Below are 144,179 nucleotides of genomic sequence, written 5' to 3'. Positions count from 1 at the left end.
TGTCTGGACGGTCTAACAAACTTGGTTCCACCCCACTTACACAACACAAATATCACCTGGTTTCAGTCATGTCCACTTCTCATGTCTGTCAGCAATTCCCATCTCCTCCTGACACTGTCTTACATTAACCAAGGTTGCAGAGCCAAACAGGATCTAGGGCAATCTGTGAGTGAAAAGGAAAAAGGAATAGGAGATAGCACAATACAATAACCACAGCAGAGAAGGCATATCCAGAAGAGTAAATTTGCATCTGCTGTTACTATAGATGATACTGTAGACCAATGTGTACTGCACACAATGCAAACTTTCAGTTGGCATTCACAACACACTCATAGGCATTGAAGCTCCCTACACCACCACAGATGATGCAAGAAGGGAGGTGACATGCTACCCATCAACATCTGCATGCACAATTGCATCAGAACAATGTCAACTTCACATACCTATTAGTCAATTGAAGTACTGATTGATGAGATCTGCCCTAGAGTCTCCTGCTTCATCTTCCTCTGGCTCTTCATCACTTGGCATTTCTGTATTTCCACCCACAGGTACTTCAGCATCCCTTTCAAATGGAATCAATGATATCTGACTATAATTTGACATATCTTGGTGGGTGAGTAGACGAGGGCTCCTCCTGATACGTCCAAGCAGCTAAATTGTGCCTTCTGGAGCCCAAACGTCCGCTCAACTACACTGCTTGTCCTCCCGTGGGCTTCATTGTAGCGGACTTCCCCTGGAATGGTTGGGTACCTCACTATGTCAACAGTCAAAGACGGTTTGGATAGCCAGAGTTACCTGTGAACAAAATGGTAGAACAAAACAAACATGTATCTGGGACATGCAACATTGTGATGGCAGGAAACATGCATTGCAAACACACATTCCAATTGTAACTTACCAACCAGCCAGGCCCTCTCTGTGTGGAGTCGTGTCATTAGCAGTGGGACATTGCTGTTCTGCATGATGAAGGAATCATGGACTGATCCTGGATACTTTGCTGTGACTTGTTAAATGTACAGGTCTGCCAGACATACCACCTGTACCATGATGGAGTGGTAGTTTTTCCTGTTCCTGTACACCTGTTCATTTGCACAGGGAACCAAGGCTACATGGGTGCCATCAATGGCGTAGATCACATGTGGAATGTGCCCATTGCATAATACTCTGCCTTCACATGGCCCAAATCAGCTCTTTGTGGAAACCTGATGTAGGTGTCCAGGTGTTTCAACAATGCAGACAGTACATCCTTCAAAACCAAACTGAACATGGGCTGAGACATCCCTGCAGTAAGAGCTACTGTATTTTGAAAGGTGCCAGTGGCCAGGAAGTGTAGCACTGACAAGACTTGAATGATGGGAGGTATGCTATAGTGATTGCAAATGGCAGCCAACAGATTTGGCTCCAACTATTTTCAAAGATCCATGATAGTAGGACTATTCAGACAATAGGTCTGAATGATATGTCTTTCCTCCATTGTGTGCAGGTCTACTAGTAGACAGTACACTGGTGGTCGTCTTCCTCTCCTCATGGCAGGGTAACCATGTGAAAACATGTAAACAGAGTATGTGACATGCAGCATACCCACATCAAGTACAGTTTAAAAAAATTACTCACACATAACAGCTGTCGAGAATGGCTACTACCTCTACAGTGCAGCACATAGCTATGCATCCTATTACACCCTCCACTATCCACATTGCCTCAACTAATATTGGATAACACTAAAAAAATCACCTGTTACTGTGCATGTTTGCAAGATGAATCGTTTAGAGATGTCACACATATATTGGGACAATATCGACAATTTCGAAACACATAGGAACTTTTGAGTAGTTGAACATTACTGTAACCACAACACTGCATTGACAGCACAGATGCACAAAAAGTCATCTAGACCAACAGATGTAGGGTACAATATTGTGGGTCATAGGTAAAGACGCTGATCATTTTACACTTCCATACATGAAATGTGTTTCAAATGGCAGCTGCCTGACCTACTGTACTGGGCATGTGGAAGTGACCTCTGCCAACCAGCAGAAGTTGCCATGATGCTCGGAAAAACAAACCACTGTGTAATTTGCCAATGGAACACATTGCTGCCCTTAGTGGACATGGGCAAATGTCGATATCCGCCATCTGTGGAGGTCATGTACATGGTGCGCAAGATCGCCATCTTCTGCAGCATTGCTCACTTGACTCCTGATACTGGCGATTACTCAGAAAACAAAACAATGTTCTTTCACATAATTTTATTCAACCAACTGTGCTTTAACATCTCAAACAAAATTAACCTTATATACATACGCCCTAGTGCAAAAGAGCACCACAGAGAAATACAATGTCATGACTCCATCACATGCATGCATACCTTAATTCATGAACATTACAAGCACATCCCATTGTACTGTAGCATTGTGCATGACCATGCTGTAGCACGAGTGAGTAGGGTCACAACAGTATGCAATGCATTTAACTGAACTGTGTCATACTTACCCTATCATTGTTTCCTTACACAACAGATTGATGATGGTGTGCTGCTCGTTGCCCCAGTGAAAAATGCCATTTTTTTTGTGTAGTGTTTGTCTTTGTCACACCTTTCTCCAAATCCCCTTTCCCATCATCATTCATGCCTTGTGTTGTGTGTTGCATAAACACTTAACCTTGTCCAACCACTGTTGACTGTGAGCCCACTTCTCCTGAGTCCATGATTTAATTTTCTATTTTTAGTTTTTAAATACTAGCTCCCCATTATTACGCATAAGAAGTTGATATTGCTAGTCTTTATTATTATATCAGGTCTTCTTTCTTGTGCGTCAAATACTGTCATTGTGGTAGTACGGTCTCAGTATTCCTAAAGTTGTGATATAATATGACCCACTTGCTCTCTGTTTTCTTTCAATCTAGTTGGCAGTGATGGATAACCCGTTGATTAATGTCATAGTTGGGTTTGCCTAGATGGGAGTGGCACCTTTTGTCTTCCCCGTTAGTGCGCTAACCTGCTAATACTACTCCTAACACCCCCTTAAAGAATACACCTTGGGGAAAACCCTGCAGTAAGAAGACTCCCTTACTTCATCTATTAAGGTAAGAGAAGAACTATGGATTGAAGTGAACTTTCTTAGTTTAGCAATTAACTCATCTGAGGAAGATGTTGTCTGTATGAATCTAGGTTTTTGTAGGCAACATAGGCAATGACAACCATCTTCTAGTGGTCAATATAGTTACAGACGGCAGTAGAGCAAGGGTTTAAGTAAATGCCATACAATTTTTTAGCAGATTTAAAAAACAGGCTACACTGAAAGACAGCACTGCAAACTAAAACACCAAATTAAACATTTGAGGCATAAATCAAGTAAAAGAATTGATCCCCTTTTTATTTTTACTAATACAAAACTCACCCTTTCCACCCACAAAAGGCCCATCCTTCTCCCCAAACAAATAGGCCTGTTTCCAAAAAGTCCAACGAAAAGTAAAATTTGAAACCCAGTCCCAACTCCCTCCCCACCCTCTCCACCCACAATAAGTCCCTCCCACCAAAACAACATTTTTAAAAAGGGCATAGAAAAGGGCACTTTCTTTATGGGTCTAGAGCTGGTCCAGGCTCTGGTCAATCCTGGCACGCCGGCTCTCCATCCTGTCCATCTGCTGCAGGATATGGTAGAGCAATGCCCTGTGGGAACAGGTAGGGCAGCAGCAGGTACAATCAGGAACCCTGACAGCTGGTGCTGGTGATGTAGTGGGCGGGAGGCTGGGGTTGGTGTGCTGCTGAGCTCGGTCTTGGGTCAGAGGCAGCTCTTTCACTCTCTTCTTCCTCTAGGTCCACCAGCCAGTGGTATTCGGCTTGGATGTTCTCCACCTTCTGCTGCCACAGATCATCCACAATCTCCTGCCTGGTGGGTGGTGCTGGTCGACCAGCAGGAATCGCTATATTAAGAAAAACAAAAATAAAAAAGACAAATGGTAAACAATGCTCTGAACAAACACTTCTTCTGAAGTAGATAGTCGTAGCACAATAGCAGTACATTGTTGGTCTTGTAGGGAAATTGGAATTTGATGTGATTTTTATGATAAGAAGTATCACAGGGCCAATGTTATTTGTTTCTTTGGTCATGTGTGGAGAAATCAAAAGCCATGGGCAGGGAGGGAGCTAATGAATGATGATGTGAAACATATCAGCCTTGTTTAACAAATACAGTGAGTCAAGGGATTAGAACACAAATTAAAATACCCCCCACTTTGAACCATAACCCTGATAACCATAAAACACAAAGAAAGAGAAGAAGGTGAGCAGCATGCCCCTCATCCAAGCAATTATTCAATCATCCTTTAATTCGTCCTACTATGTTCACCCATAGCCACCATGATTTAAGCTTTACTCTCTCTCATCCAGCCTTTCACCAACATTCACAATCCATTATCTATCTATTCAGTATCCATGATCCACCATTTCTTTCAATCATCCTTTAACCCATCCATCCATGTACCCAATACTCACCCATGCATCTTTTCATCCACCCACACATCCTTTATTTTCACTCATTTCACCCATCTTTTCTTTTAAGCTTCCGTTCTTTCCCGTTTCCATCAAGCTATCAATTTTAGAGTACATTATGGTCAACATATACAAGTCCATTATGCCACTGTTACGCCATTTGTTTGGGACGCAACAGTGGGGCAAACAGTGCTCTACACTGTTACATATTTACAAACGGACATATTGGACCCAATACGTCAGTTTGTAAAGCCTTCCATCACATTATACCTGCTCTAGCTATCATGTATGGAAGGTAGGCGTTCCCAAGGGAAAAGCCACGTAGAACTGACGCAGTGAAATTTACATTCTGAGACTTCACTGCATCAGAATTTTACCATCTGTTCAGAGCAGGCGTAAAACTGACACAGGGCTTTTCTCCTGGCATTGCTGGAGTAGTGTAATTTTGTTGACTCTAGTTCAGCAATGTGTGGGTTTAGTGCCACAGATGAGTCAGAATTTCTGACGCATCTGTGAAAACGTGTGCCATGGAGCTCTGTGTTATAAATACAATGCATCCATGGCAGTGTTAGAGACTTGCAGGGCGGCGTAAGAAATCTGACAGATCAGAGCCAATGCGTCAGATTTTTGTAAATGAGGCCCATTTTGCTGAGTTGCAGATAGAAGAGGCCATAAGTAACCCAACCACTGCTGTAGCTGGTAATGCTGGGGGTTCACAATCATGACCAAGAATTTGTACCTAGCGAGTAATAGTAATTGTCAATAAGCGACCAATGTGACTTACCACCGCCCATCCCTGCCACCGCTTCTCCCCCTGCTCCACCTACTCCTCCAGCGGAAGTTGAGCCTGCTCCACTGGTGGTCGGTGTGGCTATAAAAAAACATTATATCGTTTTTAGATGCCAGGTACACCTCCCCTTAATTTTATTAAATAAAAAAATGCAACTGCAATATATTGCTACAGTGTGGTTAGCAATGCAGTATCGTCTATCAAAAATATCACTCTGGACATTTTGTTGGTTCACAATGTTAGAAAAGCCAGGTAGTTAAGCCAATCAAAAACTGCATAAAAGAGGGGCAGAGCTGTAGCCTATGATAATGATGATGACTCAAAATCATTGAAGCGCAATGAAGGGGTGGAATAAAAATAGCTACTGGAAGACAGAAAAGACAAAAAAAAAGGTAATGCAGGGATAACACAAATTACACAAAAACTGGATAGGGGAGTTGGAAAAAAAAGGAGACAGTATAAAAAAAAGTAAACAAGGCAAAATCAAAAGTAGTATAACAGTGGGCAGAGGTAAAAGTTAGAGAACTAATAATAATAATAATAATAATAAATCTTACTGGGATGAGCAGAGCCCTCAGCGTTGGCGCTGGTGGTAGGCACCTCCCCGGCTACTGCCGGACCTGCCTCTCTGGTGCCCCTCTTCTGGCCCTTGGGTGTTGATGTAAGAAGTGAAGAAGATAAATTAATCTCCACGCAATTATTATAACAGGCAAAAGCAGTAATATTGTAGGTATTTAAATCAGATCACCTATGGTACTAGTATGATCGACTATCGTTGAGTTGGCTATACTCCTAAAATCCCTATTCCAAATTTCCTTTAAAAAAACTACATTTGGAACTAATACATTGCAATGAATGAACTTTGATTAAATTCTCATTTCTCCACCCCTTTGATGGACCAACTCATTCTCCCTTTTTTGCAGTGCATGGACGCATGCTAGTACTACGCATCACTGTGAAATTGCTTAGGAATATACAAGCTACATAAAGAAAGTTACAGACAATGCAAACTCACTGATATCACTAATTCACTATGGTAACAGGAGGACAGAGGAGTCTGCATTGCAATGACTTCTTAAATAATCAGACAAAGTGAGCACCGACGAGTACAATGATGTGCAGAGCGTCTGCCTAGCTCTAACTGGATCGCATAATAATATTCTCACTATAAACTAAATGTAACTTACCTTTGAGTGTGAGCAGCACATAAGCAGGAAAACAAGTTAGCATTCTAGAACACAGATATACTTAATACTCACTGAGCACCTGGAATCTCTACACCTAGCAGGTCAAGGACGTCTTACTTATGGGTGATGCTATCTGGCCAGTGGTGTATCACCCCTACTGGGCGGTGCGTTGAACCTGGCTGATGCACCGAACACACCGGCGCACCCTCCCCAAAAGCGGCTAACACGCCTGCAGGGGGTAACCGCTGCCAGCCCTGCCACCTGCTGCCAGCATGGATGGGAGGTGGCACTGCACATAAAAAAACAGTTCTGCCACCTCCACCTCACAAAAGATGGGCTGAGGCGCAAAGTAGATGGCTGCTGCTAGCTGTCCGCTCCCCTGTTCGCTGGCAACACCCTGCTCTGCCATGACGCTGGGTGGTGGCTGGGTGAAGAAAAGAAAAAGGAGGTTAAGGAAGGAAGAAAGGAAGAAAGGAAGAAATAGAAATAAATAAGGAAGTAAAGGGAAAAAGAAACAAAAAATCAAAAAGTCACAAGAAGCATGAAAAAAATGAAAAAAATACACAGACACAAAAAGACACAATACTACAGTAATTAAAAATGAGGGGTAGATTAATTAGGAGGGTGGCAGAATGAAAAGATTATTAAGGGATGAAAAAACAGGCCCAGCACCATAAACAGAGTAAAAAACAATATGGACGATCCAATGCAAACCACATGGTGCTATTCGGGCATGATTTTTGAGTAAAAGTTAACACAAACGGGTGCAAGATGAAACCCTACCAACCCACAGAACTCCGTGTAGTACGGCCAAGTTTTTTTTACCATTTCAAGTTCAGTGTAGCAAGACTCTGCACACTCAACCCAGGCATTAAAAAAAGGAAAGTATAGAATTTTCCAAGACCTGAGAAAGATAAACAAAATCGTGCTTCCTCGTTCTCCCGTGGTACCGATTCCAGCTGTGATCAAGTTTCAGATTCCTTTTGAGGCCAAATGGTTCACTGTGCTTGACCTTTTCCAAGCATTTTTCTCCTACCATTGCATGAGGAAAGCCAATTCTTCGTCGGATTTTGGTTAACAGTCATGTTTTCGGATGGTGCCAAGTCCCACAAAGGTATATGGAAAGTCAATTTTTAATCAGATTCTGAAAACAAATCTGGAGTCTCTAGAGATGCCCTAAAATTAATCCCCAATACAATGAATTTATGACCTGTTGGTGGCGTCAAACACACAAGAAGCTTGTAGACGAGACACAGTAGCTGAGAATGGAAATAAAGTATCTCTGACCAAATTACAGCACTGTAAGAAAGATGTTTTATACCTTGGAGATCACAATGATAAAGGTGAAAGGAAAGTGTCACAAGAGAGAATCTCAGCAATTCTGAAAAATGAACACCCAACAATTCAGAAAGAAGTCAGGATGTTCTTTGGAATGGTTGGCTGCTGTTGTCAGTGGATTACCAACTTTTTCCTTTCAGCCAAACCTTTACAGAGGATGCCACACAAGGATGTGTCTGATCCAGTACCACTGAATGACAACTGCATGTGTGCCTTCACAGGACGGAGAGAAAATCTGTTTTGCCCCTGATCTTGGAATGCCTAATTACAACAAATGTTTTAATTTGTATTGCAGTGAGAGGGAGAGATGCACTCTCTAATTGCTAGCTCAATTACCTAGAAACACTCATAGGCCTGTTCACTTTTTTTCAGCTATTCTTCACCCAGTAGCTTCATCATTGCCTGGCTGTCTTAAAGCTGTTTAACCAGTTGGTATCAGCATCGAACAGTGTGAAAGCATTGTTATAGTTCAACCTTTGTTGGGATGTTGGGAATGCGGCAACCATATTTAGATATCACTGTTGTGCTGACAGTGCACCAGTGGTGGTTCCCTGATGGCGGGAGTCAGTCGTGGGACCTTTTTAAAGGTATACTATGGCTGTGGTTATTTGATGGATGCTAGCACCATGCACCTGATGTATATTGGCCAATTGTGAACACCTGCAAACCACACTATAAAACACATTCCATTTCAGATCATGATTCTTTACCATTTCACTGCACAACACCATTCTGATGCTCAGTTTGCCACTCAGGGTTCAGTTTTGTTTTTGCCCTCTGTTTATTTTTATTTTTATTCATTTTTTTGATTTTTTGTCAACTTTTGAGACACCAGATAAATTGATTAGTTAGTCACTATGGTAGAGAGTAGGAATCCATGTTTTACAGAGAATCGTCAGCCATAGTGGTTGAAATTATTAGAGTAGAGCCACAATTGTTTGGAGCCCAAGTACAAAATACAATCATATGCTCCACAAAAATAGTTTCATCCATCATGATGGACTTTATTTCTTTTTTCCCCCTTTGGTTTTATATTTCAAACAATTTTTAGTTAGTTTGTCCTATTAAAATAAATTCACATAACACAAAGTCAAAGACTGGTGTTGTATTTATTGTGGTATTTCCTGTTTTATGTATTCCTTCCACCATAATTTTAAAAACCTATTAATCAATAAGGTTCAATCAAAAATAAGATATAACAATTAGGTTATGTGTTTCACATTTCAAAAAAGGTAAAAACAAAACAATAAACCAGAAATCTCAATGTATTGGTATCATACAATGGTAAGTGACAATTCTTTTTCAAACTTTTAGATAATATTGACAACCCATGCATAAGCCAAATAGTCTGTATCAATTTGAATTTCATGCTCCAAGACCTTGACACCATGGAAGAATGGGAAATAATCTGAATACGCATATCAAATAGGCAAACTATTATTGATTCATGTCATCTGCTGGATCCAGACATACTACCTCACAATAGGAATCCACGTCAATTACACCAATAGTTAAAAGCATGACATTACTACATTTTGTGGCCACAGAATAGTTTCAACACACTGTGGCAGTATCTGGTGGAATGTCACAACCACCTTTCTGTGGTGTGCTACAAAACATTTTTTCTGTTATGATGAGACACATCAACAGCTACATACACTTAACACAAAATTGAAATTTAGCCAATGTGAAGGGAGCCCAGTATGCTATAGTTTGACATGTAGCAAGTCAAGCAGCACATATTGCCTTGGTAGAAATATTCAACAGAAAACTGTATAAATACAGTCTCAAGAACTTCTATTTAATCACTGTGCAAGTTGTCTCTCTACAAGATCTGTACAACCAAAGTGTATGTCTGTCCCAGGATCAACCCATGTTCCCTTTGTATTCTCCAACAGCACAATATCACTGCAAATGTCACAACTTTGAAATGTCCAAATGAAGATGACATAGTGAAGAATCTTAAAACAGAAAAATAAGGGGAAATTAATGATTTCACATGAAAAAATGACTCAAATGATAAATTAGGAGGACACATATACTTACCACAAGCAAAGATAATCAATGTCAATAAACACAATAGCCAACTATGAAAACTTTGATCAGCAGACATCTTTGCCATTGACTGAATCATTACTACTGAATTACCATTACAGACTGATATGTTCACTATGTTACAAATTGTTCTGACATATGATGTTACAATATGTAAATGTAAAGTTACACTCAGGAGAAGAAATTGTCAATAACATCTGACCTTCTTCTTCACCTGTCATCTTCATTTGCCATTTCAACATCCTCATCACTCAGTGGCTCTTCATGGTCTCCATCCTCTGTGTTGTAGAGGATGTTCCCTTGCTGGACTATGTTGTGCAACGTGCAGCAGGCAACAGTGATTTGGCACACTTCATTGGTGAATAGAGGAGGCCTTCACCGATGTTGTCCAGACACCCAAATCTGGTTTTCAGGAGCCCAAAAGCCTGCACCACTGGCCACCAAGTTCTTTCATGGGCTTCATTGAACTGGACTTCCCCTGGCATTCCTCAGTGGTGCTAGTAAACGTGCTTAGTTAGGACAAGCTGAGTCCCCTACATGAACGTAAAAAATGTATTGACCAATAAATTCTCATCCCAATAAACATTCCTAGACTATAAGAAAATGATTCTATTGTCATATTGTACTTACCAACAAGCAAGGCCCTCTCAGGCCCAAGTTGTGATATTTACATGGGTATGCTACTGTTCGTAATAGAAAAGAATCATGTGTTGACCCTGGGAAATGGACACACAAGCTTGAGATGTACAAATCTGGTAAGCAGACAACTCACACATTGATTGAATGGAAGTTCTTCTGACTGTGGTAGGTCTGTTCACTGGTGGGTGGTGGCACCAAGGCAATATGTGTGACATCAATTGCTCCAACCACATGTAGTATGTCACCCAAAGCATAAATTGAATGAAGCTGTTGATGTGTCTCATCGTTAAAGAAAGGACTTCTTGTAGCACACCCCTGAAGTTTGGTTGTGACATGCCTCCAGACACTGCCACGGTGTATTGGAAGGATCCTGTGGCCACAAAATGGAAGACCACCATGAGTTTCACTATTGGTGTTACTGTTGTGGGATTCGTATTGTGAGGCAGAAGACCTGGCTCTAGCTGATGTCATAAATCCAGAATTGTTTGCCTATTCAATTAGATTTTTTATCATGTCCTTTTCTTCCATGGTGGCAAGGTCTAAAAAAGGTCTGAACACTAAAGGCTGTCATCTTTTGCCTCTCACTAGGTCCATATGTCTGCATAAAAGAAATATAAATTATAAGTTAAAATGGTCATACAAAACTTTGATAATCAACACACATCTCATGTCAATGTAAAGTTGCATATATTTTTGTGATATATACGTACACATCAATTTTTTATTGATGATGCAACTTAGAAGTGCAATTTTTTACATCTGATATTTTTCAAAGAATGTGTAAATAATACATTTGAGATGTATTGTTTAGGCATTCTTTTTTTCATTTTTGTTTCTACTATTCCGTCAACGGAAGTATAAAATACACTGCGTCGCTATCGATTTTAAAAACAATAATGCATTACATTATAATGTGTTGAATTTTTACAAAACAGTGTTGTATGTATTTTACATTGGTAAGTCAACTAGCTACCATTTTAAGTGGTGGTGATGTGCTTTACAAAATACACTGGTTCACATCCTACAATGATGGCCGCCTGATCTTGCTTTCAGAATATTGGCAATCTGATGGCCGTCAACAGAAGTTGACCTCGTAGTAGGTGTTACAGCCCAAGACAGACAGAGCCATATGGTAGCATGTGTGATGGCAACGCATGCAAGCCAATGCCTGTGCTGGTCTCCGTTGCGGACTGTGTATGTCTTGTAAATGATTGCAGCATTAGAAATAAAGCTTACTTGCCTTCTAACACTGCAGCCAAAAAAAACTCCTCCACTTTTGCTGCTGTTATTGACCTCTGGGAGCCAGGATGCCGGGCAAAGCAGGTGACAAGTCCCCTGACTTCTCCCCTGAGGAGTTGGAGCTCCTCACCATGGAGTTCCTGTCCCTGTACAGCGAGCTATATGGGAACCCAGAGGAACAGGTACATGTTTGAATGGAAAATGTATTTCTAATTAACTATTTTATTTTTAAACTACACAAGCCAATTTGTCCCTTTTAGTTCCTGAGTGAAGTGTTGTGATTGGACGGTGGTCAACTCAATAATTTGGCAGGGGACATAATGATGTTTTACAATGTTTGAAATGTTTGTAAATTGAAATGAAAATACATCTGAAATAATAAGGTGACATTTCATTTCTATTTACTCACAAATCAAGAATTCAATTTACAAACTGGTCCCAGTTGGTGTGTAGATGGCAGTGTCTGGCTCCTACCTGCTGTGGTACTTAGCCAATGGTATATCAGTGTGGTCCATACTGCACATTCTCAGTCTCAGTGTGTGACAGTGATGTGTATGCTATTTGTGCTCTTGGTGCTGTGATTGACCCTGTGCTCCCTTTCTTTTTCCTCCCTCTCTCCTTTTGTCATCCTGTCCATGTGTGCATTAGCATCATCTGGTGAAGGAGCAAGGGCACTGGTGAGTAAGGGAGCTGCAGCCCATAGGACCCAGGAGGCAGAGTCCACCAACGTTGAGGGGACCAGTGCAATGGAGGGTGAGGGAAGCACCACGGCTGACTCTGATTCCTCCTCCGATGGGAGCTCCCTGGTGGTGGCGGACCCCTCTGGGACCACCCCAGCTATAGGTTCTACTGTCACCCCATACCAGCACCACCTTCCCAGTATCCCCCGCTGAGTTGCCTGCCTCAGGAGGATGGGCATCTCCTTCGCCCCAGGCACCTCAGGCTCTGCCCCAGTAAGCCCTGCTGCCCTCAGTGAGGAGGCTATTGAGATACATCTCTGAACGACAGTCAACCAAAGTGAATGCCATTCAGGGGCTGGCATTCCAGATGCAGCAATGCAATGCCTTCCTGGAGGGCATTCACAGTGGATTGGTGGCCCATCCCAGATGCAGCAATGCAATGCCTTCCTGGAGGGCATTCACAATGGATTGGTGGCCCTACAGAGATTATTTCAGGCTCTGACCTCTTCACTGATGGCAGCTAGTGTCCCTGTTTCATCCGTCTCCCCTCCAACTACCACTTCCCAGTCCCAGGCTCCTCACCTCCAACCCATCCCACGCACACATTCTGACAAGCATGCACCCAAAACCACACACAAGACTTGCACAGACAAACACAGGCAGCACACTTCAGTCCACAAGCACTCACACAGCCAACACACAGATGCACACACAACATCATCCACGGACTCCACTGTCTCCCCCTCGTCCTCCCTCACAGTCACATTCTCACTCACACCTGTATGCACTGCATCAACAGTCCAAGAACCTGCCACCTGCACAGCCTTGCCCACAGTCACAACAGCAGACCCACAGAGATGCACCCCACACACCACATACGCAGTCACCACCACCATCACCACCTCATGCAGAACACCCACCTCACTTGCAGATACCACCACAACATCCATCCACACGTCATGTTTGTCCTCCCCCAATCTGTCTGACACCCCCTCCACAGACGCACAAACGCTCACACTCAGACTCCCAACAGCCATTCGCCTCACACACCCACACTGTCCATGCACCTGCACCCAAGTCCAGCACACCTCCTCCTCCAGCAACCATTCCCTCTACCTCTACTCCCATCCCTCCTCCCACATCCTGCCCCATTGGCCCTAAGAAGCTTTCCCTTGCCCGCCTTGACCTCTTCCCTCCCCCTTCCCCCTGTCCTGGCCATAAGAGGAAAGTCCCAGCCCCCCAGGCCAGTACCTCAATCACCCAGTCTGACACTGCTCCACCCACAACGTCTCCAGCTGCCACTAAGGGGCGCATGAGTGCAACGTCGGCCCCCCGCCCCAAGGACATTCCTCCCCCCCAAAACGGAGGGCTAAAGTGCTGCCCCCTCCCAGTCTACCAAGACCATGGTGCCACCTCCAAAACCTAGGGCCAAAAACGCCCCACCAAGATCCAAGGCCAAGGAGGCCCTACCCAGATCCAAGGGGCCCCACACAATCCAAGGCCAAGGAGGCCCCACCCAAATCCAAGGCCAAGGAGGTCCCACCCAAAACTGAGCCCAAGGAGGCCCGCCAAAACCAAGGTCAAGGAGGCCCCCCACAAATCCAAGGCAAAGGAGGCCCGCCTAAAACTGAGTCCAAGGAAGCCCCACCCAAAACTGAGCCCAAGGCGGCCCCACCCCAAAACCAAGGGCAAGGAGGCCCCTCCATCACCAGTGGGCAAGGAGCCCCCTCAGTAACCAGTGGGCAAGGAGCCCCCTCAGTAACCAGTGGGCAGGGAGCCTCTTCCAGAACCAGTGGGCAAGGAGCCCCCTCCAGAACCAGTGGGCAAGGAGCCCCCTCCGTAACCAGTGGGCAAGGAGCCCTCTCAGTAAACAGTGGGCAGAGAGCCCCCTCCAGAACAAGTGGGTAAGGAGCCCCCTCCCAGTGAGATGCCCCCAACCTCCTGCCCCCTGAGCAGCCTGCCCATTTCCAACATTATGCCCCTGAACAGTGGAGTCCTGATGTTGTCAAGAGTCAAGTTGGGGCTTGGACTTTGTCCTGTGGACATTTGTGACTTTGGACTGGCCCTTGGGCCTGCATGTATAAATAAATGTAGTTGTGTATCTTCTTGCATTTTGAATATTCATTCAACAGGAATACAATGGTTGAAACAGTGTATGAGTTTTGGGTTTCTTTGCTCCGGGGTTCTGTCACTGTTGTTTTACTCTGCAGATGGTTCTGTGTGTGTGATGTGTGCTTATGGTATGTGTTGTGCATGTGTGTGTCACTCTCCCCTCCCTCCCTCCCTTCCTTGTGTGCTAGGTGGCTGTACTCACCGTCACCATCGTCGTTGTGCATGAGATAATGATAATAAAGAAGTAAAGTTTGAGAGCCTGTGAAATATGAAAACTTGAAAAATGTTTTGTGGTCAAAGTTCATGATCAGTTTTATTTATACGATACAGCTATTCTATATGCCATTTCAGCATAATAAGGAGCAGGTGGAGGACCTTGGCCACGTAGGCAGAGAAGCACTTGACCACTGTGGTTCAGGTGCTGAGACCACTGACACTGAGGGACCCAGTGGTTCGGAAGGTAAGGGGACTGGAATGGAGGCCACCAGCTCAACATCATCAACTTTGAAGACCTCCACAAGTGACCAGTCCCTAGTGGTGGCGGACCCTATAGCAACTGTTCCACTTGCACCCTTGTCCACCACCCAGAGAACCATCCCCACTATGCATTTGCTCCCCCCCAGTTTGCCAAACCCGCCCCCTAAAAGTGGTGGCATCTCCTTCACTGCAGGCACCTCATCCTCTGCCCCCTGTCCCCCCAGCTGCGCTGATTGAGGAGGCTATTGACAGCCTATGGAATATCTCTGTAGGCACACCTGAATGCCATCCAGGGGCTTAGTTCCCATATGCAACAAAGAGTAGAGTTGCATTTCCCATTGATGAAACAACACCTGTTCCTGAAGGGCCTGTTACAGTGAGACAAAGGGAGCATGTTAGTAAAGCTGTTGGGGATGAACAAGTGACTGAAACAACACATGTTTGGACTGAGGGGGGTCTGAGTGAGTCAGCAGGTGTGGTTGGTACAGAAGAGTTGAGACAAGCCATATTAACTATGCAAAACTCAGATGCTGAGCAAGGACCTAATGCTGTAGCTAACCAAGTTGTGCCTAGAGACTAGTAGCTAAGAGAGCAGACTGTACCTGAAGTGTGAGTTCCACAAACCATCTGGGAGGAACAGAAGAGTTGGGACAAAGTGACAGTGACAATGAAGGGCTGGTAGTCCGGAGAACAAAAGGAGCTAGAGTACCTTGCAGGAGGTATGCCTAACCTCCTTGAACTGATTCTGGTGGCAGAACTGATTTTTGAAATTGTATTGCCACTTGATAGACTTATACATTATATCCTGGATGTGGTTATTAGTGACTTTGAATTGTGCATATCTTACAGACAGTCTAATAGATTGTAGAGAATAAAGTAGAGTACCTAGATCTGAGTTTGCAGAATTAATCGTAGGGTTGTCAGTTAGAAGAACACAGAGTAGGGTTAAGGAAGAATAACAAAGATACTGCGATTAACATTTGAACTTTACTGAAACGACAATTGCTTGATAGTGCTTTGCCCAATTAAGAGGCTCAAAGAGACTATTGCTATGGTTATTGCTGCATTTTTATTGAATGGTTGGAATTGATAGAAGCAATGCAGCCTAGAAACAAAAATAGTAGCTGCAGATCCATGTGCGCAGAAGTGTTAGTCATATCGGTTCTAATTATAATTGCTTGGCTTATATGATTAAGTTTACCTACACCTTTTAGAAAAGATTACATTAGGTCCATAAGGGCTCATTGAACACCACCTTTTGTTGACAATAAGCTATCTGGAATAGATGAGAGAAACATGCATGTAGATGCTTTTGGAGGAGATTATACAATGAATGCTTATTCAGAACTGCTTTACGAATATGTTAAGACCATGGATGCTAGGAATTGCTATGTCTGCATGCAATTACCTGCATCAGTTGCTGACGAAATCACATACCACCACCTCCCTTTAACATATGGAGTTACCTGTAGTTTGCTGTTGAGCCTATTATATGGGAAAAGTAATTTTAAAACCTACTATTCAAAGCATGATTTGATTTTCTCAGAAAGTTCTGCGCTTAAATATTTTAATCGACAACCTGATGCTAAAAGGGATGAGATAGTGGGACATTCCTTTAGACCCACTATGACACTGGGCACTGCTGATGCACAAAGACACAAAGTGACTTGTTCTTTAACACATGTAGAAAATTAATGTATCTATTCAGTAGAAGATAACACAAGAGATATATTGGCTAAAGCAGCAAATCATTTAAAAGTTCCACAATGGGCTAAAGATGATAGTGAACTTAGGCTAGTAGGAAAAATGGCAGCATTAGCTTTAGATTGACAACATAAAGGGAAATAATGCATTTTCATTAGAAAATCCACAACTGACACATTGTGGAGGGACTAGTAAATGTGACCATACATTTGAGGTTAGAGAAAACTGGGGATTGAGCCTAGTTGGAGCAGATCCTGTTTTCCCTGGAGTCTATTACATTTGAAAACATGCATTTTACAGGTTACCCAAGAAATGGCATGAAACATGTTACAAGGGAATAATTGTTCCAAAGATTTACCTTGTGGGAAAGTACGCTCCACATGGAAGAACTAAAAGAGGTGCTAATACTAGTAAAATTGTAGAAGAATTTTTTTTGTGCTTTGATACCATCTATAGGAGTGATTCTCAACTGACACAAAATTAGGAAACTGTCCACTGTAGTCAATAAGTTGTCTACCAGTACAGCTAGAGGATTTTTGGTGATAGATACAGAAATGGTTGCTATGAGATTTATGGTTTTGCACAATCAACTTGCTTTAGACACCCTTCTCATAAAAGAGGGCAGAGTCTGATGGATGCTAAAGGTTCAACAATGCTGTATGTTTATCCCTGATAATACAAAGGAGCTTAAAAAGTATATTAAGATCATTACTAATTTGAACGGAGACTTAAAAGAGTCAGTAGCAACAGGTGCATGGAAAGCTACAGGGAATGGATTTACAGATGTTGCTAAATGGTTTGGAAGTCTAGCAGTAAAATTATTAGAAGCACCTTTGGACAGTTGCTGATCTCTTTTCATTTTGCATTGATACTATTTGAACTTTGCAAGGGTTACAAGAGATTTCAAATGAAGAAGGGAGTGCAGGGAGGAAATGAGGTGATATAGCTTGAGAATAGATAAAACATCTACTACAGTGACATTGAATAGTCCAGAAAATCTTTCCTAGATCACCCTCCAAGATTTTGATACATCTCACTGATAAGAAAAAAAGATTACATATTGATGTGATGGCTTGATTTGCCATCAGAGGGTGAACTGAAATAGCTTATTTTGGTATCACTCCTGACATCACAACGTTGATCTATTTGTAACAATATTACTAAGTAAAATGTGTGAACTAATATTGAATGACTGTAAAGTAGTGCATTCCCATCTTATAATAGAGTACATTCACTGTAGTGTCAGAGAAATCATGTACTGTGTTTTTAACCTCACCAAATGAAATGTAACCATTTTATTTGAGTATAATTGTATTTGAAAAGATAGCAGTTTCTGTAACATGCACTAATGTTGTCGATTAAATTGAGAAATGCAGTTCCCTATTGTATTCAATTACGTGCTAGCAATTTGATTTCATTTTATATTAATTGTAACGTGAAGTTTAACCTGGGAAAGTATTATCCACGTTTTATCAAATAGAAGTAAACCATCAATAGTATAACATGAAATTAAATGTGCATTAGCTTAATGTTCACTTGACCAGGCCTGAATTTCTTTAACATGAGAAACTGTTTTTCATTTTCTGCAGAGGTCATTTCGAGGTCTGAAATTCGTGTCATTTCATTGCAGGTATATCCACAGAGAATGTTAGTTTGAAAATAAATGTGAAATTGTCTTATTCATCAAGAGTCTGACAAAGCAACCTTGAAAGGTACACAGAGACACAGAGAGAAGCCTTATTCATATACATTGTAAATTTTGTACAGGAGACCAAGGACAGCATTTTCCCAGAACTACCATGCAACCTAATGCTGATGTTGCAAGTTCCTCTGTGAGATGGCAGAAGAATAAGACACGTGAGGGGCTGACCAGTGAGTGGTTCTCAGTGGATCTCTTTCTGTAGTATTAACTAGGACTTACACTGATTGATTGTAGGACAGACTCCCTTGGACTTTGAGAGGTACAGACCTCTGATTTTCCTCTAATCCCCCATGATTTGCTGAGATCAGCTTAAGCTTACACTTAACCCTCTAAAGTAGACGCTTGAACAAGCTTCTGAAATGCTGACACCCCCTCTTCTTTTTCACTTCCCTTTTGTATTTTTTTAGATGTTTTTTGTCCAATTTTTGCTTCTCACCTTTTGCTCTTGTGTCATTTAGTTAGATTTCTATTTTAGTAGTTCAGATCCTAAAATGATTCCCAAATTACCATGTCTTATTTTAGTTAGCTGATTTCATTTTCACTAATGTGTAAAAGATTTGACCAGCATTTGATCTTTGATCTTCAAATTTCATTTTTAATGTTTTGCGTAGCGATGACCAGATTTGTTATTTTCCTTGTGCTAATTTGTTTAAATTTCTTTAGAAGGTTTGATTTTCCTATTGTTATTCTATATCTTAACAGCATGTTTTTGATATTCGTATACATTACCTTGGGTGTTAATTTGTAATAAAACCCTTTAACTTAAATTCTGATTTGGGTTTTCATTGTGTGGCCAGATTGGTTATTGGTTATTGTTGCCTTATTCCCTAGTTGAGTACTTTGCATTGATCCAAAGGTTCGTCAACCTCAAATTAGAGCATCAAAATGTTCTATCACTGCTATGCACCTCTGTGCGCCTGACCAACGATGGCGTGGATGTTACAGAGTCAGCGTCCTCTGACTAAAATATCATGTTCCCTCCTTGCTCCAAGAAGGCAGGCGACACCCTCAGTTGCACATATATTTTATGCTTATTTTGAGTTTTCCCTCTCCTGCTTGACGGATTTCGGCTGCTCACTCAGCCTTGTTCACAAACAAGGAGTGCCATTTTGAAAGTGCATTTATAAAGTGGTCTACTGCTCGAACAAACCTGCCTCACAATAAACAGAAAATATACTATAGTGCACATTTTTGTCAACATCACTACTCATTATTTTTCTCAATTGTTCATCATATTTTCTTTGCACAACAAACAATAAACTTATTATATATAAAACATATTTTTGCTCCTCTAGTCAAAGTAAGTAATTCTGCATTTATTTACACATTGTATATATTAAACTAACCAATACAATATTCCTATTATATTTCTCAAATAAGCCATATTTTTTATATAGTTCTGATTATTTAACATATCACATGTTCATTTAGTATTAACAATACAGCCCCAGTGGGCACTGTGAAAGGAGGTGTTTGCACATACATTATTTAGTCATCTACTGATGTACTCCAAATATAATAATTGCTATTGAATTTATTACTGCCCAGAGAGTTCTAACATTTAATAGTGCATGTCCTAAACATTATTAGTTTTCTTGCTTATAAATTAGATTTAAAATCTCCTGTTCTTTAGGTTCTCAAGTTGAATTTGTATTGGCGTTCAAATAGGTGTAAACTAGTTCTGATTCTCTCCTTTTAGTTGAAACCGTAGCCACAGCTTGTTATAGATGTGTTTGAGTTCTTCATCCATATTTAATTTTTTTGCTCTTTTGATTTTCTAATTCAGCAATATAGCTTGATCTAATTTTCTCAATGCTCATTCTTTGTCTCCACATCTGATACTCTGTATGGGGTATATGATATCATACTGTAAGCCCTGATGGTTTTCCTAGAAATGCTGAGCTACAGAATAACTCCTATCTTTATTTTTCACTGATCTGATATGCTGTGGTATTCTTTTGTGGACTTGCAAGGTAGCACTCCCCACATAGTGTAGAATGCATGGACATTGTCAAATTTACACCACGTGACCACGTTTACAGTGGTATTTTCTTTGTATTCTTTTGAGAATTTTACTTATATTAGAAGTACATTCTGTTGAATTTATACCGTATTTACTGGTTTAACATTTGTTACATTTTGTAAAGCCTTTGCTACTCTCCAGCCATGTCCCTTTGGTGTGCATCTCTGGGTTGCTTCTCAGTAAGTCATCTCGCATTTACCTAGCCCACCTTTATGTGATTCCCAGTTTTCTAGAGGCATGCTTCCCAATTACAGGATCATTTCTTATGACATACCAGTATTTCTGTATTATCTTACATACGTTCTCATGCTCTTTATTATATGTTGTCACTAATCTGTATTGCTTTATTAATTGCCCCCACCACTGTCTTATCAGAGTATTCTCTTTCTTTGAATCTACTTGCTAGTTCGGTGTGTGGTGATTTGACCTCATCTACTTCACTGCAATTTCTGATAATTCGGAAGCTTTTCCCATATGGTATATTGTTTTTCAGTGAATTGGAATGAAATCTAGCTGCATGCAAAAATGCATTACCTTCTGTAGGCTTTCTATGTATTTTACTCTTGAGCTTGTTGTTTCTGCATATATTTTCAAATCCAAAAATACAATTTCTTCTCACTGATGGTACTTATAAAGTGTAAGTTTGTTGCCATAGATTTTTTCCACACATTTCTCTGAACTTTCTATCGACCCTCTCCAGATAGTAAAAAGCTCATCAATGTACCTTACCCACATTACCACATTTTCTGACCATTTTTGTGGGTATTCTTAATGGAGCACTGGCACCTTCCACCAGCCCATATGCAAATTTGCAGAGTTGAGGGTGAAGCAGGTGCCCATTGCTGCATCTTGGATTTGCTTAAACAATTATTTATTGAAAAGAATACAATTGTTTTCCAAATACCATTTTGTTATTGAGAGAGTCTTTTGAGTATGTTTCAATAAAGATAGTGGTATGACATTTTGGAAGTGCTCCAAAGCTCTTGTTCTATTTAAGTGCTTTATACTAGTATACAGAGATACAGTGTCCATTGTCAGCAATGTGTATTCCTTTTCCAATGCAATATCCAAGATTCTATTCAGGAAATCTCTTGCATCCTGAATAAACAAGAGAAAACATTTTACATAATCACTCATTTTTATGTTTTTTAAAAAATACTGCAAATGGATAAAATTATAGGTCTTCTTGGTGGTTTAATTTCATTTTTGTGAATCTTGGTAATCAAATAGAACACTGGTGTCCTTGGATGGTCTATTCTCAAAAATATATATTCCTCCTGGCTCAGTAATCCATTGTTTTTCTACTTCACTTTACTTTTATTTCATTTATAGAGTCTCCTTTCAGGTTCTAATATAGCATGTCTCATCCTTGAATCAGGAGTATGCCTCCTCTGAATATTTTTTCAATTGCCAGACTACTAAATTAATTCATTTGCCACAATTTCTGATTATGCAATCAGTTCTCTACCTTAATTTGTTTCTTGGGATTGTATACTTCTGTTGCTGTTCTTTTTCCTTTCTTCCATTGTTACTTATCCTTATTTGTAATGTCTTTACTTCTTGCACCACCATTTCGGAGTAATATATCCATATTGTCTCTTGGCATTGTAGGTAAACATTTCTTGGTTTAAAATTTTAAAATCTTGGTTTAAAATTTGAGGTGCATCTTTATTCATATTCAGAGCCATTCCGATCAATTTCATTAATGATATCCGCTCCATTATTTCTTCTGGTACACATGAGTTCATTCACTAAGGCGGTCATTCCGACCCTGGCGGTCATTGACCGCCAGGGCCGGGGACCGCGGGAGCACCGCCAACAGGCTGGCGGTGCTCCCAAGGGCATTCTGACCGCGGCAGTACAGCCGCGGTCAGAAACGGAAAACCGGCGGTCTCCCGCCGGTTTTCCGCTGCCCTGAGGAATCCTCCATGGCGGCGCAGCTTGCTGCGCCGCCATGGGGATTCCGACCCCCTCACCGCCATCCTGTTCCTGGCGGTCTTGACCGCCAGGAACAGGATGGCGGTGAGGGGTGTCCTGGGGCCCCCAATGGCATGGGCACTGCAGGGACACCCGTAAGAGGGCCCCTAAAAGATTTTCAGTGTCTGCATTGCAGACACTGAAAATCGCGACGGGTGCTACTGCACCCGTCGCACCCTTCCCACTCCGCCGGCTCCTTTTGGAGCCGGCTTCCTCGTGGGAAGGGGCTTCCCGCTGGGCTGGCGGGCGGCCTTCTGGCGGTCGCCCGCCAGCCCAGCGGGAAACACAGAATAACCGCGGCGGTCTTCTGACCGCACAGCGGTATTCTGGCGGTTCCCGTTTGGCTGGCGGCGCCCGCCGCCAGCCAAAGTTGGAATCACCCCCTAAATTCTGTAAGCCTTTCATCAGTTGTAAATCAGCAATTAGCAAATTATTATGTTGCATGGATTCCTTGTTTTTTTGTGGAATCTTTTTCCTGCAGTTGTGCATAGTATTTCTTCAGTTATAAATCCCTCACAAATTTAAAAACATTGATTCTTGTTTGACTAACGTTCTTTGAACTCTGTGGGCTATACGAAAGTCCAATGTCAAAATATGTTTTTCACCAGGAGTAAGTTCATTGTCAATTAAAATAATGATAGATCTGAAATGATCATTTACTTCTTTCTTCTTCATTTAATTTGCTTCCCATCCAGTTGTCTTCTTTCTACAACCTCTACTTCTCATTCTTTGCGTCCGTGTTTTTTACTTTTTGGAATTTTTTATTGTGTAGTTCTTAAGCACATGTTTAGACCTTTGTCTAAGTGTACAAAATGTAGCTCATCAACCTCTGTCTGCCCTTCTCTAGCTCCTTCTTCCAAATCTGTATTTTGCTTGGAAATGTTTTTCTAACCAATTCTTCTCCTGAATAGTTACTGCCTTCTTATTCATCAAAGAACCAGTACATACAGGGCTATAATTGTTGAATATACTTTGGGCTGTTTCTTACTTTTCTTTCAAATGTTTGGCAGACATTAGGAAAAATGCTTTCACTTTATATTTTTCACACTGCTCGTGGGGTTACTTATTTAGTTACAGACATGTTTTTTTCATACTTCCAAACTTAACACTTTTCCTACTTTTATCTTGCAATTGTTTCTTTCCTGGGGGAGCTTGCAGGTCACCTGGCATCCTCTGACTCTGTGGTCACCCCAGCCATAAGTACAATACAGTACAGTATGTACCATACAGTACCAAGTACCATACAGCATACTTGGCAAAAATAGACAGCGTATCCATAGGCATAGGCTAATAACGTTGGGACCGATTGATGAATCTCCACAAAACTTTTTAAAAAGGCCCTAATTTTTGACTAGTTTGTGCACAGAAAGTTTCAACATGAACTGCCAAGCGGAGACTGAAAAAAGGCGGTCCTAAAACGCAAAAATCTCAATGCAATTTCTATAGACTTCGTTAGGCAGGGCTACAGCAAAAACTCCTGAATGGAATCAAACCAAATTTGGAAGGAAGCTAGATCCTGGTCCACAGAATGCGCTTTTTATGATTTGGTGTAAATTTGTTCAGGTGTTTTTGAGAACTTAAGGTTTAAATTATTTGAATATCTGGGCCGTTGGGTTCCCATTTTGAAAAATAGAGCACTCTGATTGCCCTAGGGAGCTTTTTTCCTTTGGGCCATCTCTCGCCCATGAGAATCAAACTCCAGAGGGAGCAAGCACTCTGATTAGCTGCCACCAGTATGAGAAAAATGTTGATGGCAGCCAGTCCCCTGTCCTGAACTTCTGTTAAAAACATGATATAAAGGGGAAAGATATGGATACCCTGCCCCTCGGCTCTATGAGGGGACCCAGAGGGAGCTCCTGTGGCCAAAATAAGAAAAATTGGCAGTTTTTGTTGCTGCTCTGCAGGACGTCCTCGGAATTCCCACGGTATCTTGGCAAAAAAAAGAATGATGGCCTGGGGCCACATTGTTTAATTGAGGAGACAAGGCACATGCCCCCTCCACTTTCCAAGCCATTTTAGGCCCCTGGGAACCCACCCCTGGAGCCCAGTTTAATGTATGTGAGGAGGGGTATGCACAGCCCTCCTCCCTGATCCATATTCAGCCCTAGGGCCCCTATCCCCTGGGGCCCAATTTAGTAATTAGGGGAGGAGGGGCATGTGGCACCCCTCTTTGACCCTTATTCAGCTCAGGAGATTACATCCCTGGTGGTCTAATGTATTGATTAAGGTGAGAGGGCTACACGCCCCCCCTCCCCGAGCCTTTGAAATGCCCGAGGGACCCCATCCCCGAGGGCCATCAATTTTTAAAAAAGGTAAGGGGGTCATTTGGCCCCTTTCCCTGAGCCTTTATTGACCCCAGGGACCCCATCCTCCAAGACCAGCTCACTTGCTGTGTCCTAGGGAGCCCATCCCCAGGGCACAGAAGTTTCCCTGCCCGCATCAGCACGTGAAGGGAAACTTGTGTTTGCTCCTGTCTTGTGGGAGCATTTTGAAATCTCCTGCCAAACGGGAGCAAACACAAGGCCTGCTTCCAATGAGTGAGAGCTTTTAAAATCGTCCCACCTGCTGGGACTTGTATTTTTTTTCCCTGTCTTCACTGATGTGGGCTGGGAAACAGAACAAGATAGTGCTCCCATGTGGAAGCAGCAGCATAAATAGCCCTGGTGCTCCTCCTGCGGCCCCCAATGTATTGTTTGTTGGTTGCCCGGGTAGACACCTAGGCACCCACCTATACTAAAGTGAGACACTGGGGGATGGGGTCCCTGGAGCCATAATAGGCTCGGGGAGGGGAGAGAAACAGCTCTCCTTCCCTCTAAAATAAAACAACATGAGGTCCCCAAGGCCTAACGAAGCTCAGGGACGGGAGCCAAGTGTCTCTCCTTAAAAATGAAAAACAGCCCTCGGGTATGGGGTCCACAGGGCCTTATGAGGCTTGGGGGGAACCATGCGGCCCCCCCTCTCCTTTAAATTATTTATGGCCCTGGGGCCTCATGCCCCAATAAGGCTTGGGGGCATGTGGCCCCCTCCTCTTTAAAATAAAAATAGCACTGGAGTGGAGTCCCCAGGGCCTAATGTGCCACAGGGAGGTGGCACACACGGCCCGCCTCCCTTTAAAATATATATGACCCAGGGGGAGGAGTCCCCAGGAACTAATAAGGCTTGGGGAGAGGGTCCAAATGGCCATCCTGCCCTTTAATTTAATTTTCTGCCCTGATGCCTAATTAGGCTGAGGGAGGGGACACTTTTTTTTTGGCTCGAGGGTATGGGGTCTTTGGGCCTTATAAGGCTTGGGAAGGACTCCCATGTGGCCCCTCCTCCCTATTTTTTAAAAAAAGACACCAAATATAGTAAAAAAGGGGAGGGGTCATTTGGCCCCCTCTCCTTTTAAAAAAATGGACAGCCCTGTGGAAATGGGATCCCCATGGCCTGAGACGGCTCGGGGGAGGCACATGGCCCTTGCTCTTTTTTTGTTGTATTTGGCACATTGACATGGGGTCTCCAGGTCCTGTTAAAGCTCAGGGTCATGGGTCCCCTTCTCTTTTTTATTGTGTTTTGACCTGGGGGATGGAGACTCTGGCACCTATTAGGACCCAGGTAAGGTGGCTACACGCCCCTGTCCCATTAGATTTTGGCTACAGGGTAGGGTCCCCAGAGCCCAAGAGGGATCGGGGAAAGGGTACCAAGTGGTCCTGCCCCCTTTTTATTATATTTTGCCCTAGGTGATGGGTCCTTGGGGCATATTATGGCTCCACGATGGAAGCTGTATGCCCTCTTCCCCTGTTCAATTGTATTTGGCCCTAGGGAACAAGGTCACCGGGCTTTTTAAGTCTTGAGGAGGGAGGCCACATGGCCCCCTCCCCTGCTTATTTGCAACTGGCCCCAGGGATGAGGTGCACAGAGCCAATTAAATAGTCAGGAGTGAGCTGTATGCCCCCTCAACACCTTAATATATATATTTTGTCCCGGGGTGGGGTCCCTGGAGCCTGAAGGCCAACCCTACACTGTGCATGCCAAAAGTGCTGCATGGTTATTAGTCTGCTAGGGGTTTGGCCACAGGACCTGGTGGCAGGTCAAGCCCTGTGACCAACACCCTGCTGCATGTGGCCAAAGACTGTGTGAAGTGGGAGGTTTGTTGCCTTCAGAGAGTTGAAAGCAGCCAGGCCCTGTGGTGAACCTCATGCCACGTGCGACAAAAGGAAATGCACATTGTTGAGTTGGCTGCCTGCATTTGGAGGGGGGTTGGCTGCCTCTGGGTGGCTTGGCCACAAACTCGCAGGCAAGGACCTGTTGTCAACACCCTGCTGTGCACAGCCAAAGGCCGTGCGAAGGGTGGGGTTGGCTGCCTGTGTGGGATTTGACTTTATAAATGGTAATGAAATATGAATTTACATGAAAAAAAATTAGAAATTCACTGAAAAAAACAAAGGTTAAATTAAAGTTATAGTTAGGAGAATGTGTCAGTGACTGCCTTAAAGTTTTAAACTAAAAACACAACCAGTTACAAGTAGCAGAGGTGACTAAACTTGCTGTTATAGTTAGCAGAATTATCTATAACATATGCCCATTGCCATGCACTGATTATGACTTCACATATTACATCACTCATGACACATTCTATGACATCATTTATGACATCACTGATGACATCTCAAATGACATCATGGTACTTTGGTGTTCCTCTGGATTATGGAGTCATAAATGGAACAAAAGGTGTGCAAAATCACATATTTTCCATAAACTGCATGAAATGTCAGGTAAATGATTAACAATTGTGCCATTAGTTATGCAAAATGCACTTTGGAGTGTCTTTAGTAAATACTGAATCAAGGCAATACCTCAGCATCAAAGGTCAATTAAGATACTAGCAGTGGAACTTGTTCCCAGCACCAAACAATTGTGCAAAATTTCATTTGGATGTTATTTCTGATAATTTATGTAATTTATATAAAGCAAACTTGTACGCATTATGCTAATCATGCAAGCACAATGACATTTGTTGTGCAGGCTTAAATGAATCTATCAAATCAGGAGCAGCTTTTTGTGAACACTAGTTCTGAACCACATTTCTTCTGCATATTGATGCTTTGGTGCATCTTCATATTGAAGAAGATAGGTTTAGTGACCCTGGGAGGAACAAATGGCACATGTGTGCAATCTATGGCCCCAATGTCATTAAGGAAATTTAAATAGCATAGAGCTTTGCTTTTACAGCATTCATTCTGGAGGTATGTTGGAAAAACCATGTTCTAGGATATTAAAGAAAGAAGAGCACACATGGTCTATTCCAGCACCGTACAGAGAGAAAGCCATGACATGCTATTCAAATATTTACTGAGGCGCTTTATTATAATTGCACAGTCAGAAGCCAATGAGTGTTTTGATAGAAGGCTAACTGTAGTCTCAAACAAGCGTAGGGTAAAATGGAGTGCACTACCATGGTCTAGGGAGTTGACTGAAATTTATAATGCAATTTGTAAGGAGATTGGGGACCAGATTTAATTATTAAATACACTATAGAACAGAGTGCGAGTTTGACCAACTTTAGTGTCACCCATGCTCAACTGTTCTAAAAACGAAAACGTTATTTTTATGTAAAGGCCAGCTGTAAAGCTAGGAGGCCTAGCACTCCAACATGGTATAATGCAGGGTGTAGTTAGGCCCAGAATATGTTAACAGGCTCAGTTAAATTAGGTAACAGACTGGCAATTCAAGCAGCTAGAAGGGCCTACAAAGTCACCATACAGGCGGCCAAGAGAGAGTGGGAAATCAGGAAATGGGAGGGCCTCCTCCCAGCTGCCAAACGAAAAGACTCACAGGCGTTCTGGAATAATATCACAACTGGCTCTTTCGATGGACTTACCCCAGTGGAAAACCACATCCCAATGTTAGACTGGGTTGCACATTTCACTAATTGTATTCTCCTGAGGAGTACTCTGAGTCTTTTGATCTAGATGATAGCAATGATGCTCTAGCTGGTCACAATGACTCCCGTCTAACCAATAGATCACTAGCTTTGGTTAGTGGCCCGCAAGACAACCTGAGTTTTGCAGGTGCCCCTCTGTGGCCCCCTGCACTGGCTTTCCACCAGCCTTTACATGGTAGGGTTCCTGCCATGGAAAGGCTGGCAGAACGAGGGGTTGTAATCCGCTAGGCAGCGCTGAGTTCAGTGCCGCCCTGGCTGGTTACAACTCCGCCCACTGTCGACCCGTCGGGAGCCATGTTACCAGCGGAGACGGCGGTACCCATGTGAGTCTGCCTACCAGGATTGTAATGTGGTGGTCACCTTCACTGCGAGGCTGGCGGTCCTAGGACCACCAACCTCATAATGAGGCCCATAGACAGCTATGCACCCCAGCAGAGGGCCAAGCCAGGACCTGTACCTAACCTCACACCGTGGCTAGAATGCTACCCAGAGTGATTGCCAGTGGTTAGACTTGTTGCAAGCACTCTTCCCATCACTTTTTGTGTGTTTGATGTAATGCCCTGTGTGGCCAAAGGTACACTCAGGCGTGGGCCCTGTGGTCACTGTGCCACTGGAACCATGCTATGCCCTATTGAGGAGCCCCAATCAGGGTGAAACTGGTCTTGGGTTGCTTGTGTTCAGGGTCACAGATGACCCGGCCTGACAGTTCAGGCTGTACTGTACCTATTGGAGCAGGGTCAGTGCTAATTTGCATATGGCTGGGTCCAAGTGCCGTTGCATGGTGAGCAAAAGAATGATGGGTTGGACTGCTAACCCAAACAATTGCCATTGGTTAGACCCATTGCAACCATTCCTTCCATCACTTTTTGTATGTTTGATATCTTTTATTTATCCAGTTTTGGTTACTAAGCAATGTCATCATTGACAGAGGAACCAGTTAAAATCAATGTGTAACTTGAGGTCATTGCTAAAATTAGACTATGGGGGTTATTACAACTTTGGAGGAGGTGTTAATCTGTCCCAAAAGTGACGGTAAAGTGACGGATATACCACCAGCCGTATTACGAGCTCCATAGGATATAATGGACTCGTAATACGGCTGGTGGTATACCCGTCACTTTACTGTCACTTTTGGGAAGGATTAACACCTCCTCCAAAGTTGTAATAACCCTCTATGCCTTTTAAAGAATACGAACCAGTTTGAAATTGGATTGTTTAGTTCTTGACTTTTTTTCTGTCTCTTCCCTGGCCTTCATTCTTCTTCTCCCACAATGTACCCAAAACTGAGATTTTCGGACTTTTCTGATGGAGGAAATCTGAAAAGCACAAACAGTTGTTTACAGCTGTGCATTAGTACATTGTTAAAAATATTGGGGGTTATAACAACTTTGGAGGAGGTGTTAATCCGTCCCAAATGTGATGGATATACCACCAGCCGTATTACGAGTTCCATAGGATATAGGGGGTCATTACAAGCTTGGCGGGCGGCGCGGTAACTGCCGTGCGGCCACCAATGCGGACCCCATTACGACATCCCCGCTGGGCCGGCGGGCGCAAACCAAGTTTACGCCCGCCGGCCCAGTGGGGATGAGGCCGCAACATAGGAGCCGGCTATGCAGACAGTGAAAAGCTGCCCGGGGCCCTGTTAGGGGGCCCCTGCACTGCCCAAGCCAGTGGCATGGGCAGTGCAGGGGCCCCCGGGGGCCCCAGGACACCCATTACCGCCAGGCTCTTCCTGGCGGTGCAAACTGCCAGAAACAGGCTGGCGGTAGGGGGGTCATAATCCCCAGGGCAGCGCTGCTTGCAGCGCTGCCCTGGTGTATTATCACCGCCTGGGCTAAAACGGCGGGAAACCGCCGGCCCCGGCAGTGCGACCGTGGCGCTACCACCACGGTCGTAATACAGGTCTCCGTACCGCCAGCCTGTTGGCGGTACGGACGCCACATTACCCCTGGCGGTCTCTGACCGCCAGGGTCGTAATGACCCCCATAATGGACTCGTAATACAGCTGGTGGTATATCCGTCACTTTACCGTCACTTTTGGGACGGATTAACACCTCCTCCAAAGTTGTAATAACCCCCATTAAGTATTGGAAGAGGAGGGCCAAATCTATGTCATTTGTTTCAGAATATCCATGTAGGATAGATTTGCACACATTAAATCTCAATTAAACTAATTTTCGTAGTTAGAGGTTATTTACTCATTATTTTTGTATTAAACTGTTTTGTACGGTGTTTACAAAGCCTAGTAGTATCACCCTGCTTTACTTAGGACAAAGTATAGGTCTGAATTACAATGAAATGAACATTGATTTGAGGCATGCATAATCATGAAACTTAATAAATATGTAGTCCATTGAGAAGTGACAATAAAGACCAATCATAGATGTACTGAAGCCAATAGGGCCAAAGTACATATATTTTGTTTACCTGACAGAGCATAAGGTCAAGCGGACGAGCTGGTTGGTAAAGACAAATCATAAAAGTACAAAATTGACCAGCATCAATATACAAAATGTAAAAGACTGGCCTTAAAATCAAGACTAAACAGGAACAAATACAACTAAGCACAAAATGTGACAATATAGGAAACGAGTGCCTAGTACCTCCAAATGTAAAGTCAGAACAGCAAGGCAAAAAAAACAATGGTAAAAACTACTGGTCTGATGGTGATGGCAATAGGAAGCCCCACTAGCCAATGTAATGGCAAAGTGTAGGAAATGAGAATCTAGACCAATCTTTAATAAGCATTTGCAATGCAATGGGACTCGCATTTGCTTGAGTTAGAGCTATTAGCGTTGTAAATTCCTAACCGTACTTTTCTTCCCACATAAGCTGAAAATGAAAAGTAATACAATTTCACATAAGAGAGCTGAATTAAAGTGCCACACCATGAGTGTGAATGTGACTAATCAGAACGATGAGACTGGTCCAGTTTCGCCTTTGCATAGTAATAAAAAAACCAAGCAAAGTCGCACTGTGTAAAGCATTGAATTTGTGAAGGAGCGCTAGGATAAACAATAGAATTAAACTGGTAGTCATGAAAAGTGCTCGATTACTGCCCATCGAGATCACACTTCCTATGAAATAAAGAGAAAAAGTAGTTCAGAAACCATACGGAAAACATGGAGCCTCGAATGTTTTCAATAGTTGGCCAGTGCTCTCAAGGAGGGCTAAACACCGGAAAAGGCATAGCATGATGTATGCATGCCTTTCACTAATGAAATTTTAAAAGTCAAACTCACGAACAAGCAAAAGTGATGGATGTGACATGGGCGTGGTTAAAAGCCCACAGAGGGATTACAACAGGTACAAAGCGGTTGCGCTCTCGACCCTAAAAATGGGAATGGTTCAGGCCTCCAGTACCTAAGTTAGATACCCCTTTTCTATAGTATGCTCACACTCAAAGGACATCTTTCAGAACACAGATATCATAAATAAACACTGAAGCCATAAACAATGAATTTTCATGTTAGAAGCTATGTCCTAAGTTATATGTGACACCTTCAGCGTTAGTGGATGTATTGCCAACAGCTCGTTACACAGTGAATTCTGAAAAGCCAATATTCAAAAGAAGAGAAACTGGACAGCACTCAAATGCAATGTATGGTGGGCTACAAAGTGGTCCTCGGTTCATTTCAAATTATGCACATTTGTGACATTATTGTAAAAAATCTCACATTGTTATTGAGGTCCATTGGAGAGTGATTTGCATAGACAATGCTCCGCCAGAATATTTTCGACTTGAATCATTTTACTTCTAGTATCTTGTGAGAATTATTTCCCCTACAGTAAAAAAATGTTCTTGCATACCAGCAGATCACATTCCACTCTGATAGTGCAAATATATGAAATTTCATGAAATTTCGACAAAATTCATAAAAGAATATGCAGTTGCGCGCACATGAAGTTATGGCATAAAACTGGTCGACTTGGCAGCTGCGCATTTTAATTTCGGATCAGCAACCATTACCCAGGAAATGTGTTGTTGAAGCAAGTCTTCAAGTGACTGCTATTCTTTCCCTGCCAAACAAAGGTCAGAGCACCGCTGGTTCAAGCTGTGAGAATATTGATTAGTTCTCCATTATATGGTTAGCTTTCCATCTATCTCTGGCAGCTGGAGTAGAGGGCGCTCTGTGCATGCAGGTGCTGTGGGCTAATCGTAATGCTGAGCAGCAAGGGACCTCAGGTCAATTACATTTCATATAATATGAACTGAATTATCTAGACGCCCCACCAGGTAATGAAATTATGGAAAGGCTCAATCACTCCCAGCCTCACAAGAGCGCTAATGAAAGCATTATCCTCGCCACACAACCCTTTAACAGTTGTTGGAATCACTAGTAGAAAATGGAGCATAACAAGAGCTGGCTCCTATTTTGAGAGCGTGAAATTGCACTTGAATTTATTTTCTGCTTTGCTGCATCAGTGCAAATCTTGAGCTGTACAAACCTCAACAATATACTGTAATAAAAAACAATAATATATTACAATAACTGTGGTCATATAACGTGAACATTTATTATTTCAGTTAATGCAATCCAATGATAACTTGTGTTGTTAGGGTAAAAACTGTTCTCTTTCTAGAAAATGTTCCCTTCTAATCAGCCCGTTCATGTCTTTCGAGGAAAAGTAAAGGCAAATACGTATTAGAAAAAGGTGTTTCTGTGCGCTGTGGGCATCGGTGGCACTTCATTCACTTTGAAGATATTAAGATATAAGTCACTGCCACGTTTTCTTACCAGATGGTAAGAAACTAATGATAAAATGAATTATTTCTATCCAAAACGCACAAAAATTTATTAAACCAATTATTTGGTATCTGTGTTAACACTGAGTTATTAATTAATTTATTAATGAATATTCATATTTTGAGTGTTGGATTTGCATTGAGAAATGTATTAATTTAGAGAAAAGTAATGCATGCATTCGAAGTGCGCCTACCAGAGTGGCCGTCAACGTTCATGAAGTGTACTTTTTAAAGGCCTCTTAATAGGAAAAGTTGATCTTATGTTTGATTAATGTAGTAATACGTCATATTAAGGGTTATGCATTTTGTATTAGTTTAATTAGTTGTAGGCCTTAACTTAGCGAGGTATTGGCCTAGTTGAACAGCTTCATGTCAAGCTGCATTTCTTAGGTGTTTTATAAAATGGATGCTTAGAGAATCAAATTGTGATTTTCCACTGTGCTGACCAAGTGCTCGTAGCTGAAGTTCTTTCTCATGAGAACTGCTTGCTAGAAGAAGCTGTACTTGCTAGTGCAACAATGTTTAATGTAGCATGTGTAAGTCAGACCTTCCCAGGAGAAGACAATTAATTCACTGACTGGAATTATTACCTGATGAGCCGAATGATGGGAGCGGGAGAAGAGGAGCCAATTGTCGACATGTGAGCCATGTACTAGCAAAATTATAGATTTGAAGTTTTAGTTTCATTGGACAAAGTGTGAACATGCGATCCCCTGACCAATTAGGATATGGGAAGTAGTTTTAGGAAATCTAACTTAGTCGGACTGCACTGAAAATAGGACACCATTTGCCATTTGCCCATTTTCTATCTTGCCATAAGGCCATTCTCTCTTTTCTTCAGAGTTCAGCTCTATTCTTTTCTAACTGCATGAAGAGACTTTGCTTTTCTGATCTTTGATGCTGAATCCTGATGTTTTGCTGACAGAACTGATGTCCTTTGGACGAAGACTGTCTCAGTTTGCTAAACCTATTGCGGACAGGTATACACTGATATTACTGATTGCTATGTCTATTTGCTTTTGTTTCTAGGCACCAACTGCTATTTTGATAGAGCCATAGCTAGATGTTTTCCAAATTTGTGCTGACTAAATTGTTTTGCATAAAGCCCAAATATGCTATTCTGATAGGATGTTAGTTAGGGTTCTCACTGATGAGGTTTGCTACATGTAGTAACAGTTGATGTTTTTTCTTTGCTGAAACCTAAATGTATGTAATATCCTTTGCGCAGTAATTCTTGCCATTAATTTGTACTGTAACTTTAGAATGTTTAGTGGCTCAAGCTTTGATTTGACTGCAATTCTTTCGTCGTTTTGGACAGCCAGTATTGTTTTTGTATGTTTATCATTTGATTTTTAGATTAAGGCCCTCATTAAAATATTGGCGGGAAATGGCGCCTACTGCTGCAGCGACAACCGCCAAAAGACTGTCACTGCAGCTAACAGCCATCCGCCAAATAATGACCACAGCCGGATTTCTACCTCAAGAAGGGCGGAAATATGGCTGTGGCCATGCTGTCGGATGGCATTAAGGTGGCCCTGCCACCACCAGCAGCGCCATGCCAGTAGACCACCACCAGCCATATTATGTCAAATAATATGGCCTGGCGGTGTTCTGCTGGCGGACGCACAGCTGGCGGTGGCAGCGCCCCGTCCCCTACCGGAAGACCCCCTGGATTCAGGTAAGTCAGGTTTCCTGACAGGGGAGAGGGGTGGGGAGTGTTTTGTGTGTGCATGAATGCGTGAGTGTGTGCGTGAATGCGAATGTATGTGTAGTGTTGTTTGCGTGTGTGTATGCATGTGTGAGAATGCATTAATAAATGGATATGTGAATGCGTGTCTGCGTGTCAGTGTGAATGTGGTACGGATGTGTGCATGAATGAATGGATGCATGCATGTATGAATGCGTGTATGCCTGTGTGAGTGAGTGTGTATATGCGTGGTGCATGTCTGCGTGTGTGTGTGTAGGGTGGTGGGGGATTGGAATGGGGAACTTGGATGAAGGGGTGGGTGGGGGGCGTCTGGGGAATTCCCTGTCACTGATAGGGCCTACCGCCATGGTTTTTGTAATGCCACGAAAACCATGGCGGTAGGCAGGGTCAAAATGCCTGAGGTGGTACAATAGTGGCCGCCGGGTTGGAGATTGGTATCTCCAGCCCGGCGGCTGCTACCACCATGGCGGTCAGAGTGGTACAATGTCATAATGTGGCAGTATGTACCACCAGCCTGTTGGCGGTACCATCACCACATTACCACCAATTGCCGGGGTTAAAATGACCCCCTAAGTTATGTAAAATTAGCATTATTAATTTAGGGATATAAACATTCTAACTTTTAAATAAAGGTGTGGTTATTCATGACTGCAAGGTCATGGTGTGTGACAATTGCTGACTCCTACTGATTATTGATGTTATTGATTATTGGTTATTGATCTGTATTGGTACAGGATACATGGTGGGAAAATCTTGAAGCGAGTCAAAAGGTCTATCGACCTATTTGCGTCCCCTTGTAACTTTACTTATTAAGGTTCGACGTGCTAACATCTGCAGCATAGAGAAATACTTGGCAGCAACGTTCCCTTTATTTATTTTTCTCTGTACGTTGTGAATTCAGTGGGGAAATACCAGATCTAGGGAGGGTGTGAGGTTTTCCTCAATATTTTCTTAACAAATCGGTCTTTTTCTAAGATTTTCCCAATTCCCTCTAGACTGTTTACACCTGAGATCTTCATTCTAATAGACCCTTGCAGTGATTAATACCCCCTTGTTTTAAGAGTGCTTGACAGTTGTGGGGTAGGGGCAATAAAAGAGATAAAGCCTATGAATTGTATTTAGGAACCCCTTAAAACAGTTGTGACCTCAGTCACTAAGAGTGTTCCCAATGCATGTAGTCTGGAATCAATCTTTGTTCTGGTCTTCCTGGTGCTCCTGGTCCATTGCTCCAGAAACATTTGGTCCTCCTGACTGCTGCTCTTCTTGGCCCTGTTGACTGTGATCTTCCTGGCCATTATCCTCCCCATCCTAGTCCTCCTACTACTTGTCATTCTGCTTGTGGTCTTGCTTACCCTTGCCACCCTGGCTCTCCAACTCCTAATCTGGTTCCTGTTATTCGTGGTCTTGCACATCTGAGTCCTCCTCTTTTTGGTCCTCAAAACCCAGGCAGGTTCCTACTCTGTTTCTTGGTCCTTTATCTTTTGGTCCTCTTGCATCTGATTTAGATATCCTATATATGTACATATATATATATATATATACGTATATATATATATATAGGAGTCTGTACATAACCTTCTCTCTTGTTCCACACAGGCAGAATGGTACATATATATACATATATAATTCTTGTTTATTCCAGATCAAAATTCATCAGTGCCAAGTGATAGCCGTTACACGTTTCAGTCATCTTCTTACCCTTACTCACACATGTATATATATATATATATATCCAAGCTACGCTACTCTCTCTAAATAACGCAACCACACTCCCAGCAAGTGTACAGATGAACATTTTAATCAATCTGAACTGTTCGGCTTGTTTAAACTTTTACACTTGCTGGGAGTGCCATTGTGTTCTTTACAGAGAGACACATTGTATGGATGTTAGGTGTGTGGGCCATAATGCCATAATGAGCACCAGCGGATCTTCAACCAGAAAGACCCCTTTCATAATTTGGTGTAGATCTGTCCAGTAGTTTCAAAGATATTAAAGGAAAAATAATATAGATATTTAGGGACCTGGATCCTTTGTGGATCCGATACGCAGTTATTTGTGGATCCAAACTCAAGGGCAAGGCCCTGATTGGCTAACAGCAACCTGAATGTAAAGCTGCAGCCTCCATTTGGTTTCTAAGCTGTGCCCCGGGGGGAAAATTATAAATAAAAAAAATCACATAAAGGGTCAGGATAGAGGTACCCCAAACCCATATGAAACATGGAGGGGTCTCCGAGGGACCCCCTATGGGCAAACAATTGCCCAAATAATGTATTTTTGACCGATCCATGGCTCCACCACTCAGAAATTATCTGAAGAAATGATAAATCATGCCATTGGGTAACTTTAGGCCATGAGTTATAGTTTCTTATCATAAGTATAACTTCTGAATATATATATATATATATATATATATATATATATATATATATATATATATATATATATATATATATATATATATATATGTATATATATATATATATATATATATATATATTCATTTAAAAAACAAAGGTTACAGGGATGTTGCAGTTAGGTTCTGAATTCACTCACACAAAACCATAGAAATTCAGCAGTTATAGTTATTTCAAGTAACTATAACTTGTGCCATGAGGTAACTTTAGCTCGCACCCCCACCATGCACAGGTTTTCTTCAATAAATTGACTGCCAATGTTTCATCCGTATTTTTAATGATGTGATAGAACTTGTCATGAGTGCTGTAATATCTCCAGCCCCACGGCTGCTACCACCATGGTGGTCAGAGTGGTACAATGTCATAATGTGGCAGTATGTACCACCAGCCTTTTGGTGGTATCACCGCCACATTACCACAAATTGCAGGGTTAAAATTACCCCCTATGTTATGTAACATTAGCATTATTAATTTAGGGATATAAACATTCTAACTTTTACATAAAGGTGTGGTTATTCATGACTGCAAGGTCATGGTGTGTGACAATTGCTGACTCCTACTGATTATTGAGGTTATTGATTAATATTGGTTATTGATCTGTATTGGTACAGGATATATGGTGGGAAAATCTTGAAGCGAGTCAAAAGGTCCATCGACCTATTTGCGTCCCCTTGTAAGTTTAGTTATTAAGGTCCGACATGCTAACATCTGCAGCATAGAGAAATACTTGTCAGCGACGTTCCCTTTATTTATTTTTCTCTGTACGTTGTTGAATTCAGTGGGGAACTACCAGATGTAGGGAGGGTGTGAGGGTTTCCTCAATATTTTCTTAACAAATCTGTCTTTTTCTAAGATTTTCCTAATTCCCTCTAGACAGTTTACAGCTGAGATCTTCATTCTAATGGACCCTTGCAGTGATTAATACCCCCTTGCTTTAAGAGTGCTTGACAGTTGTGGGGTAGGGGCAGTAAAAGAGGTAAAGCCTATGAATTGTATTTAAGAACCCCTTAAAACAGCTGTGACCTCAGTCACTAAGCGTGTTCTGAATGCATGTAGTCTGGAATCAATCTTTGCTCTGGTCTTCCTGGTGCTCCTGGTCCATTGCTCCAGAAACATTTGGCTATCCTGACTGCTGCTATTCTTGGCCCTGTTGACTGTGATCTTCCTGGCCATTATCCTCCCCATCCTAGCCCTCCTACTACTTGTCATTCCGCTTGTGGTCTTGCTTACCCTTGCCACCCTGGCTCTCCAACTCCTAATCTGGTTCCTGTTATTCGTGGTCTTGCACATCTGAGTCATCCTCTTTTTGGTCCTCAAAACCCAGGCAGGTTCCTACTCTGTTTCTTGGTCCTTTATCTTTTGGTCCTCTTGCATCTGATTTAGATATCCTATATATATAAAAAAAAAATATATATATATATATACGTGTGATAGCCGTTACACGTTTCAGTCACCTTCTTACCCTTACTCACACATGTGCATATATATATATATATATATATATATATATATATATATATATATCCAAGCTACGCTACTCTCTTTAAAGAACGCATCCGCACTCCCAGAAAGTGTACAGACGAACATTTTAATCAATCTGAACTGTTCGGCTTGTTTAAACTTTTACACTTGCTGGGAGTGCCATTGCGTTCTTTACAGAGAGACACATAGTATGGATGTTAGGTGTGTGGGCCATAATGCCATAAATAACACCAGTGGATCTTCAACCAGAAAGACCCTTTTCATAATTTGGTGTAAATCTGTCCAGTAGTTTCAAAGATATTAAAGGAAAAATAATATAGATATTTAGGGACCTAGATCCTTTGTGGATCGGATACGCAGTTATTTGTGGATCCAAACTCAAGGGCAAGGCCCTGATTGGCTAACAGCAAACTGAATGGAAAGCTGCAGCCTCCATTTGGTTTCTAAGCTGGGCCCCGGGGGAAAATGATAAATTAAAAAAATCACATAAAGGGTCAAGATAGAGGTACCCCAAACCCATATGAAACATGGAGAGGTCTCTGAGGGACCCCCTATGGGCAAACAATTGCCCAAATAATGTATTTTTGACCGATCCATGGCTCCACCACTCATTATCTGAAGAAATTATAACTCATGCCGTTGGGTAACTTTAGGCCATGAGTTATATTTTCTTATCATAAGTATAACTATAACTGCTGAATATATATATATATATATATATATATATATATATATATATATATATATATATATATATATATATATATATATATATATATATTCAGTTAAGAAAACAAAGGTTACAGGGATGTTGCAGTTAGGTTCTGAATTTACTCACACAAAACCATAGAAATTCAGCAGTCAAGTAACTATAACTTGTGCCCTAAGGTAACTTTAGCTCGCACCCCCACCATGCACAGGTTTTCTTCAATAAATTGACTGCCAATGTTTCATCCGTATTTTTAATGATGTTATAGAACTTGTCATGAGTGCTGTAATATCTTGGGTAATTAGCAGTGCATGGCGAGGGCATGAGATGTAGTTACCTAAGGGCCAGATTTGAAGTTACTTGAAATAATTCTATATATTTAATTAGACTCTTATGGGTCTCTGGTTATTTTATTTATCTATCACAGTATGTAAATATGTATAACAATTGTGTCTATCTATAGGTGCTTCACTATTATAACATTGAGGAAAACATAAAAATAATATAAATATATAACAAAAAAAAAGAAGAAAAAATACACAAATAAATTAACTTTTACATATAGCCTGAAAGTCTGAACTATCGATCCATACTTACACATATGGAACTTTATGCATACAATTTATATCTGTTTATTATTTTACTTACAAATGTATACCCTTTCTATGTAGTTATGTATCCATATGTTCATTACTTTACTCCTACTGTAGAAAGAAAGGGGAAAAAAAAACTTCACCTCCCTCCAGTGCACTACTCTGGATGTCTCATCCTATACCTCTCACAATATATCCTCTACCCCCACTCTTTGACTCAACCCAAACCTCATTTTATTACAATGATCTCCCTAATAACCCTTCCTAGACTCTTCACTCCCCTATCCCTCCTTTGACTCATCCAAAACCTCATCTAATATGAACTCCCAAGTAACACTTTCTAGATTCTTCCCATCTCTATTGCTACTTTATTATATTCAATTAAACTAACAGACTCACATGTCCACCACTCAAATTATCAACTCATATTCCCCTATACTAATCCATCACTAATTTCTTGGATTCTGGAGAAGTGTGTTGCTCGCCAAAAAGCGCTTCAAGGTCTCATCAGGGTTAGTGAACGCTCTATAATTATAATTACAACTTAAATTCTAATCAGTAACTTATCTTGCCCAGGTTTTTCCTTGCATTTTGCGGTTTAAGATCCAATTTGCAGCATTTAAAAATCAAAAGAAAGAAAAAAGGGAAAACTGTAAAGTGCTGGTGCACATTGGCTATACTTGTCCTTCAGTTTAAAAGTGCACATTGCTTTTTCACAATGCAGTGGCATACACACCTCATAGCTGATACTTCACATTCTCCATCATTGAATGTTTCATAGATATGCATGCCTTCATCATTCCCTGTAATCCCCATTAACTTTAAATAGCAATAAATAGTGTTAAAATGTCCATTTGCCCAGCAAAAGTGTTTGCTTAGTAGCACATCCCCCTCATTTGAAACAAGGAGGATGTGCTAAGCATTTTGCACCCCCTAGAAGCCACCATTTCTCAGATTTCTACAACATGTCATTTGTAAGGGAGTCCCCCACAAGAACTCTAATGTTATATATCCTTGATCTCAAATCTACTATGTATTGCCTTCTACTTTTTATCGTTGAGTTCAGCTATCCTTAACTTCAGCTTTCACAAACTGTGACTGGCTTTACGGGTTTTTTAAACATTTAATCTTCTGTCCCAGGGGACTGTGTGTCATGCAGCTCTCTTAAACAGATCATCCACAAATTTCTCCAAACTAAAGGTCCAATAAACCAGTACTTAGTGCCTCATTATGAGTTTGGCGGTCTGTGGACTGCCATGGTAGTGGTGGATTACAAGTTTGGCGGTTGGACTGCCAGAACACCGCCAGTGGACCGCCAGCACCGCCATAGTCCATGTGGCAGGTACCGCCACAGTCCTGACCGCAGAGGCCAATGTTGGAGGTCCCGGCATTGGGAGCATTATGGCCATTATGACCTGCAGGACTGCTAGGCTTTCAATGGTGATCCCACCACCATGGAAAGCTTGGTGGTCAGGCAGGCAAGAGGGCCAAATCAGGGGGCCCCACAGGGTCTGGCCCCATAGCGGGTGAGGTGGGGGCCAATGTGAGCCTGCCAGAAATTTGGGGTCCGGGGTGCACTGTGCCCCGTGCACGATGTGGTGCATGGGCACAGTCTACCAGTTGCGCCGACAGGTGGGGATGCATGGCAGGCAGTAGCTCCATAACACTGCCCCATGCCTCCTCCGCCAGTCACGCCAGCCCACTGGGGAACTTGTAATCTGGTGGTCTTGGGACCATCTGCCTGGCGTCGTTCTAAAGACCGCCACCATGGAGGTCTGGCGGTCCAACCACCAAAGTCATAATGAGGCCGTTAATATTCCTGTTATTCTCAATGTTTAGACCTTTGTATGTTAATTCCACCCACCCTGAACGTTTGTTAATTTAACCAAAATCAAGACCTCTGGAGGAACATGCACAGCACCACACTTTCTTCTGATAGAACTCCATTCAAATTCAGATCTAACGCTTTACCTGCCATCTGGACTTCTTGAAAGAGATAGAGACTCCTCTGTTCATGCAACACAATGTCTGCAATGTGAACTAACTGTTGCTGAACTGTCCGGGAAGTATCTACCTTCCCTTTCCTGCTTCACTCCCAATGACCCTTTGACTCCTGTGCCCAGGCCTGCTGCACCGCCCTATTTTGTTATCTCCAAAATACTTTTATTCCTCTCTCCCAATCAAACTGGAAATCAACTTACTTCTTGTAATACCTTCTTTATTCCCCCTCCTCATGAAATCATAACCCCTTTCTTCCATCTTGAGTCCTTTGTCCCCTTCTGACTATATTTCTATAGCACTCTCTTGTGCTTCAATATGCTACTTTGCAGCTGAGTTGCCACACTGGAATCAATTACATAGATACATATACACAGGTGCAGCATATATGTCTTTTAGGGGAGAGTACTTTAGTTTTTGGTTGATAAATATAATTATACTCATCATAATTTACCTGAAGGAAAGTAAATGTAAGGTCACAACAACATCTGGTGTAAGGAACTATACAACTTGTTATATCTACAATACAAAATGGAAGAATGATTGAAAAATATTCAAACATATTTAAATAATTTTTTACGCTTCCATGTGATACAGTTCCTTATATATTTTTGGGGGACTGTACTATCATGGGAAGCATAATTTAAAGGGCATCTGTGAGAAGTGATCACACAAAGTGAGACCACAGAGTTTAAATTCTTCCTAATGTAATACATGTAATCAATAGTTTTAGTCTTTGAATTATGCTTGGGTATGCAGCTATAGACATGAGGATGAGGATTGCTCACCTTGGTGATACAATAAGAGGCTTTTATCAGGGCAGGGTTCATAAACATTTTAGTCACCAATTCACAAACTTAAATTGAGCAGATTTACTCTTGTGTAGAACTTCTCCTACACCTACCTGGAAATCTTCACTTTTTGCTATTCACCATTTCCGAGTAAATATTTACTCAAAGATGTAGCATTGAGTGGTCAAATGAGAGGAAAGAGCCTCTTTCAATGGTTGTTTGTGGATATACCTGCCTCCAGGTTGGAGATATCCCTGTAGAAAAAGATAGGGAACATTATTAAAATTTTGTTTATTAAAAAAAACTACACATTTTAATGTCAAATATCAAGGTAGATGAATTACAAATTAGCAATATTAACCTTGAAATGGCATAACAAATAGTTACAAAACATTAAGGTTTTCACTTTATTATCTAATTACAGCCTCTAAAACACCCTACAAAGTTTCACGTTGTCTAGGTTACTATAATTTTGCATAATGGAGGACCAAATTATATGGCAAACTTTTTTAGTTATGTGGCTAAAATTGCAACGCATGTGGTGCATTGTCTTGCAGCATTATTTTCATTGATTTTAGCTACAAACAACATTTTTATGAAATGTGAACATTTTTAAAATATGCAGCAAATGAAATAAACCCATAATTAAGTAGTAAACACTGCAGATACAGAATAACAATATTTCTGTAGCCCTCACCATTGTCTATTGTTTTAATAACAATTTACTCGTGGAAGATAAACCTAACTATTCTACTTGCAATCACTAGCCATGAATATCTACAAGATGAAGAAAAAAGCTTTGGAAAATAACTATCCCAAAATAAATATGTAATATAAAAAATATATAGTGGGAAACATGAGCAAAATGGTTCTGTATGGTTCATTGGTTTATGATGCAATGAGAACCCCTCAATGGCAATATTAGAGCATGTTACATTGTGTGTGTGTGTGTCTGTGTGTGTGCGTGTGTGCGTGTGTGCGTGCGTGTTTATAAATATAAATACATTCACTAAAAAAACAAAGTTACAGGGCCTTATAGTTCAGGGCACGAGTTATAGCTTACTGAGATAAGTACAACTATAACTGCGGAATTTCCATAGTTTTGTGCGTGTAAAATTTGAACCTAACTATAACGTCCCTGTAACCTTTGTTTTTTTAATGAATTTTTAAGGGTTTCCTAATTCTATTTCCTAATTATATTGTCCATATAACCTTTTTTTTTTTATCAGTGAATTTCTGGTGTGGGGGTTGGCCACAGGGTCTGGCCTGTGGCCAGGTCCAATGGAAAACCACAGTAGACACCCAACCCCGTACCATGCTTGGCCTTTGATGGCGCAGTGGGGCGTCAGCTGCATGGGCCTAGCCTGCAGTCAGGGCCTGTGGCCAACCCCGTAGGCTGTTAAAAACTCCCCACATATGTAGGCAACCAGGGAGGTGCACATTTGACCCCCCCACCCCAGGCCAATTTGGCCCCAGGGACCCTTTCCCCTGGGGCTTTGAACTTGTTTAATTTGGGAGGGTACACGCAGCTCCCTCCCTGGGCCAATATCTGACCCATCCTGGCCAATAGAAAATAGGGGGCTGGCATCCACGCGGCCTTCCTCCCTGGACTGATTTTGGCCCTGGGGATCACATCCCCAGGCCATGACTAATTACTGAAAGAGGAGGGGGGCACATAGTTCCCTTTCCTGGGCCAATTTTAGCCCCTGGGGGCCACATCGCTTAGGGCCCAGCCAGTAAGTGGTGCTCATCCAGTGTGTTTTTGTTGGGGGCTGTGGGAGGAGCCCAATGCTGCCACAGTGATATCTAGCATCCTCCTCCAGTAGGAGCCGCCATTGCTCCTGCACACAAAGAGCAGCAAAAAATGCTGCTCCCTGTGTGCAGAAGCATTTTTTCATCTGTTTCAATGCATGCTTCACAGCAGGCAGGGAAACAGAAGAAAAGTATGCTCCCAGTGGGTTTGAGAATTTTCCTGCTCCCAACCGCTGGGAGTGGGCAACACTGAGAAGACAGAAGTGATTCAGTTTCAGGCACAGTTTCATACTAGACTTGGATGTCCACTGGCCTACGGGGTACCAGCTCCCAACACCCATGCCACTGCTGTGAAAAATCTAGCCATTAAATTTGAAACCAAGATGTCTATTCACAACCACATTATTTCTATCCTATGGATGCCCAAGAAATGTTTGTATCTTCTATCTTCTTCCAATAAGATTACTGTGGTATTGGCTCTGGTGATGACCGTCTGGAGTATGCCAATGCACTATATGCAGGGCTGCCTAAATACTTGCTAAATGGACACTAGATAGTTCAGAACTTAGCAGCCTGGTTGGTCCTTGGTCTTCCAAGATGAGAACATATTTCCATGCATCTGCGTAATTTGCATTGGTTTCCCATTGAAAAAAAGGATCTTTTTTAAATTGGCACTTCTAATGCAAAGAGCCCTTTTTTGCTCTGGTCCAGCTTATCTCTCGGCCTTAATTTATTTTTATAATCCTGAGAGAGCCTTGCGGTCGGCTGGCACCCTTCTGGCTAAGATCCCCAGGATTAATTGGACTATGACAAGAGGCCGTTCCCTTTCTTACCTTGGCCTGTGAGGTTGAAACACATTACCCCTTTATTTGTGCTAACCTAAGGATAAGGCTGTCTTTAAGTAAAAGCTCAAGATGTGGCTTTTTGTATACTAAGGCCCAAATTTAACAAAAGTGGTGGTGCATTTTTATGCAGTGCCACTTTTCTTGCGCCCATCAGCGCTCCCCTAACGCCACCATGTGTGCGCTGTATTAAACATACGGCGCACCATGGTGAAGGTTAGCGACAATAGCGTCCTAATGTTTGATGCTATTGTAGTACATTGAAAAGTTAGCATAAAAACATTTGGGGCTAATCCTGCAAGGTACATATGGGCTGATTTAGAATAATGGTGTGTCCCAAATAATTGCTACAATTGGGGCTAATCCTGCAAGGTACATATGGGCTGATTTAGAATAATGGTGTGTCCCAAATAATTGCTACAAATGATGGGAGAATGCCCACTTGCATATATTATGTCTGGCACAGGCATAATGTGGTGAAAGGGGTTACAAAGTGGCACAATGCATACCTGTCTACTGAATTTAGTGTAATTCCATCCAGTGGTTTCGGCGCTCTCGCTGATCAAAATCCCTATGGAAAAATGAAAGGGAAAACATGTTTTGAGAGCCCCCTTTTTCTAGGCCTGGCTTGACGGATCACCCTGAAACTTTCCAGACAGCAGCTAAAATGAGTGTTGTATTTTCTTGGAAAATTTCATGAAGATTTATCAAACGGCGCCAGATTTATTAGCAAATCAAAAAGGCCTTTTCTATAGCAACAATGTCCTAACTAAAACTACCTAGTGGCGACAGACACTAGGTAATATATAAATCTATTACCTACTTTGGCGCCGCTTTGCGAATCTTCATGAAATTCTTAAAACGTATACTTCTGTCAGTTCAGCTGATGTGTTGAAAGATTCTGAGTGATCCGTCAAGCGGAGGCCAAGAAACAGGGGGAGGGTCCCAAAACACATTTTCCCCATGTATTTTCCCATAGGGATTGTGAACACAACTACAGCCCGAACTGATGAATGGAATTACATAAAATTTGGCAGAAGGCTAGCTCTTGGCCCACCAAGTGTGCTGTTTATTATTTGGTGTAAATCCGTTCAGTAGTTTAAAAATATAGATATATAGGGACGCGGATCCTGGATCCACAGATCTGAGTCCGGATATGGGGGAGAAGGAAGACCCTGATTGGCTTGCCACAATCGGATAGAAAAGTTGTGGCCGCCATTTTATTTGGCGCACCGATAGGGGTTGGGAAATGAAAAGTGCAAAAACACATTAGAGGTCAGGAAACACTTATCCTGACCCCACAGGACACATAGATGAGTCCCTCATGGTAACAAAATTGGCCTTGTTTTCTGCTCCGCTGATCCACAGAGCCACTCAGTAGGTCTGCAGATCCAGAACAAAAATTGAAAAAAGCCCACCCACTGCAACCAATCTCTGCACAGCTTGGCTTTGGGTGCGTGCAGGATGATTGGCCGCTGGACCTGGCCACAGCCCGGCAGCCAACCCCCGCCGTGCACAGCTGAAGGCCATGCACAGCGCTTGTTATATTTATGTGTGTGTGCTAAAAAATTCATAGAAATACACTGAAAAAACGAATGTTACTCTAACAAAACCATAGAATCTCAGCAGTTATAGTTATGGTTAACTCAAGTAACTATAACTCACACCTTAAGGAACCTATAACTCGAACTTTTGCCATGCACAGCTTTTTACTACACATATTACATCATTGAAGACACCTTCTATGCCATTATTGACATTATCACAGCAACATTTGCAATAAAATTATTGATGAGAAAACTGTGCATAGCGGGGCATGAGTTACATTTACCTTAGGGCACGAGTTATAGTTACTTGAGTTAAATGGGGGTCAAAACGAGCGATAAAAAAAAGTGTGCTTCCAAAGATAATTTCCATAGGGTCTTTAGACACGCCTACAGCCCAAACCGCTGAATGGAATTGCACTAATTTGGCAGGAAGTTAGATCTTGGTGGGCAGATCATGCTTTTTGTGATTTGTTGTGAATTTGTTCAGTAGTTTTAGGGAAATTAAAGGCAAAACAAATATAGGTATCTTGGGACGCAGATCCTCTGTGGATCCAACAGTCCCCGTACTGGTATTTGATTGGCTGTCAGCACTTCTACCAGGAAGTGTTGGCAGCCATTTTTGGACTTAGCTTCAGCTAAGTCCCAAACAGAAATGCAAAAAAAATAAAAGGGGGCAGGGTACGAATACCCTAACCCCTTAACTTGGTCCTGGGGTCCCCTTGGACTCACCAGAGCAAAAAAAGTATATTTTGTTAAAGTTTCAGCAAAATCTGGGGTGGACTTTGCCAAAAATTAAATATAAAGCGTGTTCTTCTGTGCTTCTTATTAATTTTGACCCAGGTGGCCAAGGTCACAGGAGCATGCCCAATATAATAAATAAAGAGGGGGCACATGGGGACCCCCTCCTAGGGCTTTTGAAAGATCCGTGGGCCACTACCTCCCATGGTCTACATTTAATAAATATGTGGGATGCTGTGCGAGCCCCCCCGGGCACTGTGGACAACCAACTCCCTGTGGCTATATTTAAAAAAATTGTTAGGGGGGGCGTACTGATCCTCCATGCCCCAGGGACTGCCACCTTCCTGGGGCTACAATGAACTTTAAAGAGGGGATCCACGTGGGCCACCTGTCCCCAGGGGACCAGAGAGGTGGGCCTCCTGGACAATATACAGCTCTGGGACCACCACCTCCCTGGGCATGGCCTGTGCAGAACAAAGGACAGAGTTGCGCCCTCCTGGAGCCATATATGGCCCTAGGGACTGACACTCCCAGGGCTGGGTCCTGCTGTATCTCGAGGTGCCCACACTCGGGTGATAGCTGTTTGCTTATCGGGAACTGTGACAACTACTGCCAAGCAAAAGCAAACACTCTGCTTCCAGCAAGCAGGAGCTGTAGAAATACTCCTGCTTGCTGGAAGTGAAGCTTTCATCTCTTGACCTGCCCACAGACATGAAGGCAGGGAAAGCGATTAAATCATTGCTCTCGCATGCAGGGAGCTGCATGTCCAGCAGCTCCTTGCGTGTGGGAGTCATGCTGGCTCCCGCAGGAGGCCTGGCACTGGCTGGAACCGGGGAGACCTTGAGGCACCCTCTTTGGTCCCCAATATTTATTTTAAACAAATGAATCCTGCCCTGCATAGTTAGATAAATATGCAGGGCAGAAGTCATTCTTGCACGATGTTCATTTCACAGAAAATAAACCTCAGATAGAAGCACTTACAGAAATAAACAAAGCAAGTGACCAAGTTGTAGCTTCACTTCTGTGAAGTACTAATCATCCTAATTTCTTGCGTATGGTCAAAGGAAAGCAAGCATTTTTTCTCTGCATTTGCACCTTGAAAGTGATCTGTAAACCTTGATGGAGGCGTTTGCATCCTTGTCCATTTGAAGTGCAATATCTTATGTGGTGACTATGATGAGTGGGTTCTTTCTTGTCATTTGCTGCTGAGGCTAGAGATTGTGTTATCCTTTTTAAAACTACAAGTATATAAAATGACCTAGAAGGCCAGCCCTTTTGCCCCACCCCATAGACATTAACGGTCTGCAACGTCTTTTGGCCATTTTCCCAGGATGATGGAAAGCTTACGAAAAGGACTACAGAGAGCGTTTACTGCCAATTTAGGAGACGCATCCATAATGCACAGGAATATGATCACATCTCCACCAAAGAAGCTCTTCATGAGTGGCCAGGCCTTGCATCCAACCCCCACCATACACTGCCGAAGACCATGCGTGGCTTTGGGTTGGGTAGATTTTGGGGGGTAGGCCACAGGGCCAAAGGCCATGTATGGCATGGGATTGAGATGCTATATATATATATATATGTATATATATATATATATTCAAAAAACAAGATTCTCTTTCTGTTTTAGCAAGAGAAAACCGCACTCTGTCGTTGTGCCAAAAATACCTTAACTTTTAATACATTAGTGAGATCATAAATGAATATAAATTCATTATAAATTAAAAACTAATGAGGGCCCCTATATTTTGTTAACACACCTCAGAAATTGTTTTGAAGTCTCCATTAGTCGCTGTAACAAGATTTTATGACATATATTTAAAAATAATTTGATTTAATGAAATGCTATAAACTACATATACCAGAATGCAATGTGGAACTCAGTGAAAAACACCTTGGATTGTAGTCAAAACACTGTTACAATTTGGTAAATATGTATATAGAAAAACGTTTAATTTTTCTTTGTTAAAGTATATATATTTAGTGATGTTATGGAGTAACTCTTGATAAGTGGTGTAACTTGAGTATATTTTTTCTGTTACTTTGGAGTACTTTATTTTAAGCGCCGAAATTAGCACACAGGAAACACCTGTGAACAAGGTCTGGTGAGACCGAAACGCGTCAGGGGATTCCTGTTTGTTTGTTTATGATCTCACTAATGTATTAAAAGTTAAGGTATTTTTGGCACAACGACAGAGTGCGGTTTTCTCTTGCTAAAACAGAAAGAGAATCTTGTTTTTTGAAAATATGGTTGTCCTGCCTCAAACCAGCACCACCGGAGAATTAAGTGCGCCATAACACGCAGATCAGGACATCTTTTCTTTCATACCTTTCAAATTGCGTGGGCAGCCACCATCTGCTAAGCCTTTTGTCTCAGAAACCGAAGGAATAAGAGCAAAACGGTAAGCGGAGAGAACAGAAATGCTGCTAATTTAAACAAAATGCACTCGTGTCTATTCAAGGGCTTGTCTTTTGTGAAAACCAAAGAAAATATATGAATGCATGTGAAGTGTTGTTTGCAGTGTGAGAAGTCCTGAGGGAATTCTGAGCATATCGAAACTAAGCAAATTGTTGAAACTTTAATTGCCGTCTTAAGTTACAGAAAGGAGAGATTGGTATCTGTGCAAGTTCAACAGTTAAAACAACAGACACGTAGGTGCAAAAGCGGCTTCAGCTTTTCTCTATTCTTTGATGGTTTAAAAGGGAACCCCGACAAACACACATGGTAATGAGAATCCTTTGCTGTTGTCCAAAGGGGTGATCGTGTGTGCACAGGATTTAAATTGAAAAGTGAAGTACATTAGTGGGATCTACAAGCAAAATAGAGTTATTTTATGCACAATGGAGGAAAGAGAAGCTATACGAACTGCAACAGCTGCAGAGATTTTTAATGAGGCGACAAGTAGCTCAAACTTGAATGGCAAAAGTAGTGGAGTGGCGCAGAATCATGGTGGTGTGAAGATGAAATTACGTGAATGGGAGAAACTATCACGCAAAGAGATTAATAAATGGTGGGAACTTTTTACCCTGAAGAAATATGTTGAAGTGAACAGAATCCCAAGAGGCCTGCGAATTGGTATCATGCCCAGTCACCAAGATGCAAGCAGTGCACTGTTGGAAGAATGGGGTGCACATATCTTGGATTCATCAAAGGGATTAGTTTTGATATTAATCAAACATGTGGAAATAGCATTGAATAAAATTCAGATTGAATTGAAGGCTTTAGAACAAGAAATTGCAGGCATAAAATTAACTGAAGAAGAAAGTAAAATCAGGAGTGAAATGGCTTCAAAAATTCAACAACATGAGGAGACTGTGAAAACACGCAAACAAACTAAATTTCAAAGGGACAAAAGTGACTATGAAGAGGGGAGAATTTTCACCTTTGCAAGGAGATTTCAATATGCAAAGTTGAAGGAACAAATAGATGTATCCCAATTTGAAAAATCGGATAAATCAAGTAATGAATCAAGGTCAACTGATAATGAATCCAGTGAAGGAGAATCAACCTCAACAAATACACAGGGAGTAAAATTAACTTTGTTAAACGAGATGCGCCTCGCCCTCCAACAACAATCCAAAGATCAGCAAGTCAAAACAAGAGGGAGAGGAAGAGGACGAGGCGCAAAAGGAATAAACCCACACGAAGGGGACAAAGAGGGAAGACAAAGAAAAACCAGGGCTCAAACAGCGGCAACTTTCAAGAGCTAAATATTATTAATCTTTCCACCAGAGAAATGTCCCAATCGGAGGAATCTGTCCTAAAAAAGGGGCTACAATTCTGTCCCTCTACAGATTTGGATTTAGTACAAACATGCATAGACTTTTATAAGTATATACGCAAAATCAAACTTGCCAAAACCTTTGCGGAAACTAAAATGAAAGAGAAAAATGATCCACCAACACAGGAGTATGACCTTACTGTGGGAGATAAAGAGACGTTGATGACTCTGGTGAATTTAGATCTGGGAAACAAACCATTGGAAGTTACTGAAATAGTTAAACCCCTTGGGGCGGGCCTGACAGATAAAAGACCACCTTCCAAGTTTTACCCAGCACTACCAGCAGGGAATAAAATAGATTTATTTGCGGAGATGGTCATTCATGATCTTTATAAAAAGAATTGGAATAAGAAAGAGGAGAACTTAACCATACCAGAGAAACAGGCGTTGCACAGAATTCAGATGGAAACAATGGTTGAAATCAAACCTGCGGACAAAGGTGGAAACATTGTAATACAAAATAAACAGGATTATGTGAAAGAAGCGATGCGGCAATTGTCGGATAAAACCTGTTATGCACTTGCTACTGGGAATCCAGTAATAAAACTGAAGGAGGAGATAAATTAGTGTATCTTAAGGTGGGAAGATCAAGGCCTCATTGATCAAGTAGAGGCAAAATATTTGTTAGTGGAACATCCTGTAACTCCAACAATATACTTCCTCCCTAAAATTCATAAAAATGTGCAACATCCACCAGGTAGACCTATAATATCAGCCAAAGCATCTCTATTAAAACCTATGTCAGAATACATAGATTTCTTTCTAGCACCCTTGGCAAGAAATTTGAACTCCTATTTACGTGATACAGGAGACTTACTGTTACAATTGGAAGGGATACCTTGGCAGGGCACCTATAAATTAGTAACAATGGATGTAGTTTCGCTGTACACGAACATTGAACATCAAATAGGAATCCAGGCATGCAAATTCTTTCTCAACCAAAGGAATATACGTTTTTATCAACACAATGAGATGCTTCTGGAAATGATTAACATTTGTCTAACAAATAATTATTTTTTGTTTAACCAACAACTGTATCTGCAAATTAAGGGCACGGCAATGGGTTTTTCTTTTTCTCCCAATTTTGCGAATCTGACGATGGGATGGTTTGAACAACGAATAGCTTGGGCAGAAGAAAACGAGATTTACCAACAAAAAGTAGTGACTTGGCTGAGGTTTATTGATGACCTTTTTCTTATCTGGGATGGTACTGAGTCAGAATTTGATGAATACTTTAAGATCTTGAACTCTAATGTAGCCAAACTTAATTTCACCTACGACATCAGTGCAACACGTGTGACATTTCTAGATACAGAAATTTATGTTAAAGAGGGGACAATTCAGACTTCATTGCACAGGAAAATAACAGCTACGAACTCCATATTACATGCTAACAGTTTTCACCCACCACGAACAAAGTGGAACATTCCCTATGGTGAATTTCTACGAATAAAGAAAATCTGCTCAGAGCCGGAAGAGTGTGAGAAGCACTTGAAATTAGCGGAGGAGAGATTCCTGGCAAGACAATATCCGAAAAAGTGTTTAGCTCTGGCACAGAAACGTGTGAAACAATCATCAAGAGAACAACTAATTCATGGAGGAAACCAAGCCATTAAACATGACAAACAACAACAGCTGAGGTTCATAACAACATATTCACAGAGTGCTACACAAGTTCGTAAAATCTTGGAAAACCATTGGGCAATTTTACAAATGGACCCAATAGTGGGGGAAATCATGGGACAATACCCATTAATGACTTTCAGAAGAACAGCAAACTTAAGGGATAAATTAACGCACAGCCATTTCCAAACTACAAAAGCAAACTGGTTACAGAAAACTGGCTTTTGGAAGTGCAGCAGCTGTAAGGCATGTAAAATTGGGGTAAATAAGAAAGAGTACTCAACAAATATTGGCATGGAGAGAGTGATACGTAAGCACTTGAACTGTAAAAGTCGATTCATAGTATATGTGATTGAATGTCCTTGTGGGTTGAAATATGTTGGCAGTACCATATGTGAGACTAAAAAGCGAATTTTAGAACATATTCGAGCAACTATCAATATAGATAGGAGCTATGCAACAGCGAGACATATGGAACAGAAACATGATAGCAAGTGGGAACTCATGACATTCTATGTAATTGATCAGGTACTAAAATCAGAACGCGGTGGTGACAGAGAAAAGAAATTGCGTCAACTAGAATCCAGACATATACTTGATATCAGATCTCTCACCCCGCTAGGTTTAAACCAGGATGAGGAGTTATTTGTACACCTATAAGAGTTGTCATAGCTCATAAGATGTTGCCATTCATTTATTTTATGTCATTTCCACCAATTGATAAGATGCTTTCTTTCCCATTGTCATTTGTCAGATAGACATACAATTTTGGTGCTATCAATATAAATTGACTGAAGGAATAATACCCAAACATTAATTTTCTTCCATCAGAGGTGCAGGATTTAGCGAGGGCCTTGTTTAAAAGAAACTTTGGGGATTGTGCTATTGTAGGTAACATGCAATACATGAATATGAATCCAATGTGAATATAAATTAAAAACTAATGAGGGCCCCTATATTTTGTTAACACACCTCAGAAATTGTTTTGAAGTCTCCATTAGTCGCTGTAACAAGATTTTATGACATATATTTAAAAATAATTTGATTTAATGAAATGCTATAAACTACATATACCAGAATGCAATGTGGAACTCAGTGAAAAACACCTTGGATTGTAGTCAAAACACTGTTACAATTTGGTAAATATGTATATAGAAAAACGTTTAATTTTTCTTTGTTAAAGTATATATATTTAGTGATGTTATGGAGTAACTCTTGATAAGTGGTGTAACTTGAGTATATTTTTTCTGTTACTTTGGAGTACTTTATTTTAAGCGCCGAAATTAGCACACAGGAATCACCTGTGAACAAGGTCTGGTGAGACCGAAACGCGTCAGGGGATTCCTGTTTGTTTGTTTATGATCTCACTAATGTATTAAAAGTTAAGGTATTTTTGGCACAACGACAGAGTGCGGTTTTCTCTTGCTAAAACAGAAAGAGAATCTTGTTTTTTGAAAATATGGTTGTCCTGCCTCAAACCAGCACCACCGGAGAATTAAGTGCGCCGTAACACGCAGATCAGGACATCTTTTCTTTCATATATATATATATATATATATATATATATATATATATATATATATATGCTAAAAAAAACAAAGGCTACATGGACGTTACAGTTAGGAAATAGAATTAAATAAAAACATAGAAATGTACTTAAAAAAACTAAGATTACAGGTATGTTATAGTTAGCCTCATATTTTAAACGTACGAAACCACAGAAATTCACCAGTTATAGTTAGAGTTACCTCAAGTAAGAGAGAGAGAGAGAGTCCCAAAGTTATTAGCAAAATAAAAAAGGCACCCCTACAGAAAGACTGACCTAACTATCACTACCCACTGGCTAATTGATTTAGCTATATATTTGTTTGTGGGATGGGATGTGTGTTCATGTGAGATATATGTGTGTGTATTTATGTAATTTAAATTTAAAATTACTCTAACATTAATTCCTATGGGGTGTCAGTTTAATTTCCTGCCTCCACTGTGTTCAATGTGAGTCGTAGGTACATAAATGTGTTGAACTGTCATGGTGTTTCAGGGGTAGGAGATTTCCAAATTTAGAGTTACATTTTTACACCTTTCCCTTGTCACTCTTCATAATCCTAAACAACCAGTCTTCTACAGGATCCCCACTTTTCACTGTCATTGCAACACCAACTTCTAGTCATCTTTAGGACCATTCCTTCTGACTACACCCACAGACGTTTCACTGTGGTGACCTCTTTTTTCTGGGCTTGAATCCTAATTAATCCTGAGCATACAACTAGTCTTATGTTCTCCACTTACATTCCTTGTTGGCCTATTGACTACACTATGGAGGAGTTGTGTGTGCATTGCTTCTTCATAAACTCCATATATCAGTTTCACTGGTTGCTGTAGCGTTTCATGGGCTGTGTTCATTTCTGCATGTCAGGAGACCACATAGACATTTTCCTCTGAACTGCAACAGCATTTGAGTCCTCCATTGGAGAACGCTGGCATATTCAGAGCATGTAAGTCACTTGGAGTGAGGCTTTATTGTTGTGATGCCCATACTATGTGAAGCATGCAATGTAAGCTAAGGCCTACTACATTTCTGAGTGCACCATAGGAATCTCTCCTGATATGCAATAATGGTGGCCATCTTGATTCAATGAGAACATGTTCCTTGTGTTTCATAACATTTCTTGCTATGCAATCAATAGGCTGGTTACTGTATTCAGAACCACTGTTGCCAGAAGTCGCTTTTATTCCATCTTCATGCTAGAGTGATTCAGGGCTGTGTATACAGAGGAGTATAATGAATAACGTTAAGAGATTAAGGATTTACACTATTATATGAACGCAGTCATGGGGTCATCATGTTTGACTTAGTACTTTTAACATAGAGTGATTGTGTTAAGAATTGCAAACTCAGTATTTGAATTGTCTTGTTTGGGAATACAAACTCTTTACCAGAGACATCTTGTTTGAGAATACATACTGTAAATTGGAGTTATCTTGTGTGGAATTATGAACTCTATTGTGGACTCAACTTTCTCGGGTTACAAACTCTAATTAGAATTAAGGTACTACAAGTGGCTTGGCTGTGAATTCATATTATTAGAACTGTAATATTAATATGCATTCTTTATGTTTTAGATGATGAACTATGTTGTTAAGGATTATTCAGATCACAGAGGTATCTTTTAGCCTGCTGAACATTTAATACAGTTCAGGTTGATTTTTGCAGTATTTCTAAAGGGAATGAGACTGAATTATGCAGAGCTTATCACAAAGTATAAGCAATAACTCATTAGAACCAGTGAAATATAACCTTGATGATCAAAGCCTAAAAGAGTTGTTGTAAATATCAAAGCATCTTCAGGCTGTTTGAGACTGCTGGCATATAAATCATTTGCATGGCCATCACTGGGTTCAGGGCAATGTGGATATAAGCATTGTTGCTTCTGGATTTGAAATACCAGGTTAAGTCGACCTCGGTTGGGCCACAGTAGCGCTTTAGTTGGCTCCATATAGCATATTTATTGGTTGTCTCCAGTGGTATTGCACCGCTGTCATCCCTGGGTTGTCTTCACATAGTTTTCTTATTGATTTCCTAACAGTGCTTCCATTGGTTCAGCCTCCATCACTGCTCGAGAGATCCATATACTTTATTTTCAGGTTGCTTAACATTGCTTCCAGAGTTAGCTTCTTTTGTTACTGGGTGGATTATATCTAGTGCACTTGATAGTTGTTAACTGTGTTTTTAGAGTTGGGCATCTGGTGAGTCTGAGTGGAATCCTGATATCGTCTTGCTGGCCCCTTAACAGTGCTTCAAGTGTAAGGGTGAACAGCACATATTTCACTCACAAGTTGTTTAACTGTGCTCCTAGAATTGGAAATCTTGTCGCATTTGGGTGGTCCCAATGCACTTCACTCTCTGGTTCCTTCCAGTGGCAGTGCCTCTATTGCTCTAGGAGGACACAATATAGTTCACTGGTCGGTTGCTTTTTACTTCTTCCTGATAGGTGCATCCACTACTCTTGGGTGGACTATATATAGTATATAAGCAAAGTTAGACCACCGCACATAATCAATACTAGTATGACACAAGTCTGTTACAATAAGTAATGTCTAGTTTCCATTGGATAGATGAAACAAACATATACGTCAGTGTTCACATCAATTTCTTTGGAAAATGATGTCTTTATTGTCGAAAGCGTTGTATTTCAGTAAACAAAGTACTTCACTGCAGACACAGCCAACACATGTTTCGTCACGCTGGTGACTTTTTCAAGGCTATTTGGGCGTGGTGATAGCACGACAAAGTCAATAAGTCAATCATAAAGGTAATGTAAGTCTTTGCGTCTGAAATTAGGCTATCCAAAATCAGAAGTTCTAGCAGGCAAAAATGTCCAAGGTAGAGGCAGGTTAGTCAGTACGGTGGACCATGATAAGTCCAAGAACAAATTTGTAATGCGGACAAGTGTCTGTGGTTCCGAGTGCTGTGATCGTGCTGACAATATATATAGTATATGCTTTGTTGGGTCCACCATACCATCACAATGGTGGATTTCTCTCCGTGAAATAAGCTAAAGAATGTGCATGCTCAAGTGTCATCTAGTCTCACACTCTCAATACTTCATGCTTATGCACAGCAACTACACTGCACAATGTTTATAGCACATCCTCAACCCTATTTCACCTTAATCAACTGCTTCCATGTAGACAATTCTACAACAAATCGACCATTCTACAACCAATATTCTTTCCAAAAATGCACTCCAAAAGGACACCCAATATCTCAATATCTCAATGCAAATCACAATTGCTACAACACCATTAGGGCACACAGATGGGGTTGACCTCACAATCTTGCTTTCAAGATGAATGATCATCCTAATTTTCAAGCTGCAATTTTCATCTCATGGTGTCTTTTTCCCCTCCCTGCTAGCAGGGGGTGTGACTTAAGGATGATGGTGATTAAGCACAGGTTAATCACTTCTGAGCAGGAGAAATTCAAAAGCCAGGGTCCCTCACTAGCCAGATACTTCTGGTGTCTTCATCTTGTGAACATTTCTACATTCAGACTGCATCAGTTTTTGCAACTCAGAATACTCCAGGAGGACAAGACTGCAATCTGTAACTGAAAAGGGCTCCACAAGGCCAGGTACCCTCTCTGCGATGTCCCACTAAAATAGATTTTCTGCTGCAGGAAAGCTCTGAACTGAAGCAACCTTAGCATTTGGCCCAGCAGCAACGCACCCTTGTTGGATTGCTTAGGCAGGTTTGTCCTCTTCCTCCGGAGGTCTTTGGAGCCAAAAAGATTCTACGTTCCAGATTTCTCAGGATGCTCAGATGAGTACATTTTGACACAGCCAAAGGTCACAAGAATTCAGGTTCATCACTACGGGTTAAGACTCACTTCACTTAAAGTCACAATTAGGATCCACGGCAGGTCCAGTTAGAATGGGTCAGCTGTCATATTCAGGAAAAAGGGTTTCTCGCAGCTTAACAAAAGGTCATCCAACTAACCCTTGAATTCCATCTCTTTGATCTGGACGGAAGTGGGACTAAGTCCAGCCTTTCAGGTCTCCTCATGTCTCAACAGCAAGTGCAGTCCTTCTTCTGTCTTCTGCAGGTGTGAAGAGGGTATCCAAGGGGTGCCACATTTTTGTCTGGCACTAACGTGTGGGTGGGGTGACTTCTGGCCCCTTCTTAAAATATAGGGGCCTAGGACCTAAAAGTTCTTAGGGGTAACCCTACTCACTTTTAAAGCAGTCCCTGGGGTGCCCTTTCAATGCCCCTCTCTACCTAAAACCAAGATGGAAAAACATTTGTTCCACTGTGCAAAGCTCCTGTGCCCACCCCAGATGTGTGGCTGTGGAGGTGAGCTGCCCCTCCTCTGTGGTCACTCTTAACCAGTTCTGTGGGCTGCTCCTCTTTCACTGGGATTGGTGCCTGTCTGACTGGGTGTTAGTCACATTTGCCTGTGACATGATAGGCCTGTTTGAAATTAATCAATTTCCTTGGCAAAGCCTACAGGCCATCCTGTCAAGGGAAAAACAGCACATCCCCATACACAAAGTCTCCTGTCCCTACTGCCTGAACAAGTTCACACCTCATCAAGGGAGCTATTCAGCTGCCAGGTGACAGTTGAAGCTCATGCATATGGGCTTCTAGAGCTACTTTTCTCAAAGTACCTTGTACTGAGATAAAATTATTAAATTTAACATTATATACTAATGTTTCCTATGGAACAGCTAATTCGGTTACAGTGACATTAGCTTTCACAGTCTTTTCATTGTTACTTTTACATGTCCTGCTTTTAAATACCATGCACCCTATCTCATGGTCAGTAAGGAACACCTAAGGGTGACTTATTTGAAAGCAGGGTTTAGGCCTGTCAAAAGTGATTATTTTGACAGCTCGAAATTGCAGTTTTGAAACTGCACAGCCAGCCTGCAATAGTAAGCCTGCAGTCATCTTTGCAGAGTCACTGTGGTCAGCGGCACAATGGGTGCTGCAGTCCACTAGTGACATCTAACTTCAAGCCTGGGTGCAGTTTGTAATATATACTAGGAATTTACAGGTAAGTTAAATTTGCAAATTAAAACATGTTTTACAGGTTAAAGTGCATACACTGAAGCCTGGTTAGCAGAGCCCCAGTGCAGAGTCACACAAACAGCAGCATCAGTCCAAAAAATGGGGATGATCATGCAATCATGCAAAAGAAGAGTCATTTCCCTACTCATATACACATACATAAGTGTATGGATATATTCTAGATTGCCCTCAGAACCTGCTTCTTTCCCACTTCAAGTCTACCTTTTAATTAATTTTTCTGCAGATTCTCATATGTCTGATTTGCATATGGCTGGGTCCAAGCTGGAATGGCATGGTAAGCAAAAAAAGCTGATGGATTAAATCCAAATCTGTGACTGTGGGTGAATGTTTGATTTGTCCCGCATTCTGTCCATCAGCTGTTCTTTTTGCATTTGTCACCCTAAGTTGGAAGGGTATTCCCAGGCGAGGGTCTCATGCTTGCTATGCTACCAGATTCAAGCTAGCATGGCTGATGAGGGGTAATACCCCAAAACCAGTCCCAGGATATGGCCTGGTAGTTCTGGCTGGACTGGTCCCATGGGGTGCAAGGACAAGACTGATTTGCATTTGGCTGGGTCCAAACTGAAATGGCATGGCGAGCAAAACAAATGATGAATTAAACCCAGATCTGTGACTAGGGGTGAATGTTTGATTTGCTCAACATTCCGTCCCTCATCTGTTCATTTAGCATTTGTAGCCCTAAGTGGGAATGGTATGCCCAGTCGTCGGTCCCATGCTCCCTATGCCACCAGACTAAAGCTAGCCTGGGTGATAAGGGGTGATACCCAAAACCAGACCCAGGATGCGTATTTCTGGTCCAAGGAGGATTTGGCCAGGCAGCTTGGGCTGGGCTGTTCAGTGGGAAGCAGGGTCAAGACTGGTTTGCATATGGCTGGTTCTAAACTGGAATGGCACAGTGAGCAAAAAAATGGATGAATGAAACCCAGATCTGTAACTGGGGTGAATGTTAGATTTGATCTCCATTCCGTCCATCATCTGTTCTTTTTTAAATTCTCTCCAGTCATCTAGTTTATGGGAATATCAAATCTCAGATACATAAACATTCACATCCCAAAACATTATACTAATATCCCACCAGCTCATACCTCATTTATCACATGTAAGTGCAGTCTTCTTGTGCAGTAACTGACATCTGTATTTGCAGTCACACATTAGAATGCCTTTGAAAGATGTATCAAATATGGATCAGTGCACTGAAACATCCTTCAGAAATTACTGAAATAATTGTTTACACTTGCAAATGTCATATACAATGCAAACATTTTCATTTTATATACCTAAAGAAATGATAAAACTGCAGTTATGCAACTGTGAGAGACAAAGGAGGTGAAGGCAAATGACAACCTCAAGGTCATGGTGTGTAAGGAAGTGTGCAAAGAGTATTTGAAGAATTTGTTAATCTACTATAATATTCAGAACACGCCTTTTATTGAAATAACTGAGAATAAAATGCAAACATGTTATATTAGCTTTCCAGGTTCCACAAACTCTTTTTCAAAAATACCCCTTCATTTATTAAAGTGGTCAAACTGGAGACCGCATCTGCACACACAGAAACATGTTTCCATTCGGACTAGTGAGCATACAAAGACACAAGACAATCTGACATCAAGGCAGAGGGGGCACCCTGTCCAAAGACCCATGCTTTCAAGGGCCTGATCTCCTTCAGCACAATTATTCATAGATTTGTATTTGCATACAAACTTGTTGTGTTCAATAATAATGAACCCACTGATGTGACCAGGCCAGTGGATGGTGCAAAACACCATAGTTTATGAGTGTGCATGTGTGTGGTTGGGTGAAGGGTCTGGCCTGTGGCTAGGCCCTGTAGTCAACACCCCACAGGCACCCAACTCACTGCTGTGCACAGCCAGGCCCTAAGCCCAGCCCCCTACAGGTGGCAAAGCCTCTATGTTCACGCAACTCCCCAGGGACACCAACCCCACTCATTTTTTTCTGCAGGAGTCCAAAGGGACTACACAGGAGCCAAGCTGAGTCCTGAAGATGTATCACAGGATCAGCGTCATATATATTTTTTTATTTAGTCCCAAGGGAATGTCCCTTTGGGACCCCTGCACAAGGGTCAGGTGATCGGGGTACCCCTTCCCTATCCACTTGCTTATGTTTTTTAAACTCAGGACACATGGACTAAGGGCCATATGTACGAACACATTTTCCCATAGACACAGAATGGGCAAAACTGCTTGCTACATCTGGCCCTAAGTCCCCAAGTCCTCAAAATAGCATTTTTCTTGATGTTGCAGCCTCTCAATGAGATCACTCGATCCTACCCAGATATCACTATCACTAAATTTTGAACCTTAAATTCTCAGAAAAAAAACTGAAAGGCACAACACCAGATCACAAAAAGACCCTTTTTGATTAAATATCTAGCTTTCTGCAAAATGTATTGCAATTCTGTTTGGCCACTTTTTCTAAAACGCTTTCTAAAATATCTATGGGAAATTGCATTGGACAAATGTGTTTTAGGGCCCTGGTATTGCTTGGCCCTTTTTGACAGATCACCCCAAACCTTTCCAGGAAGTAGCTAAGGATGAACTTTTTTTGGAAATTTTCATGAAGACTCATCAAACTGCAGTAAGGTTAATACCGAAACAGAAAATACTCTTCCTATGGAAAATCTAACCTTAGTATACCGAAGTGAACACAACTGTGTTATAGATATTCTCTGAAAAAAAAGTTTAGTGTGATGTAATAGCTAGTTATGGCAATGAGATCTTAACATACAGAAAAAGACATTCACTGAAAAAAATCCAATTTAGGGGATGTTATGAGATAGGAACTAACTGAAAAATCACTGAAATTCATTAGTTACAGTTTAGCGAACTAATTACCTAACTCATTACATGTTAAATGGCATCATTGATGACATTACTAAGCAGATCTCAAATATCATAATTTATTACGTTAACTATGATACTATTGCCAAAATGACTCCATAAACTGTGTGGCCATCTGCAGTGAGGGCTGAACGCAGGACCTGCCTCCAGCCTTCAACAGGTGTCTCAACCTTGCTGCTCATGGCCTTTTGCTGTGCACAGCATGGTGGCTAAGTGCTGTGCCCAAAACCCTGTGCCCTCAAGTCCTGTAATCGTGGCCACAACATTATTACCCAATATTGCAGTCAGAACACTCCAGTACAATGGTCTCTTCACAGGAACTGCTGTACTGAATTGTCAGATGGGGGAAAAAACTCCCTTAACCAATCACGTCTGACTATTTTTTAATTTTGGTACCATGGCAGTAGTGCATTACCAGTTCTTCTGTTATTCCATGAATTAACGGTCCAGATGTTTCTATCATTTTTTTAGGGTTAACTTCTTCATGCCCAACCGAAGCTCCGCTTTAAATTTTAATTTCTCAACAAAAGCTGAAAGAATTTAGAGAAAATCACAAAAAGCATGCTTTCTGAGCAAAATTCTGTGTGCTAAATTTGGCGTAATTCTGTTCAGCTGTTTTTTTATGTAACACAGGCAAACCTTCCTGTAGGAGTTACAATGATTTAAAATAGGAAATTACACTTTTGGGACCGCTCTCCTCGCCCGTTTTTCTTCTCCCATACTTGAAGGACCAGCTCAAAATGTTCTATTAATAAGCCAAAGTGGTTGATCTTTACTATTGGAAAATGTCATGTAGATTTGTCAAACAGTGCCTCACATATGGTCTCAGCCCCATCATAGCTACAATAAAATACTTGTGCCTGGTTTATTGTCAGCCCAAGCACTGGGTCCAGCATAGCTTCTCTTTCCCAAACACTGCAGCCACCACAGGAATTAATCATTTATATTTTTGTTTTGTTTTGAGCATTTCTATATTGTGGACCTCACCCCGATGGGCAGTGAAGCACTTTTCATACAAAAATAGCAAAGACACGCTGGCTTGATCATAAAAAGAAACATGTGGCTGGTTACAAAAGCAAGAGGAAGAATAGGGGAGCTGCATATAATGCTTATTTTCAGGATGCAAGGTGAGACATAATGACAGATAATATACGTTAACAGACACCTGCTGCAAAATAGATGTGCAGTTTCAGCATTAGGATTTGTATAGAACATACACTATGGTATGCTTATGCTTATCATAGTGTATGCTTTTTTTGGTTATTGAGGAGAATATATATTTTGCATTGAAAGTGGTAGGATGTTTCAGACTTTGCATCAGACCAGGAATGTCATCTTTAGGTTGTGGGTATTTTATTCCAGAGTGAGGGTGCAAAGGGCAGCACTCTTGCCTGCTTGATTTTCAAACCTGACTTTACTAAATATGTATAACATACCGAAATATAAGGAGTTTTAGTCACTTCTCTTCATCCATTGGTTTGGGGTTGTGTCATTCACATTTTGCTTCTGCGCACTACAGCATATATAGCACGGGGAAATGGGTCAGCCTACATACACAATTGGTTCCCTCTCAGTGACTGCCTTTTGCCGTCTCACAAGGAGCATATCCACACATAAGCTACTTCCCTTCAGTGCCAGTGGTTTTATTTTCACTTTATAATTATTTAAGTGTTGCCTTTTTGTTTAGAGCCTAATGTGATAGCAGGAAGATTCTGATGCACATTCCATGTTTATCAGATCCAATCGCCGGCCAATGTTGTTGTAAATTTCTTTTGGAGTGTTTTGCTCGTCTGTCTTTTATATCACAGCATACCAGACTGTGTCCAATTATATCAAGCTATTCACTTTTTACCTTTGTCTTTCTCTCCTTTCTTTGTTTCTCCCCTTCTTTCCTACTTTCTTTTCTTCATTCATTTCCTCCTTATTGCACTGCCTTTCTTTCTTTCTTCCTTGTATCATTGCCTTTCTTTCGTTCTTTCTTTTTTTCTCAAAATCAAATGACTTGCAGCCAGTGCCAGACTGACTGACTTTTTTCAGTCCGTGTTAGTCAAGACCTTCTGATTTTATTAAATCATGTATATAACATAGTTATGTTAAGTTGGTGTCATCCACATTTATCTCCCACCCACTCCAGCATGCATCAAGGGGCAATAAATATATGCCCACTTCAGTCATTGGCTGGCTTCACTCTGAGTTACAGCATGCCGCCCTTCCACAAGGAACACATTCACACACTAAGTAGTTTTGTTCAGTGCCAGGGTGTACTATCACAATACGTGGCTTTTAGAGACCACAAAACCTTTTTGCCTATAGCCAATTATTTATTTTTAGATTGATGACAGCCCCGCATATTCCAAAGCAATAAAGCTTTGCGAAAACAATGACAAAACAAAATGAGAATTGCCAGTAGGCTGGTGGACAATACCAGACCTATTGACTTTGTTAATGATTGTACTATTTTGATTTTGGGATTAACAGCATAATTTAGTTGGAGCTGCATTTTATGTGTAAGAGAAATGGAGAGCACTTCCAACTGTGTGGGCAGTTCTGTAAGTGTGTGGGGCATTGGTGATGATACAGAAAGATTTAAGTTGAAATCAGGATAGGAGGGAGAACAAATTCCCTTTTGCGAGTATAGGATTGATTGCTCATTGCATCTATACTCACTAGAAATTAGGTGAGACACTGATTGGTAGCAGGGCTTGAATGGGAGAAGAGCTGTTACAGAGATACCAGTGAGAAGAATGTTGTTCCCATCAATAAGAAAGAGAAAGTGGCTACTACAGTGGTTTTAAAGAAGGTAGAGATTAGTCACTCGCAATGGGAACACTGACAGATAATTCTTGCTCAACCAGACCATTTAGATCGCATTTTTACTATTAGAAGATATTTGATAGTTACCCTAACCCCATATGCCATTGTTTAGCAATGGGTTTCTGAATGGATACCCATTCAGTGTGTAGAAGGGGCGTGTCATAGGTATCCCTTTCAAATACCAAAGCCATATTTTATGTGTCAATATTTTGCAACCAAAATCCGGCTGCAAAGCAGTGTAAATTTACCTACATCTCAAAGGAGGTACTAATGAATTCACAAAAGGGAAAAGGTCCCTTTCGGACCTCTTCCCTTTTAGTTTGTAAAATGAAAGATGGTTGAAGTGTAGGGAGTGGTCCACAGGGCCATTGACAACTCTTACGTTTAAAAAAAAAATCTTTAAGGAAAATGGGTTACATTAAAAAAACATTAGCTTTATTTAAAAGCTATCACAGACATGGTGGTCTGTTGAAACTAATAGGCCATTATCCCTCTGAATTACTCATTGTAGTGAGTCGCAATTTGTGACCTACCTTCATATTATTCATATGGTATGTTGGATTGTTACCCACTACGATTAAGAATTTTAAGTCGGTTCTTAAATTGTTTAATGGTCGCAAAAATATTGGTTGCAAATGGTGACCAGTATTTTGTGATCAGTTATTCATAAGTCTGGGCTCTAATCATGAAATGGAGAGGGAGATGTTATTAATTGGCTGAGAATAAACTACTTGGTATTTGTTGGAATTGCAGGATTGCTTTGTGAGTTGTGCTTCCCCAGCTTATACAGGCAGGGATCAGAAGGTCATGAGCTTGTATATCAGCAAGGCCATCTGAGGCATCCAATCTTCTACAAGTCAGTAAATTCAGTTGAAGGCTTACCCCCCATTCGGGCCAGGACCAAAGTTAACAAACAAAGTGGAAGAGACCAAGAACTCCTTCACCTGTTCCAGGTAGACATCAGTTTTTTCCAGCACTTAGAAATGACAGATGTTTGGTATAAAGCAGTACATAAAAAACTAATTATAATTATTATTATTTTGCTATAATGTTGTGACGTGACATCAGGATGACATCACAGTTAAACTGCAGCTGGACTGCAGACTAGAAATGCCCTATTACAGCCATTGTTGTATGGTAATTCCTTGTAGAATAATGTGTATGATGACCATAGTTTCTCCCTATGACTCTGATTTTGTGGGGAAATCTTTTGGTAAAGAGCTGCAGGGGTCGATGCAGTGTTCAACGTTTCTTTCAGGCTGAATAAAAGTCAAGAGAAAAAAAGACCAAGTGTTAATCACATCTGAGTATGGAACATTTAAAATAAGTTCATTCTTTTTTAAATAAGCCATAAATTATTTTAATCAACAAAACAGTCCAATTATTTCCAGATTCAAAATGCACTTTCATTTAATTTTTAAGGCTTTCACCATTGCTCTTCAAGGGCCTCATTATTATCTGATCTCAAAACCAACTTGCTGTGAGGAGGTGGAATTTGTGACAGGAAAAGTAATGCTGTGTTTACTTTCTGGTAACAGCATTCTCTGAGTCCTTCTCTCGTCATGGTGACCCACATAGTGAGGCCCCTGTGCCTCCAGTTGCAAACATTTTCCACACATAAAATCCCCCACCCTTACTTCCTGTTCCGTACAAACCCCAAACACCACACAATTGGACTGGCCAAAAAGGGCAGGAGAGAGGGCCTGAGTCATCACTGTGAGAGAAGAACTCCGGGTAATGCTATTACTGGTAAGTAAATGCAGCATCACCCCTTCGTCCCTCTCGACATGAAGACCCCCCATGTGAGATATATCCAAGCCTCTCTAGGACAACTCTCCAGAATATGCAAGTTTAATCCAGAGAAAACGGGTTACAACACAGAAGTCAGCACCTTGGAACCAAACAACTCCGGAACCTCCGGACCCTGGACCACCTAATAGTGAGACACAAATGTAGAAGGAATTGCTCAAGTGGCTGCCAAACAGATCTCCTAAAAAGAAGCATCCTGCACCTCAGCCATGGAAGCAGCCATGTCTCTAGTAGACCTCTCCTGATCCCCAGAGGTGAAGACAGACTAAACTGCTTATATGCCATCCGAATCACAGACTTGCTCCACCTGCTCAATGTCTGTTGAAGGCTTACCCCCCATTCTGGCCAGGACCAAAGTTAACATACAAAGTGGAAGAGACCAAGAACTCCTTCACCTGTTCCAGGTAGACCAGAACTGCCCTCCGCACATCCAGTAAATGAAGCGCCACCAACTCAGAAGACTGAGGATAAGGACAAAACATCAGAAGAATCACTTCCTGCTGATGATGAAAGCCAGGGCCCAACAGAAGAATAAGCCAGTCCCCAAACATGTGCAAGAAAGGATACAGACAGGACAACGATCCAAACTGCCCCAACCAGCAAGCAGACTTGATGCCACATGAAACAATACTGTCAAGTTCAGAAGGCACAAGCCTACAGATGACAGAGGCTCAAACTGGAGATACTGGAGAGCCTGCAACATCAGCGGCAAATCCCAAGGTGTACACACCACCTGCCAGATGATACAGAGATTGGAAAATCTCTTAAAGATCCTGGAAACCAGACCCTGATTGCCCACCAGAACTCCCAGCGAGACTAAAAAGCCTTAATCGCTGCCCACTGCACCTTGAGAGTGCCAGAACTCAGACCCAGTTAAAACCATCCTGGAGAAATTCCAGCACCAAGGCAGAGAAATGGAGAGAGGAAGCACCTGCTATTGATCACACCAGGCTTGAAACATCTGTCAATGCCTAGCTAGGAAAACCTGGTAAAACCATCTGGACACCTATGCAGAAGATAAGAAAGAATCAGAAAAACCCTGCAATATTAAGCCCTCCCGCTCAATTGCCAAACCGTCAACTTGAACCTCACCAGGGATGGCATTTGGGGACAACAAAACCTCATGGGAGACAGAACCAACCGGAATCTCCACTCCAGACCTAGTTTTATTTTCATCAACAGAGGAAACCAGACAGAGCAGGCCTTTCCAGAGCCACCAGAACAACCTGAGCCTTCTCTTTTCAAACCTGAACTAGAAACCTCAGGATCAAAGGAAACGGAGGGAAGGCAAACATCAAGCCCACTTGCCAGTGACTCATCATGCATCTATCCCTCCCACAGGACAAAACACAGGAAAGAAGTGCATTGTCAGTGCTCACATACATGTCCACCCGGTGTGATCCCACATCTGTCACACTTTGGCAAATATCTGGGGAGAAAGACAAAAGACCTGAGAGGATCTAATCTACAGGATAAAGCAATCAGCCTGACAATTCAGTGCTCCCTTAATATAAATGGCCTGCAATGCCCCACTGTTGACTGAGCCCAAAGGAACAGTCAACTCTAAATTGCAGACAATGACAGGGCCCTCATTCCCTCCTGTTGATTGACATAGGACTTGGCCATGGTTTTGTCAATCTGGACGATGACATCCCTATCCCTCAGATGAAAAGAAAAATGAAGGAAAGACAGCTGAATTTCTTCGACTTCCCTCCAGTTGGAGGACTGGGAAATCTGGCATGCCTGCCACAGTCTCTGGACCATGAGACCCCCTGACCAAGCCCCCGAACCACTCTCGCTGGTGCCCGTCATGATGATGACCGGCTCTGGCTACAACAAGGAGACCCCCCTTCAGGATGTTGGATTGAAGGAAACTCCACCCCAGTTCCTCCCAGATCACAGGATCACAAGTAGAAGACAGGCCAAATCCTGCACTTTGGGCACCCACTTACTCAGAATGAACCTTCTATGAATACTGTGGTGCTACCGAGCCTAGGTCACCAAAAATATAGTTGGCGCCAGGCCGCCTTGTACCCTCATCCAAAAGGAGACTAGTTGAACTGGTGAGAAGTTCCAGCAGATGTGAATGAACATTCATCACCTTTGAGGTCGGCAACGTCAAAATGCCCAGATCAGTCCAAACCCTGGCCCCAATGAAGAGGTGATCCTGAGTTGGAACCAGCTGGGACTTCCTTGAATTCACCAAGAAGCCATGAGATGACAAGGATCCAGTATCCTCTGCAAATCTAAACAAGTCAGGGCAATAGAATCCCTGTTCACCAATCAGTCATCAAGATAAGGGAAGACAGTAATCCCCTGCAGATGAAGAATCACCATCAGAGGGGCCAGAACCTTGTTAAACACACATGGGGCTGACTTCAGACTAAATGGCAAGACCTGGAATTGATAATGTATCTCCCCCACAGCGAACCTCAGAAACATCTGATGACTTGGATGAACAGGAAAGTGTAGGAACACATCCTGCATGTCAGTGGTAGCCATGTAATCCCCTGGTCACACCAGGGGAATGAACTGTTGGAAAGACAGCATCTTGAATGGAATGGACGTCACTCATTGGTTGAGGTGCTTCAAATCCAAGACTGGCTGAAACTCCCCTGACACCTTCTCTACCAAGAACAGAATTGAGTACACCCCTTGACCAACCTGATCCAGCAGCACAGGCATGACCACCCTGTTTTTTCAACAAGTCCTTGATCCCGAGCAACAGTGCAACCTTCTTTGCCAAATTCCTTGGGACAGGAGTAGGGATGGAACCCGTACCGAGGTGAAGTGAGACAAAGTCTATAAGATGTCTATGTCTATGTTCCACACCCATCTGTCTGAAATGGAACGCACTCATGCTGGAAGGAAGCCCTGTAACTGTCCACCCACTTGTCATGAGTCTGTAGGAGTCCCATAGCCAGGTGTGCTGACCAGACATCCGAATGCTTACCTCTCCTGGGGTGGAGCCATTTCCTGCTGAAGGAATAGGAACGGGTGCCCTTGCGAGGGAACTCTCCCCTGTCTCTGGCATCCAAGTGATTCCAAGTTTTAGATGACTTGTTGGAAGTGGACCTGTAGGACCAAGTGTGCTTCTTGTCCTTGAAGGAGTTCTGAATCAGACCATCGAACCACTCACCAAACAACTTACTTCCAAAGGGTAGCTTAAGAAACAAAGCTTCTCTGACAGATCCATCTTCTAGTCCCTCAGCCACAGGTTGCACATAGCTATGATAGCAGAAAAGGAAGCCACTGAAGCCCCCTTGGTGACATCGGCTGACACATCTGCCAGGAACTTACCTTGTTGCTTAAAGTGCATGAGGACATCTATAACATTGGCACCCTCCTACGTGGCCTCCGCCAAGACCTCAAGAACCGAATATCAACCAGCTCTTCCCTGGATATGAGCTTCCCACCATGTACCACATGTATCTCTGGCTCAGAAATATCTGAATAACCAGAATCCTCATCATCTTCAAGTAGGGCTGAAGGACGCTTAGCCTTACTCTTGGATGTCAAGGCTTTGGTGACTGTGCCATCAATCATGGAGTAAACTTCCAAGACCGTCAGGGATACTGAAGACACAGCCAGGACTCCACCAGAATCTCTTACTGACACATCCTGAGGAAAATAACTCCCCTCCTCAGAATAAGGGAAATGAGACCTTAACCGCTGTGCTCTATGCTTCTCTATTGTCACAACAATAGTAACACACAGTCACACAATACTAAAACTAAATAAGAACTAAAATGGCACCATTGGAGAGAAATTCCCTCCAAAATCAACCAATCTGTAAAAACCGAACACAATTGGCCAAGCCACTCGCATGTGTGAGGCCCTGACCAGACCATACATGAGCCAATAGGGATCCAACAATGCCACTGGAAATATCGAGAGACTTCTCGAGGGACTGCTGCAAAACTTGCACAAAGTAGCATACAGACCGATTGTTAATAATCCTTTTAGAGCAGCCGTTCCCTCCACAAAGAGGAGGCCAAAGCCGATAGGGATTGCAGAGGAGCTCCTACCTCCCTGGCAACCTGGAAACATCTCCAAAGCCGGCAGGAGGAAAGCACCACAGACCCCCCCCCACCCAGCTGCATGAGAAAAGTGAACAGAGGAGATCCCGAACTGCTGCATGGCAGGCAGAAATGTGCCTCAATTTACCTGCTGGGTCCCGCTGCGTGTAGCATATCATCATATGATCGGGAATCCACCACAGAATTACCGCATCCTCAGAGGCCGAACCGTGAACTCGGCCTGCACGGTCTCCACAAACCTGTCGACACCGTGCAGCAGTGAAAGGAGCCAGCGACAGTTGCTGGAGAATGCACACCGTGCCAGCCCATAGATTTGGATGCACAACAAAGAAACAGGAAGTAAGGAGAGGGGAAGGGAATTTTATGTGTGGGACATGTTTGTGATTTGAGGCACAGGAGCATCACTATGTGAGTCATCACTGTGAGAGGGATGAAGGGGTAATTGGTAATACTGAGTGCATAAATACCATGTGAAGTGATACCACTGATAATACCACACCTGTTAACACTTGTAATTATTGCAGTGAAAGACCTGCATTAATACCACATTGCTGCCAAGGTTTCAGATTGCTATGTGTGAAATTTTCATAATCTCAGTGTAATTATGAGTGACATTTTAACAACCATGAGTGACACTTTCTCATGAGCACACATCAAGCAATTAAAACGAGGGAAATATATAAATATCAGATATTTCACCCATTTGAGTAACAAGAAACTCTTAGATCTTAAAGCTACTGTAAAACACCAGAAATGGAAGTGCATTAACTAGCATAGTGCCTGTGTAACCTGATCATACTGTTAAACAAATGTGTAACAATGATATTAAAGAAGTCTTTCACACACAGTACTTTATTAAAGTTATGTGCACATATGCAGGCACACACACAGTTAAATACAAAAGATAATACTTAATGGAGGGAACAGATTTGTCATTTGTATTTTAAAATAAAAAATATACTTTGACATGCACTGCACACATCATGAGGTCGGCTCAGACTCAGTTTGTCTTACATAGCAGTGCACACAGGCACTGCACACATCATGTGAGGCTCTAATTTTGTCAGCTACCATCAGTGCACACAGGCAGTCACAAGTCTTCTTTATATTTTCATACACAATGTTTAACAGGAATGTAAACACTATATGGCAGCTCTCAATCTATTACTTATCATGATGTGAATGAATCCAAAGACTAGAAGACTCTCTAGTGAGTGTATCCATGGATGATCCTGGCAGGCACTAGTTTGTGAGTGCCTTGGCTGCGACGCTGATGCCCGGTGGGTTGGGTCCATTGTGGTGATCATGTGCATCATGATGATTGGCACGGTCCGCCAGTCAGTGACTCCGACTAGTCTCAGCCAATGCAGGGTCATGAGTGGAGACTTTGTGTTGCGTGGAGGAGCAATGGCAGGCATCGGCACAGATTGAATCAGATTCCATTGTCTTGGAGCCCCTGGCTGGCAGCAGCGGTGTTAAAGCAGGTGCCAACTCAGGCCACGGGCTGCCAGGGCCACTAGCTCAGCTGTGGCTGCCCAGCACAGGCAGTGTCAGCCACCGACTGGCTCGGGTCGTGGGATAATTGAATATCTTGACCGACACCACCACTGCAGGCTGCTGCCGAGGCCTGACACGGCAAGCGAGGGGTCCGGTAGGAGGAGGAGGATCATTCATCCTCTACACATCGGCAGTGCTAACTTCTTGCAATGAATGCAGCACCGCCAAATGAAACACAGCCAATAATTATACCGCAAGCGCAGACACTCTCTGGCAATGACTGGTCACTCACTGACTCTGATGTCAGTTTTGCACATGTGTCGGCTGCCCGCCCAGGGGGGTGGATGTGCCTCTGTTCGCTAGTAACTGAGTTTCAGAAACATTGTAACAGAGTGTTACACTGCTGCTGTGAGTGCACCTAGAGCCAGCCCCTTGTCCTTAGCGTGCCGGGACCCGGCTGCGCACAGCACTCTCAGCCCATCACTGATTAGTTGATCTGTGCATTATAGCGCTCCCTTAATAGCTGGCGGTGTTAACGCTGAGTTTGTTAATGAAGTTACTAATGAATATTCATGTACTGGGAAGGTTGAATTTGTATAGAAAATGTAATAACGTAGGGAAAAATAATGCACACATTTGGAAGTGTGACCACGTGAGTGGTCCCCAAAGTTCACAAAGTATAATTATTAATGGCTTATTAATATGAAATGTTGAGCTTCTGTTTGATTAATGTAGTAATAAGTCATATTGAGGGTTATGTATTATGACTTTGTTTTAATAAATTGAATGTCTTAACTTAGCGAAGGTCTTGACCTTGTTGCATGGCCTCATGTTAAGCTCCATTTCTGAACTGATTTAATAAAATGTCTGCTTAGAGAATTAAATTGTGATTTCCCACTGTGCTGACCTAATGTGCTTGTAGCTAAAAGTCTTTCTCATGAGAACTGCTTGCTAGGAGATGACATACTTGCTAATGCAACATTGTTTTATGTAATGTGTGTAAGACTGACTTTCTCAGGTGAGAACAATAACCATACTGACTGAAGTATAAGCTGCAACAATATTGTTACCCGACGAGCCGGATGATGAGAACAATACGAAAGGAGACAATCATCGACATGTGAACTGTGTACTAGTAGCTGACATTTTCGTTTTATTGGACAAAGTGTGAACATGCGATCCCTTGACCAATAGGGACTTGGGAAGTAGATTTAGGAAATCTAACTTAGCCAGACTGCACTGAGAAGAGCACACCATTTTTGCCCATTTTCCATCTTGAGAAGAGACGTGCTTAACGTTATTGCTTAAAAGACTTTGCAGTTTCTGAACTTTGATGCTGAATCCTGATGCCTTGCTGACCAGATTGATGTCCTGAGGACAAATACTGTCACAACTCAGTGATCCAAACTGAGGATTGGTATTGACTATGATGTTGTTTGCTATGTCTTTTTGCTTTTGTTTCTAGGTACCAACCGTGCTATTTTGATAGAGCCATAGTCAAATGTTTTCCAAATTTGTGTGGACTAAATTGTTTTGCATGAAGCCCAAACATGCTATCCTAAACTGGTGTTAGTTAGGGTCCTCACTAATGAAGTTCAATACATGGAGTAACATTTGGTGTCTTTTCTTTGCTGAATCTAACTGTATGTAATATCGTTGGTGCAGTTATTCTTGCTATTAATTTGCACTGTTATTTTAGAATGTGTAGTAGCTCAAGCTTTGATTAGACTGTGATTCTTTCATCATTTCGGTCAGCCAGTGTTGTTTCTGTATGTTTATCAATTGATTTTGAGATTAACCTATGTGACATTAGCATTGTTAATATAGGGCAATAAATATTCTAACTTTTACATAAAGGTGTGGTTATTCATGACTGTAAGGTCATGGTGTGTGACGATTACTGACTCCTATTGATTACTAATATTATTGATTATTGATCTCCATGTACGGGATACATGGTGGGAACATCTTAAGCGTAGTCAAAAGGTTAATCGACCTATTCATGTCCCCTTATAAGTTTACTTATTAAGGTCAGGCGCACTAAAGAGGCACCATACTGTGATGCAGAGCACCACACTGAAATGCGTTAGAATCACGCCTGATACATAATATTTGGCAGGGCTGAATACCACTCCTCACTAACTGTAACGTGAATGTGCATCCATTCTGCTTATATCTTGATAGTTAAATAGACAGAGAATTGACCCTAAATCACATTTTTGGGTTACACTATCTGTAAGAACTGTTATCACTTAACAGCATGCACTGAATTCAGTATTTTTAGCTCCACAGCAAAGTAAACAGGACTGGAACCAGTCTAATGTAAATACAAAAATAGCACAAAGTCTGTCACGCATAGGAAATTAACCTGAGTTTGACATGAAAGTTCGAGAAGTCCCATCACAGCCAACTTCCTGAACATATTTACTGAGAGGAAACTTGGCAGACAACAAATGACTCAACGTCTGATGAAGAAATGAGCATAAAAGTACGGCATGCCCGGGGAACAAGGGCGGCTGATGGTATCTGTAGGCATTCCAGAGCTACCACAGGAGCACGCAGTGAATGGGTGGGGGACACGCTTCAGTGATAAGGAGAGTCCTTCTTAATGGGGCATCTGGGAACGATTGTTCTCTTCTGAAAATGTACAGCAAGCGTGTTTGATGTTGTAATTGAAATAACTCATTAGAAACTGTCCCGGCTTTAGTATTGTCCACATTTCATGTTGGCATTTTAAGGCCTTTGTTTATTCAGTTAGGGTTAGTTAACGTGTTGCACGTGTTGCCGTTCCCTCGCGGCAGGGCCCCCGAGCCTCTGGATCCATAGTAGGTTCATAAGAGGAAGCAGGCCTTCTGTTTCCCTGATTGTCAGTGGAGTTGTTGCTCGGGATCAGGCCATCGGTCTTTTTTGTGAGTGACATTTAGAAGACCATTTGGCAGTAACTCTTTGTACAGCGATGCTGTGTTCCAGCTCCATCGATGCCCCTAATGCATTAGAATCACGTCAGTGACGCAAAGCTTATAAGCTTTTTTTGCTAGTTTAGCATACACTTCTAATAAAACAGGCAATATGTTACAAAATAAAACACATACTTGAGGCTGTTATTCTAAGAGGCCAACCCTCTGCTTAATTTGTGCTGGTGGTTGAAGCTGGTCGACAACAGCACTCATCGTTAGAGACATATGGCAGAGGTGTTAACAGGCGGAAAGACCCACCTGTCCACTTATGTTATCTTGAATGTACCGAATGATCCAGCAGTATTGACTGACAGTCAGGGCTTTAAGTGCGGTGAAAGAAGTGGGGGCATTCTAAAAAAGAGGCATGTCCTATGTAATTAAAGGCGTGGCTTAAACAACTACATTTCTGATATTTCCACAATGTGCCATCCGACGGGTATTTTGGGTTCCCCTCTGCGATATATATATATGCATTTGTCGCTTTGTCTCCGCCATTGGAGAGGTTTAGTTACACACATTTGTAATGAAAGTGGCTTTCAAACAACTGTGGAAGACCCACCTGTTCCATTCTCCTTTTAAATTCTAGATAAGTGGATGCCATACACACCCTACCTTGGCGAGAAAAACGTATAGCTCCAGTTCTGTAAACTTAAAAAGCAAGCACCGTGCCTTTTTTGCTACATTCGCCGGTCTAAACTTTGGACAAAAGATTCATGCCTAAGGCTGCAAAGAATTTGTCTAAAAACGAAATTTGTTTTTTTCACCCTGCTTTAAATACCTACCATCCAAATGACCTGCATCAACAGCTCTGCTATGTTCTCAAATTATTCATTTGATTATTAATTAATTGTATCACTCAAGGCAATTAATATGAGCGAGGTATTAACTGAGTAAATGCTTGAGTGAGTGCATACACTTCGTGCCACCACTCTTAACATGGAAGAATAGGAGTTATTACCCTCTCTGGGCGCCAATATAAAATTGAAATGTGAAACCATAGTGTTTGGACAAAATTTTAGATATTTTTGGAATTCAGATAGATTTCGAGATTGGTCAATGAAATCAATAACAACTGCCGATTTCTATGAGTGCAAACCTTCATAAATAATCTGTGGAATTGCAAAAGGACTAAAAGCTGAAGTGCATACATTGAACACAAACGTGAAAATATATGTCTAGCATTTTATTTCTTCAAGGGAAAAAATATTTATGTCCATGAATAAACTCCTATTCCCTGAACCCAAAGAACTCTGTGGGTGTTTTCTCTTTATATCAACCCAGGGAAACGGTTTACTCATACTGTTACCATGGATACATCTTTGTGTCTTTCTGAAGTTGAAAACTGCCTGCAAAATTGTTTGATGGATGCCAACCTCTGCAGTTCAACCCACTCGGGTTTTGACTGCTTAACAGGTAAGCCTTCAATGGATAGTAATCCATAAATTATGATCAGGGGCATATTTAAGAAAAATTATGCACAACTGCGTGTGCATCAAAAATGTTTATGGGAGCTAATGCCATTCCCTAGCGCCATCCGTGCTCCATATTTATAAATTGATGCACAGTGGTGCTAAAGAATGTTTAGTGCCAAAAAAATGACGCAAACCCCTGTGACAGGCCATAAATAAAAATTACGCTATTGCTGCAAAAGGGACGTTAGAACGATTTGCGTAAAGCTTTTTTGATGCAAAACAGATTAGCACCAAATTTAACCGCATTAGTGTAAAAAAAATTGAGCAAAAAAAAAAACATTTGGGAAGACAAGATGGAGAATGCAGGCCAGGAGAGACCCCAGGGAGATCCCAATCAGCCACGTTCCAGCCATGAGGGTTCAGAAAAGTCCCAGGAGAAGGAGAAGATAAAGTGGAAGTGTCACTTTAGTGAGGAGGAGAATTACATTGTGGTCAGAGAGGTGATGGAGCACCAACACCAACTCTTCATCACCTCCAATTTGTCAATTGGTAGGAAAGAGGCAATATGGCAAGTAATAGATACATTCAACAGTTGGGCAAAAGTGAAGAGGACTGTCACTGATTGCAAGAAGAGCTGGCAAGATTGCAAGTGCTGAACAAAGGAGAAACTGGCCAGGAACTGAAAGGCAGCACTGCAGACTGGAGGTGGAAGTCTTGCACCCCAGGAAGACCTGGATGACTTGGAGGAGATGGTGGCAGTGGTTATCCCAGAGGAGCTGGTCACTGGAATCGCAGGACAGGGCAGCCGAGACTACCAAGAACTACCACAAATGCACAGTAAATTGCAGGGGGGGCTCTGCCTGGAATTTCGCAAATGGCTGAAAGGGAAGGAACATAGGACACACTGAATGCGTGCAAAAGGGTAGCATTGGGACACAAAGAGCCAGAATCAAAAGGCCCCATCGCCACCCAAGCTTCACTTTTAGTGACGCTCTTGTGGCACTATGCACTCCGACATATAAACAACATGGTGTAATGCCACTTACTGTGCTTACACACACCACCTTGTAAATATGTAAATATGGCCCCTCACACACGCAGCACTTTGCATGGAAGAGGCATGCAATCAGTGTGGCTGTGCCACAACAACACCCATTCCTTAATGGTGTTGCCCCAGATACATTAAAACATGTTCACCAGAGACTGACTTAAGTCAACACCACCCCGGGGTGGTGGCAGGATGGCGCAACAAGGCAAAAAGGCTACCCATCCTCCTCATGTCCATGCCCTGCTCATGTGTGCGGCATCCTGCAGCACACATAGAAATGCCACCTTGCTATCAGGAATGTTTATGTGCAGGGTGCAGAAAGGGACACCATCCTGCAGATCAACAATCTATTCCCTCAAGGCACTATGGTGCAACAATGCCTGTGTTGATGCAGGGAGAACAAGTCTGCGAAGACATTGAGGGAAATGCAAGGATGTGCCATCTTCCAGAAAACACAGGGCATCCCTGCATTTCAATAGTGGTGCTGAACGGTGCAACTATTAAGGCAGCTTCAGCACATAGGAAAAAATCAGGGCCTTACTGTGCAACATGTTGAATGCAAGCCGAACACGGTGGCCCAACAACAACTCCCACAGACCTCCATGTGCCTTTTCAGAATGGGCACAAAAGTGAACTCATACAACATACAGGGCATGTCTGTGATCATCAGTTCTGCTGCAGTACAAATTGTTCCAATTTCACCATGTAAGCAGGTTGTCTGTGTTGCGTGAATGCTTAGTGTTGTGCGTAAAGGGACACCTCAATGCGTATGGTTGCACTACGGGCACATTATAACTATCCCTTAAAGCAACTGTACCATCATACAAAGTGTTGCCCATGTGGATCCAAGCTGCTAATTCCCCTGTGCCACATTAACAATGTCTCAAATTGTATGCATTGATTCACACCGTACATACTTACACCAACATATGCCTGTGGCAGATATACTGTGTGCTAGAAAATGTCCCTAATGTAGAGAGGGATTAACTAATGGGGTTGACAATCTACAATGGTTGAACTGTGCCATGCAAATAGCACATTTGTGGGGCCAGCTAAAGACAGATGACAAAGTAACACAAGCAGTGTTAGCAATGGACCCCCCCGCTTTGCTGCACTTGTTCCATCATTCATGGTGCCAATGCAGTAAAGCACCAAAAGAATGACAACACTCATTGCACCACTGTGGGAATTGTCCACCAAGGTGAATCGGAATGTAAGTGACCTACTACCATGGTGTCAGTGACTGGGGCAAAGGGCCTGCAAGGAATATGGTGGTGTGGGATCAATGCACAAAATACTTTGAGCGGTTGCCCCATGTGTGTCACACAATGCAACACATTAATAACAACTACAACCTGGATTCTGTAACATGGCACTGATCCTCCAGTAGCAAGTAAATGATGAGCCCTGTCAACGGTCAATATAGTCAAAGACTGACATTTCACTATCCTATTTCAGAGGATGATAGCTTACCTCCTGCCGACCTGCCAGTCCTGGATTTTGCAGATAATATGGATGACCAGCTCCTCACCTTCATTGAAGAGACTCTCCAGGATGTCCTAGGTTCCCTTCAGATACCACCTCCAGTTGCAGGGAGGACACACAGCATTGCGGGGTCTCCACATGACCATCCAACTACCAACACACTGCACCAACCTGTCCTGTCACAGCCCTGGGCCCTGAGTACCCAGACGTTACCTTTGAGATGACAGTGGGAGGAGTCCACTGGGAGCTAGCGCTGCAGGTGCGGGTCGGGATGGAGGAAAGGCAGGCAGCCTGGGGGAGTGTGGAGGTGCCTGAGTCCAAATAAGTACAACTGAGCTGCCATCAGAGGCACCCAGGCCCCTCTATAAGGACTCCAACAGTCCCTGGCCGACATAGCTGCCATCATGAGGCTGAGGCTTTGACAAATGCCCTCCCGAAGTGGCAGCAGCAGGCTGGGGGCAATAGAAAATGCCCTAGAGTCCATACAGTGTAAAGTGGTCCCCCTCAGGGAAAACATGGCTGTCTACCACTGCAATGTAGCTGCGGTGTTGAAATATCAGCAGTTCCTCCTTGCTGCAGTGATTCCTTTTGTGTTCCCACAAATAGCAGCTGCCGGGACCTTAGATTCCACATCTCGAATGTCTGATGTGTGTGTGGCCCCCTCAACTTCAACAACAATACCAACCATTGCACAGGAGGCACCACACACATCGGAGGATGAAGATGTGGAAGGAATAACATTCACATAGAAAATCACTCCCTAGCACCAGTCTGTGACACATGGACAGTATCTCCTTTGTTCTGGGCATATGCCCTCTTCACTCAATCACTGTTGACTTATCTGCTACAGACTCTCATTATCTCAAATTGACCTATTGTCAATTTGGACACCTCCTCACTAATTCACATTTCTCCTATACATGTCTCATGACATATCCCCCAACCTTGGACTCTGACTGTAGTACAAAAGGCTCTGGATCTCTCATGGGGTCTGTGAACTAGGCATTTTATTGCATTGCACATGTAATTAAATCTCCATGTTCACATATATTATGTCAACGTTTACTGTGATCCATCAACTCTGCTAAATGTATGCATTGTGTGAAGCTGTGTCAATGAGAACAGAACCTAATTACATGTGTGCCTTACTATCAGATACAAAGCCACACGCTAGGATCCTAAAATGAAATAGGTGACAGATTGTGTTGTGGACTACAACCAACTTACAGAGTCTTAAATACATGTATTGAACAGTTATCCACACAAGTTGACATATGGCATGTATGGGTCAGAACAAAGTTTCTGGGATCTTCTCAGATGAGAGCACCAGTACAACTAATATGTGTGGGACAGAAGAGGCTGATTTCATTACTGACGGGCAGCTGCCAGTGTGCCAGGATACTTACCCGAAAATGGCTGATGCAATATGTGCTACACTTTCCACCAATATTTCTGACAGACCTCAGTGATGACAGTTGAAGTTCCATACTTACCTGTCCAAAATTCCACATACATACACAATGTGAATGGCTGGAACTGGGGATGACAAATGTTTGGAGTAGCTGATGTCATATTGTAGCCAAGCTGACAGCTCCTTGGTCATGGGGGTATGCACATGCTCAGACATGTAAATAAATACAGAAAGCATTCCCTAAGGCATTCCTCATCCTTGGCCATTCCACACATGAGAACACCCAGACTCTCAATCAACATGGAGAGATAACTGTCTAAAACCAACATGATTTATTAAAACATTAAAATAACATCATATTAAAACCTAACCTAGACCCTACCCTATACTAAACTAACCTAAACTAACATCTTAACTTACCCCTACAGCTATCTACCCTAATCTAAATTTAACTTAAACACGTAACACCACAGTCTAAACATTGTCGCCCCCCCCTTAAGAGACAAGATACGAGTAAGACAACATAAAATAAGGCTACACATGTACTAAGTTAACCTATATTTTTAAACATAGAAATCCCAACACAACCTATAAAAATATATATACTAAAAGCTACCCCGACTATACTTACACTAACCTACAACTAACCTAACCTCTGTAACTAACCTATCACCGCCCACCTAAAACCCACTAAATCAGATAACAAAATAAAAAGGGAGAAGGGACGGAACTGGGAGACTGTGCTACAAAATGTCTAAATCCTCTTAAGTTTTATTTTGCAGTACTTCAGCAACTTGTAGTTCCTGGCATTGTCCATTTCCAATCTGTCCAATCTTACCATCATGGCTGCAATGTTCTGTCTCATGTCCATCTCAAAGGTTGAGGTTGTAGGTGGTGCAGGCGGCTGTTGTGGTGCCTGACTGTGGATAGGTCTAGCTGATGTGGAGGGGGTAGGACCAGCGGAGGCCCCCCTGATCCCAGATTTTTTGCCCGTTGTGGCTTGCACTGTTGTGGCCTGTAGCGGAGGTCCCTCATGTTCAAAGGCAAGCCGAGCCCCAGTGGAGTTTTCGCTCCGATATGTCTTTGCCATCCTTTGGTACCTGACTTCTACCTCCTTGATGTGTCTGTAACGTTCAGCCCTCTTCTCAAATGCATGTTTCTACACTGTGGTCATATTGGCAGCTAAAACATGAGGAGACCATGGCATCAAATATAGCATTGGGTACATGTAGAACAAACATGCAATGTACACAGCATCCTCAGATGACACATGCTGTCCACCAAACATTCCATAACACTGTCAAACTCCAAATCAATATTACACTTTCTACCAGCCATCTACGTCACTGGGGTAACAGCTATCCATTGCTGACCATCAGGGCTCAGAGGTAAGTGGAGTACTGCGCCCATGTGCAACATTTGTGTCATCATACTAGTGAGGATCAAGTGGCCCAACAAGTCCCAAATCCCTTTGCCATTGTCAATAAGCGGCACAATGTATGCCCTAGTGCTACATCAAGCCTTTACCAGGCACATTGGATGCAAGGCGGGGGTCATCTGGTAGGGGGACAGGAAACTTGCCACCAGCAATTCTAAGATTACAAGGGGGCACACCATTTCTCACTATGAGCCCCCATGTACAGTTCAGGGTTAGTACCCATCTAGTTTGCCCAAAGCCTGAACATTTCATCTTTGTTGTCTACAGATTTTGTACCTATCACCCCCTACCCTGTGACATGGTGTGTAAATTGTGTAATGCGTCACACACACAGTGGCTGAACGGGTATCCTAAGGGGCAGAGGAAAATTGGCACTGCACTGGCTGTAGCTACAGTATTCCTACTTATTTAACTACATGTTCGCATGCATGTCAAACATCTCCGAAGTACCAGGTATACACTCAGCATTCACAATCTATGCACAGGTGATCTAACCAAGATCACTCACAAATTTCATGATGTGTAGACCATGTTGATAAATCTGCACACATCTAGCTCGCTACAATTCGTAGACATGTCCCACATCCATCTGGAGCAGAGTTGTATTCTCATTGTGTGCTCAACTGACTGTTGGCCAACACAGTAAGGCTCCCTGCACGGCCACTGCCTCACTTAAAGTCTGATGAGTAATGAGGCACCAGTGGTGCAAGTATCTCCTACATAAGCCCCCCAGAGACCTCAACACATGTACATCATCTGTACTATTTCCTGAGTAACTGAAAGCTGCATGTGACACATAGAGCTGTAAGAATTGCTGTGACAAATATGTTGGCAACAGGCATGCTTTTCAGATAAACAGCACCTCTGACACTTATCTTGACTGACATCACTGTGTATGTGGGCATGCTTTCCTTTTCCTAACACCCACAATTCCATAGCAGCACATGTTGGTACTTGTGCAACATTCAACTCATTCTCCATCCTCAACATAGCATCAGACATGATGATCCTAACTCAGATGAGGTCATCTCATTGGTCACACATTACATTTCATCATTGTATTGCATATATCATACCCTTTCACACAAAACCCTGGAATGACACATGTGACGCACAAAGTGACACTGGCTGCATTGGGTTTTTTAAAGTGGGTAACTTCTCTAATGGTGTAGGGTGGAGGCCTACCTTCAATACATGACAGGAAAACCTAGCATAGTGATTTTTGAACATTCCTGTGTATGAACAACAGTTATACATTCCACTTGTTAAGCTGAGTTAGCAAGTCAACTTAGTGGAAGGCCAGAGCAACTGAAAAGAATTGTAAATCTGTCTGTAAGACAAGGATCAGATAATGGAGGCCCTGGCACCACCAATCGTCACTTTCCCTGACGCTCCTGTGGTGCATTTCACTGCACCATCTGTGCATGGGCTTGTTATGCAGTTTTTTGTTGCGTTACACTTCTATGTACATATGGGGTAGCATGACACAGTATTCTGCATCAGAGGGGCATGCAATGGTTGTTGCAATGGCCGTCCCATTGTAACACCCATTGCTTTTGACCCTGTCCCAGGTGTTGAAAACATTATACTTATTTTCTGCGCCAAAAGACAAACAACTGCCCAGGGGTAGTGTCACTTTAGCACTGCCTTAACATGAAAAATTATTTTGCAGAGGCAGCACTAATGTGGCACTAGGGGCTCTCAAATCAGGTCCAAAACAACCTTTCCTGACCCTTGACTAAACATGCTAGGGTCAACCTTATGTCTGCCTGTCTTGCACATGCAAATGAGGATGTTGAAATGCAAATGGGGTACTTACCAACTGGTCCGCCAATCTGAATCCCTAGGTGATCCAGTATATCCTGCTGCTGTGCTATGAGGTCTGCCCAATGGTGGTTTATCTGGTGGTTGGTGGGCAGAACTCCAAAATTTCTGTGTAGGTGGTGGAGCACCTTGCCCCACCACAGCTTCTGTGCCTCTGTCGGGTTGCACTGTATTACCCAGCCACCCAAAGTTAGCATCATGGGGAAGTAACGTTGCAGCAGCCAGATGAACCCTCCCAGTTCATCTCCATCATCTTAGTTGCTCTTCCTTTCCCAGACATTTTTCAGTATAAAGTAGCTGTAAATGAAAAAGCCCCCAAAAATAAATATAAACTACCCCACTTAACCCCAAGTACCCCAACACACTATGCTACCCCAAAACAAACACCCCACAATGTAATAACAATAACAGGACAAAAACACTACACAAGACTGGGGAAAAATACAAAAAGCACACACCAGCAACAGGACACAGCACAAAACTTTCCAAAACCGCCACTCATTGACCATCACCAGCTCCACACACCCTCTCCCAGTCACAGACAAAAAGATTGTGAAGTAAAAGTAAAATCACTGCACCATGTGTGCAGCCAGGAAGTCCTGTTTCATCACTTCCTGGGCGTGTGCATCACATTTTCAGATATGCGTCTTTTTTAACACATGACGGTCATGCGCCGATTTTTTCCCATTGAGGCTGAGAAGTCCTCATGACTTGTGATTGATGCACTGTGGTCAGGCGTCATTTTTTAAATTAGTTAAGTACGGAGTATTGTCGATTGCGCAAACAAAAAAGGACGCATGATGGTCATGCGTGATATTCCTTCCCATAAAGGCTGACAAGTCCTGTGGACTTGCGATTGACATGTCCCAATCTCCATTTTTAACCACACCAAACAGAACCTTTTATTAAATACTCACACAGGTATCTGTTTAGGCGTTTTTATTCCTTAGTTTAGCTGGATCCCTCTATTTCCAGAACCAGAATTAATCTACTCACTCCCTCCTGTTCCTTTAACAGTGAGGTTGAGTCCGCCCAGGTGGCACATTCCTACCTGGGTGGGGCTAGGTGGTCATATGATGAAGCATGACATTATATAGTGTGTGAGACCACCTAGTCCGTAAAGGAAATTCCTCCCCCCCTGCTTTCCAGGCCCTCTGCAGTACCACAGCTTACTGATACCCCGCCTCCAATTGAGGACCACGAGGGATCTGGTGTCACAATTGATGCACCATTGATCCATCCCTCGTTATAATAAAAGAACCCTGCACTCCTTTTTGTGTTGTTGTCGTTATTTTGGGAGCAGAGTACGGTTGTGTTCTCCTTTTTCCTTCCCCCTCTCTCCCACATATTCTATCGTTGTGTATTGATGTATTATTTGTCCTACAAGTTTGGTGTGTTGTCTGTGTAATGATTGATATGGTGGCTTACCTACGAGTAGCCCATTGCCATATTGCCCATCCTGGAACCGCTCGTTGATGGTGGAATCCCGGATTATGAAGGCATCATGGATGATGCTGGGATTTTTGGCTACGATGTTTGTGAAGAGCCCACAGTGGTCCACAATGGCCTGTACATTTATCGAATGGGTGTCTTTGCGGTTCCTGTAGAGGTATTTTGTTGCAGCTGGTGGCTCAAGTTGGACATAGGAGCAGTCCATTGCACCCAGCACATGGGGAACCCAGCAATTAGGTAGAAAACTTGCTTTGTCTCCTCCTGCAGTTGCTGGGGAAGCAGATGTGGTGGGGTGTGAGGCGGATTATTGCATCCAGAACCTTTGGTAGGAAGACAGAGAAGGATGGCTAGAGATACCACCCACTTGTGCACCCATTGTCTGGAATGATCCTGATGCCAGCATATGGAGGACAGCCAGTTTGGTCATGGGTGGAATAGTTGTTGGAGTTTCCACCCTTGCAGTGATGTCTGGTGCTGTGTAGTGCAGCAGGCGTACAATGGACTCCCGCTTCAGATGGTGGGTTCTGATGACAACTTGTTTCCTGAGCCCAGGGATTGTTGTGGGCTGTCTAGATATCCTCTCCCGCCTTCTGCGTTGCCTTTGTGGCTGCTGTGGTGGGGTATAGGGTTGCTGGTGGGGTGCTGGAGGGACCTGGTGTTGTCGTTGTCATCGGCAGAGTGTGCCAAGCTAGAGCATTAAGAGTTCCATGTTGTCCAGGAGGTTGCCAATGCTCCTTCTGTGTGTCTGACCAGGAGTTAAAATTTGACGTTATTCAGGCTTTGGGTCATTTTTTGGGACCGGTTCCTTAATGTGTGTCATTTTAGCATTGGGCTGCAAATATGCACTGGAGGGCTAGTGTCGTTTTTTGGAAAGGAATGCCTACCTTGCATATCATTGTTGCAAAACAACGCAAGGTGGGTTGGTGCTCCTAAAAAATGACGCTAACCTAGAAATGTTGTTGCTAGACGGGTCAAAATATAAATATGGCAGTAGGTTAGCACCGCTTTTGTGTAAAAACAAATGGTGCAAAGGTGGTGCTAACTATTCTTAAATATGGGCCTAAACTTCATTCTGTCTGAAACTGAACTAAATGAAGGAGCTGCCTAGCTTCAGAGGCCGTATTTTCCCAAACCAATCATCAACAGTGCTACAGTATTATGTGCACTTTAAAGCTTGAGGACATCATTTGGGCAATCGATGCAGTTAGACATTAACGTACTCTGAATAGAAATTTAACGTCACACCCACTCAACTGAACATTCAATCAAAGGAATGAAAGGGAGGATTCACCTTAGTTTCCTAATTGGATTTAACAGCCAGTTTGAATTGCAAAGTCATTGATAAGTTATCAAACGTAATACGGAAGTATTGTGCATGTTTATGGTGTAAATCACCAGTCCAACCACCATGGCCACTTATAAACCTGTAGTAATTTGTGTACCAATGGAAATTCAGATGAGTGTCTTATTAAGTAAACAAGACAAGTCATACACGCACCAGAGTACAGAACGTTGAGGGACAAAAAATTGTCACTGCAATGTGCCTTCTTAATGGTGCCTAAATGGTATGAAGGAGTGAAACCATTCAGAGCCCTTTCCTGATATAGCAGTGCACTAAAATCGCGGGAAGCTCATGGACAACAGTAAAGAACAGATCCACCAACACCACTGGGGACATGTGTCTAGTTTGCATGTTACAAAATGGCATCCTTTTCTTGGCTTTTTCCATCACAGCTTAGGGCCTGATTCACCAACATATTTTTTGCCTTAAACATATACCTATGGACAAAAATACCTTAATTTACATCTGTCACCCCTGGCAGGTGTTGATGAATTTTCTAATGCAGGTTTCTCCATTGCAAGTGCGGAGACATTTGCAGTAACAAATCACGTACAAGGGATGGGAAGTGGGTGTTACACGGTGTGGGCTGACTTGTAGGTTTTGAAGCGGAGACAAACATGTAAATCTGTAGGTATTCCTAAACTACAATCTTATCCCCTTCTACCAAATCCCAGATTTGCTGGTGAAATAGGGTTAGGACTTTATCAACGTGGAAAAAAGAAATAAAGAAGGAAAGGAAGAAAGAAAGAAAGAAAGAAAGAAAGAAAGAAAGTTAGAAAGAAAGAAAGAAAGAAAGAAAAAAAGAAAGGAAGAAAGAAAGAAAGAAAGAAAGAAAGAAAAAAGATAGAAATAAAGAAAATATGCATTTGCACAGGTGCTTCATTCCCCAGTCCTTACACCTTAGTTATGTAGATTTCAGCACAGATGGGAATAAGAGCCCATGGGCATGCCACTTGACATTACCAGTAGTACTACACATGCACCTGGAACAGCTTGGCAGGTGTACTACCAGGATGTTTGTGAATTCACAAAAGTAGTAAATCTGCCTTGGTAAGTTAGTGTTCAATTCGATAAATACTGATTTAATACTTTTTTCAGGATTTGGGGCCCCAGCATTTAAGCAGAGTTTGATGGAAGGAACCTATCTAGTTGCTCCTGCAATAAACTGCATGCCCATTTCACTGAAGCCTTAGAACCGTTGGCCAAATGTTAGGAATAGAGGTATCCTGACCCCAAAGGACGGATGGAGGGGTCTGTGAGGAACCGCTCATGGGCATGAAATTGCCCCCAAAAATGAATCTGTTGATCCAGACCCCAACTAAAAACAATACACCAAGTCACAGACCTACTCATACACTCACTCACATACCCATGTACTCACTCACACAACTACTCACAGCCCCACAAAAGCACTACCACACACACACTCACAGACCCACACAGTCACTCATACACCCACTCACAGACCCAGAAAGCCAATGACATACCCATTTGCATACTCACACACTCATTCATACAACTACTCACACACTCATTCACACACTCACACATCCACTCAGAGACCCATAACACCACTACCACACTAGATCACAGACCCACACAGATACTTACAAACCAATTTACACACACGCACACTCACTCACAAACCCAGTCACACACTCACATCCCCACTTATACACTCATCCACACACTCACACATCCACTCACAATCACAGAAACCACTACCACATCCACACACAGACCCACACAGCCACTCATACACCCACTCACACACCTGTTCATATACACATCCACTCACACACCCATGTACACACCCACTCACAAACTCATCCACACACTCTCACATCCACTCTTGGACCCACAAACCACTTACACACCTATTCACACACTCAAACACCCACTCATTTACCCTTTCACATTGTCACACATCCACTCACATGCTCATTTGCATACTCATTTGCAAACCAACTACCACACCCACTCACAGACCCACATTGCCACTCACATACCCATTCCCACACTCACACACCCACTCGTACACTCATTCACACTCACATACTCACTTATAGACCCACAAAACTACTACCACAGCAGGTGGGGTCAGAGGTTTTGGAGAACATGGCGGCTACGCAGGTCGCGTAGTGCGCTAGAGCGCTTCCCGTTCCGGCTCTCTGGGGGCGGGACAGGCTGCGGTAGCTGCAGCAGCCGAGCACTCGAGCAGCGGTCGCAAAGCACACGAATGTGTGCGCCGCGTTTAATCGCATCAGACGTAGCCTGGAGGACAGCGCGGGCTGTCTGGTGGCACCGAGCCGCCCTGGAGTTGCGCCGCACTCGGAAGAACATAGCGCGAATCCCCTTTCGGGGGAATAGCCGTTCCGGTAACTTCAGAGCGTCCGGAGCCATTTCTGAGAGGGGGCTGGTGGCTGAGCAGTCCAAGGAGATCCCGGAGGTAGACGCCAGAAAGAAGACGGGGAAGACGGTGAGGCAGAGTGGGGAGGGGAGTGTCTCTCCTGCTCTTCCGCTCTCCTTAGCAAGAGTGGAGGGGAGAGCTCAATTGCCTCAGGATAATTTAGTGTCGGTTACCAAGGATAAAGGAGGACTGGTCAAAAAGAAAATTGCGAGAGTTAAATCTGGGGAAGGAGTTAGGAGTGTGGGTAAGGCAGGGGAGACTAAATCTAAAGGTAGAGACAAACTGACTCCCTCTCTAAGGTCTTTTTTTAAAGTGAGACCGGAGGTAGTTACACTTGTCCCTGGGCAGGTTGGAGTCGCAATGGAAGTTATCTCTAAGCAGGTGGAAGACACTATGGGGAAGTCCCCTCCGCTAGTGCTAGGAGAACAACAGATGGCCCCGGGTTTAGGTTGGTCTCAAAATGAAGTTCAGGACTCCGCATCCGAGACGGTAGTGTCGGAGCCTGTCCAGGCCGGCCCAGGCGCCCCCCCCTTGTTGAGCGTTTCATTGGAGGCCTTGATTTTGTCTATTTCTGAGGATGTTAAAAAAGGCTTTGCGAGCTCGGAAGTAAATCAAGCAGAGATAAGGCTGGTGTGTACTAATTTGGAGAAAAAAAATTGATGATGTAATGGTAAGAACGCTGGCCTTGGAAGAAGCGATGGGGGGTGTGAAGGAAGAGCTGCGACAGCATAAGGGGGACATCGAGACTTTGAAGAGGAGCGATCTGGCTTTAAAGAACAGGGTGGAGCAGATGGAAAATTATTCTAGAAGGAATCATTTAAAACTGCTGAAAGTGCCGGAAGGCTCGGAAGGGACTGATCTTAAAGCGTTTGTTGTGTCATTAATTAAATCTGCGGTGGACTTAGAGGAAACTGAGGATGAAATTGGGAAAGATATTCAGAGAGTCCACTGGGACCCTTTCAAGCCACGGTTAAATAGTAGTAGACCACGGAAAATTTTGATAAATTTTTTGTCATATCAGATGAAAGAAAAGATTTTATCTAGAGCATTGAAATTGAAGTCTTTAAGAGTGAAGGATATTGTGTTTGAGATTAGATCCGACCTATCCAGGGCGACTATGGATAGGCAGTGGGAGTTGGGGAAACGTTTGGAGATTTTCAGATCTTTGGGGGTCTCGGTTCAGCTGAAATTTCCAGCTTTCCTTAGAGTTATGTATAACAACAAAATGTACAATATTAGAGATATTGATGAAGCAGATGAATTATTGGCTATGGTGAAGAATGAGCAGGCTACTGAGTAATGGCTGCGGGTAATGTGTAACCGCTCCTGGGAACCAGGGGGCGCTCTAAATTCGGATCAATATGATCCTTATTTGGGGGGGGTTCTCCACGGGTAGGGAGTGGGTGGGAGTGGAAGGGAGGGGGTGGGATGATTGGAAGAAAGTAAAAAGTAGTGCCTCGTTCAGCCCAAGTATTTGTTTTTTGATAAGATTGATATATGGCTAGTAGGGGGGGTCAGAGGGTGTTGAATATGCCACTACAAATTCTTTCATGGAATGTTAATGGCTTAAGGGTGCGAGGAAGAAGGGAACGAATATTACAGTATTTGAAGGATTCTAGGGCACAAATTTTAGTTTTGCAGGAAACACATCTCACAAAGGTGGAGTGTACTAATATAATACAAAAATTAAGGTGGGTGCAAACATCTGTATGTACAGACCATAGCTATCATAATAAGGGAGTATTAATTTTAGTTAAACAGGTACAGCAGGGGGATGTAGCAATCCTGGACTCTAGATCAGATTTGGCAGGGCGATGGGTAATAGTAAAAATACAGTTAAGTGGTCAGAATTTGGTATTAGCAGGATACTACGGGCCTAATCACGATGATATAGAACCCTTAAAGCAGCTTTTTTCCCAGCTTCTGGAGTTTTCGGACCCGGTAATTTTGATGGGCCATTTCAATGTAGTATTAGATAATGAATTAGATAGACATAACTGTAAATCACGAGGTACACCTAAGTCACAACAGTATTTAACTAGAATGATGAAGGAGTTTGGTTTATGCGACATTTGGAGGCAAAGGGCGGGAAGCAGTAAGGACTTCTCTTTTTTTAATAAGAAATACAGACATGCCTCACGAATTGATTATTTTTTGTTGGATATGCGTTTGAGGGAAGAGGTGAAGGATATTTCGTACCTGCCCTCGCACTTATCAGATCATTCTGCGGTGGTGTTAAATATGCGTTTATCTCTGACAAATTGTAGCTGTCGGTGGACGTTTGATCGAACACTGTTACTAGATCAAGAGGTGTTGTTAAAGTTGCGTAAGGAAGCTGATTTCTTTTTTAGTATAAACTTGGGCTCTGCTCCCTTATCTGTAGTATGGGACACGTTTAAAGCAGTTATTCGTGGGGAACTAAGGAGTTGTTCCATCCAGAAACATAAACAGCTGAAAGAAGAGATTTATGCATTGGAGCAAGAAATGCGAAAATGTAAAGCCAAGATAATCGAAGCAGGAGAAACGGAGGCTGTGAGGTCTAGTTGGGAGGCGTTGAGAAGTCAGTTGGAAAATTTACTACAGGGAAGAATTCAAAGCAAATGGGAAGTGAGCAAATTGGCCCATTTTGAATACGGGGAAAATGCAGGGAAGTTGCTAGCCTGGAAAGGCAAAGCTGATCAAATTAGGAACTACATCAAGGAGATTGAAGTGGAGCACTCAGGTGGAAAAACAATAGAAGGGACAACAATAGAATCGGCTTTTCGAAGAAAAAAAATCTAATTTGTATTCGGAAAAGTTGGAGGTGGATGAAGCTATGATAACGGATTGGTTAGGGGCTGATGGACTCTTAGGGTTATCATTGCAGGAGCAGGAAATATTGAATGCCCCCATAACGGCTGAGGAAATTAGGAGAACCCTGACCAGTAGTAAATCGAGTAAGGCGCCAGGCCCGGATGGTATTCCAGTGGAAGTTTATAAGGCACTTGAGGATTTAGTTATCCCGGTGCTGACAGAATTGTTCGGCGGGATCTTGGAGTTTGGTAATGACATTCCTCTTTCATGGAATGAAGCAGTGATCTCCCTAATTCTGAAACCTGGTAAAAACCCGGCGAAGTGTGCCTCATATAGGCCGATATCACTGTTAAACAGCGATTATAAATTGTTAGCTAAGCTTCTTGCGGATAGGCTGAGTAGGACAGTGAATACTCTAGTGCACCCCGATCAAAAAGGGTTTTCAAAAGGTAGATATCTACATGAATTAACTTTCGAATTGATCGGGGCTATAGATATGGCTACATCGTTTGGCTCACCATTGGCAGTCATGATGTTAGATGCAATGAAGGCCTTTGATCAAGTTAACTGGAGTTTTCTGAAATCAGTTTTGAGGCGGGCCAATTTAGGCTCAAAGTTTTGTGGTATAATTGATCGGATTTATACTTCCCCCTATGCTAAGATTTTGGTGAATGGTAAACTTACGGATCCTATTACTATTTCAAGAGGTACGAGGCAGGGGTGTACTTTGTCCCCGGTATTGTTTAATTTATATATTGAGCCATTTGCTAGAAAAATTAGACAAAACTCTCTTATTGCACCCTTTTGTTGCAATGGTTGGGAAAAGAACATTTCTTTATATGCAGACGATGTATTAATATATACTAATAATTTGCCCCTTGCTTTTAATATAGTTAAGGATCAGGCTGAACAATTTGGAAGGATATCCGGTTACCGGATTAATGCAGGGAAAACAGAAATTATGCAGTGGAATATGGAGGGTGGGACTACAACAGTTAAGCAGGAAATACGATACCTGGGGATTTTAGTGACTCAAAATTTGAAGGACTTAGCAGAGAGGAATGCTCAAAGGTTATTAGCCGAATGTAAAATTATGCTACAAAAATGGGCACATCTCCCTTTGTCGATCCTGGGGAGGACAAATTTAATTAAGATGTTTATTTTGCCCAAATGGAATTTTGTGTTTTCAGCTATACCCTTGGCATTACATAAGGCGCACCTAGATAAAATGCAACAAGCAATAAGTAGCTTCATTTGGAATTCAAAGGGCCTGAGGATTTCATGGAAAAAGCTACGCAGAAGGAGGGAAAAAGGAGGACTGGCCCTTCCCGATTTGACATACTATGTGTGGGCATTTTTGTTTAAGAATTCAAGAATGTTACTTATATCCCCAGATGACTCAGCAGTGGGTAGAATGTATAAAGCTATGGTGTCATCCGAAAAAGGGGGCCTACAGTCTTTTTTATTTAAATTTGGTGATCCTAAATTCTTCAAAAAAATTAAATTAAAAGTGTTACAAGGAATGGCAAGGAGCTGGTATCAGCTAAGGCGGCGGTTGGGTGTATACTATTATAGTTACCAGGCTCCTATTTGGGATTCTCCGGGCACCCCAGAATGTTTCCAGGATATTCTCGTATTACCACTAAAAAAGGCAGGTGTGGAAAGGTGGGGGGAGATTACGCGAGACGGTACTTTACTTTCTTGGGATGAATTGGTAAGAATAACGGATGGTTCTCTCTCTAGGTTAAAATATCTACAGTTAAGACAGTGGGAGAAAGTAACTAAGGATGGATTAGGAGTGGTAAATGCTCTGGAAGATTCTTTTCTAGACCTGGCAGTTTCGGCTCCAGGAAATAAGGTGGCGGCTTGGTATTGGGAAATATCAGAAATTCTGGATGAGAATTTTGACCTACCAAGCAAGCTATGGGGCAAGGTGATGTCAGGTGATAAGATTGGGTTATGGTGGAAGAAATCGTGTGTGACACTATACGAAGTAGTGAAGCCGGCCTCGCTAAGAAAAAATCATCTGTATACTCTACATAGAGCATATATATCTCCAGCAAAATTTTCCAAATTTAAGAAGGGGGAGGAGATCAAATGTCCGAAATGTGGTGGGCTTGGAGCAACAGATATACATATGTTCTGGGATTGCCCCCTTGTTCGGTTGTTCTGGGAGGAGGTTTTTAGGGCGTTATCATCTATGCTAGGCTGGAAAATCATTGTATCATTACCATTAATTATTTTTGGGCAGCTCCAGGAGGAGGGGATATGGAAAAGAGTGAATAAAACTAAGCGTGCATTTTTGTTTTATGTCATTGTACTGGGACGGAATGAAATCTGTAAAAAATGGCTGAAGGAGCACCGGCCAAGCTATTTAGACTGGTTGAATGCTGCTTTCCGTGTGGCAAATATGGACCTAAATGTGCTGGGCCCAAAGAAAGGCGTAGAAATGTGGTCACCATTATTAAAGTGGCAGAGAACTGTTTAAATTTGTTTTTCTGCTAAATGTTACCGAGGGGTATTTATGGGAAATTGTATAATTGAGTTTTTTTTTTTTTTCTCTTGCCTCTGTCCAATGATTAGCACTGTGTGAAGTCTTGATAGGTCTGTCTAGGTGGACCGGAAGAGACAAAGGTGCACCCTTTCACTTGATCCTCTTTTTTTAGGTAAGAGCGAAAAAGTTACAAGAACGAAGAGGGATTTCAGTAAGCGGGGCTGAATGAGGACAAAAAAAAAAAAAAAAACTACTACCACATACACTCACAGACCCACACAGCCACTCACACACCCATTTACAAACTCACACACCCCCTCACACACCCACTTACACACACATTCACACACCCACTCACAGACCTGCACATCACTACTCACACTGCCACTCACAGACTCATATAGCCATTCACAAACACACACTCACACACCCATAGTCACTGATACATCCGCTCAGAGACCCAGAGAACCACTCACTGATCACACAGAGACTCACACACCCACTCAAACAAGTACACACCCATACTGCCACACACACACACTCATAAACTGACACAGACACTTACACACCCACTCACACAGTCATTTATTCTCTCACACACTCACTCACAGATCCACAAACCACTACTACATCCACACAGACACCCACAACCACCTACACACCCATTCATACACACACACACTCATACACACACACACTCTCACACTCAAATGCTCATTCACATACTGATATATCCACTAACAAACCTACAATGCAACTACCACACCCACTCACAGACTCACACAGCCACTCACACACCCACTCACAAACCTATTCCCATGTTCACACAACCACTCACACACTTTTTCACACACACAGACCCACAAAACCACTATCACACCCACTCACAGACCCACACAGCCACTCACACACCCATTAAAACACATGTACCTACTTACACACCTATTCACATACTCACACACCCACTCACAGACCCACAAAACCACTACTCCAGCCCCTCACAGACTCATACAGCCATTCACACACATACTCACACACCCATACAGTCACAGATACATTCACTCAGAGATCCAGAGAACCACTCACAAACCCACTCACAGACCCACACAGATACTCACACACCCATGCACACACTCACACAGTCAAGTACACATCCACACAACCACTTACATACCCACTCACATATAGACACAGATACTTACATACCCACTCACCCACTCATACAGCAAAATTGAATCTACAGATCTGATGCAGATCATCCCACAACACAACAGGCATGCCCATTATGTGTCTGGGGAGCCATGGCAGATCTGCAGATCCAAGTGAGATATTAAAAAAAGGATTTGAAAACCAAAAATCAGTGTTTCAGAAAAGGGTTGGCTCTGAAAAGATCCTTTGTGTTTATGATGTGTAGATGATAATTACACATAGAACAGAATGCAGTTTCTTAAGTTATTGAGGCACTCCCTGTTGCCTCCATCTTTGAAGAGGACTCCGTCTTTTCAATATATTCCATCCATATTGAAGTGCAAGTCATTCTGGTATATAGAACCCATGTTGTGGTCTCAGAGAAATGCAGAAATAGTTTTATTTACATGTTTCCTGGATTCCTTTATCTGAGGACAAAATTCTGTTGACCATACGCCACTTCTAGCTTTGGCAAATGTTGGGGAACACCAAGGCAGTATGTGGGAAAAATAGCATTAAGTTAACAAAGGTATCGTTCATTAGGAATTCAAAGTTCATTAGTCCAAAAACTCTGCTAGCCCCGCCAGCGGAGCGGAGCTCACCTGGTGTGTGCTGCAGCCCAATTATGGGCTGCACAGCGCAAGTGCAGACAGTCTGCGCTTGCACTGTGCAGCCCATAACTGAGCTGTAGCACGCACTGGTGCCTGGGAGCAGAGGCCAGAGGGAGGCAGCCGCTGCGGCCTCATCGCCATCGGACAAGGAGGAGAGGAAGACCCCGTAGAAGACCCAGGTAAGTTCTTGTCTGTTTCTTTTGTCATTGTGGACACTGGTGTACAAACAAGGCCTGAAACGGCAGCTTTTGCTGCCTATGGCCCTGGCCTGAATTCAGGCACTTACACCCCCAGTTAGACTCCTACAAAAGCAGTTATGTACTCACTAGTCATATAGACAAATAGACATTAGCACACTCAGTCACACACACATAAATCCGTTCACATGCCTATTCACTCACCGATACATCCACTTACATAGTCATTAACACACCCATGCAGGCACTATCACACCCCCTCACAGACCTATACAGCCATCCATGTACCCATCGCTCAGTCAGTTACACATGCCATTATACAGTAATACGCCCAGTTGTACACTCAGTCACCCACCCATACAGCTATTCATACTCATTTACACAACCATACAACTACTCACACACCCAGTCAGACACCGACATAGGCACTTACACATCTACTCACACACCCACACTGCACTTATGTATCCACCAATAACAGAACCACTTGCACACATAGTAACAAACATAAACACCCACTAACACAGCCACTTACCAATCCATAAAGCCTCTTATATACCCATTTAGACATCCACACAGTCACTAACACACCCAATTACACACCCACAAAGCTACTTACGCATTCAGTGACACACCCATAGATGCACTGATACACTCATTCACATATCCACTCAACCACTCACACACCCAGCCACCCACCTGTACAGCCACTCATATCCCCATTTATACACTCATACTCAGACAATAGCCTGTTACACACCGACATAACCACTTATGTGGCTTCTCACTTGCTTATAGAATGTAATATAAAGGTAAATGTATTCTATATTTGCTTTTACGATATCTACATGTCTTTAAAGAGGAATGGAAGATGGAATAGAGAGTTGAACAAGAATGATGCTTGTTGACAGCACCCAAAAACTGGGCAATATGACATTTATAGTGCAACTGGAATATGACATTTGATACAATGAGTGATAATGTCTTCAAGTTCTGGTGAAACAGTGGGGATGCTAACCATCTGGTCAAGAGGTAAAGGTCCCACAGATAGTCTAGCTGCTAATGATGAAGCATTGCCTTCCCTCTCTCTTGTCATGTTGTGATATGCCCTTCCATGTATGGTGTTCAGTTGTTTCTAAATAGATGATGCTCCATGTGAAAACATCTTCACCATACCTCTTGGCAGTTTTTGGTGCGTATACTGCACTGGATATATTTTAGAAATAACTTTCTTTTCTTTGAAAGGGGTGGAGAAGAATTTTCAAACTGTGGAGGAATTCTTTTGAGGTGGTAAGTTGCTTTCTTCTTTGTCCTACTCTTCCCCTTCTCTTCTATCTTCAGCAAAAGACATCTTAGCTTTGAAACTCTATTCTTTTCTATCAAAACCAGAAACATGATGGCTCTGTGGTTTTGAGCTTGGCTCCTGGGAGATGTGAAACCCAAGTAACTGATTTAGGATATGGTTTGCAATATTGATGGGTGAAGACTGAAACCCAGATTTAGAATTTGACAGACATGTTACTCCATCATAGCAGTGCTGGATATCCTATCCTCCAAAATCTAAATCCCATTGTGTTCATTGGGATTTAGATTTTGACGGACGAAACATCTGTCACCATTGGGACAGAGTGATTCCTCCGCAAAGTTCTAAATGAGGCCCTCAGTGTATCCAATGAGAAGTTCATGTTTGGGTGTATTCCTGGAATTTTAGGAGATTTTTGGACAAAGCAGTGGATCCATAAAATGAATACAAAAAAGAGAAAGACTTGCTGCATTGCATTGCTAGAAAGTTTTCATAAGTTTTGACGGACAAAACATCTATCACCATTGGGACAGAGTAAACCGTCTGCAAAGTTCTAAATGAGGCCCTCAGTGTATCCAATGAGAAGTTCATGTTTGGGTGTGTTCCTGGAATTTTAGGAGATTTTTGGACAAAGCAGTGGATCCATAAAATGAATACAAAAAAGAGAAAGACTTGCTGTATCGCATTGCTAGAAAGTTTTCATAAGTTACCTTACCAGTGGTTTGTTAATTCTTAAAATGTATAATAAGAATAAGTGTGTTTGTAAAATGTATTTATAACCTTATGAAGATTCATATTACTAAACTGAATGTATAGGTGAATTTGTAGCACAATTTATATTAAAAACTGTTTCCTTCAATGAAAAAAAGAAAACTTACAGGGACTTTATAGCTAATAGATTAAGGGGGTCATTTTGACCTCGGCGGTCTTTTTCCAAGAACGCCGAGGGACCACCGTGCGGAAGACCGCCAGTGGTGGCGGTTTGCCGCTTGGCCTATTATGACCGTTGGCAGCTCTCCGTCCTTTTACAGACGGAGAGCCACCAACAGCCATACTGGCAGGCGGCGGGGAAGTGGAGGTTGCTCCACCTCCACGCCAACAGAACACCGCCCAGCGAATCACGTCCTGTGATTCGGCGTGGCGGTGTTCTGTTGGCGGTGTGGTATCGGCGGATTAGCCCCCATGGTTCCCATCCCCTCCCGGAGGATCGTCGGACCAGGTAAGTCAATAGTCCGTGAGGGGAGGGGGGTATGGGGTGTTGTGTGCGTGCATGGGGTTGTGTGTGTATGTAGAAGGGGTGTGTGAGTGCGTGTATGCTTGCAGGGGTGCTGTGTGTATGGGAATGAGTGCGTGTATGTCTGTAGGTATGTCTGTATGGATGTGTGTGTGTATGTTTGAATGTGGGTGTGCATGTCTGACTGTGTGTGTGGATGTTGGCATGTATGTCAGTGTGTGTGCGTGTATGTGTGTTGGTGGTTCCTACGTGCGTGTTGTGTGTGTATGAGTGATGTTATGTTGGGGGTCGGGGTGGGGAGGGGGGTCCTGCCACCTTTGGGGGGTGGCAGGGGTGGTGGGAGGGTAAGGGAGGGAGTTGGGGTGGGGGGTGGGGGAGACCCCTATCAGTGCCAGGGAAGGAATTCCCTGGCACTGATAGTGCTTACCGCCATGGATTTCATGGCGGTTTCAAACCGCATGAAATCCATGGCGGTCAGCCGGGTCCAAATACCGCCGGCAGTATAGTGACGGGTGCCGGGTTGGAGACCCTGGTCTCCAGCCCGGCGGGCGGAACGGAGGACCGGCGGATGACAATGGCAGTAACCGCCATGGTCAAAATACACAAAAAAAAGACCGCCAGCCTGTTGGCGGTCTTACCGCCGCTTCTCCGCCTTCCGCCAGGGTCATAATGACCCCCAGAATGTTTTTAAAAACCTTAGGAATTCACTAGAAAAAGTGCACTTCTTATGACCTCACATATTACATCACTCATGACATGATCAGTGCCATCACTGATCACATCACATTTGATATCACTGAGGGCTGTACCCCCATCACCCATTCCCCTGATACTTGATAGTTGATATTGCACACGTGTCACCCCATCCGGGGTACCTCAGCGCAGAGGACAACCAGCAGCAAATAAGCACAGGATTTAAAACAGTGCAGTTTTTAATATTTTCTTACATTTGTTATACGCAAAGCAAGTTCAAACTGAGAAAGGCAAACTATTCCAGAAAGAGGGGGCTAAGTAAGAGAAAGCTCTGCTGCCACATCTGGTACGTCTAATATATGGAACCAGTAATAACTCTTTATTCCTACAGCTCAAGTCTCTAGTGAGCCGGTAGCACGTGATCATCAAAAAGGGGAAACTGGGACCTTCCCCTTGCAGGTCTTTAAAAGTTAGACAACTGATTTTGTATGCTATTCTGTTGTTTACTGGTAACCAATGTAAAGTCCATAACAGAGGAGTGGTGGCCTTCCAAGGGGGTCGATTGCAGATCAGCTGGGTGGCTGTATTTTGCATTACCTGTAATTTAGACAGTAGTGACTCCTTTCACAATCCCAGTAGTGTATTCCCATAGTCCAGCCAGCTCACCACTAGAGCTTGTACCAGGGTCGTTCTGGCGGTCAGAGGAAGAAATGTAACAGCTGAATTTCTGAGGTTTTGTGCTTGCAAAATCTGAACCTAACTATAACATCTCTGTAACCTATATTTTTTTAGAGAATTTCTAAGAGTATTTTTAAATTCTATAGCGTCCCTGTAACCTTTTCAGTGACTTTCTAGGTTTTTTTTTTATGTTAAGAGAAATGCCCATCTCAATGCACGGTGGGGGACTGAATGCAGGGCCTGGCCTGGCATTGTGCTGCCCCAACCTAGATTGCTGCTTCTGCCCCCTCCTCCTTGCTATACATCATTAGGGATGTGCAGGGTGCTCCACTTCACTGGTGGAGCTAATGGAGTTTTTGGAACTCCACGTTCTGCTTGGAGCACGGAGTTGTCCAAAAAACTCTGTTAGCCCCACCAGTGGAGCGGAGCTCCGCCGGTGCATGCTGCAGCCCGTAACTGGGCTGAAGCACACACCGGAGCAGAGGAGGGAGGCAGCCGCTGAAGAGGAGGAACCTCCGGAAAGACCCAGGTAAGTCCTCTCCTCTCTTCTCATCTCCTCTCCTCTTGGTTGTTGTTTGTGCACAAGGAATTAAACAGCAGCTTCCACTGCCTATGGCCCTGGTACAGCACACTGGGCAGGCCAGTGCACAACAGGCCTGGCAGCTTTCACTGCCTATGGCCCTGGCCTGAATTCAGGCCAGGGCCATAGGCAGCAAAAGAAATCTGCAGTTTCACTCTTCTTGTGCACCGGCCTATCATGTGTGCACAGGACAGGCCGGTGCACAAGAGGCCTGAAACTGCAGTTTTCACTGCCAAGGCCCTCTCCTGAATGCACCCAGGCTGACCAGGCCCAACCCTGCTTAGAGTTTCCGAGATCTGCCGCATTCAGAACTCCGCAGTTTAGGAAACTCCACCTCTGAAGAATTCCAGTGAGTTTTTTTTAACTCTGTGGAATTCCGGGGAGTCAGACTCCATGAACTCAGCCAGGACTATCCATTATCCATTGCTCATGCCCCTGCTCCCTCATACCAGCCCTGTGTGGCCGTTGTTCTGCTGCTGCCATTCCCACCTGCCCTGGACAGTTAGCATTCTGCCCCTTATACCTTGTGTTGTCTGAGTCCATGCATCAGCTCCCTACCTCCTGCCCTGCATTGTCCAATGTGTTGCCACTGCCTCCATTTAGCTTGATGTCCCTGCCAACTCTTCCTGCTTTCCGTTGCCCAATTCTATGCCCCATCATTGTCCTTCTGCTTAGCCTCTGTGCTTAGCTTTCTGTTCCACCCTCCTTCCCCCGCCCTCCGATGTCTGGGTTCTTGCCCCCACTTCTACACTTTTGCCCACCATGTTCCATGGTCCTGCCACTGCCCCTCCTAACTACTTTGAGTGTTCGATTGTGCTTCCCCTCCCACCATGGTCAGATGACTGCCACTTGTAACTGCCACCTACACCCTGTCAGTCCAAGTTCCATGCCCCTATCCCCTCCCTCCTGTCTGGAAAAGAGAAGACATGGGGCAAGTGGGCAGGGCAGGAGTAGCAAACTGACCATGGAGGGCAGGGGAGGTGGGCACTGGAAGCACAACACACCATGGAGGACAACAGAGAGACTATAATGGCTTACACACAGACAATGGAGAGAAAGTTGGAGGTCAGGTGGGAGGGGTGTGGTAGCACAGAAGACCATACAAGGTAAGCAGGAGGGTTGGTGGCAGCACAACCGCCATTGTGGTCAAGAGGGAGGGGGCAGGGGCTGGCACACAGGACCATGAGGACAGAGGGGAGGGGCAGGGGCTGGACACAGACAAGAAAGGGCAGGGGAAGAGGCTTCACAACAGACCATGCAGTGCAGGCAGGAGGAGCAGTTTCTGCACAACAGGGCATGGCGGGAAGAAGAGAGAGGAAGCTGAATGCACCCTGATGAAAATGGGGGAGGGGATAGGGGCATGAAACTTGGACAGGCAGGGTGGGCTGGCAGGGACAGGTGGCAGTCATATGACCATGCTAGACAGGTGGGAGGGGCAGTGCCAGCTATACCGAGCACTCAGAGTAGATAGGAGGGGCGGTGGCAGGTCCATGGAACATGGTGGACAAAATAATGGAGCCGGGGCATGCACACAGACATTGAAGGACAGGAAAGAAAGTAGGAGAAGCAAGCTAAGCACAGAGGCTACGCAGGAGGGCAACGATGAGGCAAAGAATTGGGCAATGGAGGGTAGGGGGAGTTAGCAGGGACATCAAGCTAAATGGAGGGCAGTAGCAGCACATCGGTCCATGCAGGGCAGAAGGAAGGGGACTGGTGCATGGACTCGGACAAGAGGGTAGTGAGGAGGTGGAAGGGGCAGCAAGCAAACTAATCAGGGCAGGCATAAAGGACAGTGGTAGAACTATGGTCACACAGGGCTGTAATGAGGGAGCAGGGGCATGAACTTGGACAATTAATGGCAAGGAGAAGGGGGTCAGGAGCAGCAAGTTTGGGTGGGGGCAGCACAATGCCATGCCAGGCCCTGCGACAAAATCTCCCCCGCTGTGCATTGCGATGGGCATCTTACTTAATGTTAAAAGGACCCAAGAAATCCACTGAAAAACCCTAAGGTTACAGGGTCATTATAGTTACGAAATAGAATTTGAAAAAAACTTCAAAATTCACTGAAAAAACAAGGGTTACATTGATGTTATAGTTAGGTTTAGATTTTACATGCACAAAACCATAGAAATTCATCTTTTATAGTTACAGTTATTTGAAGTAACTGTAACTCGTACCCTAAGGTAACTGTAACTTGCGCCCTCACCATGCACTGCTAATGATCCCAGATATTACATCACTCATGACATCTTCTGTGACATAATTGATAATATCACTGTAACATTTGCAGTAAAATTATTGATGAGAAAACTGTGCATGGTGAGGTCATAAGTTTTAGATACCTTAGCGCAGGAGTTATAGTTACTTTAAATAACTCTAACTATTAGAGCTTCATTTCGATGGTTTTGTGCTTGTAAAATCTGAATCTTATTACAACGTTTCTGTAACCTTTGGATTTTTAGAGAATTTCTACCTTTTTTTTAAATTCTCTTTCCTTACTATAATGTCTCTGTAACCTTTGTTTTTTCAGGGAATATGTATATATAATCTTCACAAACATTTTCAAGAAAATACCATGCTCACTTCAGCGTCTGTCTGGAAAGTTTCGGGGTGATCCATCAAGGGGGCATGAAAAAGGGGGGGTCCCAAAACGCTTTTTTCCCATGCATTTTTCCATGAGGATTTTGAACAGGAATAGCCTCTGATCCACTGGACGGAATTACACCAAATTTGACAGAAAGGTAACCCTCGGTCCAGAATGTGACCTTTTAGTTATTGGGAATAAATCCATTCAGTAGTTTTTGAGAAATTAAAGAAAATCCAAATTTGTATATATATATAGGGACTCGAAGACTCCGCAGACCCTCTCATTCTCGTGCTGAGATCTGATTGGCTGCCAACCTTCAACAGCCATGTTGGGAGACAGCTTCAGTCGAGTCTCTGAAACAAAAGATTAAAAAAAAGAAAAAGGGCAGGGTAGGGACACCCTTACCTCTTAGCTCTGGTGCTGGGGTACCAGAGGGAATCCACCCAGTGGATAGCTGTTTGCATTTGATCTGACAGCTTTTACCAAGCAAAAGCACACAAAGTCCATTTTCTGACAGCAGAAGTTGTCAAACAGCACCCGCTGTAAGAAAGAGGAGTTTTCATCTATTTCCCTGCACACAAATATGCGTGCAGGGAAATAAATGAAAACATTGCTCCCACAAGCAGGCAGCTGCTATTTAAAGTTGCTCACTTTTTGTAGGAGCAATGCTGGCTTCTGCAGTACAGCAAGTGAGCCGGCTAAGACCGCAGGGATCTTCAGGCTCCCCCCGCGGTCCTGTCACTGTCTCTTTCTCTCTCCCATCCCACAATGGGTTGGAAGAGAGAGAGAGATTGTCATTGCAATGGTCTCTCCAAACAGGCACTTCAAGTATTAAGACTAGCAAGATGTTTGGTACGAATGTTATAGTTACATTTCAAAGCAGGGCAGAATAGAGTCACTTCTGGGCTAATGGTCAGGGTCTTGTGCTGTCACTCCGTAGGCTGACAGTTCAAATCCTAGTATTGCTTTGCAGTGTTCTTGCTTATTTACTAGTGTTGTGACTGTTAAACTCTCGTATTGATGGAACATTCATGTTTCTTTCCAATCATATGTGTGGGTTGACTGTCATAGGCATGTCTGAAAGCATCACAGTAGGGAGTCACCTATGGCCTGAAGGTTAAAGGATATATTATGTATGTAATATAATTGTACATACCTATATATATTCACTGAAAAAACAAAGGTTCCAGGGACATTATAGTTAGGTTCTGAATTTACTCGTATAAAATCATAGAAATTCATCATGTATAGTTAGAATTATTTCAAGTAACTATAACTTGCTCCTTTGCCATGCACTGCTAATTACCCAAATATTACAGCACTCATGACAACTTCTATAACGTCATTAATTAAAGATATAAATGAGACATTAGCATTCAAATTATTGAAGAAAAAACTGCGCATGGCGCGGGCCCAAGTTATAGTTACCTTAGGGCGCGAGTTATAATTACTTGAAATAACTAACTATAATTGCTGAATTTCTATGGTTTTGTACTAGTAAGTTCAGAACCTAACTCTAACGGCCCTGTACCCTTTGTTTTTTTCAGTGAATATACATATGTATGTACAGACATATTGCACACATAATATATCCTATATTTCTTCTGCATATTCCTCGCCCTTTAGCTCTTTAAGGGCATTCACAAGTGTTTGCTAAGTAGAATATAAAAAAAAATACAACAGTGAACAGTCTACACATGGCTATGGATGAAAGGAAATGTAGTTATCTGGTTTGTCCAGAATTTACAGTGAAATACTGCTATTCATGATTGATGAACTGTGTGGTTCTGTTAAGGCTGCTTGTAGAACTAAAGGTAATGCTGCACGAATTGCACTATTCAGTTCCAGAATGGCTCCTCAAAGGAGCAACTTAGTTATGTATTTAATCTTACAAAGCAACTTAATGAAAAACAGATTTGCTGAGGATGCTGATTAGCTGTATTGTCTCTGGTCTTGCAGCCGATTGTTATTTTCGACCCTAATTCCTACTTTTTTTTAATTACTTGATTAAATAAAGGATCATTGACGTTCCGAATGCTTTTACATTGATTGTCCATTAGAGGTGAGACATTTGTAAAGTGCTTTTTAAGAGATTCTCGCCCCAAGGCTCTATTGAAACATTTTAAAGTTAAAAGATGCAATAAAAACAATTGGAAATAGAGCAGTCAACGGTTGTGAAGATTGGTAACACTATCAATAAAAATGTAGTTATCCAGAACCAGCTATAACTTGCTGAGTGTACTGAATGTAGGGTTAAGGATGCCTCATCAAATACCTAATAAAGACAAATCATTATAGAACATGTCATCTAGAAAGTATGAAGATGTATGTAACTTTAAAGCATCTAACTGCACCAGGCTTTGGACACTATCGTTTCAGACTTTGTGAAGATGTTTGTCTGACGAATCGCAATATTTCACATTTTTTAATTCACACTATGCAATAGTACATCTTTATAGTTTAAGAATCACCAGTATTCCTGCATGCTTAAATTATAGTCATTTTTGGTTCACTCATAAGGCATCCTTTATGTTTATAGCAAGGTCCTTAAATATGTTCTTATTAACAAAATGCTTTGCCATTGAACAAATAACGCTAAATTAAAATATGACCAATGCTGTGAAGACTGTATTGCTATAAAAAATAGAAATGCAACACTAGAAACCGATGTGGCGCACAGTACCAATTATTAGCCCAGACCTAAGGGAGGTAAGATGAGTGTCATCTGGATAGACTTGGGAGTCTACAATAGGCGGCTGAGATACAAATGGCACGGCAGACAATGTAGACGGTGCTGCTGACCCCTTAAAAGACAACGCGCTCCCACTGATTCTATCCCAATCGGGTGCTGCCTTGATCCCTCAATACACCCCATTGAGGCACTGGTGCATTGCAGTGAGCGCTGCAGTCATTACTCGTTCTACCAGAAGCCAGAACTGGCTGCCAGTTGAGAGGGGATTAAGACTCCACCTGACAACCGCGCAGGGGTACCAAAGCCCTTTGTTAAGCGTTTAGAGTAGACGGCTTACGAGCTATTCAAGTATACTCGACCCACCATGATCGCCACGCCTGCACCAAACTGTGAGTCACGGCGCATATACCCTTTATCTTTGAATACGTACATGGCGAAGGCCAAACACGCATGTCAGTAGCTAATTGTCCCAAAAATAAATCCACAGCTGCAGAGATGGCAGACGCGCCAGAGGTGCAAGATACAGCTCTGGCAATCCTACTCAAAGACCTGACAGATCAATTCTTAATAGAGTCCGCTAATTCAGCACAGCAACCAGTACCTCAGAAGTACTATCTCTCAGGGGAGACTTCAGCATGTTCCAGAAGCACGCCGAACACAGAAGTGCGGAAGTGGAAAAGAGACTAGACACTCAACCAGATTGGGGCCCAGAACTCTGGAGACTTCACAAAAAAACCTTGACTCGGAAGACCACAGTAGGAGGGACATTGTGCATATTTTAAAGACCAGGTAGAAAAGGATGACATGCGTGACTTTTTTGTGTAATTTCTTACCAAAAATGTTGAACTTTACTTCTGATCCTCCCCTGGAGTTACAAGGAGCACACACAGTTCAGTCCCACTACACATCCATCAGCACACCCCTACAACAAATCCTAATGCATTGTGTAAGGCACCACCAAGCACATCTGATCACCAGTGCATAAAAAAAACACGAATCCTATCAACTTGAGATTAATCAGGTATATTTTTTCTGTCAGATTTTCCCATGAAACTATCCACAAGAGGATATACTTCCTGCCACTCTATCCACGACTCTGCAGAAGAGACAGTAAATATGGCTATTGGAACCAGCCCCGATGCTGATTACGGCCAATGGATGGGCACACTAAGGAATAGAATGACCCAGAGGAACTAGAAAGGTTCCTAGCTAAAATCGAAAGAGTGAACTTGGATACAGCACTGCCAGAATCAGACAAGCGTGACAAAACGGGACATAAAGCAGAAAGATCAAATGATAAAAATCACTACGGTAACAAAGGTCCCCGAAGCTCCCGTGGTGCGGGGGGGGGGGGGCTCTGAGCTCCAGGGGCCCACTCAGCACAGCACCTGGCCTGAGTGAGTCCGGAGGGGGGCCCCCTCGATGTTCTTTGCGGGTGGACCCCCTCCAGTTTTGTTTCGCAACTGATGAAAGGATAATGCTCTTGAGGAACAACTACATTGGGAAAAGGTGATGCAAAAATGGACACAATGAGGCAAACAGCGCAACCCACGCCGATCTGAAACAAATCCCTTTCACCACTTAAATTGTGAAACAGCTTGGACAGTATGAGGGTATGCCCCAACCCCAACCTTCGTTATTCTTTCCTTAATTAATGCATTACATTGCAGGTCAATGGACATGGGTAAGGTGCCTACGATAGTGGATCCCTTGATGATCAGGCACTCACAAGGGTTCCATTGAATTGGAATGGGAGGAACTACGATGTGAAGTAAACTTCAGTGAAATGACTCAGGAGACAAAGATGGCGGTGGTAGGAGGCGTAGGTGGGTCACACATTGCCTGAGCTTCACAAACCACTATTTAGAACGTATGATATGGGGGCTACCCCGTCTTCTGCTTTGTCATAGATAACTAGTACTCAATTACAAAACCTCAAGAATACAACAGCCTAATGGATACCCTAGTCACTCAGTGAAGGCTTGGAGGCTCTAATGTCCCTGATCTGGCGGACATGAAACTCAGTCCGCAGTGGATGCTTGAGAGGTGACAATGTTGAGTTTGGTGGAATGATCCCTGTTGGGGTCAATAAGGTTGGCGTATCCACAGGCATGAGCAGAATCTGTTAGAAGAGAATTGAAGAGGAGAAATGATGAAGTTGGAGGACAGGGTTCCAGGCGTGGAGACATTTTTGATGTTACTTGTTAAAATCGGGCTATCACTGGGAGAATTTCAGACAAATTGCAGCCTTAGCTTTTAATGGCAAGTGTTCTTGAGGTTATGAGCCATCAAGTGAGTTTGTAAGGTGGGTTTTGGAAGGGTGAGTGAGGGAGTTGGCGGAAAGGATATAAGCAGGAGGCAATTCAGTTGAAGATTGTTCCATCAACCTTGTTTCATTCCTTCGTAGGTTAAAAACTTAGGTTTGAGTGAGTATGAGAGTTGGCTGGGATCAAATGACCTTTTAAGTTTTTTCACTCCTTCGTCCTTGATGGTGACGTTGATGAGACACCCACCAACAGTATTAGAGTATTGGAAGTTCAAGCCAATTGCATAGAATATTTTAGCCATTATTCCTAGGCCTATAACAAAATATACTCAAATGAAAACATGCAGGGATTAAATACAAATTATTTGGTGGACAGAATGGAACAGAGGTAGCGACTGTTACACAGGATGGAAATTCGTGACCACGTGATTGTAAACCACGTTAAATTTGTGCTATTTCTCTTGGGTGTTTCAATAAAACAAAGGACCAGTCACATGCAAGTCCGTCCTAACCCTGGTCCAAAGGGAGAAGTCCAATTCAAGCCATTAGTTCAGGTCCGCCCTCCACAGGAAGGTAAACATCCCTAAATATGCTCAACAGCTGCCGTTTTACCTCAATATCTCCTAGCTTCAAAAGTGAACGAGTCAGGATACACCAGTGTTGAAATTAAAGAAGAAATTATCTAACTCCATCACTTGGGGAAGTTCAGAAAATCCTGTACTAGTGGAAGTTTTTTTCTCTGTACAGAAAATCAAACCGCTGGAATACTCTCCAACTCAAATAAAGATAATCAACATCCACCTCGAATTCAGAAATTAATGAGCTCAGGCTATTGCCTTAAGCATGATTCATTAGGCCCAAACTAAAAGTTGTAATGACATATACAAGCATCCTGCCATCCTAACTCTTACTCACATTCACAATGACTTTCATGTATCAGCACTACCACAAGCTAGAAGCAATGTGATTATAACTCACCTCTGAACCTCCTACAAAACACCAAACATCAACCCATAGGCAATACTATGAAATGACACTCTACTACCCATATATCATAAATAAAATAATTACTTACTCAACATTTGGAAAGTCCAAAAGGGTATTGTGAAATATTATAAGTGCTATTCAAATCCTGTAATACATATCAAAACTTTTTCCATTCGTTGTTGTAGTAAAATATACAGCCACTTTGTGGTTCTGCAATGACCCTTCAGTCTTACCATTTAATGAGATCACTTGAAAATGAAGACATGTTTCTAAAGAACATATTGGAACAAAGATTTCAGCGTTCATGTGTGCCTCGCGTAAGGCAACAACTTCAGGCAATCAAAGTGGGGGCAATCTTAAATACGGCAACATGGAATGGCTTGTATAGACTGCAGCAATATGTCCCTGCTTTTTCAGGACCTTGTCTAATGCGCCTTTTACATTCTATCCCAAGTGAAGGCCCACATGTACAAAATGAATAGCTTTTCAACTGGAATGAAATAGTACCTTTCAACACCAATGGAGCTAGTTCAGGGCAATTTTAGTGTGGGTGTGCGCAGGAGCCGCTCCTCCATTATAGCGGAGGAGTGTAGCCCCACTGAAATTATGCCTCAGAGATGAAAAATAAAGTGGTGATAAAGTTTATTTAGAACCATTTTATTTTTCACCAACCCGTCTTGAACAGAGTTTCAAGACAGGGCGGGTAATTGTTGCTGAGTGGCAGCTGTGCACTTATGTTTAAAGTGTGCATGTTCCTTTGGCTGGCCAGACATGCACATTTTAAACCTCTCAAACCCAGTTGTTTGAGACAGCCGGGTTAGGGAAAGCACAGGCCTCCAGTGCTCTTAAGAGCACTGAGAGTCAGGTCCCTCCAATCCTAGTGCTTCTCTCATGCTGGTTAGCAGCATGAGAGCAGCGACAGGATTGGTTAGAGGCAAGAAGAATGGCATTCCAAGGAGGTAAATACCCTTTTCTTGTATTTTTTCTTTGAGATTGTTTGAAGAGGCTTCATACAAAATTTCGATTATAATGGTAATCTTTGTTTAGTTTTAAGTTGTTTCAGGCGAACAGAGTAACACTCTTCTCTTTGCTCTGGCTGGTGCGCAGGATCGTTGACTTTTTGGTGCCTCTACTATTAATACCCGTTAATATTTAACAGCGTGTTGATATTTGTAATTCTTGGAGTGAGACTGGTTTTGGATCTCTAAAGACAATTTTTCCTTGGTTATACTTTAGATGCTACATTTTAATTCCCATATGTTTTAACGTTTGTTTTTTTCGAATATCATATATAAATCTTTGCAGTTTTATATTTGTTCATTGTATCAATTATTTTTCTATGTTTTAATATATTTCTTGACAATATTTATTGTGGAGATATTTTTCTACAGCTCCATTGAGCTACAAATACTGATAATTATGATTCCTTATTGTCAATGTTTTTATATTTTATGTATGGTCTGTAGAACGGCAATATTCTTTATTCAAGGTTAGGTCAGCAATATTTTTTACTTCTTTTATCTGTGTCGTCTATAGGATAACAGACAATTAATTTACCAGAATGCCAAAATAATAACAAGTATGGGTGAAATAAACAAGTCTGACTTAGGACAAGCTTAAGAGTTCAGGTAAAATGCGTAGATCAGAGGTTAACAGGATCCAATTTGCATGAGTATAGCAGAGTGATGTAGGTACTTCATGAACATGCAATTGTATTCAGTGGCGTAATGAAGGCCCCCGCACCCCCTGGGATGCTGGGGGAGCCGAGCTCCAGGAGGCTCCCTCAGCACAGTACCTTGGTGCACGGGTAGCAGGCCCTTGAAAGGGTTTGGGGAAGGGGCCCCCTTTCGGTACTTTCCAATGGGGCCTCTCAAGTTTCGTTACACCACTGATTATATTACCATATTCAGACAGGCTCCAAGTAAAGCTAACCTAGGTGTGGACTTTCTGCTCCAGAGAGATAGGTGTGGGACCTGCAGGTCACAGATTTAAATTCAGATGGTTCAGATTCAGACTTTCATCTTTACTAGTCAGTAAAATGCGAGCCATTGAGATGAGCATTATTATTGTGTTAATGTACATGCACAGACAGCTAATTTACTTCTCAAACATCCATTAGAACACACATCTCTCAGGTACATCTCTGCAGCGGGAGATCATTGTGATGAGTTATTTAAAGTTACATTTCTTCACTCTAGCTTAATTTCTTGCATTTCATAGCATCTCTTTACATCCCACAAAAACAGGCATTCTGCAGGCAGTCAATAGTTTTCGAACAGAAACGTCTGTGATCGTTTGACTTTCTATTTGCTAAATATTTCAAACATGGTCTAACTGCCAGCTTTTCTCCCTCAAGCTTCCTAAAGATTAAAAAAGTTCTGCAATCTTCAGGTGACATATCAAATCAGGTAAATTAAAGCTCATTTGATCAAGATCTACTGGATCTGTGATTTATGCAGAGATAAGAATCTCCTGCTCCAAGAGCCTGCAAAACTGAGGAAACAAGAAACAGAGTCGCAAACGTTACAGCCCATTACTTAAATATTGGCAAACAAAGGACATACCCTAACCTCAACCCCCAAGATAACACCTCTTGTTTTGTAACACTTATTACTTTGCTGTGACTGTTGTTTGATGCACACTGATGCCACGTACTTCCTACTGAAGCCCTAGCTCTTGACAAAATCCTCTTGGGCCAGTGTCCATCCAGTGCTACCTGCCCATTGTTAGTGGTGTGCTGGGTGCTGTGCCATCCCAGGATTTGAGGGGCCCAGCCAGGCCATACTTAAGGGGCCCTACCCACAACAGCTTTGTATTTTATTCCCCATGTTCTGCTATTTCAAGCCACACGATGCCAAACAATATTAAATAATATGTTAAATGTTGAGTTGGATAAATAGACAGCTACGAGACAGAGAGAAAGTTCACTTTCCGGGGGGAAGGGGGGGGGGGGGGGGGTTGGAAGATGAGGGCCCTGGGCAATTACCCACTTTGCTCATGCCTTAAAACGTCACAGGCTGAATGTGTCAAACCGCTGCTTGCAAGGATTTGGAGAAATCCTATCTCATTGATATTCATGATGCAGGAAGGAGCGATGAATCATTGAGACCTGCTATGAATACAGAGATGAGGAGTGCAGGGATCAGCAGTCAGCAGCCAGCAGCCAGCACTGCAGGTTACCGGGCCACAAATGGTAGAACTATGCAAAATGGACATTGCGGGGAGCATACAGGTATCTATATGACTATTGTGTGCACAACCTCATGTCTGCACTCTCACAGGTAGCTTCCGCTGAGTGAATGGTGACAGACTGAAAGGGTAGTCAGTAACCTTTCAAAGCTTTGGGGCCGCTGGAGCTGTCACTCACTACTGATACGTTTCCATGTGACACTCAAGAAAGTCATGTGCACCTTTGATCCCTGTATTGACATTCTGAACTACAAAACATTTATGACTAGCAATATCGCTTCAATAGGATGTGATTTGCTTTTCCATCCTCAAAGCCTGCCGCTGTGCGGGCTTCTTACTCCTTCTCCAGGATGATTTGGCTGTAGCAAACATCACTCTTAAAGATTTATAGTTTTGTATGACAAGAAGGCTATTGCAGCCCATATTTAAATGCTTCTCTGTCTCTCTCGCTCTTTCTCACACACACTGAAGTATGCAACTCACACTGCCTGTCTCATAAAACACTTATGGGCTCTCTTCTGCATATTATTTCCCAAGGTAGAAATATTCACTGAAGTGTAGTCTGGGGAATACCTTAATGGCGTGGATGTTTCATCTTCAGTCCGATTTTAATTTTTACCTTTCAATCAGTGTTTTCTGAATTTCCGAAATGCAATATCCGGAAAATAAAGATTTTTTGAGTGATTGATGAGTAGAATTCACTTACCAACCTATAACTTCGAGAAGTTGAAAATTGCTTTAGTAATTCACATGTGAATACTAGTCATGTGTTACTTACTACACGTTCTACTTTCTGCATTTTATTGGATGTCCAAAAGTAGCATAATTTTCTGTCTACTGCACTGTTACAAATCTTGCAGTTAATTGTATATCAGACATGAATTAGACATCAGCAGTGACGACTGGTGATCGCTGAAAGTAGTTGGTGTAATATTTCTCCTTAAATCCAAGAAGCCAGAGAAAAAATAGCGCCAGAATTCTTTCCCTAGTGCCCACTGTATGCCACGGATGCTCACTTTTGTAAAAAATTATAAACTATATGCTCAGTGCTTGAATGTTGCCAATGATGCCATCCATATTCAATAGGTGACCTATACTTTAAAACTTAAATATAGTATGTCCAGCGTTTTGCCATGGGGGTCCCATATGCCAAGAAATATCTCTAGTGTGCCACTCTCCATATTTTGCCACAGATGCCGCTTATGACAAGAATTATCTCCAATAGGCCAGCACAACTTTTTTGGCATAATTGCCCCATATCCAAGAATTACCTCATTATACCAACAATATCATTTTGCAATGGTTGCCCCCATAAGTGAAATATTACCTGCAGTGTGCCTGAGCTAGTGACAGACGTGCAAGCATAACAGACTCATTCTTACTCACTCACAGTACCTCACACTCTCCCATATTCCCTCACACTCATTCTCACTCATTCATTTTCTCTCACTGGCACTCTCACTCACTTGCATTCACTCTTAATATTGCTAAATCTCTCAGGCACAGTCTCACATTCTCTTTCTCACATTTGTTTCTAACTCCCTTGTCACTCACTCTCTCACTTTCATTTTCACACACCCACTCACACACACACCTACACATGGTCACAAATACATACACTCATCCCCACATATACTCTCATGACTAAAGACACTCACACTTGCACCTGCTTACAAGCAACATTTGGCAGATTTTTTTTCTTAGCTTCAGCTGCCAGCGCAAATCAACATTAGGGTAGTCATTAAGAACATGGCGGTCTGGACTGCCATGCCGGCGGTGGCGGTCATTACCGCCAACCGCATGGCAGTCCAGACCACCATATTCTGAACACAGTATTGAACTAGCTGCAAAGCCACCCACGCTAGGGCAGAATCGTCCGCCGGGCCGACTGTAGGCACATTCGACCCGGCGGTGGAGGCCGGACCGGCGGTGGGATGATGATCCCATTTCCATCAGGGATTTCCTTGCAGGATACCCCACCAGGTAATCCCTGGTGGAAAGCATACGGGTGATGGGAATACTCATTCCTGTCACCTGTATGTGACACGCCAACCCCGCCCCTTGCCACTGCCACTACCACCACCCACCCCCTGAACCCCAAAAACAGACCCCAACTCTTCCCCCAAAAACTCCTTGTGTGCCTCCCAGCTCCACCCTCACTATCCCCCACCCCCCATCCCTACATACAGGTCCCCTCCAAACCACTACATACAGGTCCCCTCCAAACCCCACATCCTCATGCACCCATTCACCTACATGCACACACGCATACATACACTCAGACACGAACACCCCCATGCACTCGCACACACACACACACACTCTCCCTCCCCCATTCCCTCTCGGGCAGCACTTACCTCTTCCATCGCGCTGCTCCGGGAGGGAACTGGCTCCCTAGATGCTGCTCCGCCGCCAACGCTGCGCCTCCAAATACTGCCATGCCTATGACTGCATCATTATAGGTGTGGCGGTGTCTGGACTGACGTGGCCTGAGGGTGGAGCAGCATCCACCCCCGCCACCGACCGCCAGCATGGCACCTGGCAGCCCTCACCGCCATCAATGGCGGTGAGGCTCCAGGCGTCATTATCTGGCGGGATGCCAACCACCGCCAATGGCGGTCTTCCATTGACCGCTGGCGGTGGTTGACGGCAGGGCATCCCGCCAAGATCATAATGAGGGCCTAGGTCCTCAGCTGCCGGTAGTGGAAAAGCTCTTGGGAAAAGACACACCTCCTTTCTGCCTCAATTACTGAATCAGAAAACTGAAAGCCGCTTTGCAGGTCCAAGCTTTCTTTCCCTTGCTTTTTTCACCCCCACCTTCTCCCAACTGGTAATAGGGTGGATTGGGGACCAGTAAGGCTCATAATACCACCCCATCCTGTGATATGATGGAAGAGGATGACAGGCTGACTGACGGTTAGCACAGAGCACTGCAAGTGTGAAGTCTAAGGCACTCAAGGCTCCCTATAACAGAGATGTTGTTGTATCCTGTTTTTAAATATGGAACACAGCAGACCCCTAAGTCCAGGGACATGACTTCACCATGTCTGGAACGTCTGTCTGATGGCTGGCACGTGGCCCTTGTTGTTGGAAAGTGGATTATTGGTAAGGGCAGGTAAGTAACTACACTTATCAAAAGGCCACTAACACCCACTGGGTCCAGTTAGGTCTCAATAAATTAACTCCAGCTCAACCCTTGGTAGCTTGGCAACAAGGCTTAACTTAGGAGACAAAGGCCCTCATTCTGACCTTGGCGGGCGGCGGAGGCCGCCCGCCAAAGTCCGGCCGTCAGGTTACCGCTCCGCGGTCGAAAGACCGCGGCGGTAATTCTGACATTCCCGCTGGGCTGGCGGGCGGCCGCCTTCAGGCCGCCCGCCAGCCCAGCGGGAAAGAGGCTTCCACGATGAAGCCGGCCCGGAATCGAGCCGGCGGAGTGAAAGCTGTGGGACGGGTGCAGTTGCACCCGTCGCGTATTTGACTGTCTGCGCAGCAGACAGTGAAATACATTTAGGGGCCCTCTTATGGGGGCCCCTGTAGTGCCCATGCCAGTGGCATGGGCACTGCAGGGGCCCCCAGGGGCCCCGCGACCCCCCCTACCGCCATCCGGTTCCCGGCGGGCGGACCGCCGGGAACTGGATGGCGGTAGGGGGGGTCGGAATCCCCTCGGCGGCGCAGCTAGCTGCGCCGCCTTGGAGGATTCCAATGGGCGGCGGCACACTGGCGGGTGACCGCCAGTGTTGCCGGTCCGACCGCGGCTTTACCGCCGCGGTCGGAATGCCCATTGGAGCACCGCCGGCCTGTCGGCGGTGCTCCCGCGGTCCTCCAACCCGGCGGTCATGGACCGCCAGGGTTGGAATGACCACCAAAGTGTGTAAAGCATTCAGCTATCACATAACGGTAATACAATAAAATACAGGAAACAGTCTAAAAATCCAAAACCAATTTATAATAATAGGAAATATTTTTAGCTTAAATTTGTTACCAAAATGAATAAAACTGGATAAGGGAAACCCGAGATATGAATTTTTAAAGAATTTGGGCCTCATTATGACCCTTGTGGTCACCAGACTGCCAGGGCCATGGTCTGACCACCACCAAAGTGGCAGTCCGACTGCAACATTACAACCATAGTGAAAGCACCATGATCGGACTGCCGGCACCGCCAGGTTGCCACCAGTTGACAGCGTGGAGGTCTCGGCGGTTGTAATCCGTCAGGGCAGCACTGCTTGCAGCGCTGCCCTGGGGATTATGAGTACCCTTTCTGCCAGCCTTTGCAGGGTGGTAGCCCTGTCATGGTAAGGCTGGCGGAAAGGTGTGCCGGGGGCCCCCATGGTCAGCCCTGTCGCTCGTTCCACTGCCCGAATAACAGGCAGTGGAAAGCGCAACGAGTGCTGCTGCACCCGCCACACTGCCACATGATGCCCATTTGTGATCCACCACTTGACATCACTATCATGTCTCTGTACAGCTTAGATTTATAGTAAAAACAATGGGCCAGATGTAGGAAAGCTTTTGCGCCTCGCAAATGGCGAAAAACGTCGTTTGCGAGGCGCAAAATCCCTTACGCGATGCAGAAACACATTTTGCGAGTCGGTACCGACTCGCAAAATGTGTTTCCGACTCGCAAATAGGAAGGGGTGTTTCCTTCCTATTTGCGATTCCCACCGCGATGTAGAGTTGATTTGTGACCGCAAAAGCGGTCGCAAATCAACTCGCAGTTACCATCCACTTGAAGTGGATGGTAACTCATTCGCAAACGGGAAGGGGTCCCCATAGGACCCCTTCCCCTTTGTGAATGCTCACAAAATTATTTTTTCAGAGCAGGCAGTGGTCCTATGGACCACTGCCTACTCTGAAAAAACCCGAAACAAAAAGGTTTCGGTATTTTTTCTATTTGCAGCTCGTTTTCCTTTAAGGAAAGCGGGCTGCAAAGAGAAAAAAAACTGCTTTATTCAGAAAGCAGTCACGGACATGGTGGTCTGCTGTCTCAAGGGAATCCTCCATGGCGGCGCTGCAAGCAGCGCCGCCATGGGGATTCCGACCCCCTTACCGCCAGCCTTGTTCTGGCGGTTTTGACCACCAGAACCTGGTTGGCGGTAACGGGTGTCGTGGGGCCCCTGGGGGCCCCTGCAGTGCCCATGGCATGGGCACTGCAGGGGCCCCCTAACAGGGCCCCACCAAGATTTTCAGTGTCTGCCATGCAGACACTGAAAATCGCGACGGGTGCAACTGCACCCGTCGCACCCCTTCCACTCCGCCGGCTCCATTCGGAGCCGGCATCCTCATGGAAGGGGGTTTCCCGCTGGGCTGGCGGGCGGCCTTCTGGCGGTCGCCCGCCAGCCCAGCGGGAAACTCAGAATTACCGCGGCGGTCTTTTGACCGCGCAGCGGTATTCTGCCGGCGGGACTTTGGCGGGCGGCGCAAAGTCAGAATGACCCCCTAAGTGTTTTGCACACTTTTGTCATTGGCCTATAATTGGGCTACATGTGGGTGATATTTGTGCTGCATTTGGGCTCTTTTTTCTCTGGTGGCCATCCTGAGAGACTTATTTGCTATTAAGCTCCCTAATTTCCTCATTTACTGCAGTATCCTCAGTAGAAAATGCTTTCAGTTTTTCACTTCAATTCCATCAAGATGGCGTTCAGATCTGCCACACAATCACAAAGTTGCTGATTACAGTTAACTGCAACCTGCTGCTGGTGTTGAAAGTGCATGTTTCAGTGTGCATGTCGGAATGCTTAAATCAAATAGAAGAAGAAGATATTTGAAAACTCACTTAAAACATGTCCTATTTTTTTTCTGTAGTAATAACCATCATTTCTATCACAAAATGAACCACCTCACTTTATCCCTTTCTAAATTAAATGTTTTAAGTGTTGCCAGTTTGTTTTAATTAAGATAGCTTCAGGTATGCCATATTTTTTGTCATAAGTAAGATTGCTAGATCTCCAGTTGTTCTTTAGAGCACTCTGGGAGGCTGCAGTAGAACAGAAGAGAATCAACTGGCAGGTTGCTCCTGTTGGAAGTACATTTTTTACTGTGAATGTCAGATTTCATTCTCATATAGCTGAGAAAAATAGTGAGAATTTAGAGAAAATATGCTCTCATTTTAGCTTCTGGCATACTTTTCATAACCTCTCTGAGAAAATCATGAGAAAACAGTTTTCTCTCAAACCTGATTCATGAAATCCCATGTAGAAGGCTTTTTCACAGGGTAAAATCAACTTAGAATACACCCCAAATCCTAAAATTAGTATGGTACCATCAGACAATACAGAGAAGGATCCGCTTGGGACCCCAATATATGCCCTTTGGGATCTGGGTGTGTTCACCCTGCCCACTTACACATTTTTTAAATTAATTTTCAGGACATAGGGACCAAGTCCTTGAGTCTTGTATTGGCTGCCAAAACATATTGTTCAGGTTGACATCAACCAATCAGGATTGACTAGTCTCCTTTAAAGTGGCCAATCAGAGAACATCTCAACATCAATTGTCCAGATATCTATCTTTATTTTCCTTTAATATCTCAAAAACGAATTAACGGATTTACACCAAATAATGAAAGGCATGATGTGCGCACGCACCAAGATCTAGCTCCCTGTCAAATTTGGTGAAATTCCATTCAGCAGTTCAGGCTCCAGTCGTGTCTAAAGACTCTATAAGAAAATGCATGGGAAAAATGTGTTTTGGGACCCCCCCTTTTTTTTCGTTAACCTTGGATGAAAATGACTTTACGTAAAACAACATAGAAATTCACTGAAAAAAACCCAAAGGTTACAGGAATGTTATAGTTTGGAAATAGAATTTAAAAAAACATTTAAATTAAATTCACTTAAAAAAACAAAGGTTACAGTGATGTTATAGTTAGGCTCACATTTTATGTGTACAAAACCATAGAAATTCTTCTGGTATAGTTAGAGTTATCGCAAGCAACTATATCTTGTGCCCTATGGTAACTATAATTTGCACCCTTGCCATGCACTGCTAATTACCCCACAAATTACAGCACTCAACATCTTTGATAACACCATTTATAACATCAATGTAATATTAATAGAAAAGCTTTTGATGAAAAAACTGTGCATGGCGAGGGTGCGAGTTATAGTTACCTTAGGTAACAAATTACAGTTACCTGAGAAAACTCTAACAGGTGAATTTCTAAGGTTTTGTATGTTTAAAATGTGAGCCTAACTATATCTTCCCTGTAACCTTTAGTTTTTTAAGTGTGTGTACATAAGACTATGTTTTACTTAGGTGATTTTGTCAATGACAAATTTGATGTTTTAAACTACAAAAATCAAAGAAATTCACCAGTTATATTCAGCAGCACTAACTGTAACTTTTACCCCCACTGTGTACTGCTTATGACCTCACATATGACATAACTCAAGATATGTTTGATGGTATCATTTATGACATCACTGAGGATATCTCTAATGGCATCATTGATGACCTCACTGTGTCAAATGACGTGGACATAACTTGGAGCCCACAATGTGGCCCAGAGGAGATAATAGAGGCCTACCTTGGAAGCCCTTGACGTGCTTTGTATCGATGATGTGGATCTAAATCGGCAAGCCCTACCACTTATTCATGAGAGGAACTGCAAGGAAGGCAGATGGGACTAAGAATGAGATAATGGTGTGGGCACAATTCCCATGTGTTTACTGTTGTCATACCTTTAGGAGACACAACAGACTACTTATGAAACCCTGAACTCTCTCCACGTTGGATGTCCCCCTGTGAACCCTCATGTGCAATAATGCATCAAACATAAATACCTGCAAATCAACTAGATGTTCTCCTGTTGCGTGCACCATGCGCTCTCAAAAGCATGGTAATGTTTCTTACTGTTTTTTTAGTTTACATGTATTATTTCACAAAATATCTGCAAAAGGGAAACAGAGGTATGTCACATTCCCAATATTTATACATCATAAATTCTCAGTGACCAATGCAATGCATGGTTGAGGTATACACATAAAACAATAATCAAGAGTTTCTCAATCACTTAGGCCCTCATTCTAACCCCGGCGGTCTCAGACCGCCGGGGCCAGGGTCGGCGGGAGCACCGCCGACAGACCGGCGGTGCCCCGCAGGGCATTCTGACCGCGGCGGTTTGGCCGCGGTCAGAAAGGGTAAACCGGCGGTCTCCCGCCGGTTTACCGCTGCCCTTAGAATCCCCCATGGCGGCGCAGCTTGCTGCGCCGCCATGGGGGATTCTGACACCCCCTACCGCCATCCTGTTCCTGGCGGTTCGGCCGCCAGGAACAGGATGGCGGTAGGGGGTGCCGCGGGGCCCCTGGGGGCCCCTGCCGTGCCCATGCCAATGGCATGGCCACGGCAGGGGCCCCCGTAAGAGGGCCCCACAAAGTATTTCAGTGTCTGCCTAGCAGACACTGAAATACGTGACGGGTGCAACTGCACCCGTCGCACCTTCCCACTCCGCCGGCTCAATTCTGAGCCGGCATCTTAGTGGGAAGGTTGATTTGCCCTGGGCTGGCGGGCGGCCTTTTGGCGGCCGCCCACCAGCCCAGGGCAAATCCCAAAATACCCTCAGCGGTCTTTCGACCGCGGAGCGGTATTTTGGTGGGGGAACTTCGGCGGGCGGCGGAGAATCACCCCCTTAATGTCTTGTAAAATCTCTTGCTATGATTTCTTGCTGTGCTCCGTTTAAGAGAATTATCTTCCTTGTTAGACACAAAGCAAATTGTACAGCACATGAATGCACAAACATGGGTTAGCTGTTTTATGATAACGTTAGTCTTTAGCAGCATTAGTCTCTGATTGCAACACAAGACGTGAAAGCGTGAAAAATAGCACAGTACTTTGTACATCACCAGCTGGTGTTTTGATGCTTGCTTTAGCAATAATAGTCGCAATAGATGCATTCGCTGCGTGTGATACTTGAATTCTGATTTTTTTCTCTTTTCTTTTCCAGGTGTGAACTATGGACTCTGAGACATGAGAGTTGGTGTTCTGGTATCAGCCCATGACCACACTCCACCTACATCCAATATGGCTGCTGAGAATGCCAAGATTGTGCGAGATATCAGCAATCTCGTATCATATATTGGCAAAGTAGTCAAAGAGCATCCATTGCTCGTCGGCTAATAAAAAAAGGTTAAAAAAAACTGTAAAGCAATAAATACATAAAATCTAAGGGCATAATTATGGGGTCATATATTATATATATATGAGGAAACAGATCAGAGCACCCAGTGCTCGGGGACATAGGTTGACATTCAAGAGCACACAGTACTTGGGGGAATATTATACACTGCGCATTATATAGTACAGTGCTAGGGGGCAAAATACATCAGATGGACCTAATTTATGAGCAACCCACGGTAACGATACTGATCAGGGGCCACAGTAGAGGATGCATAGTACAAGACATGACCCACTGATGACACCACTGATGACATCATCCAAAGAGTGTATTTGTTTGTTTTCATTGTTTTTATAGTGGTAGGTAACTACCATATTACTTTTCTGCCTAATTTTGTACAGCTAGGGTCCAACTAATGGGTGTAAGTGTTTACATAATGCATGTACTCCTAATGCACCATAGGCGTTTAGAGATATTGAACATGTTATAACTCTTTGTATTCAAGAGTAATTCTGTGGGCAGGTTACTATTGACTTGTGTTCATTATGCTCCACACAATTATTTTTGGTTCTGCAGAAAATGACTTCAAAAGGAGTAAGATTCTACATCGTAGATACTAACTTTTGTAAGAAGTCTTGAGTTACTAGAACAAATAGGGTCAGCATAACAGTTTCTACAAAACATAGAAGACTGTGTGTATTGGATACTAACCTGTGTAACTGTGATTGTTTTGCTTGAGTTGAGGGGTTATCTGTAAAGTTTTAAATAATGTATTTTTTGACAACTGTTGCATAAAGTGTACTCTGTTCTTAGTAGATACCTTTTAATTCTTTGTGGTGTTTTTCTCATTACATTACACTGCTTGCAAACAGTGTAGTATAGAGTAAACCCTCTCCATAGTGTAAGCACTGTTTACAGTACCCATTTCTCTACTGATAACAACTTAATTTCTCAATGTAGGTTCGGTGACTTTCAGGGGTTTGATACAGATAAAAGCTGCCCATAGTAAGACATTTGTTTTGGAAATGACATTCACTATTTTTAGGAACTTGGCTTTCTGTGACCAGTTGTATACAGATTGAACACACTATTCAATTACTTTTTCCTATATATTTGTAGTTGACTGTTAATGTGAACTATGCTAGCTGTAAAGTGTATCGTATAGGGTCAATTTTGCATATAATGCATGCTTTCTACACCTACAGAAGTTGTATCTGTGATGGCAGTAATGATGGCTGATATACTCCTGGGCTATTTTTTTTTTTTACTGTCAGGCCTCAAATGCCATAGTAATTTAAAGAGCAATATGCAGGAAAACAAAGCTTGGATGATGTAATCAGTAATGTAATTAGACATGTCATCAAAGATGTGATAAATGATGTCATAAGTGATGTCATGTGTGAGGTCATAAGCAGTGCATGGCAGGGGTGCAAGTTATAGGTAGTGCTGCTAACTATAACTGCTGAATTTCTGTGTTATTTTTGTAGTTCAAAACGTTACTGTTGTCATTGACAAATTCACCTAACTATAACGTTACTTTCACCTTTTGATTTTTCAGTGAATTGCTAAGGTTTTGTTTAGGGGTTGGTGAAAAATTCCAATCCATGGGCGGAGTTTACAGAGTTTTGCCCACTCTGCATTCTACTTGGTGCACGAAGTTCTGGCAAAACGCCGCCAACCGCCGAATGGTGGAGTTTTTTCTCATGCGGGGCTCAGCAATGTTAAGTTGGTCAGCGTAAGCGAGAATTTGCATCCCCTAGCGCGATTTTCAGGCGTTAGAGTGCCTATAGGTGAGGTTTCTCAAGGCAGGCTGTCGTGGCAGGCCACAACTGTTCACGATGAGAAAGCTGCTGCTCGAATAGAAAGTCTACTCAAGCGGCAACAAGGAGCAGCACTCTCTGCTGTACTGCATGGTGTCATTTGTGCTGATTTTACAGTGCATAACAAGTTTCTGGCACAAAAAATCAATGCAAGGAGTGAAACATGCCTGAGTTCTGCCCAATTGCGGAACTCCACAGAATCTCAAAGAGTTTTTATGTAACTCCACGGAATTTTGTGGTATGAAACTCCACGATTTCCCCCACCACTAGTTTTTTTAAAATTGAAAACAGGTCCTTTTATCTCACCTTACTATAACATTACTTTAACCTTTGTCTTTTTCCACTGAATTTCTCGTTTTTTTTTTTAACATAAAGGAATACTTAATTGCCAAACGTAAATGCAACATCCCTCCAAAGGCCATGCGCATGGGCCGCTCCTCCCCAAATCTCTTTAGGCCCTGTGGACCCCACCCTCCAGGGCCATACATATAAGTTAAAATGGGGAGAAGGTCCATGAGCCCCTCACTCAGAGCCATTATCAGCCCTGGGGACCCCAACCCCGGGGCTACTTATTTATATAAAGGGGAGGGGTCTATATGGCCCACCTCACTGAGCCTTGTTAGGCCCTTGGGTCCTCATCTTCCTGGTCTTTCTTTTAAATAAAAGGGATTGGGGCACACATGGCCGGGAACCCCATGTCCATCGAACTGCCATTATTTTGAGAGGGGGCTACCATGGCTCCACTCCCTGGGCTGATTTCGTCCCCTGGGCCCTCAACCCCCAGGGCCCAGTGTTACTTTTAGGGGGAGTGGGGCATGTATAGCCCCCTTCCCAGGCTGATTTCAGCCTTGGGTACTGCATCTCCCCAAGGTCCAGTGACATTTTCAGGAAGAGGTGCCGCCTCTTTCCCCAGGCTGATTTCAGCTCCGGGAACTCCTTCTCGCAGGACACAGCAGCATTTTGCACAGGGAGGGGAGCACACATCCTCGTTCCCTGGGGCTCTCACCCTTTAAAGGTGGCTGCCTTGGTTCCCACCCAGGGCACCCACCATATAGTGTTGTTGGGGGGGTGGCAGGGTGAGTGTCAAGGTCCCAATGGCACTACCGGTTCCCCTGAAACAGAGAAAGCCGACATAGCTTCAGCCTGCAGGTAGCAGCTACTAATGCTGCTACCTGTGGGTGAGGGCAAAATTTTAATCTCTTTCCCTGCTTCCTTCAGGGCATGCAGGAAATCAGATGAGAAGTCTGTACCATTCAGCAGGCGGGAGCATATTTGAAGCTCCCCCCTACTGGGAGCAGACTTGGTATTTGCTACTGCTTGGTGGGAGTTCTGAAAATGCAAGAGCAAATACAGGTTTCCCTGCCCGCACTGCTGCAGGTAGGTCAATCACTATGTCTTCGGGGTGGGCTATCTGAAACATAGCCTGTGAACCGGCCCCAGGGGATGGTGTCCCAAGGGCTACTTATGGCTCAAGATGGGGGGCTCCTCCCTTGAAGTAATCGACCCGAGGTTGGGATCCCTGGGACAGATCCCTGGGGCCTTTTCAGGCTCCTAGATGGGGGTGCATGGCCCTCCTTACCATTTTGAACATTTTCAGCCATGGGGTTGACTCCCTGGGGTCTTTAGAGGCTTGTGGAAAGGGGCCGTGTGCCCCCCATTTTACTAACGTTTTGTTCTCAGGTGTGCTCCCCGGGGCATCTCAAGGCTCACAGAGGAGGTCTGCATATATATATATATTTACAAATGTTGTGGGATAAGTTGTGCTTGTAAATATGTTTATATTTACAACTGTGCTGGGATAATCTAAGCTTGCACAATTGAGTTTGAAACAAAATGTTCACGTATCTTATTTGTAAAACCACTAATACAGAAAGCGTAATTTGCTTGTTAGACGAGATAGATTTATGCCTGCAGTGGCAATGCTGCCAAACTGACAAACAGCGGCACAGCATTTGTCCATTTGCACTTTCCAAAATTTTACTATTTTGTAAAGTTTTATGAACACATTCTTTAAAGTTGGTTCTCAGTATTTTGTCTTGTGTGAGTATAGACTGAGTACTGCTGTTCCTACTGCCCCCAGAAGGCTGCTATCATGAGTGACGTTGAGCCATAAATATTTTTGTTTCGTGTTACCTAGTGGACTAAAGGCTAGAATGTGCCTCCACTGATTATTTTCATCAAGGTGCAAGTCTCATTTTGAACCGGTTAGCTGCACATTTTCGGCCAGATTTGCAAGGAGTTTGTGCCGCAGTTGTGCCATTTTTTTGGGCCCAACGGTGGCACAAACCCAGCGCCATATTTACAAAGTGGTGCTAGACATGTCTAGCGTCACTTTTACAAGGCTTGCGTAATTTTTTTAGAGCGCCGCCTCACCTTGCGTCATTTACTGAAAAAGATACACAAGATAGGCGTTTCCTCATAAAAAGTAACGCTAGCCCTGCAAGCATCCAATTCACAAGCCTCCTGGAAAAAAGACACGCTCTAGGAAAAAATTATGCTAGCCTCCATTAGCGTCAAAATGTTAACACCTGGTCCGGCCAGGCATTAAGATGATGCACAGGCACAGGTATATAAAGAGAACACTTACAAAACATCCTGCCAACCCACAGGACACTATGAACCTGCTGCTGCTTCAGCTTGGAACAACAGTGATGACACCCGCCACCACCTGCACCACCGCATCACTGACCATCACCACCAGAGCAAGCAGAAAGGCCACGCAGGTGGAGGGAGTGCACATATCAGCAAAGGACAACACTTTTTGGGGTCCGAGAAGAAGATCTCACAAGATAATAGTTTGAAGCGGGAGTCAATAATCCGGCTGCTCCAAGAAATTGCACATGTTATTACGGCAAGAGCAGGAAGGCACACCAGCATTTCACCCCTCACAAAGCTCCTGGTTTGTGCTGTAAATGCTGGCCTCTGGGTCCTTCCAAACAACTGTAGGACGAGTGGGAGGAATAGCCCAGTCCTCCTTCTTGTAATTCCCCGCCTACTGTACTAGATGCAATCTCCACCTAACTCTCCGCCACATCCTGTTCCCCAACTCCCAACAACACCAGCAGGATATCAAAGAAGGGTTCCAAGCCATCGCTGGGTTTCCTCACATTTTGGGTGCCATGGACTGCACACATGTGCAACTTGTCCCTCCTGCTGCTATGGAACACCTGTACTGCAACAGGATGCATACACATTTAATAAATGTGCAGGCCATCGTGGACCATTGGGGCCTTTTCTCAAATGCCCTAGCAAACTTTCCTGGAAGAGTTCATGATGCCTTCATCTTCTGGCACTCAGTCATCAATCAACAAATACAGGGTGGACAATATGGAAATGGCCTGCTCGTAGGTAAGTCAGCAGACATTACGTAACACTACAACATATAAGACACATAGGCCAAAGAATGCACACAACACACTCAGCACGCATTGATAGTCAATCATAGATGACTGCTCATCAACACAAATGCAACATGCATCATTCCACAAATCCAATGCACATCACCCACACTTAGTGCCCTATTTACAAGACCCTTGCACCACTAGAGCATCACTTTTACTGACGTTCTGGTGGAGCAATGCCCACTTTGCATTCACAAGGCGGTTTCAAGCCACTTTTTTTGTGTCTTAACGCTGTTTTGTAAATACCGCACCTTGACACACATCACTTAGGGGCACATATACATGCCCCTGGTGCTGTCTTAGTGCCATGTCTATAAAGTTGGTGTTAAGGTGGGTATTCACCTGTGTCATGTAACAAAGTAGCGATATGCATGCATTGTGCCACTTTGCAAACTTCTGTGCCATATCAAGGCTGCGTCAGGCATAGTTTGGGCATGGGGGGCATTCCCACGCAGGGATGCCTGGAAAAATATGGCACAGGGAAAGTCACAAGATTTCTCTGTGCAATTGTTTTATCTATGGTAAAATGCCTGATCAGGGCAGGAGTAAATGTGATGCCTCCATCATAATCTATGGATCTTCCTGACCTTTGCTGCACACTTGCGTCCAAATCATTTTCTCACTAGTCCAGCGTGAAACATTATGACTCTGTCTTGGTAATGACAGCCATGTTGCACCATATAGTAAATTCTGCACTACCATGGTATAGTTAGGAGGGGCAAGGAGAACATAAAAACTGATGCGTTGGGAGCAATGCACCATGTCCTAATGATGTGGCCTTTAGGGGGCCCTTGTACAAGCCCCTAGTGCCATTGTAGCATCACTTTTTGTGCTGTAGTTGTGGCGCTGTGCCGTATTTACAAGGCAGCGTCTAACCACTTTTGTGGCTTAACGTCACCTCGTAAATATGGCCCCTTCACACACGGCACTTTGTGTGGCAGGAGCATGCAATGGGTGTTGCTGTAGGTGTTCCATCCACAAAACCCATAACATTTTTGCACTGTCCCACATTTACTGAAAAATTGTAACATAATGCAGCATCTAAAATGTATACTCCACTCTATGGGTGGCATTACCATGATGCAAGCAGGAGAAATACCTTATTTCATTGAAGCAATACCCATCTTCCTATGTTTGATGCATTCTGCAGCACACATAAGAATATTACATATATATCATTGATTAGTCATGTGCAGAAAGTAGCATCTCCCTGCACATAATCCATCACAGCCACAACACAGGCATCTGTGCACCATGGTGCTATGGTGCCCATTTGCAGCTTGGCACCTGACTCTGTGCCAGTGCAGGGGCTGAGGACAGAAATGCATTGTATCTGGTGGATATGGTGCATTGTTGGCCTTTCACAGTAGTGCAGGGTAGTGTGTCAACACATGTCATGCCCTGCCCTATGCCACAGGGCCTTGTAAATCAGCTGCAGACCTTCTGAAGCTACTATGCCAAACTTTGCATGATGTTTAAGCATGCACATACATGTCTGCCAGAAAATATGGATAACAGCCCTGTGTGCAAAAGAGGTGTACAATGTCCACAGGGGTGGGGGTGGGGACAAGCAACATGCAGGGCACAACACCTGTCTCATGTCCCACATAACACAAACTAGGAGAAAACTCATACAGCATGGCTCATTGGCAGGTCCTATGTTATTGGACGCACGTACAGACATCTGCAACATCACACACATTCTGCATGGGTGAACTGTCATGCCACACAATTAACACCATCAGCAAGCCCCTAAGCCTTTATCCTTGACTGGAATGTTCATTATCACATACAACTACAATCATGCATGGAAATAGGAAATCACACAACACCAGAAGAAAGTCTATATCCCTACTTCACATACTAAGCAGGGCCAGTTGTTACCAAACACAAGAGCAAGTCTGACACTGTCTCTCCTCGTCCATTGCAGCTGACCATGGTTATGGCATCCAGCCCTGGGTGATGACACCCTATATATATCCACAGAGTGATGGTGAGAAGGTCTATAATGTGGCACTAGTCCACACCAGAAATATAGTTGAGCGTACATTTGGTATTCTCAACGTCAGATTCCAATACCTAGATGTCTCGGGGGGGACTGCTGTACTCACCTCCACTGGTGTGAAAGATCATTGTTGCTGAGCAGTTTTGCACAACATATGTGTGTGGACTAATGTCCCCTGGGAGGATCAGGTGGAGGGCCCCAGGGAGGAGGATGAGGAAAATGATGACCCACTTCCGGAGGGGGAAGGACCATCCATATACCACTACTGAGGCATACAGGCATGCACACGTTGTTGACCATTTTATCTCCTGAATTATACACTTAAAAGTTAACTTACAAACAGCTTGCAAATAAACCACTTTTTCAAACAAGTGCCTTGGAGTATCTGTCACATGCAACTGCAAATCAGACGCATTCAAGAAATCAAGACTAGGCCACAACAGTGGATAAACAAGTAGGAACATGCTCAGGAACACCATACAACAACACACAAAACAATGAGAATGGAATGTGTGGCTGTAATGTTTGCTATGCCAGTGTAACATACATGTCACATTGAAACATATATATCACACAGGTCTGTTAAGTTGAAATTTGACAGCAGCCACAATGCCACTCCTTATGAGAAATGTTACCCAGATGCCAGCCCCTGGTAGAACAAGAGCAGTCAGTGCCGACAACAGTAGGTCAATGTCAGTAATGTGACAATGCTATTTTTTCATGTCCCAAGCACAGATGGAAACATCCTAACATATCCCTCAGTGACACACACATGCATGACAAATAGTGTTTGACATACAGAGGACACAGCACCCGTATATCTAGGCCTGTCCCACTCAAATAAGTACTCATCTTCCATTTATGTCTAAAAATGTCATTGCATCACTCATTCACTTGATAAAAACCATGTGTCAGTCTGGACACAGACAAATTTACACGTGCATGTGTGTACCCTAGCTGTCAGGAGTACACATACAATCAATCTACATTCATTGTGCATCTCACAAAGGATGTTGGAAGTAGCTGTATGTGAGTGCCCATGTTAAACACACACATATTGAAGGGCAGCTGAGAAACTCCTGTACTGAACTGGCACAGCCACTTTGTGAAGGTGACTTAGAGACTGCACAAGTGCTATGTCAGGAGTACAGAGATGTGTGGCTTTCAGTCTTCCATCCTGCATACAATGGTTAATTAACAATTAACATTGCTTGCCCTGTAGCAAACTCAAGGTTCATTGGCAAATATAATATTGAAAAGATACAGTGACATTCATGAGGTACAGGACAGTGAGGAAGAGGAAGATGAGTGCCAAATACCAATTATACAAACACTGTCAGCAATGTGGGAATTGAGGCCTACATTACACCATCAGGCTTCTACAGGTGGGTATGTCTAAACAATTCCATCATATTAATCCACAATACAATGCTGTACATATGTAAGACCATAAACACACAAATTGAGTTGGCCACCTGACATCCCAGTCACACTGTCAGCAAGTCCACCTGTGTGTTTGCCTAGCACAAACAAGTAAGAGTGATGCATGTGTAAATTGACAATATATATACCCTGGGTCTACAGACACGTCCCTGTCCCACTATCTACCAATGGGGTGCCAAAATAATTAAGGCTCATTTACAATTCCTAGTCACATACTCTTGTACTTCCCAGTAGAGAAGAGTTCAAGGCTGACAGAAATCTCCTGTAAGTCCCTACTAGTGGATAAGATGGAAGGCTGACAGAAATTCCTTTATAAGTCCTTAGCAGATAATAGGGGAATGCTGACAGAAATATCCTGTAAGTCCCTAGTAGATAATAGGGCAAGGCTGACATCAACATCCTAAAAGACCCTAGCAGATAATAGGGCAGGGAGTGTAGATGTACATTTGGAAACTTGAACTTGAGTATGCACTGATGTGTAGCATGCCATTCCTGTCTGATTGCAACTCTGCCATGCACAGTGTGTGCTAGAAGGGAATTACGGGCAAACCTATGTGGTGAGGGAGTGTACTGTCAAAGTATATGTGGAAAAAATATTGTCACAAAATGCAACCTTAATGCCCCCCCTAGGTGCTCCAGGCCCTGTGTGGCCCACAATCGTGAGCATGCTCAAATTCTAATATGCATCATAGCTCCTGATGTTTGGGTAAACCACCTCTTAACACTTACAAATAATAGCAATGTATCTACAGAGGGTAACATGTTAGTCTCTGAAATGAGCAAAGATATTTGTTCTGAAGAAGCGCTGTGACCAATAAATGTATCATGAAGATTGTTGAACTGATATTCCAGACATGCTGCTGTAGTAGGCAGAAGAAAGCACACATGAAGAATGCAAACCAACAACATGCATGGCATGACAAACACATCCATGGCACATGTCTGTCCTAAACATCACAGTTGCCTGCATGGGGACTATAAGTTGTCCATTTTGCATGACAGGCTGATGTCTGCTCCATTGGACACACATTAGACTGACATACAAATGCACTGTCATGGGGTGGGTCAGGTGGCCACAATTTAGGAAAAATCTAATGCATTCCAGGAAAAACATTTAGCAAGGGTATCATGTGAGTGAACATGTCTAGCACATGGGGTATCTATGCTAAGCTGTGTGGCTACAGAAATAGTGTTAATGTCCTATCTTTGTAGTCAGATCCAAAAAAGCACGTGTCCCCACATACGTCGTTTACAGAAAACATGTTGTACACATGTTAAAAAAGGAAGGTGTGAACTGGTGAAGCGCCTGTCGAGCAAGTCGCTCAACAATTATATCACCACTCTTGTTATCACCATGCAAATTAAACACCACCACCCCTCGCGTGACCGTCTGCTGACTGTACATAGGGACAAAGCAAAAATGTGCACAGTCCTATATGTGGGTGTATAGGCCACATTCCATAGTCAGTCCATGGCAACCCTGGGTGTAAACTGATCAATGATCTAAGGTGACTACACAAAGGGGAATATTCACAAGTAAATGATGTACTGGCTATTATGAGCAACTTCTATAGGATTGCCATGCGACTCCCTAACGACACCAAGGTAGCGCTGTATTCCCGATACAGTACTTCATGTAACTATTTAGCACAGCTGACCCAAAAACAATGGACGCATTTGTGGCACTTTGCTGGACTGCCACCAAAAAAATTCTGCACTAGGCTATGAAAGCTCTTGAAAACCCATAGTACATAGCACAAGCATCAGTTTAAGGCCTGCCGTGGCCATTCATTGCGCAATGAGGCAAGAATGGTGTAAAGACATTTAGGGCCAGATGTATCCAAATATTTTGCACTCGCAAACGGCGAAATTGGCCGTTTGCGAGTGCAAAATCATGGTCTGCAATGCATCAAAGGCATTCGCAGACCACAAAATAGAAATCGCAAAATTTGCGATTTTTTGCGTTGCGACCTGTATTTTGCGAATTGTATTTTGCGATTCGCAAAATCCAGGTCGCAAGGCAATTATGCAAAAAATCGCAAATTGCGATTTTTCGCAGAATGGTATTTTGCACATGCAAAATCCCATTGTCTGCAACCAGGTGGAAACCTGGTGCAAAATTTTAAAATGCAGTAAAACTGCATTTTTAAATGTAATATGTAAAGAACACATGCCCTTTTGGCATGTGTGTACTTTACATGGTAAAAAAAAAAAATTGGGGTGCAGGAGAGGGGGCCTTAGGCCCCCAGCACCCTGGCCTTTTGCATTTCCAAAATTGCGATTTCTGGTTCAGAAATCGCAATTTAGGAAATGCAAAAAATTCGCAGCTATGGGCCAACAGGCCCATAGCTGCGAATGGGACCAGTATTGCAATTTGGGATTCGGTAATTGCATTTGCGATTTTTAAGAAATCGCTATTAACGATTCGCAAATGTGATACATGGCCCTTTGCGATTCGGTAATAGCGATTTCTTAAAAATCGCAATTACCGAATCGCAATGGGCCAGAATCATGCATCTGGCCCTTAGTTACTTTCACAATGCAATAGCTACTTTTGCCTCATGCGGGGGGTATGCCCATCTTGCACACATCATACCTTGCACAGGTATGATGTGTCACAATGGGTTTACAAAGTGGGGCAATGCTAGCATTGTGCCACTTGAAACGTTTATGACGCATGGTGAGGCCCTATTTAATGCCACATTGTAACTTTGTATGACATTAAGGAGGCACAAATGTGCGCAAGGGCATTTCAAATGTGTCCCATTGGTGGCACATAAGGCCTCCCTATGAAGGTCACAGTGACATGACTCATGGGAAATGTGGCCTATGTTTTGTCTTGTCATTGTAAGGCATATACCATCACACATTTACACTTATCTTAAAATCATGGAAATTGAGCAGGATGTTGACCTGACATATCCAAAAGTAACACAACACTACACATGACAGTTAAAATGTAAATATACCTTTTGCCTAGGACACCATACATTTTAGTATTTTTTACATGCCTTGCGTAAAAGAAATGACATATTTCTCTCATGTGTGTTTTGTGATGGAATTGCGCCTACCACAAAAACCATGTGATATGCTGGAACTGTCTAATATTGCCAGGCTATGCGACATAAAACATCATGTACAGAAGCGTAGCATCAAAAAAATTATGCATCTTCAAAAACTTGACGCATCATCACAGGAATTGAGGTGAGGGATGTACCATGCACATCAGGAACTGCAAAGTTGCTTTCACTTTCTTTTACAGTCACAATCTTTTTGTCTGTCTTGGTGAGAGGAGGTGTTTTGGAGATTTGTGTGATGAAGTGGTGTTTGAGGTGTAATTTTGTGCTGTCTGCTGTCTTATTTTTGTCCCTGACCACTGTATTGTCCTGACCATTAGTCTTTTATATTGTGCTGTATAGTATTGTTGGGTGTTTGTCTCTGGGGTAGCATAGTTTGGTATGGAGGGTATGTCTGACAGCATGCTTGGAAGAGAAAGGTCATGCCACCTCAGTGCTGAGAAGTTTCATCTGGCTGGTGCTCTATTACCTGCCCCACATGGTATCCATGGGTGGGCGATTGATCCAGTGCTACAGGAATGAGGCGAGGAAGCTGCGGTGAGGGAAGGTCCTCTCCCAGATGAACCGGATCTTCCAGGTGGAGCGAACTGACCGGCAATTGAAGCATCACTGGGCAGACATAGTCATCAGGCAGCAGGACCTTCTGGACCACATTGGGATTCAGGTCGGAGAAACTGTGGGTGAGTATACATACTTTGTGATTGACTATTGCTGTACAATTGCAGGTACATGTCTGTTGGCCAGAGGGCCTCCTTTAGCAGGTTAAGTCAAAGGGCAGGGTTGTAGGTACAGTGCTGGTGCAAAAGAGAGCAACCACAACAATGGCACCACTGCACCAATAAGGAGACAACATGCTTGGCCCTGTCCTTGTCCACTGGGTTTTGCGACTTAATTCCATGTCCACTAAGTGCCTAGCTGCTGTTGTATTATGCATAGTCACATTCAATTGATGTCACAAATCATACAGGAGTAAAGACAGTCATGGCTGAGTGTGTCCTGTGAGTTATGTATGTGCTTGGTGACATCACAATTGCCAATGTTTAAAAATGTTCGTCGTATGAAGTCATCTACACTTAATTAATAATGTAGCTGTGACATTTATGTTAGGTTCCTGCACATATGTGTACATGTCAGTCTGGCCTACCAATGTTTGTCACTGAGATATGTAAGGTGCCATAATTGAGCATTTATCAAAATAGGTATACTAGTGTCATTGACAAATGATGTCTGATGTGCAATACTTGTCCATAATCTTCATAGTGCAACATTCAAAGTTCCATGTCTCAATGTTCCATCTTGCAGGTGGACCCCAACCATATACATTCAGAAAGGTGCAAAGCTTCAAAGACCAAGAACAATCTGTATGTGTAATGTGTTGTGCAAGTGTTGTGTGTGCAGTTGTATGTTGTATGCAATGCCATGTACCAAGTGCATGTATGCTACCACAAACGTAGTAGACTTAACCGGGATATGTACTGCACGGTTGCAGATGTGTTGAGGCTGTGCATCCCATGAAATGATGGCTCTGGTGGCAACATGTGTAGCAAAGGCCATGGAAATGTTGGACATGGTACATGGGATGGAAGAGTAAGAGTGACAGGACCGCGGGGGGAGCCTCAAGGTCCCTGTGGTCCTATCTGGCTCCCCATGCTCTGCAGGAGCCGGCTTTGCTCCCACAATCAGGGAGCTGCTTTAAATAGCAGCTCCCTGTTTGTGGGAGCGATTTATTCATCTGTTTCCGTGCATGCATATTTGTGTGCAGGGAAATAGATGAACACTCTGCTTTCTGACACTGGGAGCTGTTTGACAGCTGTTGCTGTCACATAGCAGACTTTGTTTGCTTTTGCTTGGTGGGGGCTGTCAGCTCCCAACAAGCAAAAGCAAACGGATATGTCCTGGCAATGGGCAACCCAGGACATTGCAGGAGCCGGCCCTAGGGGTGATGATCCCCAGGGCCATCATTTGCTCCACAAAGGGAGCCACGCTGCCCTCCTTCAATGAATATTGCCCCAGGGAGGTGGTGGTCCTCAGGGACGGGTGGCAGAAGCATTCCCTCTTTACTTTTTTATTGTAACCCTGGGTAGGTAATGGTCCCTAGGACTGCAGGAGGGGAGGCTGCGCCGCTCTCCCGCATCATGTTAGGTGAAAGCCTAAGGGAGGTGATGGTCCCCAGAGCTGCAGAAGGGCTGTGCGGCCCCCTGCAACAAATAAGGTGTAAAGCCCGGAGAGGTGGCGGTCCCCGGGGCTGCAGAGGGCATGGTGGCCCCCTGCACACATGATTTTGTAGCCCCGGAGAGGTGGCAGTCCCTGGGCATCCAAGCAGTCCCCTGCATAAAAAATGTCAATGCCCCCGGGACCTGGCCCACCTGGGGGCTGTGTATAAAACAAGCGCAGGAGCCTGTGCTTGTTTCTTTTGTTAATTTTTTACTGGATCCATGGATCTGTCGTGACTTGTGGTGAAAATTTTTAAAATATTCTTTTAGCTCTGGCAGGGGGTTCCTCTGGGACCTCAGCATCAGAGCTACGGGTTCAGGGTGATTCTACCCTTCTCCCTTTTCTTTATTTTTTACTTTTGTTTTCTGGGACTCGGCTGAAGCCAAGTCCCAAGATAGCAGCATAAAACTTCCTTGTTGAAGTGTTGGCATCCAATCAGATCTCAGCACAAGAGTCGGAGGGGTCACAAAGCCTTTGTGTCCCTATATATACCTTTATATATACAAATTAGTTTTTTCTTCAATCACTAACAACTACTGAACGGATTTACAGCAAATAACAAAATGGTCGCTTTCTGGATCTAGAGCTACCTTTCTGCCAGATTTGGTGTAATTCTTTTCAGTGGTTCCGGTGCTATCGCTATTCAAAATCCCTATGGAAAAATGAATGGGGAAAAAGCATTTTGGGACCCCCCTTTTTCTCAACCCCCGCTTGACGGATCACCCTCCAAACAGCTGCTCACAGAAGTGGCAATTGTTTGGGAAAACTTCGTGAAGATTTGTCAACCAGCAGCAAACATATAGACAAGCAAAAAAAACGATTTTCCTATAGAAACCAGGCCGTAACTATAACTACCAACAGGTTTTTTATATATATAAAATATATATATATTTATATAGATATAGATATATATTGCTGAATTTCTATTGTTTTGTTCAAGTAAACTCAGAACCTAACTATAACATGCCTTTAACTTTTGTTTTTTTTTAAGTGAATGTTTAGAATTCAGCAGTTGTAGTTATGATTAGCTGAAGTCACTTTAACTCGTACCCTAACGTACCTATACCTCACCCCCGCCATGCATGGTTATCTCATCAATAATTTAACTGCTAATGTTACATTGATATTATGAATGATGTTATCAAAGATGTCATAAGTGACATAATATGTGGAGTAATTAGCAGTGCATGGTGAGGGTGCAAGTTATAGTTACCTTAGGGCACGAGGTATAGTTACTTCAGCTAACCATAACTATAGCCGCTGAATTTCTATGGTTTTGTGTGAGTAAATTCAGAACCTAACTATAATGTCCTTGTAACCTTTGTTTTTTTCAGTGAATTTGTATGTTTTTTTAGTTCAATTTCCTAACCATAACATCCCTATGACCATTGTATTTTTTTTTTTTTTTTTTTTTTTTTTTTTTTTTTTTAGTGTAAAGTATTTTTATTTACTTTACGTTAGTGCAACCACCATTGTGCATGTTGACCACAGGGTCTGGCCACAGACAACCCCCTATGAGCACCAACACCACACACAGACTTTAGCCGTGCACAGTCGAGGTTGGCCGCAGTGCCTGGTCTGCAGCCCGGCCCTGCGGTCTGTCCCCTATATGCAGCCAGCAGTGTGCCACACACAGCCTTTTGCCATGCATGCACCGGGGTTGGGCTCAGGGCCTGTGGCCAGACCCTGCAGCCATTTCCACATAACCACCCAACCCCTCCCTGCAAAAGAGTGAGTTCATCTTTCGGTAAGTACCTAAAATATGTGAATTTGAAAAGAAATTAAAGCAAGGAAATGACCACTGACATACCTAGACTGAAACCCTCAACTTTCATTGTGAGAGTCACAGACCTTAACAGCAAGGCTATAGGTGACTCCTTACTGTGCAGTATCCAGACATATCTTTGACATTTGACCCAAACATTTTGATGGGAAAAAGACGTAAATGTTCCATCACTAGGAATGTTTAACATTGAAAACAGTAGTAAATAAACAGACACAGTGCCATAATACACCAATATTTGAACCATCAGCCTACTGTGAGACAATTCAAGAGCTTTATCAGTAGTCCAGAGGCGACTCTGTTCTTTTTGCATCAAAATGAAATTATAAAATTCAAACCAATCATCTTGGGAGTGTGACACTTTGAAGTCATTGCTGGAGAGATCATTTCAGTAACAATCTCTCTCTCTTCCATTCCATTCCATGGAAAAGAGAGAAAGATACAGGGAGTGCAGAATTATTAGGCAAATGAGTATTTTGACCACATCATCCTCTTTATGCATGTTGTCTTACTCCAAGCTGTATAGGCTCGAAAGCCTACTACCAATTAAGCATATTAGGTGATGTGCATCTCTGTAATGAGAAGGGGTGTGGTCTAATGACATCAACACCCTATATCAGGTGTGCATAATTATTAGGCAACTTAACAAAAAACAAATATATACCCATTTCAATTATTTATTAATACCAGTGAAACCAATATAACATCTCAACATTCACAAATATACATTTCTGACATTCAAAAACAAAACAAAAACAAATCAGTGACCAATATAGCCACCTTTCTTTGCAAGGACACTCAAAAGCCTGCCATCCATGGATTCTATCAGTGTTTTGATCTGTTCACCATCAACATTGCGTGCAGCAGCAACCACAGCCTCCCAGACACTGTTCAGAGAAGTGTACTGTTTTCCCTCCTTGTAAATCTCACATTTGATGATGGACCACAGGTTCTCAATGGGGTTCAGATCAGGTGAACAAGGAGGCCATGTCATTAGATTTCCTTCTTTTATACCCTTTCTTGCCAGCCACGCTGTGGAGTACTTGGACGCGTGTGATGGAGCATTGTCCTGCATGAAAATCATGTTTTTCTTGAAGGATGCAGACTTCTTCCTGTACCACTGCTTGAAGAAGGTGTCTTCCAGGAACTGGCAGTAGGACTGGGAGTTGAGCTTGACTCCATCCTCAACCCGAAAAGGCCCCACAAGCTCATCTTTGATGATACCAGCCCAAACCAGTACTCCACCTCCACCTTGCTGGCGTCTGAGTCGGACTGGAGCTCTCTGCCCTTTACCAATCCAGCCACGGGCCCATCCATCTGGCCCATCAAGACTCACTCTCATTTCATCAGTCCATAAAACCTTAGAAAAATCAGTCTTGAGATATTTCTTGGCCCAGTCTTGACGTTTCAGCTTGTGTGTCTTGTTCAGTGGTGGTCGTCTTTCAGCCTTTCTTACCTTGGCCATGTCTCTGAGTATTGCACACCTTGTGCTTTTGGGCACTCCAGTGATGTTGCAGCTCTGAAATATGGCCAAACTGGTGGCAAGTGGCATCGTGGCAGCTGCACGCTTGACTTTTCTCAGTTCATGGGCAGTTATTTTGCGCCTTGGTTTTTCCACACGCTTCTTGCGACCCTGTTGACTATTTTGAATGAAACGCTTGATTGTTCGATGATCACGATTCAGAAGTTTTGCAATTTTAAGAGTGCTGCATCCCTCTGCAAGATATCTCACTATTTTTGACTTTTCTGAGCCTGTCAAGTCCTTCTTTTGACCCATTTTGCCAAAGGAAAGGAAGTTGCCTAATAATTATGCACACCTGATATAGGGTGTTGATGTCATTAGACCACACCCCTTCTCATTACAGAGATGCACATCACCTAATATGCTTAATTGGTAGTAGGCTTTCGAGCCTATACAGCTTGGAGTAAGACAACATGCATAAAGAGGATGATGTGGTCAAAATACTCATTTGCCTAATAATTCTGCACTCCCTGTAAAGAGAGAGAGAGAGAGAGAGAGAGAGAGAGAGAGAGAAAGAGAAAGAAAGTGAGAACTTGAGAGAGAGAGATTTACAGAAATAGATTAACAGACAGCAATTGAGAGCGCGAGATGATTTTTAGGCTTTGATGAATAATATATTTAGAATGAGATATTATCAGGAAAATTGAGAAGAAAATGCATATGTCACATAAATAGAGTGAGATCACCTTTGGCATGCACCTTTTTGGCCCCCGTGGTCCCAACCGGCTCCCTGTCTCCTGTGGGAGCCGTCATTGCTATCGCACACGGAGCTGCTAAAAATGCAGCTCCCTGCATGCATGACCACTCATTTCATCTCTTTCCCTGCCTATATGACAGCAGGAAAGGAAACACATGAAGACTCCACTCCCAGCAAGCAGGAACAGTATTTGCTTTTGCTTTGCAGGAACTGTCACAGATCCCACAAAGCAAAAGCAAATAGCTGTCTCCCGAGGGCGGGCACCTCAGGAGAAAGCAGGAGCTGGCCCTGGAGGGGTGGTGAACCCCAAGGCAATACATGGCTCTTGGAGCGGGGGCTGACAACCACACTCTTTTGTTGTACATTGGCAGATACCAGGGGGGTGGTGGTCCCACGGCCTGTGTAAGGCTCGGGAGGGGGCCCCCTCACTCTTTAAATCATTTAACTGGCTCCAAGGCGGTGGTGGCCCCCATGATGCAGGGGTCAGTATGACCCCCGCTTCAATGTTTAGACCCAGGAAGTAGTGGTCGCCAGGCTTATTAAAGCCCCAGGAGGGGGACTCTGTGCAGCCCCCTATCTTTACTAAGCAAAGCCCCAGGGAGGTATTGGTCCCCAGGGCTCAAAGAGCCTAATTAGGGAAGGGGGGCACAGCCCCCCTTCCTTAATTGTAAATAAACAACCCCACCTCCCTCTTTAAATTATTCAACTGGCCCGTGGGAAGTGGTTGTCCTAGGGCAGGTGGGGACCCCACAGCCCCATGCTTCAATGTTTAGCTCCGGGGAGGTGGTGGTCTCCGAGGCCTATTGAAGCCTAAGGAGGAGGGTCCTGAGGCTAAATGAGCCCAGTGGAAGGGGGGTCAGTTTGGACCCCCTCCTTCATTATAAATAAGCCCCAGTGGGGGGGGGTAGTCCCCGTGTCTCATAGAAACTTCAGGAGAGGGGCCCAATGTGCCTCTTCCTAGTTCTGTTAGTTATAGACATTCCCCCTGGACCTGGTCCAACTGGGGGCTTTTTTCAAAACAAGCGCAGGAGACCGCACTTGTTTTTTTAAAAATATTTTGCTTAAAATTTTTCATGAATTTGTTGCCTTGGTGGGGTCTTAGACAAACATTTCCACTAATTTGCAGCAGTTGGGAGCATTCATTGTTGCGTATTCTCTCACATGGGTTAGAGTGTGGATGATCATTATTATTATTTTATTTTCAAATTTATTTTCTTCTTTATTGCCCCATGCTTCTGTGACCTGGGGCCCACATGACTTTTTATTTGTCAATGGGTGTGCAGGTATGATGCGATGCATGGATGAATTTAGAAGACTATAATGTAAATATTATTTATATAACATGAATCTTTTAGAGAACTAATGTTCTTGTATGAATTTTTTTGTCACATTTTGTACTTGCACTGTACATTTTGGCTTCAATGTAGGTAAAAAAAAAAAAGCTATGCACCTTTGGGATTTGGATATGCACATTAATTCTCCTTGCAAAGCATACGATCAAACTCCCAGGCTCACTGAAGCCTTTAGATGACCCATAATGAAATGTCAAAATTGTGTACAAACTATAAAGCTCTGTGGTACGGCATCATACTAGGCCAGTAGGTAGTTATAGTTAGAACCATTTTTCCATAGGAAAAGCGTTTTTTGACTTGCCTATCTTTGGCACCGTTTGAGGAATATTCACAACATTTTCCCAAAAAATTGTTGCGGTGATTCTTCCTGCGCATGGAAAATGTTAAGTTTTGGTTTGATCCGTCAAGCAGAGGCCAAGAAAAAGGTGGCTCAAAAAAGGTTGCGTTTCCCGTGTTAATTTCCACAGGACTCTTTAGACACAACTACAGGCCGAACCACTGGACGGAATTACACCAAATTTGACAGAAAGCTAGCTGTCGGTAGGCAGATCATGCTTTTGGTTATTTAGTGAGAATCTGTTCAGTAGTTATTGAGAAATTTGGGGAAATTCAAATTTGTATATCTCTGGCCGCGAAGTATTCGCGAACAAAGACAAGGTCGTGCAGGGAAATGCACAGCTTGAATTGAGTCCCAGAAAAAAAGTAAAAATAAATTAAAAGGGGCTAGGGTAGAGACACCCTGACCCCTTAGCACTGGTGGGGAGGTCCCAGAGGGACACCCCCAGATCGAAAAAACATTTTAAAATATTTTTTTTGCTGCAAGTTCGCAATATTTGGGAATTCGCAGCAAAAAAAAAAAAAAACAAGCACGCACTCCTGCACTTGTTTTCTTTATAGGCCCTGAGGTGGGCCAGGTCCTGGGGGTATAAAAAATTTAGTGTGGGATGGCCTCCTGGCCCCCACACAGCTCTGGGGACTACCAACTCCCAAGAGCCAGAGCTATGTCCCCTTCACGCATGCAGGGGACAGAGATTAAATGCTTCAACAAACATGGAGCTGCTGTCAAAGCAGCTCCGTGCATGTTGAAGCAATGGCACCATAAGGGAAGCCTCAAGGCTTCCTCCGCAGTGCCAGGTAGCCCATTAAGGGCGTTTTTTTTTTTTATTTAGTTCAATTTAAAATATAAATAGGGACTGGGGGGGAGCCCTTAAGGCTTCCCCGGCGGTGCCATAACTCACACCTTCACCATGCACAGCTAATTGCGCCACATACTATATCATTGATGACATATTCTATGCCATTGTTCATATTCTCACTGCAACATTTGCTCCAGAATTATTGATGAGACAGCTGTGCATGGCGAGAGTGTGAATTATAGTTACCTTAGGGCGTGAGTTTTAGTTACTTGAAAGAACTCTAACTATAACTGCTGAATTTCTATGGTTTTGTATGAGTAAATTCAGAACCTAACTATAACGTCCATGGAACCTTTGGTTTTTTTCAGTGAATATATATATATATATATGTATATATATACTGTATATATACATATATATATATATAGATATAGATATATACACATATACACACATATTTGAACATTATATATATATATATATATATATATATATATATATATATATATTAACAAGCATCAATGCCCTTTTTCTCTTGCTTTTGACTCATTATCACATTTATCCACTCACCCATGCACAGAACCTGCCAGTTTTCAATTGTTGAACTCAACATTTGAGTCTTTTTTCCACTTGGTTGCCTCCTTAGAGACATCTTCTTGCAAGGACAACCAGTGTCTTCAGGAATGATCAAAATTTAGAGGAAAAAGTTAATGGCAAAAAAAGCCTCCACAGCAATAGAGATATACGCAATGCATGTTTAAATGCAGGCTTTATACAGGAGGTATGGATTGGAGGCCAGGAGAAGAAGCATGTTCATCAAAATTTGGAATGAGTGAAGGAAAGCAAGATGATCAGGAGACAAACTTTGACTAAAGATACTGGAGCATTTGTAACACAATGAGTGACTGCCCCAGGCTCCTATTATAGTAAAAAAACAGAAATCAAGATGGAGAACATGAAGTAGCCAAAGTGAAATTGAGGTAGCCATCATGATGGATTGGTTTGTAATAACAATCCTTAATGGAAGGAAACCATCTTGGATTGGGAAGAAATACACCACCCCAAGTCACATGATCAAGTCAAACAAAAAACCTCACATAGAGGCAAGCTGGAAGGAAGGAACATGGGACACAATAAACACGAGGAGAATATTCCATTAGCTTAAAGACAGGAAATACTCTCCATGCTTTACTGAGGGAATTTAGAAATACACCTAAAAACAAGCCTCATCTTGTTTACACGCACACACATTAATGTCTGTTTGCCTCTCCACTTAGGTACCCACATCAGAATTTGCCTTTGCGGTGCGAATTGGTGAAAAGAGAAAGGTACCAGGAGACCTCCCTGCAAGAGAACACCTAGCACTCAGCACCATACAGTAGCTTGACTGAGCAGCTTGGGGTCCATCTCCAGACTAGGAGTCTCACTCCCCACGCCCAGCCCTGACACTGATCAATGGTGTATCAGTTTGATTTCAAAATAGCCAGAACTATTTGCCTTGTAATTGTTTATTTAGAAGCGAAACAGGTGAAGTCACAGCAGGTGGAACATGTAGATTTTTCACAACCTGGTGGGCAGGAAATCGGGATTTTATTAAAGACACAGAGGCTAATTTTCTGCATCATCCTTCAGTGCCACTACTCACAGCAGCTCCTTTGAA

This window comes from Pleurodeles waltl, chromosome 1_1 (genome assembly GCF_031143425.1).
Source record: "Pleurodeles waltl isolate 20211129_DDA chromosome 1_1, aPleWal1.hap1.20221129, whole genome shotgun sequence".
Taxonomy (NCBI): Eukaryota; Metazoa; Chordata; class Amphibia; order Caudata; family Salamandridae; genus Pleurodeles; species Pleurodeles waltl.
Note: the sequence above shows the minus strand (reverse complement) of the source record.